We start from the raw sequence: 103,268 nt of genomic DNA, 5'->3' as shown, positions 1-103,268 counted from the left end.
ACATTGATAATATAATAAAAGAATATGCTTATTTATAGATACATTTTTGCCGGTTGAATGGCACATTTTAATTCATAATTTATTGACGATACATATACCTAATGCAATCAATACAAATGTTATTTAAAAATTGTACCTACTCACTAACTACTTTTGTACCATGCAGAAAGTATAATATCTATTATTTTATCAAAATTAAATATTTTATTCAATAAGTAACTACCTACCTGGAATTTATTAAATAAACATCTTACACAAATGCCCACCAACAATATAAACTACCACAGAGTTATATTTTGAAAACTGCAAGATTTTAAAGCGTTAATTTTTATTCTTTGTTGATATGTATTTAATTTTGAACTCCTGTCCTAATTGATTAGGTAGGTAGCTAGACCCAAAGCTAACGGCAGGCAATGTAACCCATCGGCCTTTAATTACTGTATGCAAACAATATAAAACTTTAAGCAATTTAAAACTTTTTTTTCTCTATTGTGTATTCTTATGATCAAGATCCCAGTGCCAACAGACGTTAGGCTTAATTTACACTGAAAGGGAATGGAAGCGGATTTCTAAAATATTACATAGCATATTGACTTCTATCTCCACACTATAAAGCATCAATTTCTACTGAGAAAGAAAATTCCCGCGAAGTCGCGGGAATTCCCGCGCATTCCGGCGAATTTTACATTTGGGCGAGAAATTTGTGTTTGACGTGGTGGAGATAAAAGCCAATATGCTTTATAGTATTTTAGAAATTCGCTTCCATTCTCTTCCAGTGTAAATTGAGCCTTACTTATTTTCCAAGACACAAAATGTGTGGGATAGAGTAATGTTAAAGCGGAAAAACATTTACGTGTCGGATTGCACCAAAAGATATCGATTTCATACATTTAGTTTAATTAGAGACACATTATAGTTGCGTGGCGTGTCGTGACACCTTGTGTTTCTATCTGTAACCAAACTAAATATACCTAAGTATGAAACCGGCGCGTCACGCCACACCACGACAGGTATCCATTGTTTGTGAGCTTTTAACGTACGCTTGTGCCGAGGGCTAATTTAAAAGTACCATCTGCTAACGGTACCTAAGCAAAAACATTACTCCCATAACTTAAAGATTTTTATTTATGTACTTAATACTTATATTTCCTGAGTAGGTATCATAAATTAAAAATTACGACTCCCACTAAAAGTAAGATTAAATATGTTATTTTGGCGAGTTTTAAGGCGTTTGGTGACAGTAAAAGTGAGTAATGTTTTTACGTAGGCATCTTTAGCAGCTGATACGGCTGCCTATAAATTAACCGTCGTCGGCACGGCAGTAGGTACACAATAACACTAGGTGTATCTATCCCACACATTCTGTTTCTCAGAAAGTAATTAAGAGATCTGGCAACCCTAGGATCTTCCTTTAATCGGCTGAAACAGATAGCATCAACATATAAGTACCTACTTAATTTAAGCATCATTATTTAAATAGTAACAATTTATATACTTACGAAAGCTATAGCATTTGCCAATGATTAACTTCAATCTAATCTTAAAATATATTTACATTGCATCCTTGTTTCTACCAAATAGGTCTCTATGATTAATCTATCCAAAAATTTAAACTTATGGCTCCAGGACACATTGGCATCAAGCGTTTGGCAAGTGCCGGCCAACAAGTAGGTAAATGATATTTGCGAATTGCGCCAGATCCCTTGACAAACCACAAAACTAAGCCAAATGGCCCTGTAGGTAGGTACATGTTCGCCGAGTGTGTTATGAGCCAATATGTACTAGACCTTTACAAATAAAATTATAAAGAAGGCACTAAAAATACACCTGTTGTAAATTTTAACTTTAATTCTTCATAGATATAAGAAAAGATCAAGGTAATCATAGTAAAAGCAAACATGAAACAGCGTTAGGAGTTTATTGTAACTTAGATTAAATAAGCAGGTAATTGATTCGCCTACCGTAAAATTATATCGATTTTAATTTCGCTTAAATTTAATATTCCTAGGACTACCTATTTTAAATTTAGGGTAACTGGTTAAGAGTGCTCTGTTTGGTAGCACGTGTTCATACTGTACATGCTGTTTCAATCACGATTTACGGGCGGGGCATATTCAGGAACGAGATGCGGGATGTATTAACAACGCAAATTAACTTTTGGTATTACATTACTTGCAAAACTAATAATTTACTAAACTTGGGTACCTAAGCACCAAAAATGTATTTTATAGTATTATAGTTTCATTTATTTATTAGGCTCAAAGCCAATTTTAAGCAGACCAATCGATAAGATCCCTACTTTTCATCTCACTCGCTTGGAAAGGCTTCCTTTGTCGTTCAAAATCTGCGTGGAAAAGTTCACTTTGCCTCCTAGGCTGGAAAAAAATTTCGAAATTCAAATGTGACAAACTGTACTCCTACGATCTCTCATTCCTCATACAGAGCCAGTCTCTCTCACACAGGTGCACTTGTTTATTGAGTTCAGGTTTCGGTACACAATTTTATCCTATAGTTTGGCAAGTGCCGGCCAAACTTTTATCACTAAATTATTGGCAACCCGACCAGCGGAGTTAATAGCAATTGAACGCCAAGTGTTCCTATGTACGTTTGACGAGAATGTTGGACCAATCTGTACCTCATTCTTTAGAACTACTTACTCAATCCTTAGAAAGTTGTAGGTATAGTTCGCGACAGATCGACCTGGCAATCAGGGAATGAGGTGGCGGGGCGCCCCGCACACCCGCGCTATTCCGCACCGGGCTAGTGCGGAAGCTGTGCGGGTGTGGGGGGCGTCCCCGCCACGATTGCCATGCCAGCCTGTCACGAACTATAAATCATAGTGATTCTATCGAGAATGGTTATGAAAAAAGTAGGTAAAAAGGATAAACCTAACATAAAAATATGCTTTGCCAAGCGGACAGCAGTAGTTATTTATTAATGATTAACATTTACTGTGTCTATGAGCATTTTTTTATGGTTAGGAAAAATATGAAAGCAGCGACTAGCAGAGTAGTGAGTTTGCATATTTCGAAAACGTTGTTAGCATTCTCATCGCAACACTATGACGTCAGAATAAAAAGGACTTAAACACCCTAAAATTAGTAGTACTAAATAAACGACTTTAAACCGATCCAGTTTAGGTCTATTTTACTTTGACTTTATAGGGTTTCAATGTTCGAATTCTATCAACGTCGTTGTCGAGATGTGCCAACTCGTACTAAGCACACTGAAAAAGAAATTGATAAGAATATAAAACGAAGTGTCCACTAGCTATAAAATTTACAGAGCCTCATCTCTGGCAAATTAATTGCAATATTTATGTAATACCTGCAGGTAGTAAATTTCTGTAAGTTCTAGTAAGTTAAGCCTATGCCTACTAAATTTAGTAGAAGTTGATGTGCTGAAAACTTGAAGACATTGACTTGGTGCGGGTGTTTGCACAGTACGAACTTGCTAGAGCAGACTTCTGCAAGTTTCACAGCTAGTCGACACCTCGCATACAAGCGGATCGAGCGCGAGTTCTAACCAAGGGAATTAATTGGTCTGGCAAACATGAGAACGCTACTATAACATACTTATCTACAGAGCTTTAAACAACAATCTAGACTAGACAACTAGATCCTATAATATGAACGTAGAAAGGATGTTATTTTAAAAGTAAGTTATATTAAATTATTCTTAAGACAGATTACCTACATTAGGTAATAAATGTTTGCAAATACTCTTTTTCTGGTTTTAAAGTGCCATTTCTTACTCGCTCCTCTAAACACAGGTATTAGATTGATTATATTCAATTTTAATAAATAGTTGTTTGTCTAGATCTAAAACTTAAGCCATATAAGATTTATCTCTCCATCATCTAAGCCCGACAGAAAATATAGTAGGAATTATACCTACTTATTAATTTTAAAAATGATGACCCTTAAAACATCTCTATTTTAAATTTAAATTAAATCAAATTAAGAAAATTTAGAGCTAACCTCATTTATAAATCAACGTTACACTTTTGAAACTAAAAACGTTAAGCATCTCGTTCTTAAGTGTGTCTCGCGTGTTAATGAAGATCGAAATAGCGAAACACTTACGCACGACCACGTGCTACCGAAAGGAGCACTCTTAACACATAACGATGCAATATACCTAGTAAATAAACATTTGGATTGTAATTAAAGTTAAATATTGTACCTATTGCTAGTATATTAGGGTAGGTAGGTGGGGTTGCCAGTCGGGATGCCTCGGCTCGCGGTGGTGGTGATGGTGGTGGTGCCTGCGCTTTTCCTTCGTGTGGGCCGCGGGGTAGACGTCGGCCACCACCAACTCGGAGCCGTCTTTAGGAGCTTCCCGCCCGTGTCGTCTCTGCCCGTGGCCGGAGCCCGCCGCCTCGTGCAGATTTTCCCACGCTTGCCGGTAGTATCTATTAAGCCCGCTGGGGGACTCGGACGACGAGGAGTCGAGTGAGGCGATGGTGATATCGGGGGTGAGGAAGCGCCTGTGATCTCTCTTTTCGTTTTCATCTTTCTTGTGTTTCCTGCTGATATAAATAATTCAGGTCATACGCGTGAAAAATAAACTTTCTTTAAGAAAAATATAAATCCATATAGAAATTTATGTTTGTCTGTCCGTTCGTTTATACTTATTCTTACATTTATACTTATTGAAGGCTTGTTAAGTTTTAGGTATATATCTACTCGTATATGTGTTCGTTTATCCGTTACCTACCTATTCATTCGCGCATCGTTTGTCCGATTGAGTTGAAATTTGGTACAATTATTGTTGACACTCGCGTGAAGGTTTCTGGCATAATAGGTAGACTAGGTACCTACCATCAAAGTGCAAGTTGCCTGGAAAAACATACCGGGCATCAACTAGTCATATAATATTTAAATATCAAAGTTTGTGTGTTCGTTCGTTCGTTGCCTGTGCATTTGCGTATCGTTCATCCGATTGATTGGAAACTTTGTTTAGTTGTTATAGGCTCTTTACTTTATTACAATAGGAGGTGCGAGTCCATATAATATCACTACTGAGCATACTAAAATATATTATTTATTTTTTTAGCTTTCTTGTAGACGTACCTATACCTACTCGTAATTTTGATAATCTCTTGGTACGATGAATATTGTATACTTGCAAGTTAAAGGTGCAAAATGAATAATTTTATTATAATAATTGTCGTTGCAAAGTAAAAAATGGTATAGGGATATTACAAATTTTCATTTAATATGCTTTAATCTAGGAAAATAAATGTAATCTTTTTAAATTTTGTGCTTTATATAATAGGTATTATTAATTGTGACTGTCGTGGTATTATATCAAGCAATAGGAAATAGCGCAGTGATTCACTCAATGTGTATCTAAAAAAAAAGGTAACAGACATTATTCAAAGCGTGCGTGGTGCTTGTTGTAAATAAAATTAATTTATATGATTCCTCGTTTCAAACCATTTTTCTATAATTTTTCCGTGGCTTTTATGATTTTGCTTTACGGTTTTTGTGCATCGTGCTTTGTGCTATGCGGAACGACACGGTGGCTGCTTCCCTAATTATTAGCAAGAAATGTTTATTATATATATTTTAGCTAACACAGGCAAAGCAAAAAATCTAGGTATCACGCACCAATATCGGTATATTAGATGCCTATAATTTTATATTAGGTAGGTAGATAAGTGATAACATATGCCAAATTATGTAAGTAATTTACGTTATTACTTCGGTGGCAGAACCGTCTCTATGAACTAGGTATCTACCAAAAATAATTACATATATATAATACTAATTATATACAAAACTGTATATTACTACACTACCTACTCTCTTCCAACAATAATGTAGATACCTAACACGAAAATAACTATTCTGTTTTATCGTAGGTCTATCCTATAGTGGAAGGTGCCTTAAAAGGATTAAAACCAAGAAAAATATTTGCCTAATAAGAGTTTTATTAAAAACGTTGGTTTAATAGACCCTTTCAAATATTCCTCAATTTTTTTCTACCTACTACTGATTCTACCCACCTACCGATCATGTAAAACGATCGATTATTTATCGAATACATAGATAATATATGAATGAAATGAAAAATACATACTTATATACTTATGTGCAATGTGAACGCAAACGAAGCCGAGAACAGGCAGGTTCTAAAATTATTACCTATGTCTCTGTAAAAACCCGGCTGATAACGAGTCGGACTCACCAACCAAGAGTTCCAAATGTAAAAAAATCATATAAACAGTTATTTGGTTAAATTAATCAACAGTTTTAAAACAAATCCCTTTACATGCAACAGCAAAATTAAATTTATTTGTAAAGTATTATTACTTATTACTATCTACTTTTGCTCAGGTAACGTCTGCGGTAGAAATAGAAAATTGTGGGTTCATCCAATATTGGAATTACGGAATCATCGCGGAGAATTTCACCACTTATTTTTGGAACTTCTAGAAGTGATGAAGAAAGTTCTTTTATATATAAAATGTCATATCTTCGTTTGATTTGATTGAAACGTAAAAATGCGTGTGGAGAGCGTAACTGTGCAAGACAGTCGACCGCTTGAGATGTAGTGATTCGTAAAAACTGAATTAGAAATAAAAATTCAAAAATGTCCTTATGAACGACATCTAGCGATCGCGTAAGGCACTACTAGGTCAAAAATCTTATACGCAACTGCACTGACAGACACCGCACTCAGCGCCGACTAGCGTCAAAAAGCATTCAGTGTCATCTGTCGGAGAATAGTTTAATTAGCTCTTAACCTAACATAAAATCAATAGTTATTATTCTAAAAACATCCATAAAGATAACTAACTTATACAAACTAGCGACATCTGACGGTCAATAGTTTTTTATTCTGGAAACACCTATAAAAATAACTACATTAATCTTCTTTCGGACGGTCAGCGTACATATTCTTGCGTGTGCGATTCTCATGTAACGATCTCATTAGGATACCTGTGATTGTAGCGCGTTACCTACGCCCGCTCCCGGCTGAGCTATTTAATTACTTATTTATTTTCCACAATAAGACGCAAACCTAATTGTAAATTATTGTTGTTTCTCTAAATATAAGTATCAAACCGTCTCCGCTTTTAATTCAACCTACCTGCCGCAACCAAACGCGACAGAGAAGTCAATATATGCCTGGCAACTGCTTGACCAAACGATGAAATTTCATGGTGCTGTTGACCGCCTGGAGTCTGTTTAAGCAGTTCCACGTACGTATGTATGCAAATACAAGACTGTAGTACACTATGCAGTCGTAGCTTGAAGCAGTCAATCCTGAATACTTCAAGCCGCCCGTGTAAATGACAACCATCAAACTCATTTGATATTGGTTCGTTCTACATTGCTGCATCGTTGAGAAATATTAAAATATTTTTTGAAGAAAAATAATGGATTAAAAATAAGTGACTAAGTATCATTCAGTGATGAGCACTGAGTTGGCGAATCATCCCGCAAAATCACTGATTTAGGTCGTGCGTAGTTCGTCAGTCAGTTATGGTAATATTTTATTTTATGTTTGATGAAAGATGTGCAAGTTTAGAATCAGCCACCATGTCAGCCGCGTGCGGTACCTTAAAATATAAACGCACTGGTTATAAAGGGTTGGAGAAATGTCCTGCGCGATGCGTGTGACGATGCGCGCGGACGAACTCGCGCCTTCCGACCTGCTGGTCGGGAAACGGCAACGCCAGCAGCGTGTACCAACGCGACGGGAGCTCGCGAACCGGCGCCTTTGCTCTCTTGCGGTCGCCGCTGAGTGTAGGCATTCTTCATTATAGCACTATCATCTCGTCCGACAGGACTTTTGTACAGAGTTTAAATAGGAATCTTTAGCGTGTAGAAAATAGCTAAATTCAAGACGTTTATCAGGAAAATAAACCGGATCTGAGTACAGTCACAAATTATATTAAGATATACAAATTTTGCATGTTGGTAACGATGAAATAGGTAAACGTTTTGTATGTTATTTTTATGTTACTACAAAATTATATATGTACCTAAAATTATTACAATAATAGTAAATACATAATTATATCACAAGCACTCAGATAATCCTGAGCTTGTAGAGAGTACAATAATTCAGCATTTATATTTTAAGGTACTTTCATACCTTGGGCTGACTGATAACATCGCACGTTGATAGAACAAAGATTAGGTACTTAGGTAATATATCTATGTAGCATCTGTGAACTTTCAGCTTTTTCACATGACAATATCATATTACTTCGAAGTAATTAAGTATTGTTTCTATGCATTGCGATATGTTTGCCTGGTTTAATATTTAGCATGACATGTAGGAAGAACTCTAGACTAGGTTACTAAAGGTACTCTATTGAAACTCACCTTCTGACTATGTAGATGATGGTGGTAATTATTGGAATCAGAACAACAATAGCCGCCACGGCCGTAATGGCGACTACAGCAGCGATGTTGTGCCGTAACCCACTCGTCTCCCGTCGTTCACCATCGACTGGCGGTACATTTTTGCGGGGCGTCTGCTTTGCACTGATATTATTACCAATGTCTAAGATCTGGAAAAAAAATTCTATGTAAATACAATATAAAGAACCTTATTAACTTTGCCGCAGTCGGTTAAAAAATTGCATCCTTCTCAAAAATGGCTTTTGAGTACATAATACTATGTACGAGGCATAACATTAAGCTGGAGACTGACTTGTAACACCATGTATCGAGCTTTTGTAACTCAAACCAAAGACTGACTTGTAACGTTAGTTTGTAATGTACCATTTGCGCCGAGCGCCGCGTGCTCCACTACACTGTCGGTTTTTTCGTGAATTCCCTTTGAGTGTTACATTACAAGTCAGTGCAAGTCGCGTCATCGCGAGAGACGCAAGCTGTAAAAATGGAGCACACTTGAGCCAAGAGCTCGAATGGTAACACTACAAACACACGTTCGAAATCAGTCACGTCAGTCCGTACCTATTGTAACAAGATCGCCTCGAATGGTACATTACAAATAAACGGTACAAGTCAATTTCCAGCTTAATATAAAGAATATTATGGTAAATCTCAAGTGTATTTTAAATCCAGCTATTTGAGCTGTATTTTGATGTTGGGTACCGAGCTATTTACGAGTAGATTAGTAAAAATTTCAATTTACACTAAAACCGCGTACCTATAGTTTTTAAATAACCGCTACTATTTGTTTGTATAGTAAGTAGTTATATTTTTATGCGACTAACCTGGTTTTCTCTCGAATGACTCGCCACAATGATATGCGGAACATGACTAGTGGGTGAGCCTTGAGAATCTGACACTGTGATTTTTCTCGTATGCGGTATTTCAGAGCTCTTATTAGTGGGGCGCTCCGTTGTTGTGATTCTTGGTCGGGGTTTTCGAGTCGAAGGTAGGTCTGGAGCTTCGGAAGAGACGGTAGATGAGATTGGCCTCTGTGTTCTTGGCTTGGTGGGAAGGACAAAACGCGGAGTTGTAGGAGCGTGTGATGTTAAAACAGGATTGGTTGACGGACGTTTTGTAGTGCTTGTAGTAGTGGTCGTCGTTGTTGTGGTTGTTTTCGATCTGCGCTCCTCAGCTGGTGAAACAAAAGCAAAATCAGTGGCCTATTTCACAGTTTGTTCATGAATTATTATTATTAGATAGGATAAGAATGAGGACTCACGGTCGCAATGTGGCACGGCTTTGTCCCACAAGCCAGAATCGAGGCATTTGATCTTGCGTGCGCCGCGCAATTGAAAGCCTTTAGAGCAAGTGTACTCCGCTATTGCACCGAACACCGATGCGTTATTTGAGACTGTCACGCGTCCGTTCGGGATAATCGGCGGCTGCTCGCATTGTACGACTGTAGGCAACGATAGGCTTTTATATTTATTCAAAGCTAGAAGGAAGCGAAAGACGTAAATAGGTGTCAAAAAGAAGCGATAACTAGAAAAGAGCTGATAACTTTCAAAAGGCTGAACCGATTTTCTTGGATTATAGCTAAGAACACTTTCGGTCAAGCCGCCTTTCAAACAAAACAAACTAAATTAAAATCGGTTTATTAGTTTAGGAGCTACGATGCCACAGACAGATACACAGATACACGATACACAGATACACACGTCAAACTTGTAACATCCCTCTTTTTGGGTCGGGGGTTAAAAAATAGGATACCTATTTTTACACTAGCCTATCAAAATAGGCATTTACAACCATATAATTTTTGTAAGACAAGACATTCTTAATTACAAAAAAACGGCAATCTACGCGAGGCAAACACGAAATCAATCATAGGCCCATGACTTCTGCATTCGCACTAAAGAAGTTCATAAAAGTCGTTTATAGGAATTAGCTCAATCTTGTCAGCCAAGTTTAAATAGATATATTATTAAATTTTAAAAAATTAAAAAAAATGTAGTGAATTTAATGGTAGTCGAATAAATGGCAATTTTATTTTATTTATAATAGACAATTTTAAATAATTTTAACTCGCTTCAGTTTAGTCGTAGTTCCAGAACTACGACTAGTTATTATTATTGCTTAAAGACACGTGGCATAATATTGTAAACGCTTTTATTTTTTCATCAAAAGTTTTTATTTTCAATTTAAAAGCAGCCGCAGAGTTTCTTGCTGGTTCTTCTCGGCAGGAACTGGGTATTTTGAAATAGTGGTAGATTTACTTGCAACGGTCTCCAAAAATCCACATATAAACACTAGATGACAATACTCGAACTCTTGTAAAGAATTCTCTAGCCACGGTGCGACGCTCAGGTCAGGCTCAAGAAATCAGATATCAAATATCAAAAACTAGTGAGTACTGTGAAGACCATGCCAGATCCGAGATGTTAAAAGATCGGCGAGGCCTCGTCGTATTTCTCAATGGCTTCGTCCCAAATAGTATGCATGGGATCCCCTATAGGCCGATTTTTCTACAAGCTGCACTAACGGTCTTAGATCGTTTCCTTCTAGGTATGCTAGGAGCTTGCTGTTGAGTAATTTCCATACTTTTATCGTATACTATAGTTATTATTCTGTGCTTTTATGAAAATTATCCGAACAGGGTCTGAAATTGGCCGGATCAGCACAACTGCCCTTTTTTCAGGCATAATAATAAAAGTTTTAGGAAAAATTTTAGGTAACTGGCTGCATGACAGCGACATTCCACGACTTAGGAACTTAAGCAGTTTCTAGAGATAGGCGGAAGAAGACAACTCAGGATGCAATCCCGCAGGATTACTCTATTGTCGGTATAATTACCATCACAGCGCGGTGGCGGACCGTTCCACCGCTCGTCAATATCGCACACCAGGCGCGATCGACCCACCATCTCGTAGCCGGGCTCGCATTCATATTGTACATGCGACAGGTACGACACTGACACGTTCATCAGCTTGTAACTGCCGTGCTCTATCTCCGCGGGGCGTCCGCATTCTATTCCTGTATACACAAACGCACATTTGTAAAATTCCCAAGCAAGGCAAAGTTCTCTTTGTTACAAATTGAACACACTGCCGCGCCAATTGCTTACTTACTTGTATCAAAGTCGTACTCACCCATTTGTTTTTTTAGAAGTTTTATTAGAAGGTTAAGAGGGCTCTCTCCGTCACTCGTTTCATACAATCGTAGTTCTAATTTCATTTGAATATTAAGCAACCAAAGTCCATGTTTTGCAGACATATTCTAGAAACTAATATCTATGTCTGTGGTTTTCCAGATTTCTGTTAAAATATTCGGTTTCAAAGTTACGCGGTCTTAAAATTTTCATACAAATCTTTGAGCCCCTGTAATTTTAAAACTACATATTTTTGGAAAAATCTAAAACACCACAGACACAGATATTAGTTTCTAAAATATGTCTGCAAAATTTCATGGACTTTGGTTGCTTAATATTCTAATGAAATTGGAACTACGATTGTATGAAGCGAGTGACGGAGAGAACCCTGTTAAGAAAGAAGAAGTAGAATTTAAGGTACACATATAACCCGAGATGCCACCCGCGATTTTGTCCATTATGGATATGCACCTAACATAATCATACTAATAAAAAAGCCCTTTATTTTCTGAACTTGAAAAAAAATAGTTTTACAAAGTATTGGTATAAAACTGTAAGTAGATATCCAGATATTACTCAACTGACCAGTACTTTATTTAACAACAGACGTAACAAAATTCTTTCTCTTTAAATAAGTAGGTACCCATCTACATTATTCCATAATAACTCTATTTCGAAAACTCTTACTTGATTTTTTAAAATATTTTAACATAAATGTATACTTATGTGGTTGTTGTAAAGTTCTCATAACCAGCGATGCAACTGTTACAAATTGAACACACTGGCGTGCAAATTGCTTACTTGTATCAAAGTTGTATTCACTTACTCATTTGTTTTTCTTTATCTTTTGTTAGAAGGTTAGGAAGAAGTAGAATTTAAGGTACAAATATAGCCCGTGATCGTATTCCCGACCTTGAACATGTGGATGTGGACGGACGGACGGACGGACGGATGGACGGACAGACGGAGGGACAGACGGACGGACGGACAGATAGACAGACAACAAAGTGATCCTATAAGGGTTCCATTTTTCCTTTTGAGGTACGGGATCGTAAAAAGAGCGTTTGTGCATTTGCCTGCACTACCATTATTTGGAACGCGGTAATTCTTGTCACTCTCTGACGCATATGCTTGTGTTTATTATTTGTATTATGTTTCCACTGCTAAGGTTAGGAAGAAGTAGAATTTAAGGTACAAATATAGCCCGTGATCGTATTCCCGACCTTGAACATGTGGATGTGGACGGACGGACGGACGGACGGATGGACGGACAGACGGAGGGACAGACGGACGGACGGACAGATAGACAGACAACAAAGTGATCCTATAAGGGTTCCATTTTTCCTTTTGAGGTACGGGGCCGTAAAAAGAGCGTTTGTGCATTTGCCTGCACTACCATTATTTGGAACGCGGTAATTCTTGTCACTCTCTGACGCATATGCTTGTGTTTATTATTTGTATTATGTTTCCACTGCGTAGAAGAAAAGAAATATCAATATTTTTGAAATATAGATTATGCTTACGTTTACAAAGAGGCGGGTATTCATCGTAGAATCCCGTATCCAAGCATGTCCTTACAGTGGGTCCGACCAGCAGGTGCCCTTCATCACAAGAGTACTCCACAGTCGCCCCCACTGGGAAGTGTTCCGTAGACATAGTCGAGTTAGGTGGTTGTTCTGGCCTACCACATGCTTTAGGTTCTGGAATAGATGTCAAACATTTTATCAACCCGTAACAAGACTTTCTAATACCTACCGTACAAATTCATAGCTATTGGACAGCATTAACATTTAAAATACCGAGTAACTTGATATTCATTCGCAATGTAAATAGTTGTAAGTAATTTCTTTCTTGAGTGAGTTATAAATATACAAAGTGCCAAGCTCAATCGCATTGCCTCAAATATTTCGCTTTGCAAAATTAATGCAAAATGAACTTACGGTGTTGACAAATATAGTTCAATCTGGAGTCGCAGTTGACGTCGGCCCAGAGCCACTCTTTGCTGCCGTCGAACATTGCGCAGTTTTCGCGCCATACAAGGTTCTTCCAGAACGTCAGCTTGATGAGTGTGCCACTGTTGACCCACCTCCAGTCTTTTGGGTCTTCTCGGTCACGGACGGCCCCAATCCAGTATCGACTGCTACTATCGCTCCTACCAATCACATAGCATTACGTCAATTATCAGCTCTTAAAACCTACATACACTATGACAATACTCAAATTCTATTTTGAATTTAACAAGTATTATAATGATCCAAGATCCCACAAAGTTTTTCAGAAAATAAGTAAGTCTGGCGGTCCTGGGATCTTGCTCTATAAATATTGTACCAAGTTATATACTCTTACTTACTCCCGAGGTCAATAAGTAAATAGAGTCCATGACTCAATCCCGAGTTTTGACCTCGGGAGTATTGACCTCAATACCTCTAAGTTTTTGGAGTAATGTGTGTTTTAAGCAATTAAAATATATCACTAAATTGGGCTGAGATTATACCTAATTACTTTCGCAACAAGAAGGTAAGTAGTACCAATTTAATTTTGAAAGCGCATAAGAGTTTGTGCTGATACTGAGATTGAACACATACTGCGTAGGTATGTGTTGTTAGAATTCAATGAAGGTGGTCGGTTCTTGGAATGTTTTCGAATAATGTCTAAACAACACAGCCAGCAAATTTTTTTTTTTTTACATTCGCAAAAGCAATTTTTTTTTCTTTTTAAAAAGTATATTGTCATGCTATTCATGACTAATATTCCCCTTTCCCCTTTAATTAAGTTTAAGCTTGTTCTAGGAGTAGGTGCGACAATAGTGCAACGGGTGCGGTTTGAATCGCCAACCTTTCGGTATTCAGTCCGTTCTTCAATCGTTCTTCAAGCTATTGAGGCTCTTTAAACCTTTCTTAGGAATCGTATAAATATTATTATACATATGCAATTAGATGTACAAACGTTTATTGGAAATTAGATGATGCCCGCAGCTTCGGCCGCGTGGATTGGTTAGATCCCCCGCAGCATCAGGATTGAGGAGTTGGAATCCAAATTTTTTATGGAACAATGTCGCAAAGTTTCTCTATCGATTAAAAATAAATTACGCAAATCGGTTCAGAAATCTCGGAGATGTCAGCGCACAGGTAGAAAAACACAACTCCTCCATTTTTAAAATCGGTTATAAAGTAGCATATGTTACTCCTTGGTTAATCTTATACTTGTCTGTGAAAGTCCCGTCAAAATAGGTCAGCCATTCCAAAGATTAGCCCGTTCAAACAGACAGACACTTCAATTTTATTTACAGAGTATAGATAATATAATGTATTAAATTCTCATCATCATCACAGCTGGGCATAGGTCTCTTGTAGGGACTAGCACCGCCTCCAGCGGCTCGTTTGATATCGTCTGTCCACCTAGTGGAGGGTCGTTCAAGCTGCGCTTAGTGGTGCAAGGTCGCCGTTCTTGGGACCACAACGTCTATCAATTTTACGTATTACGTGCCCTGCCCACTGCCACTTTTCTCTTCCCAACCCGTTGAGCTGTGTCGGTTAGTACCTAGGTTCTCTAACAAAATAATAACTAAACAGTAAAGTAGTACTACAGTAGAAGTCCTCATTTCAGATTTGATAACGTAGAGAAACTCCAATCCTATAGTTCCTCAGTCAGTCCCTCCATCGCCCATCCAACTCTGAGCTCACCTATATTCTCATCGTTCATATGTGTGTATATTATTCTATCTTTCTACTCTTAAGTATTGTCACCCTGTTTTCTATACATTTCAGCCAATAATATGAATGATCCCGTTACCGCACTGCGTCCAATCACTATAACGGACTAAAACGTAACATTCAAGTAGAAGATGGGACCAGAAATTGACTCAATCACCGCGCTCTGCTTCGCATAGCGGATCTGTAATGGATCGTTCAACTAATACCTCGTTACGCTGATTTTTCCTTTCTAACTGTATCGCAATAGAAATGATATCATATTATATTGTCAAAAGAAAATAAGTAAACAGTTATACCTACCTGCGCACAACAGAAGTACATATGTAGTACCTACTTATTAATGGATCTACCTACCTACATAATACATATCGTTGCTGGCCATCCTAATCATCCTAACATTTAAGACAACCTTCTTAAACTATCCGTAGAAGATCAGTCATTAAAAACTATCCATACATACCTACTATATAAAATAGGTTTTATCTCGTACGTAAGGATTAAGTCATGCTTAGGCCCCTAGGCTTGATACAAAGTTTGGGTTGAGGAACCTCTCTTTAGCCATTTTCAGTTTAACTAAAGAACTTATATCTATTATTTATTTTGTGTCTGTTGTAAAACAAACATCATGACTTTTTGTCGCGGTTTCCTGGGATATTGAGAATGAAAAGTAAGTAAAAGTAATAAAAACAAAATGTCAAAATGAACGAGCGCAGTTGTTTCTCCAGCTCCCTAGGAGACGCCGAGTCCATAGACAGTTGCCTACATGGTCTGTATGAACATTCCGAGGTTGAGTAGGCTACGTAATATTTTTAAATTTATTGCAAAGTAAAAAATTACAACTGACTAGACTGTGTTTAAATACAAATATGTATTTGAGAAATAATATTAGATAGATACGATTCATTGCGACACGATCCCTCTCTGTTGTTTTCGCGTTTGAACGACGCGACATGCGCAGGAGATCGCGTTGACAGCTCTACAATGCAGGCAGAGGCCAATCGTCAAATAACTTTTATCTGAGGAATAGATTTACCGTTTTGACAGATTTCCTATACAAAAACTGTCAAAACCTCTTTATTCCTCAGATAAAAGTTATTGACGGTTAAAATTCATTATGAACTTTAGCTGAGCTTAACGAATCCTTAACGAATATCTTGGTTTAAAAATAATTAACCATGTTATTAATAGCTAATATTCCCCTTTCTTCTCCAACTAAGCGTAAAGCTAGTGCTAGGAGTGGGTACGACAATAGTTCAACGGTTGGGGTTTGAAACGCCAACCTTTAGGATTTGTGGCAGCTCTTGGAACTGTTGAGCTATTGGGGCTTCATCGAGGTAGAGGCACTTAACCCTGTACACGCCAATGACTGTAGGATACTGTTTTTACACCTATTGATTGTCACAAAAACAATCTTACTTTACCTACTTTTCGTCATGCCATCAATCATCATCACCACACCATTACGCAAAGCCTGTGTCAACGTTCGCAGCACAGATTTATCATCAAATTCGCATCAGCAAGCTAGACATTTCTCAATCTGCTGGATAATATAGTAAATATTAAAAATTAATTGGCACATTTAATCCTAAATTAGAATTTTAACAAAACAATTGTCCCGGGAAGCGGTACAAAATGCCTTCATACTTAGATGTATTATGGGCGGATGTGGACTAGGGATGTGGACTCTATGCAGATCTCCAGAGTACATATACTCATTTGTTTCTGCAAAATAATCTACCGCTTTGTTTCCTAAATAAAAAGTTTATTTATCTATATTTACCTATTAGTTTTATCTTCCCTTGAGATGACGGAAATGATAGATGGGTAATGAGGGAAGATACCTACTTAACGTGCTTTAACCCCTAATATTATTTAGCAATTTTATGACAAAAAAAAACCCCGGCCAAGTGCGAGTCAGACTCGCGCACTGAGGGTTCCGTACTCGGGTATTTTTCCAACATTTTGTACGATAAATCAAAAACTATTATATATAAAAATAAATAAAAATCTGTTTTAGAATGTACAGGTAAAGCCCTTTCATATGATCCCCACTTGGTATAGTTATCTTACTTTGAAAATTGAAACACGTTTTAATTTTTTTTAATGATGTAACCACAAATTCGCGGTTTTCAGATTTATTCCTGTACTTGTGCTATAAGACCTACCCCTACCTGCCAAATTTCATGATTCTAGGTCAACGGAAAGTACCCTATAGGTTTGACAGACACGACGGACGGACAGACAGACAGACAACGAAGTGATCCTATAAGGGTTCCGATTTTCCTTTTGAGGTACGGAACCCTAAAAAAAATTACTCACTTGATTACCTACCTATTTTAATAATTATGACTTGTTTATTATAAATCTGTGACATTGTAAATATACCATTATTTAGTTTTCATATAATTTTTTTGTTTTCTATGACTTCGTACTAATATCGTAATCTTCGATAATTTTAACAATCGCTTACAACTTTTGCATGGAATTACCCTAATTGTTTCATTCCGATTGATTCTCATAATTGCTATAATAAGAATATATATATAGATATACATACATATATGTACATTGTACCTACTTACAAATATAAATTAATATATACAATATAAAGTAATATATACAAATGTATAGGTATACAAAATAAAATAACATTAGTAACCTGATACGTAGTTAAATCTACAGTCAAGGTGTGGTCAAGGTGTGCCCATTAGATTGATAATAACTAGGTTCAGGTAAATGGTGAAAAATGCGCATAGCGGTAATAATAATTGCATTTTTTACTCACCTATGACGTCTCCAAAGCTCCCAGCTTATGAAACCTTGTAGGGCTGGATTACTTTCGACTACCAACGAGCCTCCTCTTGACTGGCAAACTGCGAGAGCTTCTTGAAAGCTGGCTGGTTGCCGATCATAGAAAATGTAACATTTGCCATTGTAAGTCGCAGTGCTGCCGGGTGGTTGATCCCGAAATTGGGGGCATCTTTCTATTGGCAACGCCTGATCCGTGTACACGAACGCTTCACAGATGGACAGCTGACTTGGGATTGCGGCTTCCAAATGAACACTGACAAAAGCGCCCGGCATTGGGGGGTTGCAGGGTAGAAATAGCGGCTGTCCCTGTTCCAGGAAACCGATAAACCTGTTGCAGATTGGGTTTGTTCCAAGATCGGGTCTATTATTGCCAACTCGCACTTCTATCGTTGCTGGAGTGTTCATTCCTAACGAAATAAAAATAAAATATTAAATTTTCGTTTTTTAGGTCCTCTTACTTGTAATGATGAGTAATGAGAGATAAATGAGTTCTCACGCGCCATTTAAACTTTATGTGTCAAATATCATGTCAAGAGAACGATAAAATGGCGCGGGAGAAGTCATTTTGTAGGGACTATATTTTACTTATTGGCAATCCAAAGGGTTAATGCTGTCCAGGATCTTGGGTATAATGCCTTACTGCGCTGGTCTCTTTGAGGATTTAATTTATTATAGTTTTAATATGATATTTCTTATGTTTTAATCTAGATTTAAGTTTATTTCAGAGAATTGTTAATTTATTATTATAATATCTATTTGATTCAATAAATTTTATTGTTTTACTTAATTTATCACACAAAATGTACTTAACAATTCAATTATTACCATACACTTATCATTATTACAGAACTTTGTCAATGTTTTTACGAGTTACCTGGTTACCTACACTCAGACTAATGAATCACATTCAAAGTCCGCATTAAAATATGAAAACTTTACGGCGTTTTTGTTACGTCCTGCCTTAAGTATATTTTCTCTGACGCCATTACAACTTTCACTGGAAGGTATTTTACCTAATCGTTAGTAGTTACTGAGGCTTGACCGCAAATGTATCATAATTTTATACAATTATATAAATAGTAAGGATTAGAAATATGAATGTACCTATTCGTGGAAAGCTGTGAAGCCTCACCGCATTTCCATTTGATGACAGTTGGTGACTTAGGTATAAACGACGCGCATTGCGGGCCTCTAGGTATATAACATACAGCGCAAAGTTGTAAGTATAGTTAGTAAAATCACATCTATCAAGATTGTAAACTTAAAACTTGTTGTCAAAACATTGCAAAAATATCGTAGTATATAAGGTAAATGTACCCATTTCTGCGGTATTTTCACCAAAACTTGAAAGTACCTACATAGAAAGCATTTGTTGTACTTTTCTGAAGGTTTGGCTTTTTTTATCAGACGCTTTATTGTTTTAACTCTGTAAGTATTAGATCTGGATTTGTATTCAAAATGAAATGAAATACTAAAGTTGGATCTCATTCCGATGTAACAATCCTTACGTGTGACTAGCTGATCCACGCGGATGAAGTCGTGGGTGTCTGCTAGTACAGAATAACATAATTCATTAAACTTTGCAAGGCGTCAATAAGAATAAGGTTTGACATGCAAAATGTACGACGCGTGGAGAGTTCAATTAGCAAGATAACGCCTACGGAGTGAATTCGAGCACCATTGCACATTTAGGTCGAGAAAGACAGACTGACAGACTGATCTTGGTAGACACGCAGTGAACACGGTACTTAGGATATAATATTATGCTTATAAACCGTTGTAATGACAAACTTAACCCACGCTTGACCTATTGTAGCTAAGATTTTCGGCGTCGTCGTCTTATACGACAGACGTCCACGGCTGGACACTATACTTGTGTACTAGAGATTCAAACCTCAGTTATTCATAAAAGGATAGTAACACAAGAGTCAACACATACAATTGGAGTAAAGTTGAGACGAGCGAAAAACAGGTATTGATTGAAAAATGTTGCGCCTCGAATCCACTCCACTCTGCCTATGTGCGTTGCACTTTAGCCTAACCATGCTTCGCATGAAAATCGATTATAGTAAAAACACTAGCTGTGCCCGCGACTTCGTTCGCGTGGAATAGTGACTTTTCGCGCTTTATATAGCCACGGACGCTCAGGCGCGAGGCGTGTAGTACGTACTCTGTACGTCAAAAATGTTCGCCATGATTCTTTAAATTGACATTTATGTCAATTTTTTATTTATGAACCGATTGACATGAAATAAACACTAAATGTTAAGTGAAGCTTACTACAATATATTAGTGAAAACCGTATCTAAATCGAATAAGCCGTTTCTGATATTAGCGTGCACAAACACACAGACAGACAAAAAAAAAATTAATTACAATTTCGGGTTCGGCATCGATATAATAACAACCCCTGCTACTTTTTTTAATATATTTCCATTGTACAGACACCACTTTCTACAATTTTATTATATGTATATATATATATATAAGATGCTCTTCCCTTTACAAGACATCTATACGACTATTCATAGGTATATCTCTACCATTGGAGTCTTAATAAATCTCTAAGTACACCTTGACAGTTGTAAATGTCGAGAGGTTGTAAATAAAAAAGAGTAGGTATGTACAACAAATACAGGTGGAACAGCTTGAACTTGGACAGCAGGTTTTTTATAGCTTTCAAAACAACTCACCACAACAAGGCTTCCCGAAGTCGAGTCTGACAAGTTGTACCATGTAGGGTTCCAGAAGGTTGACGTACCACCATGGGGCTCTTTCTATTTTAGAGAGGGTGCAGGTTTCCGCGCTGAAGGCGGACGACGTGCTGCCATCCAGGGCCTTTTGAGGTACAGCGCCCTCATCTGTAGAGATTTGCATAGGCGCTTTTCCGGCAGCGACGTTGATAACTGGAAAAGAAATTTTCGGTAAAATTTTGCTCTTACCTATTATTTAACAATTCAGAGAGAGATTATGTATAAGACCCGTACGTATGAGTGATAAAACGCAGGTAAAGGAAAATTAAGTATCACAGTTAAGTAGGCTTTACAAGTTAAAGAGTTATAGTCGACCAACTTATAAAATATAGGTACTTATATAAACATATGCAAATGGGGTCGTATAAATTTCATTGAAAATTACTTAGATAAAGTTGTTACTTGGGTAAAACAGTTAGTACTCAGATAAAGCTTGATGGGTAAAGTGAAATAAATCCGTGTAGATTGTCACATGGTGTCGTTTACGCTCTAGATGGTTCTCGCTTAGCGCGCGACAAGTGGCTTAGCAAGACGTCGCACGCTTCTCACTTGTCTCGACACCTGTAGTTGACCAGGTCAAGCTCAGTGCCATGACACTGATCGATCCGTTAATCGAATATGTTAGCCGCTATCGCATTTGTATCGATTAAATATATCTTTGTAGATATATTTAATCGATTACGGAATGCCGGAGGGAATGCCTTTCAATACTAGAAAGCTACTTTATCCAGAAGTCTAGTCAGAACTATTTTTAACCGGCTTCAAAAAATGAGGTTATGTATTAGATCCGTATCTATGTATGTATGTAAGGCAGATAATCCCGTTATTTCAAAGATCATGAACGTATTCTATTAATAGATTTAAGGCTTCTTTGTGCGGTCTTAACAAAATAATTGTGAGTGCCTAAATATGCAAATTTAATATGATATAGTTTAACCTGAGCAAATCCGGGCAGATGATCACCTTGTTCGCCTATTCATTTTAAACTTGCAAATTAAATGGTATTGACGTTAAGAATGTCAGACACACTAGATTCCTTTTACGTCAAACGTGAAAGTGTGTATGTCTGTCTGTCTGCTAACTTTTCACGGCCCAACTGTTTAAACACTCTTACCGGATACAATACAGCTTGGATCCCGGGGACGGATATAGGCTACATTTTATCCTGAAAATCAAGAACTCCCACTGGATTTTTAAAACCTCATCAACTAGCAGGTATCTACTATAATAAAAGTAAGAACTAGTATCTATATATAGAAAGATAGGTCCCAAAACGAACCTTTTTTTTTAAATTCAGATACAAGTTAGCCCTTGACTACAATCTTACCTGGTGGTAAGTGATGATGCAGACTAAGATGGAAGCGGGCTAGCCTGAAAGGGTATGGTAGTTTTCATTAAACCCATACTCTTTGGTTTCTACACGGCACCGCACACAAGAACTCCCACTAATAAGACCTAACCTAACTACTCCGCCAAGGAGGCCGTATTCTGATTGAAAACCGATTCTGTATTTAATAAACTTTATTAAGAAAAATAAGTAATCTAAGTTAAGAAACTTTCTCTCGATGCAGATGTAAATAAGCCTATCGTAACGTAAGATATAAGAATGGAAGTCTCATCGACTCGAGTTGGCAAACCAGTTTTATTTATATGGGTCAATAAGTCGGACATTGGCCGCCAATCGCCAGTTCGCGGGCAGCGACTTGCGAGCCGAGTCTATGGTTGTCAACATTTTTCCAGCTGATAACTTAGTATTTTTCATAGTAAACAAAAAAAATAAACAAGACTAAGATTTTTTAGAATAAAAAATGGGCCAAGTGCGAGTCAGACTCGCGCACCGAGGATTCCGTACTCGGGTCATTTTTCCGACATTTTGCACCATAAATCAAAAACTATTGTGCATAAAAAGAAATAATAATCTGTTTTAGAATATACAGGTAAAGCCCTTTCATATGATACCCCACTTGGTATAGTTGTCTTGCTTTAAAAATTGAAACACATTTTTATTTATTTTCCTTTGACGGAACCACAAGTTCACGGTTTTCAGATTAATTCCTTTACTTGTGCTATAAGATTAGATTTACCTACCTGCCAATTTCATGATTCTAGGTCAACGGGTAGTACCCTATAGGTTTTTTTGACAGACACGACCGACGGATGGACGGACGGACGGACAGACAGACAGACAAACAGACAACAAAGTGATCCTAAAAGGGTTCCGTTTTTCCTTTTGAGGTACGGAACCCTAAAAAGGACAAAAGATGTTTGTTTTCTCATTTTACTTTTGCTCTACAGCACTGCTTTACAATTTACATGAAGTTATTTTCTAGTAAATTGAACTTCTCACCTACCTTCTATTGTCCCAATCATCACGTAAACACTTGGGGTTTTATTAAATTAAATTTTTGGGTTTTGCATAATCAATTTATATAATCAAAGTAGTAACTATTTCAGACATTTTCAACGTATATACAAGAAAATAATTTTTTAATTTGATCACTTTCTGTAGGGCTTTGGTTTTCAAAAGTGGCATTTACTTGTTTCTTTGAAGCCAGATTTGTTAAAAAAGATCCGTCATAATTTTCCTCATCATAAGTTCCGAATAAAGACATCCTTTATTTTACATAATGTGGGATTTGTCTGTTCAAAAATGGTCGATCTTATCAATCGGGTCGATTTTTGCGTACCTACTGCCTATACATTTCTTCAACAGTATATAGTAGTACGCTTAAATATAGTAAATAAAAATCATCGATGTATAAATATATGTATAAACATCGATGATTAAAATACGTAGGTATATAGTAAGGTTGGTAACCCTAGTCGAGCCGTTCGAGCACGGAACTCCTCACTAATATCATGTAGCTGTACACCTGTTCTCAGCACAAACACTTGTTTTAATCGCAATAATGGTTTATCGATTTAGATCTTTTTTCTCCTCCTTCTTCACATACCTCTTTATTACTGAAGGTCAGCAGTCAGTTTTCTAAACTTCTTGTTCATGGCAAGGCTAGTCTAACGACTGTTTTTATTCCAGTCTACTGCATTATTTCGAAACCATGACTTCTTATTTCTTCCCACTTAACTTTTTTTTGTACAGTTTGGGAGCGATGAATGAGGTGAAATTATAAATCATAAATAAATTTTATTATGATAAAAGATAAAATAAGTATGTCGTAAAAAATAATTACTGTCAATATACACTAGCCATGTTAATGATTTTCCAAGTTTTCTGAGTTAATAGTTTTTCAATAAAAATTATAAGAATATTGAATATCTTTTAACTTTTTTCCTTTTTCTAAATCCCTTAGACCTTTCTCTATCTGAAAGTTTAAGCTTCGTGCCACTGACCGATGAAGATGCTAAAAAAGTATAGCTGATTTTTCTGTTAGGGGACTGGTTTGAATTCCAGCTCTTTCTTTTTATTTCATTGCCAGAAAAGTCGACTAGACTTAAGGGCGCTAAGAATATATTTAAATAGTTTTGTTAATATTTATGTTGATAAAAAAAATCAGAGAATTGCAACAGCCTAAATCCTAAGCCTAAGTCGCGGGAGTTGTCCGTACTCCAAACTTCTAAAATTCCACGAATCACTACCGATCCCGCTATGCTAGTGATAATGGTGAAAAGCTTTATTTTGATTGCTCTTGCTGAGTTGTTACGACAAGTACCATAATCCATCGCGCTCGCTGCGCGTATCCGTACGAAGACGTCGCGTCGCTTCTGCTGACCCACTTTTACTTTCTTTGCCGAGAAATCACTTCACATGAGCCGTGAATGATGTCGAAAAAGCGGAAGATTCATTGTAGATCACTCCCACGGCTCTCTCCGCTCGGAAAGTTGCGTGCAGTCAAACGCACTTGATGATTAATGTATTGATTAAAATGACAATAATAATAAACGTAAAGCCTGACCAGAAAAATAAAATACCTCGACATATTGCACAAAACCGTGGAACTAATTTATACAAGACCAAATACTTAGTGATCATAGACCATATTATAGTTACTAGTGGCACCTCCAGAGCAATTTTTTTTATATTTCTGGTCGGGCTATAATTTAAACTATGTGAACTAAAAGCTATAAGTATAGGTTCAATGGCTACTACTAAATCTACTTTATCATATAAATGACCTGACCCTGTAAGAATTTTGTAAGAATTTTGTATAAGTAGGGCGAGATGCTTAATAAAATCTCTAGATGAGAATCACTTACCACAAAATGGAACGCCGTCAGGACTCCAGCGACCGGCATCACAAATTCTTCTGGAAGGGCCAAGAAGTTCGAAGCCTTGCTCGCACGAGTAAGATGCTATAGTGCCTTCTTGGAGTTCATCGTCGGAGAAAGTAACGCGCGAATGCGCAGGCGACCCCGGATATCTGCACGATGCTCCAACTAAGGCCGGGATAACTGCAAATAAAAAACTTTATTTGAAAATTTCAATCAATATAAATTTAAGCATAGATACATATCTATGAAACTAAGCTTTAAAAGTATAGTTTTGAGTATATTTTACTAGACCTAGCGAAACACCCATACCAAGGAATATACTACTCTTTTAACGAGAGGCTCACATTGTTGAAACAACCCCTTTCATGCGTAACTTTGGAAAAAGTCGGGGTCGTAAAGTTTTCTTCTGTGGTTTTCTTTCAACTCTGCTTGGGGTACAAATCATGCACAAATCACTCTGGTCGAGGCAGATCGAGATTTATTTTTAAACTAGGTAACTATGTTTTAACAAGGTTTCCTACATCCATGGCCAAAAGCAGAGTGAACTACAAAAATCATCTAAAGTCAATTCAGTGTCAAGTAGTGTAGGTATGCGTATGCAAATACGCATATTAAACTGAGAAATTAAATTAAATTATCCGTAATGATTTGAAAAGTAAATAAGTCGCAATAATTATGGCGTGTAGCGGAATAAGGTTGATGAGTTACGACTACAAAGCCATACAATTAAGCGACTCGCGGGGCCTCGTGTTAGCTCTACGCTTAATAACGCTCATGATCTTAGTAGCGCTGCTGACCTTGCACCTTCGATCAGTGAAAGTGTTTCGGTGGGAATATTCGGTGACCGGGGGTTTGTTAGTGGCCTATTGTATCGCAGTAGCGGGGCTGGCGTTATGTGCTGGAATACAAAACTGTGGTGGTACAGCCTTACAGGTACGGCTTAGGTACCTACTTAATTTTACTAGGTTATCCCCCTTTTTTACACAGGAAATGCCTAACGCATACCCTTCCGTCAGGGGAAACGGAAAGTTGGGGCTTGCACCCACTAAAACTTGTGTAGGTAGTATTCACCGCACAAAAAATCTTAGGGCGGATACTCAAAAACGTGAGCTCATCTATCCTCCAGACGGGGTGGATAGTCAGAATTCGTAAATTATTTTTCTTTCGATTTTCTTCCCATTTTCTTCCCCGACTGAAAATTATTTAATTACCTGGGTTTTCAAAAACAACAACCAAATGGGACAATCAGAAGTGATTTACGACTATCGCCCCCCCCACCCGTATAGGGGGGTAGATCAACTCACGTTTCCGATAATTCCAAAAAATCTGCGCGTCCGCGCAATCCGATTATGTTTTCATGTCAAGCACAATCAGAGTTTTAAATTGGTAAACAAAACCACGCCTCGGCGCCACTCCGCACCATCTGCGCTATTGCGGGCCTTACGCCTAAGAAGCGCCTAAGTCCATTTCATTCTGAAAGAACAGGGTAGTCAAGCAGGCGTTGCCCTGCTGTTTCGCAATTCAGTAACGTTTTTCCAAGTGTTGCAGCTGTGGTGGTTTCGCTATAGGTTGACATGACGACGGATATTGCTTTCAGGTCTACCTATGTGCCACCGGTGGGACGATGCTAGCGGTCAATGCTGCAGCTATCTGGAGGAGGTGGCAGAAAGCCGGGGAGCTCACTCGCATTGTAGCCGATCTTTTGGCAGCACTCGGCGTGATGCTCAAGCGCCAGCTCACTGCTAAGGTTTTCTTGAGCGTCGTAGCATCTGTGGTACTTCTACTAGATCTATTTCTTACGGCGATTCTTAAATTTATCACAACGCATAGGTAACTGAGCTGGTTTACTCTTCTGTCTAAAATTAAATAAATGTAGAATTTATAAACTCCTGAATTTTAAACTTAAAAAACTTTTGTAGGATCACTTCGTTGTCCGTCTATCCGTGAGTCTGTCTGTCAAGAGTCAAGACCTTTCCCTCAGGTACGCGTGGAAGTATCAAGTTGAAATTAATATCAAATATTGATCCCTTGGAGCTGTCAAAAAATCAAGCTTCTAAGTCAACGCAATCGAAAAGTACTCATAGCCATTTAATGCCGCTTTATCATTTTGCATAAAGAGTGCTTCTATGAAAGGTAGGTAAGGAAAAAATCGTTAGTTTATATCACACCCTTAAAAAAATTTTGTGACATTGTGCCGAGCACAATTTCCAAAGAATTTCCCCCATATCCAAAATAGCTTAGTTTATAAGTAAACTTAATAAATATAATCACCACTAAAGTGGTCTCTCCTCCTACTACACAACCAATATTAAAAGACCTTATATTTATATATTTTATGATTACGTGATATGGGAAATCACAATAAAATTAAAATCTACGTAGGTACATCATACCTTTATTCTCCTCGTCTTACCATATTCTACTGTACCTACAGGGTACACACTATATTACGTTACCGCACATAATCACGTCCAGTCGGCAAGAAATAAATCTTTGTAGCAGCAACTGCTGATATAAACTGCTGATAATATTTTTTGACCCGACTTTTATAAATTACCAATAGTTAGGAGTTGCGACTCTCTTATTTCGGCTTTGGGTGCATTCTACTGTGTTACGGTTTTTAGGGTTCCGTAACCGAAGGATACCAATGGGCCATATTACTAAGCCTCCGCTGTCCGTTCGCCCGTGTGTCTGTCAGCGGGCTGTACCTCGTGAACCGTAATAGGTAGAGTTGAAATTTTCACAGAATCTATTGCTGCTATAACAACAAATATGTAATAAAAATTTCAAAACGGCTGCCATGAAAATTTAAAGAAAAAAATTATGTGTTATTTCTTGTACGATGATACGAAACCCTACATGTGTGAGCCCGACTCACACTTGACCGTTTTTTTATTTGCAATGCGGCCATGTTGAAATTCGCTATCACAGTATTTTATTATTTGTTGTTACAGAAATTGACACACCTACTTATTTGTAAAAAGAAACTGTAAAAACAATATGTTAATTTTTTCGATAAACCTGTCACGTTAGATACATAGCACCCACGTATATCGCAGTGCGAACAAAACGGTGAGTGATACGGAATCGACACATAAATAGCATCATAATAACTGCACTTAGTCGCAGCCGTTCATTTCGAAGCAAACAGACGACGCGCGACGATTACTTAGACCAAGAAAGCGTGGTGAGTTGTGACCCGGCATCGGCGCGGCCCTCGTTTCTCGGGAACAAACAACACAAGCAAGCTTAATTTTACTGTCGCTAAATTGAATTTTCCACCATTTTCAACCCAAACACCACTGTTTAAGAACCAATGCATGTATTAGACGTAACACTTGATCGCAAACGTAATTGATAATTTATTCTTTTTTCATAAAAAGATAGATAAGTATGCTGAAATCATAGATTTAAAATCGTCCTAATAAATGGTTGTGGTGTATTTGTGTAACAAAAAACATAATTAAAGTACACAGTTAGACCTCAGGTAGGCGTGTAGAGACAAAGTTGTTTATAACATACTTTGCTACCATTAGTATTATACTTAGAGATCGTAGCTTGAAACAATTTAGAAAAATCGCATTGCTTCGCTTTACGCCATTTGAGTCGAGCCTAAGTTTCCTAAGAAGAAAAATTAAATTAAATAAATAACTGAGTGTACTTTACTGATGTTGTTTCGTGGCTTCGATTCTAACTATAGGCTCAACGATACAAAATGATCATTGATTAAATAAATAATAAGAATACTAGGATTAGGTATTAGGTAGGACGCGTATACATACTCCAAGAACCTATACTGCGAATTACCTGTTTCGGTAATGTTGAACAGTTGTGTTTAGCAGAGGTTAACGCTCGGTAGATGCCTAGTAGGCATGTGTAAACAATAAGTTGACTTCCTCTTCGATGTTTAACTAAGAGGAACACATTGCCAGCCAGCGTTTGATCTTTGTCGCTTATCACAAAATGTATGATGACATCAAGTTGAGCTAGCTTACTTTTGAATTTTACAGCAGGGACTTTCCTGTAGTGGTTCCTGTCTTTTATCTATTTATCTAATTAATATCTACCTACCTGCCAGATTTCATTATTCTAGGTCACCGGGAAGTACCCTATAGATTTCTTGACAGACACAACAGCCAGACGAATATACAGACAGACGGACAGACAACAAAGTGATCCTATAAAGGTTCCTTTTTTTTTTGAGGTACGGAACCCTAAAAATTAAAAATATGTAGGTAAGTAGTTGCCATGACGGGCGAACCATTGTAACGTCGCTAAAGTTTGGTCTTCAAACACGTTTTATTTACATATCTGCCTTACGGCGCAAACATGTTTGTCTCGGTTTATAACACATTGACCTGCATATTATGTCAAGTTAAGAGGGGCGTTCATGTAAGCGACAAATCGTTGGTGGGTAGAACCCAAAATAATGCTGTTTCCACAAATGAAGGAAATAACGTTATCTGTAGTGTACCACCGTCTCCCTCTAGAGTCTAGCCGCACCCCACCCCAACAGAGGCTGGTTGAATGAATTTAGCTTGAGTTAGAAGATTTTTTAGGCAAAAACGGCAAAATGAAAATTCAAATCGACTTTTGGAATTACGCCCATTTTTCCCAAAAGAAAAGATTTTTTTACACGAACTAAACACATTTGAAACTACTATGAAGTAAAGTGTGATATGACATTGTTAATTTCACACGAATTTGCCTTATTTGCCCTAAAATAGAGATTTTTCAAGATTTATCATAACTTTCTTAATAATGTAGTTTTACTAAATTTACTATTTTAGGGCATAGAAAGTGGAAAGACAAATCGATATCTGGTTTAGTTTCAGATCTATTAATACAAGTAATAGAACAATAGACGTATAATACGTTTGTATGGCGAGGCACGTAAAAAGGGTCACCGTAACTTTCTGATTTTGTTTTTTTAATGGTGTCTCTTTTGACATCCACATTAGGCTCGTGCCAAAAAGAGACAGCATTACAAAATTTAATTAAATAAATAAATAACTGAATTACTGTTTAACTGTCCTTTTGCAAATGGGCCTAAAAATCTGTAACTAGTAGTTACTAACTACTTACCTACAATAGCCGTAGTTACTGCTATACAGTTCACCTAAATCTACAGGTACATATATATATGTAGGTATTATTAAACTATTATATTTTCTTTACAAAACGTAATAAATATTGATTATTAAATTAAAAAAGAAACCTGTCTGCGCAAAAACCTACAATACTTAATTAAACTTAAGTCCTAAAGAATATCTCACCTGGGTACATTATGTACATACACCTGGATACACCCTAAAAATACCACTACACTCTTTAAGATACAAATTCGGGTAAAAAGCATGGTAAATAAAAATAAAAATAACCTTCAATGAAATGAAGCGATCTTATTGCATGAATGGCATCTACTCGCAGTAAAGTTCGCAGATAGGTACCTACCTAAGTTTACACGTTTTTGCGTCATCGAGAAAGCGCTTTCTCAGAACGATTCGTCGTTCGCGGCAGTTGCGTCAATTTTGCACTCTCCGTACACTGTCAGGTGTTTTGGCTCCAAGTTTAGTCAAATTGTGATTCATGGCACCATAAACTCTTGTCCCGGTTGTTTTGTTTGATGAACTGATGTCTAATCAGTACCCTCAGTACTCATATTATAATGCGAGTGTGTTTGTTTGTCCTTCAATCAAACCGCTACGGGGCAACAATAGTTCAACGCGTATCGTCGGAACTTGTTATTTGACTAAATGCGCGGGAGCGTTGAAATGATAAGTCTATATGCATTCGTAAAACTCGTAAAATATTAGGAAAATTAAAGAGTTTTTTTCAGGAATATATAAAGCTGATATTTGTTATAGCAATTAGCTGAAAATCTCATTTTCCAGAAAAAGTGGCTCACGACCTTATGGAGCCGATTAAAACCTAAGTCAACATTAACGAAGTTGCGGGCTTTATCACACTAATATTATAAAGGTGAAAGTTTGTGTGTGTGTGTGTGTGTGTGTGTGTGTGTGTGTGTGTGTGTGTGTGTGTGTGTGTGTATGTTTGTTACTCCTTCACGCAAAAACTACTGGACGGATTTGGCTGAAATTTGGAATGAAGATAGATAATATCCAGGATTAGCACATAGGCTACTTTTTATCCCGGAAAATCAAAGAGTTCCCACGGGATTTCAAAAAACTTAAATCCACGCAGGCGAAGCCGCGGGCATCGGCTAGTACTAAATAATAATTCCGGTATTAGAGGCTACTCTTATGTTCAATGGCACTATAAAATTATTGTAAAATATGAGCAAATTCCACGGTGTTGACTAGCGGGCTCGACCACATTCTTGTACCGTTACATCGTTCAATACGCAGTTAGTTTACGCTTAATCAGGTCGCGGGCCAACCCACCGGGTAATGTAAATTGTGGCACGCGACAGATCCGCTAATGGACGCGCGAGAAAATGTTTCTGCAATCTCTGTCTTCCATAGGTAGGTACCTAGATATGTAGTATTTATTATTAACCCCCGACCCAAAAAGAGGGGTGTTATAAGTTTGACGTGTGTATCTGTGTGTCTGTGTATCTGTGTATCTGTGTATCTGTGTGTCTGTGTATCTGTGTATCTGTGTATCTGTGTGTCTGTGTATCTGTGTATCTGTGTATCTGTGTATCTGTCTGTGGCATCGTAGCGCCTAAACGAATGAACCGATTTTAATTTACTTTTTTTTGTTTGAAAGGTGGCTTGATCGAGAGTGTTCTTAGCTATAATCCAAAAAAATTGGTTCAGCCGTTTAAAAATTATCAGCTATTTTCTAGTTTTCTTGTAGAAAAGAAGGTTAGATAACCCTTAGGTTCATAATATTCAAGTGTCAATTGACAAATGTCAAGCTGTCAAGGTGGACGTTGCCTAGATATACATAATTATTTATTTGAAAATGATTTGTCGGGGGTGTTGAAATTTTTTAATTTACACTTGTTGTATTTGGTTCTTCTAAGATTATATTATTACACATATATTATATATATACACTTCCGGTAACTTGTGCATTTATAACAACATGCTTCGATAAGCACTGAATCGTAATCATATTATTATTTGAGAGAGATGGAGATTAATTTTGTACTAGAATAAATGTTTAATTTAGAACAAGTGTAAATTAATTTATAGCACCCCCGACAATTGAAGGTTACAGTAACTAGAAAAGAGCTGATAACTTTCAAACTGATTTTCTTGGATTATAGCTAAGAACACTCTCGATCAAGCTACCTTTCAAACAAAAAAAAAACTAAATTAAAATCGGTTTCTTACTTTAGGAGCTACGATACTACAGACAGATACACAGATACACACGTCAAACTTATAACACCCCTCTTTTTGGGTCGGGGGTTAATAAGCTAGAACTTATCAATGGATTGGTTTTTCTTAAGCATATTTCTGACAGACAAAGATATGCCTATAAACTTGTAACTCCAAGGTAAAGTATTATGTACCTACAGTACGCGACAGGTGGAGATGGCAATCGGGGTATGAGGCGGGGGGACGCCCCGCATACCCGCACGTCACCCGCGCTATCCCGCACCGGGTCATCGGGTTAGCGCGTGGGCTCCGCGGGTGTGCGGGGCGTGCTCACCCCGATTGCCATGTCGACCTGTCACGTACTATATATCCGATTTTCTTTTTTTCTTTATTAGTTAGCCAGACATTCCTATCCCTAGTATCCACACGCACGCGTGCGCGTTGATGTCTTTAATAGGATACATATTATACACCTTACGTCTTATTGTTTATCTTTCGTTACTTGCCTAGATGCATTCGCGCACTGTTCATCCGACTGAATTGAAACCTTATACAGTTGATAGGTCCCTAGTTGCGTGAAGATTTCCGGCACATTACTATTAACGTACAATTATACTACAACGCATGCCAGGCATTGGTTACTTAGGTAAAATTCATTTTCAACAAGAGTTTTAAAAAAGTGTTAAAAATAAAAGTAACTAAAACTTTTTATACATTATTTACTAATATTATAGTATTTAATTATTATTTAATATTGACTGATTGAACTGACATTATTAAATATTTAAAATTGTATAAAAACTCCCAGAAATGATTGGCAAAGAGAAAATATAAAATCACTGAGGGAGAAATTTAGTTTAAATTATAAACACTAGTGATAAAACACCTACTTATCTTTTAAATATCTGTGGTATGGTATGTATATTTTAGATCCTATATAAGACTAGGTATGTTCTATAGTCCAGTCATTTGTTGCTCAAAAAGGGGCTTACCAGGAAAATTTTCTTCTTTCCAAAACTACCAAATGACTGGACTACTATTTTTATTAGGTAAAGCAGCTGTAATGATGAGAAAGATGCTGATTACTCTAGATTCGGATTAAATCATTTTTTCTTTCATTGATTCATTTTTTCTTTTGGTAATCGGTACGGTAGTCCGTTCTTAAACTGTTTTATCTACGGTTACGAACTTAAGTTCCTACAAAGTACCTATCAAAACATTCTACCAAAGAACAATGAAAAAAAAAACATCAATGGCCTAAATACTTGAAGTCTGAAGCAACTTCCCTTAGAAAACAGTGAACGGGCGTAAAATGGCCTTTACGAAACATATTATGCTAGAAGATCGTTTCATAAAGATAACCAATAATTTATTTATTAGCTACTGACCGTTGATACCTTTAGCGCATTCAAACCAAGGTTTGCTACTCGTAGTCTTCATCATAATTCATTATCATCATCTGAACCCATCGCCGGCCCGCACGGGACTCCTCTCAGAATAGTTTAAGACATAGTCCGCCACGCTAGCCTAGTGCTGAATTGGCTGACTTCACACCTTAAGAACATTATGGAGAACTCTCAGGCATACAGGTTTCCACACGATGTTTTCCTTCAGCGTTAAGTAGGGTCTCTCCGTCACTCGTTCCATACAAACGTAGTTCGTCTCTCATTGGAATACTAACCAATCATATTCAATGAAATTTTGTAGAAACGTTCCAGGAACTAATATCTATGCCTGTGGTTTTCCAGAATCCAATTAAAATATTCGGTTTCAAAGTTACGCGGTCTTAAAAATTCACATACAAATCTTGAGCCCCTGTAATTTTAAAATTAAATATTTTTAGAAAAATCTAAAACACCACAGACACAGATATTAGTTTCTAGAATATGTCTGCAAAATTTCATGAACTTTGGTTGCTTAATATTGAAATGAAATTGGGACTACGATTGTATGGAGTAACCGGAATCGAACCCGTAACCTTCCCAATAGGAGGAAGACACTAACCACTAGGTTATCGCTGCTCCACAAGTAGTCTTAATATTGTAGTTCAAAACATTTATGATGTAATTTGAATTATTGGTTGAATTAATGGGTGTTATGTAATAAGGCGGCCTAAAATGTGATACCTAGCTATGTATTTTTAACCGACTTTCAAAAAAGGAGGAGGTTCTCAATTCGTCGAAATCTTTTTTTTTTATGTGTGTTCCCTGATTACTCAAAGACCCCTGGACCGATTTTGAAATTTTTTTGTTTGAAAGGGTATAATGTGCAGGTGGTCCCATATAAATTTGGTGAAGATCTGATGAATATCTTCGGAGATGGAGAACAGAACTCCTCAATGGATAAGAGTAAATTGCTCGCGATCAGTGTAATAGCTTAGTAAACAGTAGGTTTTTGACTAGTTATGTATATTGTATAGCATATTTTATTAGAGTAGGGCCACTAAAAATTGTGAAACAATTTTTTTTTAGGATAATATAAAAGAATAAGTACAAATTGTACGCACAACAGACGGAAACGTTTAAGTGCGGAAACCAGCCCAGAGAGAAGAAGTACAAATTGTGCGAGTCCTTAAAAAGTAATCTTTGTCACTCTCTAAATCCATGCACGTACATCTCGTCGACCTCCACTAAACTCACAAGATGTAGCGCATGAAAAAAGAGGTACAATGACACGCAAAATAATTTCCTTGGCGGTGTTTTGACCCCTACTTTTGTGTTGGAATTCAACCTCTTAACGTAACTTTCACTTTATCTAATTTTTCTCGACTGCACTGAAAGGAGGAATGGTTTTTGGGTTAATGTATGTATGCATGGGAGTGATACTGGGTGAGTGACGTCATACGAACTAGCCACCAAAAACAATTATTGTATCTATGGTGCAGCCTGTAGCTTAAACGGTTTGATAGCTGTATTAATAAATGGAGGGTCAATACTTAGTTTAGTTGTAAAGTAAATTTTGTAAAAAAAAGTAGGAGTTCGTTGCAAAAGTTTTTTTTAAATAATAAAGAGTTTTCTCTTACAGATTTTCGACAAAATTTACGGTTTAGGGATAGATTATAAAAGAAAAATGTTTCAAATAACAAATCTATCACTAACCCATTATTCTAAATGCAAAAGTAGGTAGGTACGTGTTTGTTTCTTGATTTACCCTCTAATCACGGATCGACATGATTATTTGCATAGATATAGTTAAATGCCTGGAGAACGACATTAGGCTACTTTTTAGAGTTCCGTACCTCAAAAGGAAAAATGAAATCCTTATAGGATCACTTTGTTGTCTGTCTGTCTGTCTGTCTGTCTATCTGTCCGTCCGTCTGTCCGTCCGTCGTGTCAGTCAAGAACTGCCTCGCACTTGGCCGGTTTTTTTTTCTGCAAAATCAAAGAGTTCCCGTAGTATTTATAAAACCTACTAGCTGACGCCCGCGACTTCGTCCGCATGGATTTAGGTTCTTCAAAATCCCGTGGGAACTCTTTGGCTTTCCGGGATAAAAAGTAGCCTATGTGCTAATCCAGGATATTATCTATCTCCATTCCGAATTTCAGCCAAATGCTTCCTGTGGTTTTTGCGTGAAGGAGTAACAAACATACACACACACACACACACACACACACATACAAACTTTCGCCTTTATAATATTAGTGTGAAATCCACGAGAACGAAAGCGCAGCGCAGGCATCATCTGTCAGTAAATAAATAGATTAGATGCTCCCAAGTAGATAGTAAGAGCATTTAACACTTAACCCTGACCAGCGATCCGCTAACTCAGTGTCTAACACTGAATGATAGCCACCGAGGTTAGTTGGTTTTACATTGCTGCTTCATTGCTTTTGCACTGGGTGACATATGGCTTTAAAATATAACTTTTTTTTTAGTTTAATCCCGTGGGAACTCTTTGATTTTCCGGGGTATAAAGTAGCCTATCTGCTAATCCAGGATATTATCTATCTCCATTCTAAATTTCAGCCAAATCCGTCCAGTAGTTTTTACGTGAAGGAGTAACAAACACACACACACACACACACATACAAACTTTCGCCTTTATAATATTAGTGTGACAAGCTTATAAAATTTTCACGTACGACGTTGCAGACACACAAATATGAATTGCGACTTTGTTTTAATACTATTTTAGATATATACATATATATTATATATACATAGGTTAGTATATATGTATATAATAATCTACATGCAAATTCCAAGATTCTAGACCCAGCGGTTTGAGCTTCACGCTAAGTCAATCAGCCATTTTCTCCTTTGCAACTAACTTTACATTTTTATTCAGAGAGTAAAATTGATGACAGTCTTTCTATAGTTTCTATAAGCTGTTGTACGCTTGTCACCCCCTAATACCATACTTTCCACAAAGTCGCACTTTCCCCTGGCACGCGAGTATTATGATTAGAAAAGCGCCGGAGTTATGGCGTTAAAAAATGGTTGCATAAAAATAAAATTTTTAAATTACTTATACCGAATAAAATCTCAAATTGAAATTTTAAGTATCTACCACAGTCCACAACGCTACGATCGCAACTGCGCAATATTTATACGTAACCCTAAAAATCGAAAAGTGCATTTTAGAAGACTAAATCGATAAATTCTGTGCCAAATATTTCCTCTATCACTAAGCAGTTGATTTATTTTTTAATCTTTTGCTCCAAAAATCAAAATCCATACTACTTTTATGAATGGAAAAGCGCTGTCTGTCTGTGTCTGCTTCACAGCCCATCCGTTTAGCCGATTTTCATAAAAGATATACCTAGCTTGATTCGATTTATTGAGCCTAGCAAACTTGGTTCATGATTTTGATCTCAATCGATAGGTAGGTACTTTAACTGGTCAAAACTTTTGAAAAAAAGTGGCCTTAATGTCACATTTTGTGTTTGTTTCGGATTATATTTTAAAACGTCATCAGAAGTCGGAAGTAGGGGAATTGAGGACTTCCGATAAACATCTGTTGTACAGGTAAGCAAATAGACAGATGCCTATCTACCTGCCATAGAAGGAACCTTATGTTTATTCTAAGTTATTTCTGTGGTTAAGTTGTATTTGTGTAGATTGTCCGGAGAATACCGAAACAAAGCTGCCGGTGTGAAATCACCACATTCCCTTTTTTAACAAATCTAAAATCAGGGTTCTGGATTCACTATTGTTTTTGTTCACGTTTGATTATAGTAAGCACATATTATTCTAAAAGTTACAAAACATCATGCTCGCTTCGCTCGTTATGTTCTTAATCTGGATGCTAATTTACTATATTCAGTAGGTAAGCTGATGTAAATGAAAAAAGGATTAATTTAGAAAACTCGTAAGATCTCTCTCGCGTTGCTCGCAATAAAATTTATGTCTGGTTGCTGATTTTCTTTTTACTTTCATTGTGAATAAGCATCTTTTTATAAAATCTAAAAAAAACCGGCCAAGTGCGAATCAGATTCGCGCACCGAGGGTCCCGTACTCGGATATTTTTTCCGAAATTTTGAACGATAAATCAAAAACTATTATGCATAAAAATAAATAAAAACCTGTTTTAACCTAAACTAATGAACCGATTTTAATTCAGTTTTTTTTTTTGTTTGAAAGGTGGCTTGATCGAGAGTGTTCTTAGCTATAATCCAAGAAAATCGGTTCAGCCGTTTGAAAGTTATCAGCTCTTATCTAGTTACTGTAACCTTCGCTTGTCGGGGGTATAGTAAATTTTTAAATTTACCCTTGTTTTTATATCCTAAACAGTTTTCAAAACACCCCAATCTCCAGAATTGGATCCCATGAGACTGGCACTATGGTCTCGCGAGATCTCGGTTAGGTATATCGCAAGATTGCATTCTCTTAAAGTACCCACATACTATTATAATATGCACTCCATTATAATACATGAACGGAATTTAAATTTTCCGTCAGTCTAAAATATTTGGCTTCAGTAAATATTAAAACTGCTGTATCCATATCCATAATAGAAGCTATCGAAAACGGTACAGTAACAAAGAGAAAACACCGTTTCACATTTTATATATAGGTAGTTATGTCCGTAGATCCTACCCTACATTTTGGTTAGGATGTCGTTAAAATCAATAAGAATTATCTAGAATTACATAAAGACAGGAAATAGGACTGAGTAGATTGAAATAAATCCAAAAAGAGAAAAATAAGTAGGTACCTACTAAAAGAAAAGTTTTTGAGTGGAAACGTTGGAAGAAATAAGTGATTCGATAGAAGATAAGAAAGTAGTCTTCCAACCACGCAGGGGATTTTTTCTTATATACCTACTAAAGAGTTCTCAAAAGCCTTAATAATAAGACTGGCCCTATGCTCTTGCGCCATCTTGGTTTGGTCTAAAATCTCCCGAGATTGCATTCCCTTAACCTACCCGCATATTATGCACGCCATTATAATAAATGAACGGAATTTCTATTTTCCATCGGTCTACGATATAGGTACTTGACTAGAGTATTTAGAACTGTTGTATCCATCGCCAGATTTGAAGCTAGAAAAAACGGTAGCAAAGGTACCCAGTTTCACATTTGAATATAATAATTAGTTAAGTAGGTAAAACCTTCCTACGTTACATTTCGGTTAGGATGCCGTTAAAATCAATATGGCTTATCTAGAATTACATACAAAACAGTAAGTAAATACGACTGAGTAGGTTAAAATTAATCCAAAAAGAGAAAAAGAAATAGTACTTAAAAAAAGTTCTAGTGTGAAAACGAGAGAAATAAATGATTCGACAGAAGATCGATCAGAAAGTAGTCTTCCAACCACGCGGTGCATTTTTTTCTTATATTCTATATAGTGTTAAAAATAAGACAAACCTTGTAGTAGAATAGCGACAGCAAATAGGTTGAAGAGATCCATCATAAATTCACAAGAAAATTCGTTAGCAACACTCACGACGGTTTTTCGTAACGGTGAACGATCATGGCGCGTTCAAAACTCACGGCGGTGTGAGAGGTACTGAGCGGTGACGGTGAGCCGTGTGCGTGCGAAAGCAACAGGTGCGCTGCGCCGGCGCATCGCAGCAGGTCAGCAGGTATAGCGCGCCAAAGACAGATCGTGCTACTCCTTACTCCTACCACTAATCATGCACTGAGGCTGTTCTGCAGCTCAATTCTGTATTACCTGCATCAATCACCTCATCATGTTATCATTATTATAATCGCAATCGTTGCGATTGTTAGAATTTATGGCATTCTTGTTGCAACAATGCATTGTAGCCAATAGTGAGCGAGCGTCGACCAATCACAGCTGATTGCCGTCACACTGTAGCGTCATTTTACCGTAATCGAGCCATTCGACACTGAAAGTCGAGCTTTCGCGTGCCGAATAAACTCGACGGTGATTCTCAGATTTGGCGCAAATCGCATTTCAGGTCAAATAAAAAAATAATGAATGAAGTTACAGATGAGAATTGCATTACAAAAGAACTCTTGTATGTTCAGCTACGGGTGCCCCAAAATTCAAAATTGTAACTACAAAGGTTACTTCAGAAATAATATTTTTGATATTAAAAACTCACCTCCTTCTGCGGGTAAAACAGGAGTCTCAGGAAAAATCGCTATGATTTTCAAAGAAGACGGTTTTAAACGAGCTCGAGTTTTTCACATATTATTATATACATCCTGAGAAGCAATTAAAATGCATTTTTACACGTACGAATCATTTAATTACGTCATAAAAAAATAACAAATGTTTGGCACAGAAAAAAAGTCATTACCTGCAACTGAGATGGCACCTCCAAAATATCCTTCTAGTATACATATTGCCTTCCGTTCTCCTCTGCCCCGTACTAAGCCATAATCAGTCTATCTAGGCATGTTGCGGAAAGTGGCCGTGCACTTATAGAAAAAAAAATATTTACGCTTTTGGTGCCAAAACTGGTGTTTGGCACGACTTTTCACTCTTTACCTTCAACATCATTTTAGGACAAATAATTAGTTTTTCTTAATAATTTTATTTTCTTTCATGTACTAATAACAACATAAGTATGTAGTTTGATGTTCATATATATTGCATTTTAAAATACGACGTTAGAAAATTAAAACTGCCAAAACCTCCCTACCGTTACTATCATTACCGTAATTTACCTTCCGTTTTAAAATTGAAGGTAATGATGTTGAATTGAAGGAGGTGATGTTTTTTTCAGGAAATATTGTTATACCAAAATTGTGTAATTTTCTTCATATCCTTTGACATTAAATCACGTGACAAAATATTAATCTTCAGTAATTCTTTAATTAATCAGTTGAATTAGTAGCCCATATTGTTCCAAGCAATTTAGAAGTAACTATTCAAAATTATTGCACCTCGTGGTATTTCAATATTAAAAATAACCATCATATATCGATTTTAGAAACTACCATAGTGAAAAGAAATAGTCAAAAACGCGCGAAAAAAATTAGCGCAGGCTAAAAACACAAAAAACGAAGAACTAAAGAAAGATCCAGAAAAATATGCGAAACGTAAAGAAGAATGATGGAGTCCTTTCATTCTTCATTGGATATTAGGGCTGCAGCAGTTATTTTCTATGTCTCCCTATCTTTGGTTGCTGCTTTGACATGGTTCCACGAGAATTCCACTCTTTTAAGGTCTGCTTCAATGGGCCTCCTCTAGATCAACCAACTCCTAGGAGTTGGTTGGTCGACCAGGTCTTATTTGACCGCCAGGCTGTCAAGCAGACAGGTTTCAATAAACGCCGCTTGAGCAGCGTTTTCTTCCTCTCTTCGCAAAATATGCCCAGCCAATCGCAATCGCATTCAAAGCTATTTTTTTGAGTTGCTGGCATTTGTACCACAAGTCCTCATTTCTGATCGTGTTAGGCCAGAAAATGCGGGGAATAACACTGAAACACTTATTGTGGAAAACCTGAATTCTGTGGATTAGCGATATAGTTATTTCCACGTTTCACACCTGTATAAGAAGACTGAATTTACAAACGATTCAAACAGAGAGAGCTTTAGCTTTTATAATCCAGTTATCGACATCAGCCTCGGCACTGCCGCTAGGAGAAATGATGCTACTGAGGTTACAGAACTCCTCCACTCGGTTAATTGGTTTGTATTCTAAATAAAACGGTTCTGAAGCAATAGAACTTATCCTCATCTTCGCTGTTTTCTTTGTGGTAATCGGCAGACTAGAAATTAATTCTAGTATCGACTATTCTCACTAATTTGTGAGAATAGTCGATACTAGAATTAATTTCTTAAACTGGACCCTTTCAAGTAAAGGTTTTTATATAAACCTGTGAGGATGTTACTGCTATTGTCACAATTAAAATATCATAAGCCTACGTTGTCGTATTAGTTTACAAATTGCGGAAAAACCAAATTAAATTTGAATTTCGCGGGCAGACCCGTCTCATGCCCCTTAATGTATTCAAGTCGATCTGATATGAGAACCAGGTCATCCACATAGTCAAGGTCTTCAAGTTGCCTACTGCTCCATGATATCCCTCTCGGACTATTGGTGACACGACGCATAACTTCGTCGATAAGCAAGATAAATAACAGTGGTGAGGAAGACATCCTTGCTTAACTCTACGGATTATTTTTGACTCCAAGACAACAAAGAGTACAGCGAAAAAAGTTACTTGAAAATTAAAAAAAACATATAGAAAAAATAAAAAGAAGTAAGCCGATTGAGAAATACTGTTTAAGATAACAAGGGATTTAGAAGAAAATCATCCACAGGAAAAAGAATGTGCTCCTTGTGAACTTACTACTCCTATAGTAATAAAAGATATTATGTATTCGTCAAAACCTCAACAATTGACGTCAAGGGCTAGGCTTTGTATAATATAAATTGTCGATGGTGTATGTCAATAATTATATTAGGCTTTTGTTTCGATGGTTTGACGTGTCTTCGAATAAAATGGAGTATCGAAATGACCATGGTTATTTACTTCTTGTATATTTCAGTGGCGACGAGGATGGGATTATATAAAGAACCCTTTTGTGCAAATGAGTTCAACATCCTGCAAACGACGAATAAGTACCACTTGTTGCACACGGTCAAAGACTTTCTCATAATCAATGAAGGAAATTCATACATCAGTTTGCATGTCTCTATATTTTTGGACTAGTACGTTTATAGCAAAAATGCTTCTCATGTTCCAACACCAAATCTAAATCCAAACTGACTCTCATTGAAGTAGTTGTCACATTTATTTCTAATCCCTTAAGAGCTGATAAGTAGAAACATCTTTGGAACATGACTCATGAGGCTGATAGTGCGGTATTCATTGCATTTCTTAACATTCCCAAGATGTTGCAATGATTCCTTGATATGTGTCTGCGAACATATTGTTTTGTATATATAGTTTTACAAATTCTTTTTGACTTCAGTATCCAAAATTAGTTTAACTTTATCATCAACTAAACTGTTTATATACGACACTCTTCGCAGGTCTGCCATTTCTATGTAAATTAAAATAATCATGTTTTCGCTCATACTGTTCTATCACTAAACATTTGTTTTCGTGATAATATGCTCTCGCAGCACGATTATTTTATACATTTCAAGTAAAATTTATAGGTGATGATATGTCTGGAATAATATTTTTGTTAAAGTTTGCAATATTTCCGTTATTAATTCTGTTTACTTGATTAATGAGATGAAGAAATACGTTCTTTTTTGAAAATGAAATATTGCTTCATTACCATCGCGTAAACATCAACGCCTTCTCTACCAAAATCATTACCAGCACACTAGAACTCATTACCTTCAGTAACTGAAAACTTCAAATGCATATATCTCTGAAATTCATGGGTGCAATTTGATATAACTCGGTCATTCTTTTTGATTTCACCTATATTTTAGTTTAGTTTAGCAATTTTCACAATTTAAAAAATTCTCTTATTTTCTCCGATTTGCGCCAAATCAGAGAAGTACCCTCGAGTAGTGCCTAATACAGATAGGGTTCCTACTACATATAGATATTATAATATTGGTTTTTTTTTTAATCCCGTGGGAACTCTTTCCTTTTTCGGGTCAAAAAGTATCCGGGATGCATGCTATCTGTGTATCAAACAGATGATAGGTACTCGTGACATTTTCGGTGTGGATCTAAGTTTTTTTTTTATTCCATGGGAACTCTTTGATTTTTCGGAACTTAAATTGGCTCAGTCCTTCTCCAAGATGCAAGCTATCTCTGTAAATTTCACAGTTAAAAAGATTACAGACAGACAGATAGACAGACACACTATCGCATTTATTATTATTATAATATATTCTGTGGCATGGATTATATTCTGTGCTCCAGGGTACGGTGCAGGTACTAGGTTCGTGTTTTGATTGTGAATGCAGGTCTCCGTGCTTGTTTATTGGGTTAGTAGATACCTACTTACCTACTGTTAGTAGCAGTAGGTATATCTGCATATTAATGTAGTTCTATAAAATCGTTTTTCAATATTTGTACCTAAACGTGACACCTATGTTACTTTATTAGGTTCTATAGGTACTTATGGTTGAAGTACCTATCAGAAAAAAACTCATAGATACTTACACCGTATGCCTAACAATATGATACCTACGAGTACCACCAGTTGAAATTGCAGTCACGGGCCAACTTGTATCTGAATTTAAAAAATCTAAGTAATCTTTACTTGTGTGTTTAATATGATGCTCGCTACCTACTTTGTGAATTCAGATTTTACTCAATCCTCTGGGATTATTTTTTTGAGAATAAACCCTAGTCTTCTTCAAGATCTAGGTATATGGGTAGTAGAACTAGTAGAATAGTAATCTGCGAAGCTCAAACGTCAAAATCGGTTAAGTAGGTACCTAGCTTGTTAAAAAATAACAGACACTTTCGTATTTGTAATAAAATATGGATATTTAATGTAATATGTATTACTGATAAGTATGTAAATATTGGGTTAAGTGATGCACCTAGCAAAGGGTAATCTGTAGGGTCAAGACGAAGTCATGGGTTTTCTTGTTTAACCATCTAATTAACAAGTGTAAATTAAAAATTGATAACACCCCCGACAAGTGAAGGTTACAGTAACTAGAAAAGAGCTGATAACTTTCAAACGACTGAACCGATTTTTATTTGATTGATTTGAATTATAGCTAAGAACACTCTCGATCAAGCCACCTTTCAAACAAAAAAAACTAAATTAAAATCGGTTCATTAGTTTAGGAGCTACGATGCCACAGACAGATACACAGATACACAGATACACCGATACACAGATACACACGTCAAACTTATAACACCCCTCTTTTTGGGTCGGGGGTTAAAAAATCATGATAAGTCATAGGCTATTTGACACTTACATAATATAATATCGTTGGCCTCATGGAACTAGGAATCAGCTTAGTTGGCCTACTGACCCATTACCGTTTACACACAACCTAACGTTTTATGTTGATCCAAAAAAAGTAGTAGTAGTATTAAGTTGAAAACGCGTTGATGTCTTTTGTTGCGCATAATAGGATTTTAGAAAAAATGGATTTTTCTGAGATAAACCCAAAGTTTGTAAACTTCTGCTATAAAAAGCCTAGATGATCTTTCTTCGATCTTCGATGTTGACATTTCCGACGGTGACGGGTCATTATAATAGGTATAACCGAAGCGAAAATTGTACGTCTATGGGTATAACACATTCATATCTAGATTTTGACTATGGAATAGGTGGGCTCCCCGTGCAAAGCCAGGCCGGATCAACTAGTAAATTAATAATATAGTAGAATAGAATATGAGCTTATACTAGTGCTTTTGAATCGTCAGAATAATTTAGCACTGGTTCGGAATGCAATTCCTATCTGAAAAGAACCCGTAAGAAACTTGGCGATTGCTCTTTTCAAATGTTTAATTCGTACAATAATATTCAGCCATGTTGTGCAATCAATTGCAGCCCCGCATTGCTACTTTTTTGCCGATTTTGATGAATGAAGTGTCAATCGATTCGTCGTAAAGGTCCGGGTGATATAGGCATTTTATACGAAAAAAATTGACCTAACGGATGTTACATGAAAAAAAGTGGGGGTCTCCAAATTTTTTTTTACTTTTGTATCGTGGGGTGTCAAATGAAACAGGAGAAAATTCTAAGTTTATAAGTATAAATTTTACAACATTAAAATATACCAAGCGACAGAAAAACAATTTTACTATAAAATTTCAGCGTTTATTAAGACGATTGCAGTCGGGTTTTAGTTTTCAACTTTATCTTGTATCATTTGCATAATCTTAGATTGTACAAGTGTAAATTAAAAATTTATAACACCCCCGACAAGTGAAGGTTACAGTAACTAGAAAAAAAGCTGATAACTTTCAAACGGCTGAACCGATTTTCTTAGATGATAGCTAAGAACACTCTCGATCAAATCACCTTTCAAACAAAAAAAAAACTAAATTAAAATCGGTTCATTCGTTTAGGCGCTACGATGCCACAGACAGATACACAGATACACGCGTCAAACTTATGTATAATACCCTCTTTTTGGGTCGGGGGTTAAAAATATAGTATTACTAACGTATATCGTATAATAGTAGGTACATCACCTACCTACCTACTAAAAATTCCATCGTGTTCGCTTTATCGTACGTGAAGTGGATGATAGGTTGTCAAGCATTAGTTTCCATAATGGTCCCATAAAAGGAGCGTCACGAGTAATCTCTTAAGGTGCGACCCAATTTTATTGAGCCTTATGTCGTGAACTCTATTGTTGAAGTATACCCGCCATAATCGTCTGCGTCATGTGAAATGGTAGTCACCTATAGGCGACTGTCACGACGACTTTCGGCGGATCGGAATGCGGGAACCACTTTCCATTATCCTTTCCTAGATGTCTTTGCTAAGTAAGATAGCCGTTAGCGTTTTAATGTAGATACTAGCTGACGCCCGCGACTTAGTCACCGTTTTTCAAAATCCTGTGGGAACTCTTTGATTTTCTGGGATAAAAAGTAGCTTATGTGCTAATCCAGGATATTATCTATCTCCATTCCGAATTTCAGCCAAATCCGTACTGTGGTTTTTGCGTGAAGAAGTAACAAACATACACACACACATATTAACATACACACAGACTTTGTTGGCCTTTATAATATTAGTGTGAATTGATGTGATAGGTACCTACCTACATAAAACGTTAAAGTTATCCTACGAATATTGTTTCACTTGTAATGTTTCTTAACTTTTAGTACAAGGGTATCGTAGGTAACTAAGCGACAGGTCTAGATGGCAATTGGGGTACGAGTCGAGGAGACGCTCCTGTGCTACTCGGACCGGGTTAGCAAGGATGTGCGGGGACTGGAATCCTGATTGCCATTTCGACTTGTCGCGTACTATGCCTATTGCCTACCTACCATAGGTGCATAACTACTTATACTTAGATACTAAAATTGTAAATGAAAGATTTCTGTACATACCTATTTAGACAAGTGTAAATTAAAAATTTATAACACCCCTGACAAGTGAAGGTTACAGTGACTAGAAAAGAGCTGATAACTTTCAAACGGCTGAGCCGATTTTCTTGAATTATAGCTAAGAACACTCTCGATCAAGCCACCTTTGAAACAAAAAAAACTAAATTAAAATCGGTTCATTAGTTTAGGAGCTACTATGCCACAGACAGATACACAGATACACACGTCAAACTTATAACACCCCTCTTTTTGGGTCGGGGGTTAAAAATTATAATCTAAAGAATCGTACTTATCGATGCAGAGACCAAAACAGAATTTTTGAAATTTTAATCTGTCTGTCTGTGCACACTCCATGCTGAAACTGAACTAATTGAAAGCAACGCAACTTGGCATACTACTTACTTATAGCTTATACGTCTCATACTCCAGGAGACACTGCCTTGAGGCCCGTACCCCAGATTGACCTTCGGCCAAAAGGTCCACAACTGCTACAAGTCCCAATAAGTACCTACTTGTCTATGTAGTTTCTACTCAATCGGATGAACGATGCGTGAACGCATAGTAACGTTTGGAGTCTATACGTCTTTACTATAGAGTATAGACAGACAGTTGCGGCACGTGAATGGCCTGTATCAGCAAATAAATAAATTGAATTGAATTGAACGTTATTGGATTCGTTGAACGTTAAAATTTATTCTATTCTTTGCGAAATGCATCTTATTTTAAAATCAATTTTCCCATTTGATAATTTTTAGGGTTCTACGGAAACGGAAACCTTATGGAATCACTTCGTTGTCTGCCTGTCTGTCTGTCAGTCTATACATCTGCCTGTCTGATGGTCTGTCAAGAAAACCTAGAGTTCCCATTGACCTAGAATCATGAAAAGCAGGTAGGTAGGTCTTATAGCGCAAGTTAAGGCGAAAATCCGAACACCGTGAATTTGTGGTTACATGATACTTACATCATTAAAAAAAACCGGCCAAGTGCGAGTCAGACTCGCGCACTGAGGGTTCCGTACTCGGGTATTTTTCCAACATTTTGCACGATGAATTAAAAAACAATTAAAATACATGACATAAAAATAAATAAAAATCTGTTTTAGAATGTAGGTACAGGTAAAGCTTTTTCATATGATACCCTACTTGGTATAGTTATCTTACTTTGAAAATTGAAACACGTTTTATTTTATTTTTTTAAATGATGTAACCACTAATTCTCGGTTTTTAGATTTATTCCTGTACTTGTGCTATAAGACCTACCTACCTGCCAAATTTCATGATTCCAGGTCAACGGGAAGTACCCTATAGGTTTCTTGACAGACACGACGGACAGACGCACAGGCAGACAGACAGACAGACAACGAAGTGATCCTATGAGGGTTCCGGTTTTCCTTTTGAGGTAGCCCTAAATATTAAAATGTGTTCATGAACAAATAATTATTAGTCCCTATTTTCAATTTTCGAAATAAGATAACTATACTAACCTACTAAGTGGGGTATCACGTGCAAGGGCTTTACCTTCCTGTACATTCTAAAACAGATTTTCATTTATTTTTATACATACTTAATAGTTTTTGATTTACCTATCTTGATAAACCGACCAAGTGCGAGTCAGACTCTCTCACCGAAGGTTCCGTACTCGAGTGTTTTTTCCGACATTTTGCATAATTTGTAAGTATTTTTGTAAATTTTTATTATTTCACTAGCTGACGCCCGCGACTTCGTCCGCGTGGATTTAGGTTTTTCGAAATCCCGTGGGAACTCTTTGGTTTTCCGGGATAAAAAATAGCCTATGTGCTAATCCAGGATCTATCTCCATTCTGAATTTCAGCCAAATCCTTCCTGTGGTTTTTGCGTGAAGGAGTAACATACATACACACACACACACACACACACACACACACACACACACACACACACACACACACACACACACACACACAAACTTTCGCCTTTATAATATTAGTGTGAAGTGTGATAACTTATCTCAGGAACTACCTACCTATAAAGCCTACAAGCACCTGACGAAAGTTATAGGTATTGTAAGATCAGATAAGTTGTTGTAAAACTTGGTAGTTTTGCAATAAAACAAGAGTTAAAAAGTTAAATTAAGTATATTCAATAGATTAATTATGCTGATGCCTGGAAAAGTGCTCATGTTGTACCTCTTCCGAAAAAGGCTAATGCTGAGTATTTTTCCGATTTCCGTCCCATTTCCATCTTACCGTTTCTTTCCAAAGTCCTTGAAAAGTTAATTCACTATCAACTTAACCTTTTCCTGAATAGTCACTGCCTATTTAACCCTTTCCAATCTGGTTTCCGTTCTGGACATAGTACGGCTACTGCTCTGATTAAAGTTACTGATGACATTCGCTGGGGCATGGATAATCAACAACTCACAGTATTGACTTTGCTCGATTTCAGTAATGCTTTTAACACTGTGGACCATGATATACTTGTGAGTATGTTGCGTTCTCTTAACTTATCTCCATCAGCAACTGACTGGATGCATAGTTACCTAAGCGGTCGCCAGCAGCGTATTCGTGTCGAGGAAACTCATTCGTCTTGGTGCGATATCACTGCTGGTGTGCCTCAGGGTGGCGTGTTGTCACCATTACTCTTTTCTATTTTCATTAATTCTTTAACTCAAAAACTATCTTCTCTCTACCACATGTATGCAGATGACGTCCAAATTTACACCCAGGCAACTCTTGTGGACCTTCCGGCAGCCGTTACTCAAATAAATAATGATCTTGAGCTAATTCTGGAGTGGAGTCGATTTTATGGCCTCAATGTTAATCCGATCAAATCTCAGGCTATAATTATTGGCAGTCGGAACCTTATCTCAAAAATTGATTGGTTTACGCTTCCTCCCATTGAGTACAATGGTATTGTCATCCCATATTGTGATTCCGTTAAAAATCTGGGGATACATATGGATTGCAATTTAGGTTGGACGAATCACTTAAAACAGATTAGCAGGAAGACTTTTGCATCTCTGAGCTCTTTGCGTCGTCTACAATCATTTCTTCCAATTCCTACTAAAATTATGTTAGCACAGACTTTACTTCTTCCTATCCTTGATTATGCCGACGCAAGTTATATTAACTTAACAGAAGATCAGTTAAACAAGCTTGAGAGACTTCAAAACACTAGTATTCGGTTCATATTTGGGTTGCGCAAATATGACCATGTGTCTCATTTTCGGTCTCGTCTCAAGTGGTTACCCATCCGACTTCGCCGGAACTTACATATCCTTTCTATTCTGTACTGTGTATTGTTTCACCCTTCTTCTCCTCCTTACTTGAAGGAGAAATTTGAATTTGCAGCGCGTCCGGGACAAGTTCTCCGCACCTCTAGGAAGCTTATTTTAAGGACGCCTTCACATTCTTCTTCCTTTTTCAATAAATCCTTCACAGTTCAATCTATTAAATTGTGGAATGCCTTGCCTCTCGTAATCAGGGAGGCTAAGTCCATCAATATCTTTAAGAGGCTGGTGAAAGATCACTATTTGTCACTATCACTTTAGCATTATCGGATTTATTGGAACATATTTTACTAGTCTTAATAATAGTATGAGGATTTATTATTTATCTATATATCATATTTATTTATTATTATTTTTTTAGTCTATATTATGTATTTTATTATTTAGTACATTATTTAAATTTTAACATGTTTCTATGTATTTATTTATTTATTTATATATTTATTTATTCTAATATTATATATAAATGTAAATGTATACTTACACCACCTACCTCTAATATCTATAGCTATATCCTTTGGACCATTTTGGTTGCCTGGAAGAGATCGCTAGGTAGCGATAAGGCCGCCAAATTGTACCTATATTTTTTTGAGCTTTGTATGTGTTTTTCTGTACTAATTTTGTGGTGTACAATAAAAGTATATTCATTCATTCATTCATTCATTCATTAATTAGTAGGGCACATTATGAATCACTTCTATAATACAGATTGATGGTTATATGGTTTGTTTACCTAATTATTATATTTTCATTCTGTAATGATAATTTAAGTAAAATATACATATACCAAATACCGAACGTGTTTCATTAGTATCTTTTCCCATAGGTACCTACATAAATAATAAATTATACTGTAAGTATTTTATGTTATTAGCTAAGTGGTGAAGACCTAGTTGTTAAGACGCAGCTCGGCCTCTTATTAGGAGGTCCAGGGCTCCATTCCAGGCATGCCCTTTAACTTTTCAGAGTTTGGTGCGTTTTTAACCAATAAAATTATAAATCATTATTGCTTAAGTGAAGGAAAACATTGTGAGAAAACCTGAATGCTTCCTTGAATGAGGTCTCCAAAATGTTCTCAAAGATGTGTGAAGTCTATTTGCTCTTGGCTATTACATAATAATTATTTTATTATGTTATTTTAGAGTTGTCATGTGCTGTTTGTCACATCACTAGATAAATAGCAGGTTTTACTATGTTGTTCAAGTGTTCCCAGGTATTGTTGTATGTCACATTTCTTCTTTGGGGTGTGTACTCAATTATGCTCTGCACACACAAGATTAATGTTTAACCAGGTAGGTTAACATTTTGACAATGAAATGTGCCCAGTTTATTCGTTTCTGGAGCGATACTACGGACAAATTTAACAATGTAACGTCAAAAGAAAGCCTAATTATCAAATATAATCCATTGTAGTCCTAAAAAAGGCTAAGTTTATATGGCAATTTGGGGGTTAGATATTTAGCCAAAATATCGCATAATAACTTCGTGAATCACTTCACAAACATTGCTGAGAATAGTCTTATTGCTGTTTATGACATTTTTCGATACAATTATTTAAGAAATCGCTAAAAACAAAATTTTTACTATTTTATAACCTTAAAATTTTGACAGTGACAGATGACAGCAACATGACATTTATTCACAGAGTACTTATCTTTTTTTTTTTACTGGCTTTATGGTTCTGGACTCTACCTTTTTGAGCATGAGAACTTACTATCTCAGACAAACTTTAGACAAAGACCTATATATGTCATATTAGACCTAAACCAAAGGAAATAATATACTTCCTACTGTATTAATTAAAGCAGTATCCTCAGGCTCAAAAAATTAAGACCCAGAGCCGGAAAGCCAGTTGAAAAAAGAATCATAAGTACTCTGTGAATAAATGTCATATTGCTGTCATCAGTCATCACAGACTAGTATAATAGGTCACAGACCTTTTTGACAATGAGAATTGAGAACTTACCTACTATCTCAGACAAACTTTAGACAAAGACCTATAAGTAGGTATATTAGACCTAGACCAAAAGAAATAATAGGTACTTGCAACTGTATTTTCGCAATTATAATGTAATCCCTGGACCCTAAGATTCGAAGAATAAAGTAAAAAGTTTGGATTTATAAGATACCAATAAGATACTATCGATTCATGAATTATTAACATATTTTTAAACTTTCTTTAAACATCAATTAAGTGCGTTGTGCTTTTGAATTTTATACTTAATTTATAAATATTATAAACGAAAATGACCAGTGTATCCTTATCTGAAGACTGCGCGAAACAGTGGGAAATTATGTTGTTATTATTGTCGTCTGAGGAAAGGAAAATCGATCGGTCGACTGAAGATGAAGTCGACACGATGAATTATTTCTACAAGAATAAAGGAGTCCGGTGCGTACAGAATAGCTGATGTTATTAACTCTTCTATGTACCTACCTACACATCTGAGTCCTCCTTGGTCTCAATACATTACCATAAGCTGAATAAAAATGGTTTAGTTAATGCCCTATAAAAACCCAAGTCCTGAACTGATTTCAAAAACTTTTTGTCTTTAAGTACCTATTCATTTGTAAAACACCTGATTTAATGAAACCTTTTGGAGTGAAAGTAATAAAACCATACACAGTTATTATTTTTATACAATTAATTGATTGAAAACTTTAAAAACCAAAGATAAATATCGATACATAAGACACTATGGTCAAACAATATCCAACCTTTTGACTAGTACCTATGAACTATGTCAAGCATGAAATATATCTCTTACTAGCTGTACCTGGCATGCAATGCAATGCCGTAAACAAACATTTTTTTATTCATATATATATAGTTTTTTTGATGCAGGAACCATCTCGGGCGCCCTCAGAACACCCTACCAAAGTTTCATAACAATCTGATCAGCGGTTTAGCCGCCTATAGAACACAAACATACAAACTTTGTTTTTCATATATAAGATTACACTATTGAATCAATTACAAGAATCTTTTTGCAGGACAATAAGAAATACTGGTAGTAGTTAGTGTGTATCCTATGCAACAGAAATGCCAGAAAGATGAGCTTGCCCTCTTAAATGTGGTAATTTTGAGTCAGTACAATGATGGCTATGGCTCATCTCCCGATATATATCTCATCATAAGTTTAGGTATTTACTTAAATTTGTTTTATTTCTAGAAAAATCTTTCTTCATTGGCTGCAACAAATGCAAAAAACATATTGTAGAAAAACCAACGAATTAGATACTGCTTTGAAATGTGATGAAATAAGTTTACTTTGGAGGCAAAAAGGCAATGACAAGTTTCGAACCAACTTGGTAGAAGAAAGTTATAAATGCTATACAAACAGTGTAAAGTATGCGAAACACAACAGCCTTATGTATTCCCTTGCTTTAGCAAATAGATCTGCTGCATTGCTTCGAATGAAGAGGTTTCAGGTAAAATTATGATATAATACGCTCCTACACTAATAATATTATAAAGAGGTAAAGTTTGAATGTAAGAGGTAATCTCCGAAACAACTCATCAGATAAAAAAAATTCAGCTACATTATCCCTGACTGATATATTATGCTATAAATCATACTGTCTATCTCATGTTTTGTATGTGTATATAATTGTGAATGATTATTAATGAATCTATTAATTTTAAAACATAAAGCTTCATAGTAAATTCGTTTTTTCGTGCTCATAAGCACTTGATGGCTTGATTAGTACTGCTACCTGACAGGCTACTTTCTGTGCCTATTAAGCAATTTAAAACAAAAAGATCCTTGAAAAATATCAGGATGATCCTAAAAGAGACAAATAGAATACTAATGGCACAGTAATGTTCCGATACAAGTTAGTCCTTGACTGCAATCTCAGCTGTTGGTAAGTGATGATACAGTGTAAAATGGAAGAAGTATGGCAGTTTCATGAAACCCATACCTCTGTTTTTACGCGGCACCATACCGGAATGCCAAATTGCTTGGTACAGCATTTATAAATAACCAAACAGCCCCAGCCGGGATTCGAACCCAAGATTTCCCACTTATATGTGTAGTAGTATATAGTATAGTACCTAGTTAATGAAAATATTCGTCGTTATATTTTCCAGGAGTGTTTGTCTGACGTAGCATTGGCTATTGAGCATGGTTACCCACTGGAGCAACAACATAAATTGCATCTACGCCGTGCTGATTGCCACATCGAATTACAGCAACGAACTGAAGCCCGCGCGTCACTTGACGCTGCCATTCAACATGCTAATTCTCTTAAACTTTCAGCCACAAACGCTTGTAAGTTCTGAAATTAAAATTACATAGGTTATTAAGTTATTGTTTTTTTAATAGTAGATGATGCTCGTTACTTTGTCTATGGGTATAGGTTTTAAAAAATCCTGTCAAGACTCTTTGCTTTTACCGGGACGAAAAGCAGTGCGTGTGCGTGTGCGTGTGCGTGTGCGTGTGCGTTTTTGTTACTCCTTCACGCAAAAATCCCTGGATTAGCACATAGGCTACTTTTTATTACTTTTTATGTGTGTGTGTGTGTGTGTGTGTGTGTGTGTGTGTGTGTGTGTGTGTGTGTGTGTGTGTGTGTGTGTGTGTGTGCGTGCGTGCGTGCGTGCGTGCGTGCGTGCGTGCGTGCGTGCGTGCGTGCGTGCGTGCGTGCGTGTGCGTGTGCGTGTGCGTGTGCGTTTTTGTTACTCCTTCACGCAAAAATCCCTGGATTAGCACATAGGCTAATTTTTATGCCGGAAAATCAAAGGGCATCAGCTAGTAGATAATACTCCTTTCATCTGTGTAGGTAATTTCTGTTTTTTTTAAAACCTGTGGGAAACCTGTTCCTGTGGGAACATATTGATTTTCCAGTATAAAACGCGTAACATAAAAAGCAATATGTTGCAGCATAAGTAAAGAAAAAATCCACTTGTGATTACTATCTTACTTTGCAGTTAGCAATTTGAGCAAGAAAATAATTAACTTCCTAATACAATCTTCTCTGCATGAATCCGACTCAATATATCCCCATTTAGATATAGTGATAGCTCAGTAAGTTTTGATTTAGTTATTTTTGTGAACACTTTTATTACTATTTTATACTATTTCATTGTATATGTGTAACTGTGTGTGTGTGCAAAACCGCGAGTTTGCACTAACAAACATTAAACATGTGATTTGATAGTTCACGGCGGTGGACGTATGTGGCGTATCTCATAACTTGTTTTATTTTACTGAATTTCCGCTCGCACTGCACAAAATCGGGTAAATCCTTTCACAGATTTCAAGATGTAATTGAAATATCAAACAAGTTCCTCATAAACAAATTATACAACAAACACACTTCAATACATCAACAGAAAACAGAATTTAACATCATCATCTTCATCTTCAATTGATAGAAGTTTGCTACTGGACATAGGTCACTTGTAGAAGTTTAACATATTTTTAACCCCTATGAAGTGTCTATCAGTGTATCTGTCTGTGGCATCGTAGCTCCTAAACTAATGAACCGATTCTAATTCGGTTTTTTTGTTTGAAAGGTCGCTCGATCGAGAGTGTTCTTAGCTATAATCCAAGAAAATCGGTTCAACCGTTTGAAAGTTATCAGCTCTTTTCTTTTTTTTTTTTTTTTTTTTTTGATATTTCTAGGCTATCTGCAATCAGTCATTTGCCGACTATAATCAGATTATATGAGTGCGTTGCGGGTTTGGAGAAGGTCACTCCATCAAGAGACTCTTCTCATAGGGCTATCCCTGGCTTTATTGTCCACAAGACAGTTCTTCTATTGTGGCTCGTTTTAGCCTATTTACTTAGAATAGCAGCATGGAACATAAACGGCCTTTTAGGCCACAAACTAGAATTATCAACAATGATAAACATAAATAAAGTTGACATTATGCTCATAAGTGAGTCACACCTAACAGAATCAACAGCCTTTTCGCTTCAAGAATTTTGTGTGTACACAACTAATCACCCCGATGGTACAAGTCACGGAGGCACTGCAATACTCGTAAGAAAGAACATCAAGCACAATCTTGCACCATCATTCCGCACAGAATATATACAAGCAACAACAATATGTATACATGACAAAATTGGTATATTTAATGTGACTGCTGTATACTGCCCTCCAAAGCATAAGATAGATGAAGCTACCTTTACCAATTTTATCAAATCTCTGGGCCCAAGATTCCTAGCAGGTGGAGATTGGAACGCAAAAAATGAATGCTGGGGTTCTAGGCTTACTTTAACCAGGGGCAGGGAACTAAAAAATGCGATGGACAAGAACAATACTAAAGCGCTCAGTACAGGACAACCAACATACTTTCCTGCAGATCCGAACAGAAGGCCAGATCTTCTAGATTTCTTCCTTTACAAAGGTTTCACAGAGCACTACCTGAAGATAGAAAGTTGTTTCGATACGTCAGATGACCACTCGCCTATTATCGCTACTATCAGCACTACTATAATTGAGAAAAGCCCTAAACAACATCTATACAATAAAAGAACTGACTGGTATGCATTTAGCGAGTTTATTACTGAACACATTAACCTCAACGTATCTCTTAAGACAGAGGAAGAAATCGAAATAGCGACGGTCAATTTCACAAACTTGGTTCAAAAAGCTTGTTGGTTGAGTACACCTCAAGAATCAGCCAAGCCAATTGCGTTCCAAAATGTACCTCTTTTGACTAAAGAAAAAGTGTTGGAGAAAAGACGCCTAAGAAGAATATGGCAAACACAAAGAAGAGCAAAAGACAAATCGCAACTTAATAAAGCCATTCATGACCTAAAAGCATATCTGAGAGAAGTAGAAGATGAAACCCTTCAAAACAGATTAGAAAATATGTCTCCAACAGGCAATAAAGAACATTCCTTATGGAAGGCTATTAAGTCGACTACTGGCCCGCTGATTCAGTCACATCCGTTGAAACTAGATGATAACACATGGGCAAAAACTGACTCTCATAAGGCAGAAGTGTATGCACAATTTCTCAATACAATTTTTACCCCGAACACAAGGGATGAAACCTACAATAATGAAAAAGAAATTGACGATTACCTGAACAGCGATCTCCAACTTAGTCTTCCTATCAAGTGCTTTACCCCAGCAGAAGTCTCGCGAGCAATAAAACGCCTTGATAACAAAAAAGCACCAGGATTTGACCTTATAACTGGAGAAGTTCTTAAGCAACTCCCAAAGAAAGCTATCGTATTTCTCACAACACTTTTCAACTGTATACTCAGGACATCATATTTTCCACAAGTATGGAAAGTTTCCCATATAATTATGATACCAAAACCTGGGAAAGACCCCCTTATTGTCTCATCATATAGACCCATCAGCCTACTACCTGTCATATCAAAACTCTTCGAAAAACTTCTTCTAAGTCGTTTAAAAGCTATTATCACGAAAGAAACTCTTATACCAGATCACCAGTTTGGCTTTCGACAAGGTCACTCAACCATAGAACAAATCCATAGAGTAGTTAACAAAATAAGGCAATCCCTAGAAAGAAAAGAATATTGCTCAGCCGCATTTTTGGATGTTCAGCAGGCCTTTGACAGGGTTTGGCACAAAGGCCTTTTGTACAAAATAAAGATTAACTTTCCTCATAATATTTATACTCTGCTGAAGTCGTATTTACAAGACAGGATATTCCAAGTCGTAGTAGGAGAGCATTGTTCCCAGTTCTACGATATCAAAGCTGGTGTTCCACAGGGATCAGTGCTAGGGCCGACCCTTTATACCTTATACACAGCCGACTTACCCGAGACACCAAGTATCCTCACCGCAACGTTTGCTGACGACACAGCGGCACTGAGTACTCACTCAAATCCAACGGTAGCATCCCAGCGACTACAGGGCCACTTGGATAATATTGATAAATGGATGCGAAAGTGGAGAATCAAGGCTAGTGCATCCAAATCAACCCACGTAACCTTTACACTTAGGCCCGGCGATTGCCCAGAGGTGAAACTTGGCAACGAAACTCTGCCACATGGTAATGTAGCCAAATATCTTGGTATGCATCTTGATAGAAGACAAACATGGCAAACACATATAAAAAAAAAGAGAGAAGAGCTGCGTGTACGCACGAGATCGCTAATGTGGTTACTTGGCAGACACTCCCGACTATCACTTAATAACAAAGTACTCATATACAAGAGCTTTTTAAAACCCGTATGGACATATGGCTTGGAGTTGTGGGGCACAGCCAGCAATTCTAACATAGAAATACTACAGCGCTATCAAAACTCAGTCTTTCGCACAATACTGAATGCTCCATGGTTTACTAAAACAAGTGAAACACATGAGTATCTTGCAATGCCCACAATCAAAGAAGAAATTAATAATAATGCTAAAAAACACAAAGCCAAGCTAGAAGTCCATGCGAATAGTCTGGCAGTGTCACTTACCACATGCAGCAGAGTAAATAGGCTAAAACGAGCCAGCTCTTTTCTAGTTACTGTAACCTTCACTTGTCGGGGGTGTTATAAATTTTTAATTTATACTTGTCGAGTAAATCTTTCGTCAGTGCAAACTCACGGTAATCGTGTTGCAGCGTTACTTTAAAACTAAAACTTTAACAATGATGAAAATTATTTTCAGTGGAATTTGAACGACACATAAAAATACTGGAAAAAAAGCTGGAATTGGTTAAAGAGGAAGGATGCGTAAACGAGTCAGTGGTTCTTCCTGACTGGTACCTCGGCCCGAATCCCAGCTTCAATGCTGCTTCCAATGCTATAGAACTAAGGTCATTACTAATCCAAATTAAGCATCAGGCGCGTTACGTCAAAACTACACATTTTTACAGAAATCTGGAAAACCAGACGGATATTTTTTCTAGAACTTGTCTACGATATTTCATTGAGTTTAATTTCTCTTAAGTCACTCTCTTTGAATTGTAAATCAGAAGATTTTGAGATGTTATCAAGCATAATTAGATAAACCATAACAAAAACACTTGTTTGTTTTAAGCATCATCATCATTAAACCCTTGCCGATTTACTGAGCTCGGATCTCTTCTCAGAATGAAGAATTTGGCCATAGTCCACTACGCTAGCAAAGTGAGGATTCGCATTCCTTTGAGAACATTATGGAGAACTCCGGCACGCAGGTTTCCTTCACCGTTAGAAAAAGTGATATTTATAACTCTGAAAAGTAAGAGATGCATGCTGGAGATCGAACTCTTGCCCTTTCGAATAGGAGGCTATCGTCTATAACTCTATACCATTAGACTACCACTGATTTTTTAATAACCCTCATTATTTCATCAGTTTGATAAGCTGAGTGAAAGTGACAATCCATTTTGGACTTGCCTTTACACAAGTTTAAAAAACCTATTATAACTATGCTCCTGAGTAAAGCATATTATACAATCGATGATTATGTAAATGATAAAAGAGCGTGGATTTGACCTGCAATTCGCTCCAGAAATGCGCGGGACTTTAATTACTTTTATACATGGCATAATATTGTATATCAAATCTTTGAAAAGAGCAACCGCTGAGTTTCTTGCTGGTTTTTCTCGGTAGGAAAGGCATTCCGAACCAGGGGTAGATGCTTTTGACGATTCAAAAGTACTTATAAAAGTCTAATTGAATAAAAATATTTTGAATTTGAATGTGACAGACGCAACGACGCAGTAGGCAGACACGTGGTGGTGAGAGCGAGCACGCGACGCGGCGACGTGCTGTTCTCGGAGGAGCCGTACGCGTGGGTCGCGCTGCCCACCGACTCGGCGGCGGTGTGCGAGATGTGCTGCGCGGGCGACGTCAACCCCGTGCCGTGAGTACCAACATCGCGCTTACCACTATTATAATTTTTAGGGTCCCGTACCTCAAAAGGGAAAATGGAACCCTTATAGGATCACTTTGTTGTCTGTCTGTCTGTCCGTCCGTCCGTCCATCCGTCCATCGTGTCTGTCAACAAAACTTATAGGGTACTTCCTGCTGATCTAGAATCATGAAATTTAGTAGGTAGGTGGGTCGGGTCTTATAGGTCAAATAAAGGAATAAATCCGAAAATAGAGATGATGATGAAATGTGCGGTTTGTGGAAGCATATGAATGGGAATGTTATCCTGGAACAAGAGGCGGCTAATGGCTTCACGGTGGTACGTGTTTATTTATTAATAACAGATAAGACATACAGTAAATACATGCAGCATATAATATGCCTGGGTCATATAATTACATCAGGGATTATATTATTATTATGGGACCACCCTTTTTTTGTCATAATCTATCATCGTCGTTCGCAGCTTAACAAAGTACTCTGGTGTTCGCAGCTGCAGCGTATGTTCGCGCAGCGCGTACTGCGGGGAGCGCTGCCGCGCGCTCGCTGCGCTCTCCTTCCACCGTTGGGAGTGCGCGGCGGCACAATTCTCCCTCTTCCCCACCATAGGCATCGCACATTTAGCTCTAAGGTTAGTTTTTAGGGTTCTGTACCTCAAAAGAATAAACTGATCCCTTAGAGGATCACTTTGTCGTCTATCTGTCCGTCCGTCTGTCGTATTTGTCAAGAAAACCTATAGGGTACTTCCCGTTGACCTAGAATCATGAAATTTGGCAGATAGGTAGGTCTTATAGCAAAAATAAAGGAAAAATCAGTTTTTACTTTCAGTTTTTTTTAAATACTTTCTATTTTGCAGGGTATTACTAATAAGCGCACAGAACGGATTCCCCGCGCCGCCGCGTCGTCTCCCCGAGGCTACAACGGCAGCCGAACTCTTCAGAAGTTACTCACAAGTTGACAACACACAGATATACAAACAAGATACACCTCCTTTCTACAGGATGTTCAATCTGGTTACCAACTTCGATAAAATGAATAATACAGACTATGTGCAGTATGCTCTGGTAAGCGGCTGATTTTTATTCATAATTATTCCGTCAGTTATAGAACTGACTATTAATAAAACATTTGGCGGAATGTGTAAATAGTTATTTAAGAGGGGTCTCTCTGTCACTCGCTCCATGCAAACGTATTTCCAATTTCATTTGAATATTAAGCAACCAAAGTCCATGAAATTTTGCAGAGACATTCTAGAAACTAATATCTATGTCTGTGGTTTTCCAGATTTCTGTTAAAATATTCGGTTTCAAAGTTACGCGGTCTTAAAAATTAACATACAAATCTTTGAGCCCCTGTAATTTTAAAACTACATATTTTTAGAAAAATCTAATACACCACAGGCACAGATATTAGTTTCTAGAATATGTTTGCAAAAGGAGATCATTATTTTTGGGCCTTTTCTGAAAGTGCCGGCCAACGAAAAAAAATGGTACGGATCGTTAGAACTAGCCATTTGGAGTAATAGTTAATATGGCAGAAAAGTTGTAGGATTGCTCTGAACCAAGTTATACAAGGTCGAAGATTCGTCATTTTCATACATTTTATTGATTTCTAAAAGTGCTGGGAAACATAAAATAATGTTAGATATTGCTAGAACTAATGATTTGAAGCAATTGTCATTATGACCCAAAGGCTGTGGGGCCATTATATGTCGTGTTATACAAGTTATACAAAAAATTAATATACTTTGTATAATTAATTGTAACCGATTTTATGATTTTGTTACTGTTCTGATTGTTTTATACGAATTTGAATACACGTACAATTATTTTGACTCCCACGAAGAGCTGGATCAGCTGCAATGTGGACAAAATTCGTTTATCCAGATAGGATTGTATGCGGCCTTGGTGATCTCATCCAGCCATCTCCCAAACTTCTGCCACTGGGATATCTCCGGCGAGCTCTGTGATGAATGCACCATTTGGTTATAAGTACTGTTCACCATAGTAACTACGGGCTTGCTTCAGTCGATAGCTGCCCAAAGCAACCTGCGTCGATTCTTCTGTGAATCTAGGAAAGTCATTGAACGGAGGATGTCGGCTTCCATAGCCTGGAAATGAGCTCTTCTTCTATTATAATTATTGTGTGTGATAACAAGTTCTGCTTAACTGTTTTGCGCATTGACCAGTTCATGAATTTTGTCAAGGAAATCACGTCTGTAGTACACGTTATTGTCTATCAGAACATGATAGCTGTTTAGCGATGTTACCGCGATCCTGAAATAATCGATCACGTTACTTAATGCCCAGTCACTCTGATCAATCCTGAGCAAACGAAAATCTCTTTTAAAGCAATTGTTCATCACTTCCACCATCCAGTGGCAAATGGTAACAAGCTTAGATTTATTGGTTTGGTCAGTAATTAACTGGGTTTCATTTAAATGTTTTGTTTCTAGCATTTGTGTCACATAACCGCATGCCTCAAGAAAGAAAGGCTATCTATATAGGGCATGTACAGACAGATACAGGCATGTACATATATCTTCAGAAAAGCACTAATTACTTTTTTCAGTGAAAATCATACCCTAACCACAAGTTCTGAAACCACTAAAAGCCTTTATATTTGTTGCGATGGAACAATAATGTACACGCTGCAGCAACTTACAATGCCTAGATTTTAAATGATACCTTAAATGATATAGAAGATTTTTACTGGATTTTTATCTTAGTCCATGGTTTTAGAGATACCATAAACAATCTTGAGGTAATCTTTCTTTCTTGAGGTGTGCGGTTATGTGGCACAAATGCTAGTAACAAAACATCAGTAAAAACCCAGCTAACTACTGACGAAGCCAATAAATCTAGACTTTTTACTATTTGCTGCTGGATAATGTAAATGGTTATCGACCGCTTTGGAAGAGATTTTTGTTTACTCAGGGTTATTCAGGATTTGTAACCGGACATTAAGTAACATGATCGATTATTTCAGGATTTTGTCAGCATTGCTGAACGGCTATCATGTTCTGATAGACATGCATGCACGTGATTTTCTTGACGTAATCCATGAACGGCCAGTGAGAAAAACAGTTCAGCAGAACTTGTTATCACAAACAATATGTAATTATAATAGAAAGAGGGCTCATTTCCAGGCTATGGAAGCCAACATCCTCCGTTCAATGACTTTCCTAGATTCACAGAAGAATTGACGCAGGTTGCTTTGGGCAGCTATCGACTGAAGCAAGCCCGTAGTTACTATGGTGAACAGTACGTATAACCAAATGGTGTATTCATCACAGACCTCGCCGGAGATATTCCAATTCGCAGTGGCAGAAGTTTGGGAGATGGCTGGATGAGATCACCAAAGCCGCATACAATCCAGGTATGTATAACGAATTATGTCCACATTGCAGCTGATCCAGCACTTCGTGGGAGTCAAAATGATTGTACGTGTATTCAAATTCGTATAAAACAATCAGAACAGTAACAAAATCATAAAATCGGTTGCCATTAATTATACAAAGTATATTAATTTTTTGTATAACTTGTATAACACGACATATAATGGCCCCACAGCCTTCGGGACATAACGACAATTGCTTCAAATCATTAGTTCTAGCAATATCTAACATTATTTTATGTTTCCCAGCACTTTTAGAAATCAATAAAATGTATGAAAATGACGAATCTTCGACCTTGTATAACTTGGTTCAGAGTAATCCTACAACTTTTCTGCCATATTAACTATTACTCCAAATGGCTAGTTCTAACGATCCGTACCATTTTTTTTCGTTGGCCGGCACTTTCAGAAAAGGCCCAAAAATGTATGGAGCTAGAATGATCTCCTTTCATGGACTTTGGTTGCTTAATATTCAAATGACATTGGAACTACGATTGTACGGAGTAAGTGACGGCGAGAGACCTGTTAACAGACCAGATTAAAAAAAATATGAAGAAGTTGCTATCAAATGATGAGTTTAGTATTACCTCTGTGTGCAGACGGCGACAATGCTGACTCTATATTTAGAGAACTATACGTCGTTCTTCGAGTTTTTGCCGAGCAAGTTGCCGTGCAAGCTCGCGGACGTGGAGATGAAGCTGTTCGCCGCGGCGGTCGTGCTGCGCAGTCTGGGGCAGCTGGTGTGCAACGGACACGCGACGCTCAGCCTGTCCACTGTGGAGGACGACGGGAACGGTGAGGCCCTAAATCTCCACCGATACAAGTCCCAACAGATGACGTAAAATCCGATCAGTCCAGTCCAGACCAGTATATCTCCGATTAATATCAAGCTAATACAAAACTGCAAGTTGCCCACGCACCGCACCGCGGTTCGTGAGCTTATCCGGAGGCGAGGCGATCACGCTACGATTCCGATTAGTGTGCGTTGCAGTAAGGAGTTTCATATAAAGAATACTGGAAGGTTCGAGTTGACACGGTGACGATCCCTTTCCGAGTTAATATGTGTGCTACGACCTTAAGGATGAAATGCAGCAGCCGGCTGATCTATTTTTGTACCATGCACGGTCATACGTTTTGCGCGCACTATGAGAAGACCATTCCGAAATAGTGCAAGTAAGCTTTTTTAACTAATTGAATGCAGGTCGCACAGTGAGTGAAAGGGAAGTCCGTCGCGCGACTGCCATATACCCCTCCGCTGCGATGATGAACCATTCCTGCGACCCCAACATCATTAACACGTGAGTACCGCAACGCATCTATCCTGAAAACCTCTGAATAATAACTATAATACGTCCAAATTAACGATGGCAAACGGAGCAAACGATTGTAAGTACGAAAATATTAAAATCACTTTCCGTGGAAGATAGCCTGTGAAATCACTGTGAAGAAAAAAGATAATTTCACCAAATGGAAATGATTTCAAGGTAGCAATAATGGGCATCTCTGATTCGTAGGTTCTATAACAGCCGGCTGATAATCCGTTGTTCGCGCGAGTTGGCGGCAGGCTCCGAGGTGTTCAACTGCTACGGGCCGCACCGCGCGCGCGAGCCGACCGCGCAGCGCCGCTCGCAACTACGCGCGCAGTACATGTTCGCGTGCGATTGCACTGCGTGCAGCGACAGCGACAGGAAGGACTTTGTGGTAGACCTTCCACACTTTGTACGCGTTTTCGCACGAGTTTGATTCGTATGAACACGTACAAACAATTCCAAGCTTCCGAGTAGGTACTTACTACGGAAGGGCGCGCGAGAAGCTATTGCGGAAAATGAGTTGGCGAGGGTTTTTGATATGTCATGTAGTTAGTGAGAAACATAGGTTTTAATATTCTTTAGTACTTGGTTACTATAAAACACCTCGATAAAGATGTCGGCTCCGAAACAATTGAGTGGGTTTGCAGACTGCAGTAATATTTTTATCGCCCAAGGGTAGTAAATCAGTTTAATAGCGATAAAGTAAGACTCACTTTAAAATACAATTTACAATAATTACATTTTGAACCTACATTACATGATTTGGTTTTGACATTACCTACATGCTGTTCATGATTCTAGGACTAGGTCAATGGGAATACCTTTATAGGTTTTTTAACAGACACGACAGACAGATAAAGTGATCCTATAAGGGTCTCTTTTTTGCCTTTTGAGATACGGAACCCTAAAAGTGGAGTTTCTTGTGCAGTTGCTGTTCAGCGCTTACGCGTGTCAATCGTGCAAGGGGCCCGTGTCGTGGCAGGGGCGCCGGCCCCGCTGCCAGCAGTGTAGCGCGGACTTCCACCCGGAGCGTGCGCTCGTCCAGATCGACCGCGCCGAGGAGCTGGCCATGCAAGGTACAGTACCAGTCGGACGAGGGGCCCGGGGCCCTAAAGTAGCCATATTTTTTTATGATCTCACGTCACCATCACTCTAGTTCATTCTGTTACTATAACAGTTAGTGATATTTATGTTTTATCTAGCTTGGAAGAAAAATTTGAAAAAGCACACACAAGCTAAACGTAGCCTACACTGGCAGGCGTCGATATTTGGCTATAAAACGGCGAACTTAGGCAGAGGGGTAGAGTTTTAAAATTTATTAATATATAATAAAAAGATATTTAAAACTCTACCCCTCTGCCTAAGTTTTAGAGTTTTAAATATAGTTATAATAGTTAAATAAATATTTAACTATTATAACTATATTTAAAACTCTACCCCTCTTCAGCTTTTCATAGCCCACCTGTTTAACCGATTTTGATGAAATTTGGCACAATATTAGCTGTGATTCCGAGCAAGGAGTTACAAATAGGCTACTTTAGGACTACTACTACTTTACTTAGGGATTTAAAAGAGACCTAAATCTACGAAACGTAGCTACGGGCATCATCTACTTAGTACAGAGAACCTGGAACCACTAATAGATTAATACCGGAAAAGCAAAGAGTTCCCATGGGATTTTTAAAAACCTAAATCCACACGGGTGAAGTCGCGGATGTGATCGAGTGATAGTATAATACAAGTATACACTTCGCTGACTATATAGTATTTATTACTACTGCAGCAGAGCAAATGCCGAGTCTTGAAGAGCGGTGCGAGAAAATGCACGCATCGTATCGGCTGAAGCAGCAAGTGTGGCATCGACACAACTCTTCTCTGCGCGTGGCGGCCGACAAGCTAGCGCGCCTCTACGCGGACCTAGGTCAGTCTGTGTTTGCTTTTATGTATGAACTAGCTGACCAGTCCCGGCTTCGCTAGAATGGGATTTCTGACAATCGGTGAAGGGGTGGAATTTCCGAAAATCCTGAAAATTGAAACATACTCCTTCATTTGTAATTGAAAGCCCAAATATTAATTTTTAGGTAAATAACTTGAAAAATGACAGACTTTCAAACAAACTTTCATTCCTTATTCTACTTCGATTGTTACTGCTGTTAGAATTTATTGTATGATATAAAAAATATTATGAAATTTGAAAAACTGCTCTCGGAGAATCCGTACTTCTTGCGACGTTAATTCTTTATTGTTATCTTGAAAAGTAAACCTAACACAAATAAATAAATCAGTTTTCCCTTCCACCTACAATATCTACCTCACCTTCAAGTCAAGAGTGAAGTCATATAATATTGGCCTGCTTCATCATTAATTTGGTTGTTGCATTCAACAGGGGAATTTAGCAAAAGTATGGAGCTGATTAAACAGAACATCCAGAGCTTAGAATACCAGTTTGGATCCTTCAGTGTAGAGGTAAATGCATCCTAGCTATATTAAGCTTATCTACCGCTAACTTTTGGAGTTGTTTTTTTTAACTTTAAAATGTGAGGAAACCTGCATGTCTTAGAGTTCCCCATAATGTTCTCCAAAGTGGGCGAAGTGCGAATACGCACTTGGCCAGCGTGGTGGACTGTGGGCAAACTGTGTGCGTGTTCAGTAGTCAGCGGGTGAGGGATTGATAGTGATGAACGTAATACCAAAAGTTGATTTGCGTTGTTATAACATCGTCCATCTCACTATTGAGTATTTCTCGCCCATAAATATCTACTATTGGACGATGTCGAGGTTACACCCAGTTAGTTTGGCCCTAACCATCACAACTAATGCGGCTTTCAATATTTTGCAGGTGGCACACGAGCTTAGAAAACTGTCCGACGTCATGTTAGAAAGAATACTCAACGCGCCACAGCATTTGGAACACAGGTATGCAATTTTATTTTTACTCCTTCTGCATTAGACATTTAGTTATTCATTAGTTGAAATAACTTTAGATTGCAAACGTACGTTTAGTAGATTTTTCTCAAAATCACTTTTCCCAAACAATTGTTCAACCCTTTTTCGGTGAATATCATCGTGCCTCTCACCTTTCTCATACAATATTACGTGAAATAGCAAAGAGATTGCCCGCGTGCGCCGGAAACTTTGGTCGAGCGTATCAAGTGCCCTTAAAGGTTTAGCCAGAACCGATTATAACTTTATTTTCTTTCACAGGGAATGGTGCTTAGAAGCCCATAAGATAATAAAGAAAGCTGTCCAGCTGATGGAGTTGAATTATGGGTCGTGGGAGCCGTTGGTGGCGCGCCTAAAGGAACAGGAGGCGTACGTAGCCTCGCTGCTGGCCGAAAGCCGCACACCAGACGCTGCGGACTGCATCCACCACAATCTGCATTACAACCTCAAGATATAATGCCACAAGCACAAGCTTCGCAAACTTGAACTGCTTAGCCACGAGACACGTTAGAGAAAAAAGAAAAATCGTTCGACACAATCTGATTTTTTTTCTATTTTAGGCCACCGTATCACAGTGGTAAAAAATCCTATTTTATGATTCTTTTATGATTTGACTATGTACCTGTCTGTATGTGTCTGTCTTTTTTATATGTCAAAAAATGTTGCGTAACCAAAAGTATGCTATAAATATATGAACATGATCGGCGTACGAAACGATTTTACTCGCGACAGTTTTAACGATTAAGAATTAACTTATGAAACAACGAATTATTTAAGAAAGCATTTTATTAAAATTAACTGTAAATGTGTACCATACACAGTTGTGCAAACATATTGCACAAGGCATTTATGTATTAGATTAAAGACGCAAAAAAATAAATGTATGGCCTTTACAATTTATAAAATGAGGAGTTCAGGATAGAAACCCAAAAGGGTAGCCTACCTTTACGTAACTTGATTATATTATACCGTGTGATTATTCATGGATAATTCACTTTCATTATCATCAATTATGGGAAATTGAAAACGTAATTTAAATTTAAAATAAAATAAAATAAAAATATTTTATTTCAGACAGTAATTATAAGACCATTATAATTCTATACAAATTAAATTACGTAAATAAAAATTAATATTAAAATGTAATAATTAAATAAAGATAATATTATAAGAATTAAAATAATAATTGCAAAAAAAATGTATATAATTATACCAAAAACAGATGTCAATTTTTTTTGTTATATTATTATTATAACATTTTAAAGTTTGTAATATTAACTTCGGATTGCTTAAGTATGCAATATGGGATCAAGCTATTGATACAACTTATTAATTTTATTTTTAATGTAAAGTAAGACCCTTACTAATAAAAATGCACACACTACCCCATAGCTGCAACGCCTAATCTACACATTTCTAGAGTGCTTTCTGCTAACAATTTTCCCTGATATTGCTTGACTCTATACCGCTAATACAGGTTATATTTTAATTATTTTCAATATTTTTATTTAAGTTGGTGTATTATTTGCCATATTTGTATATATAATATTATAATTATACTTCAAATTATGATAATTTTAATTGTAATTTAAACAACACATATAAAGCTTTGCTAATGACTAGCAAAGCTAATTATTTTCTGTTGTTTCCGGGATAGTATAGCCATATAAGCAGGTGCCAATTACCCTTAAGGGGCATGAGACCGGCCTGCCCGCGAAATTCAAATTTAATTTGGTTTTTCGCAATTTGTAAACTAATACGACAACGTAGGCTTATGGTTATTTTATTTGCGACAATGGCAATATCATCCTCACAGGTTTAAAAATCTTTACTTGAAAAGGTCCAGTTTAAGAAATTAATTAAAGTATCGACTAATTTGTGAGAATAGTCGATACTTTAATTTATTTCTTAAACTGGACCTTTTGGTCCAGGCTCATGACCCTTAAGAGGCCAAAAGATCTTCTTGTACATAGTTTTAGGAGTAGGTAAGGTGTTGCAGCTGGGATATCGTAGTAGTAGAGCTAAGCGGGTAATCTCTAAACCCAGTGATAGTGATTATATTAATGTAGGTTTCGAATCTTAATTGAGAAATGGAGTTAAATTCATTTTTATTAACATATGTTTTTTCGGAAAATATATTCGATGCCGTTAGAAGTACCTTATTACTTTGATTGCGTTGTCAATAATTGATTTATTTGATTGGAATCATAGTGATTATATTAATGTAGGAAAGAATCCTATGATTATATTTATATTATATTATATCATTCATTTTCATTATTCACATTCATATATCATTCATCATCATTTTATATTATATCACTATGATTATGTTAATGTAGGTTACGAATCTTAATTGAGAAATGGAGTTAAAATCATTTTTTAACCCCCGACCCAAAAAGAGGGGCGTTATAAGTTTGACGTGTGTATCTGTTTCTGTGTATCTGTCTGTGGCATCATAGCTCCTAAACTAATGAACCGATTTTAATTTAGTTTTTTTTTGTTTGAAAGGTAGCTTGATCGAGAGTGTTCTTAGCTATAATCCAAAAAATCGGTTCAGCCGTTGGAAAGTTATCAGCTCTTTTCTAGTTACTGTAACCTTCACTTGTCGGGGGTGTTATAAATTTTTAATTTACACTTGTATTAACATAATTTATTTAGGAAAGTACATTCGGTGCTGTTAGAAATATGTACCTTATTACTTTGATTGCGTTGTAGTTAGATTTGACGATAACTATGGTGCTGGCTGCAGTGCCGTTACAGGAACGACAGTGGCAAAGCTAAGGTTCGTCGCGCGTCGCTGGAATAAATCGTGATCAAATTCATGAGTAATCCATAAAATTGAAGAACAAAATCTAAGCACCCTGACTTTAAACAGTAGGTATTGTCTATCCTACCTATGGTGTTATAGTAAAGCGCGAGGCCAGAAGCTCGCGAAGGTCTCGAACCTCGAAGCCAGCGAGCTTCGTAGCAAAACGGTGTAGGTGAAGCTGAATGAAGGGGCGATGGAGCGAGTCTTCTGGCGTAACCTATTTTAGAAAATGTGACACCTCTGGGTCCCCTGCTAATGACACTAGCGGTTAATTACCTATGTTATTTTACTGACAGCGGCTTAGCGCGTTTACAGTACCTATACTAGAAGTGTATATAGGATGCCGTTCACGGCCACGCATCCCAAAGTGATAGAGTACCGCTAACGGTATCGCATACTCTTTTTAACTGATCACAAGGCATTGTTATAGTATTTAAGTCACTATTATCATATTAATGGCATATTTTAATTCACTATTTTTATGTTTTAAACTTATTTTAAATAAAACGTTTAAACCAAAAGTTTATTTTTATTTTTCAAGCGTGATCTTCCTTCGGCGTATAAAATTAGTTCATCTTTTTCACTAACTTCAAAGTTACACCTACAAAAAACGTGTGTGCATTTCTCACGCGGTAGAAGAGCAACCTTCAGAAAACTAAACCTCTGACTAAGGTCATAGTGTGCATCAGGATGGCGGGTGTATGTCACTCATGATTTGTACGTGAGAGCCATGTATGTGGTTCTAAAATTTAAAGAACTTTAAAACCAATAATAAAGTAATACTATTTTAAAACCAATTTTTATAATAATAAAAAGCATGCGAGCTGCCAGCCTGATATCAGGATTGCGGCTGTAAAGCCGTTTCACACGCGCGCGCGTACACGTGATACTTGCTTGTGACGCGCGTGAATCCGTAGACATAAAATGCACCTACGCTATCGTCTGTACTACTCCAACTGTCTCTTGTCTGTTCTACCCGCTACTAGTGTTTTTGTAAAGCCTGAAGGTAGTCTTCATTCCAAAACACTACACACATAAGACTGCGTATATAACTACTTTTAACTGATATCTGATATACCTAATTATTTTAGTCAAATGAAAACTACTTTTGACCAACGTCGTTCGTTTTTAGTTTTTTGCAGTTAAACGTAGTTATCTGTAACAGCTGCAGTAACTACAATAATCCTCCAACCTATCATTTTATTGATCGGATGTTATTGGCCAAAAATAAAAACAACTTTTAACTGTTTATCTTTTAATCATCAAGCTTAAAGGTTCTTCCAGTGGCAAAATAATTACAAAATCCAACAATGTCTGAAGTAACAAAATGTTCAAGAAATTCAAATCATAAAACGAATGAACACTTGACATTGCTTCTGATATAACTTAAATGATATTTCATAAACAAAAGTAATTAATAATAATTAGTCTAGTCTACTGAGGTACTATTACTTCCTAATTATAACTACGTTTAAATTATTACTCGCATCTAAATAGTTGTAGATTTTTAGGTTTTTTGTTTCGTAGTCTCAGATGTCTGAGTTCGTTACCACAGAGATAATACAGTCTACACAGATAATAAATGCTGCCGCGCTTGTGTTTAACCCAATAGACATAGTGCCCGGTAAACTGAAAGAAAGAAAATAAAGAAAGAAATCTGTACATATCAAAAATACTGGTGATATAATTGTACATTAATGCGTATTACTTCATACATAACAATGGTGGAAATATTATAAGGGTGTTCGGAACAGTGTGTGTTAATTGAATATTATATCGTCAGGTAGCAGCGTAATATCATTATTAAGAAGACCATAATAGACCCTCGGATGGAGTAAAGCGCAGAATCTGCTTGCTGAACCGGTGATAGTCTTGACATAGTATCATAACACAGACTGCCCTACATGAAATAAATCCATTTTATAATCACTAGTTTTATTAAGTAGCTTTAATTATGTATAATTAGGAATATGTATCTCATCGAATCACAAATCGACTAAACATTTTGGTATATCTGTTATTTTATTTATCAATATCTTTATACAAAAAAAAAAAAACATTGCATATTTTTTCTCATTTCATTACTTGTAGAGTATCTATAGTATATTACTCTTAAGTAATAAGTTAATAGCTATAATGGTATCGAATAACAATTTTCGAATCTTATAACCCTATTATCATTTATTAAATGGCCCACTAGCAAATTTATGTATAATAAATAATTTAAATACAGTTTGATCATAACTGAAAATTTTAATTTCAACACTGAAACTTCTCCATTCTCTATAATGGCCAGTATTGAATTATTGCTATAGTTTCATTCTTTAGAAGTTATGAACGAAAACTTTGTTTGACTGAAATTTTTACTGGGTACAATCAGTTAAGGCAAGATAACACCTGCATGTTGGGACATATTAAGTATCCTTTTCTTACAACAGAATATGAAGAATGCTGTATAAATATAATGCTAACAAAATTACATTTTTTGGTTTAGAATATGAAGAATGATGTACATGTAAATATAATGCTATCAAAAACAAAATTTTATTTTTTGGTTTAGAATATGGAGAATTATGTGTAAATATAATAGCAATAAAAAAAATTACATTTTTTGGTTCTTATATCTTAAACTAATGAGCCAAATACTGACTATAATTCTATATTTCTATTTAACTCTATCACACAGTTTAACTACTGTACAAAAACTTATTTACAGGTAAATTATGTACTTATAACTATAAAAAAATGAAAAATGTTCAAATAAATTTAAATCCAAGTAATTCGTCTAAAAAAAATGTATAATTAAAGTAATTAATTCTGCCTTCCGGCCAGACAGTTACAATTTCTTCTAAATTACATTATTTCAAATAATAATAATTCTGTATAATAATGTAGTAATAACTACAAACAACAAAATTTCTTTCAAAAAGAATGTAGGTACTTGTTTTGATACAAACTACTGACTAAACTAAACGCAGTACAATTTTATCATTGTAAGATATACCATCTTCTTCCTCTTCTGGTTCTTCGTCCTCCTGCAAAAATGTGAAAGCTTAGTCTAGCTGTTCCAGATAACATTTATTTTTATTTTTATTCAGAAACAAGTCAGTCCTTGACTGCAATCTCACCTGGTGGTAAGTGATGATGCAGTCTAAGATGGAAGGGGGCTAACTTGGAAGGGGTATGCTTTCTACACAGTATCGTGCCACTACGGAACACTTAAATCGCTTGGCGGCACGGCTTTGCCGGTAGGGTGGAAACTAGTCACGGCCGTGGCCTCCCACCAGACCAGACCAGACCAGAAATTTAGAAATTATCCAAATCTTTTTGACCGGTACTTCAGCTTCCAACTCCTAAATCGTAATGCTGGATGTAGTAGTATAAACAGAAAGATTTGTTTGTTTGTAATCGAGAAACTCTGAAACTACTGAACCGATTCTTTTATATTAATTCTTTCATCATTATAAAGCTACTTTATCTGGAACTAACATAGACTATAAGTATGTATTATGAATATAGTGATATAACAACTTTCACTAGAGCCAAGCCGAGCGGATCAGTTAGTCTTAGTTTACCTTAAAGGTTTTAATATTGATTAACATGTTTCAAACAAGACACCTTCCATACTCACATCAAATCCGAAGCAAGTGTCCACATCTGATTCAAGCTTGATTGTTCTATCCAAGCCTTTTTGTTCAATTTGCTCATAAATTATTTCTTTCTTGTCTATTTCTTCTTCATCCTCGTTTTCTGTAATAACATAATATCTATATATATGAAAAGAAAAGACAACTGACTGAGATCATCAAGGCACAGCTCAAACTACTGAACAGATTAGGCTGAAATTCGGTATGCAGATATGTCGTAAGCATCCGCTAAGGATTTTTAAAAATATAACCCTAAGGAAATTAAATAGGGGATTGAAATTTGTGTAGTTCACGCAGACGAAGTCGCGGGCATTAGCTAGCACATAGATACATAGTGAGGTGGTCATTGTGAAAAGTAATTTAGACAAGAATTTACATAATTTTTTACATAGAACTTGGACGAAATTTTGTAAAGCATGTATAAAAATTCAAATTGCAAAAAAATCAAACAATTTTATAAATTTTAATTTTTGTATATATTTTTTTTTTTTTTTTTTTGGGTTTTTACCCTAATAAAGAAACTTATTATTATTATTATTATAAACATGGTTCAGAAATAAAGTAGGTGACTGAGTTTTACTTTTATTCTGGCTTTTAATTACAGATGGTTTCCTACAAATAAGTAACAGTGTGGGAATGGGTATAATCTTTTATAACAAAATTCTTCAATCAACTTTGGACTTGCCTTTACACAAGTTCAAGAAAATGTATTAAAACTATGCACCTGAGAAAAGCATATTATACAATCGAAGATTATGTAAATGATAAAAGAGCATGATTTGACCTGCAGCTCGCTCCAGCATACTATTGTATATCAAATCTTTGAAAAGAGCAACCGCCGAGTTTCTTGCTGGTTCTTCTCGGTAGGAAAGGCATTCCGAAAGGACGCAAGCTACTACGGTACCAAATTTCATACAAATCGGTTAAGTGGATGGGTCTTTTGGAATCCCGCGGGAACTCTTTTATTTTCCGGGATAAATCCTATGTCCGTCCCCGGGATATAAGCTAACCATGTACCAAATTTCGTCAGAATCGGTTAAACTGTTGGGCTGTGAAAAGGTAGCAAACAGACAGAGAGATAGATAGATAGATAGACAGACAGACACACTTTCGCATTTATAATATTAGTATGGATTTGAATTTAAAGTACCTTCTTCTTCATCTTCTTCTTCGTAGTCGGGCGCCGAGACGAGCTGCGTGTCGCCGTCCTCCGCCTGGATCACCTCGAGCACGACGTACTGCTGGCCGTCGTCGTCGGCCACTGTCAATAGCTCACCGCGCTCCAGCTGGTTGTCGCCGAGGTCCAACTTCATATTCTCCTCTGACTCATTGTCGGAATCGTCCGTCTACAACAAGCATTTTCTTAAGTAACACGCGTATTCACAAACGTTACTATGAGGTCTCATAGTGCGCTCGAACGCACAGGGTACAGAAAACCTATTCATAAACAACACTTGCGGATCGGCCGACACTATGCGTCCGTCAAAACGAGCGCACAGGAAAAGTAGCTCACTAGCTATTTTAACCTACGCATAGCAAACGTCAAACCGTAGTCAAACCAAAGTCAAACTAATAACAGGTACCCAACATAGGTTACGTTTGATTGTTTTTGCCTTTTTTAAGGGGTAAGTACTTATTTACCCCATTTTCGGTCAAGATATACTGTAAGGACATGCTAGGAATTTAATTTGTAATGTAAAGACAACGACAAAACTAGATTTTTAATACAACTAAAAGAAAGAGGATATAAAACCTTATCAACTACAAATTAAAAAATTGTCTTGAGTAATGTCAATTGATAATTTTTTTGACGTTTGTATCTGACCTGTCAGTCGACTCGAATGAAGTTGCGACTTGGATGAAGGATTGCGACACAACGGTAACCAATCATAGCGCTCCATTTAATGATATGCGTCCACATAGCAAAGAGTCCTTTAAGTATTGTTTATGAAAATAAATAAATAAATAAATGAAATAAATGGCTTGGCACAACGAACGCATAGCAAAACATCGTACTTAGCATAGCATTGCTGCTTCACTCAAGCAAGTAACGTTTGTGAATATGGGTGTAAGTCTTCTGAAGTGGCAATGGGCAGGGAACATAGTTCAAAAAACTAATAGGCGTTAGGGTCGCAAGGTGCTAGAACGACGACCTCGACTGGAAAGTGCTCTTCTCAGACTTGGGCACGTTTGGAACCCTCGTAGCTTTAGTTTTAAGTTACGTAATTAATTATCACCACTACATCGTAATTTAACAATTTCGACCATCAAAAGGAGGACAATTGTACCTATTTTGAATAAATGATTTGACTTTTAGTTTGAGTGCATTGGGAGACCAATTAGGTATGTAGGTGTACAAACGACATCAAATGACTAGTAGGCTGCCATTGGATTCAGGTGGCGCCTCTATATTTTATGTGCAGTCTAAAGTTTAACATGTACTTAAGTACCTTTTATAATCAAAGGACCAATTGCAGTTAGATATATAGATAGATAGAATAAATCGAAAACATGATTTAGTGGTGAAATAACAATATTGCTGTAGGAATATGTACCTTAACATTAGCATCCACAAACTTAATTTTCTTTTGCCGCCCCAACCTGAGGGCCAGTGCTCTCTCTTGGTGGCCCGAGTCAGGATCGTGTATGGCCAGATGTCTAATTAGATTCCCCTTGTGAGCGAATGTTCGCTTACATTCGTGACAAGTGTGAGTTTTTTCCTTAGGCGGCTTTGGTTCGTAGTTGGGATTGTGATACAAATTTTGATGACGCCGCAACAGTTGCTTCTGTCTACAAAATGAATACTGAATGAATACAACTATTTCAACGAATCATAAGCTAAGAAATCTCCTTATATCTACACATCAGAGTAAAAATATTACATCAAGTGGCTAGCAAAGAATATTGGCAATTAGCAATATTAACACATTGATCGATAGTTATCGAACACTAGACCAATGTGTACTGGGGCTATTAAAGATAGTTAAATTAATTATAATGTCACATGCATTATGCAATTATAATGCATCTGAACGATCAAAGGGGAAAAACTTGAGCCATGTAACATCTTAGCGAGAAATATATTTTGAATCTATATGTATATTTGGGGCATCGATTCTGTTTTTCTCTAAACTTAGAGTATCTGTTTTTTCTCTTTATTAGTGCTAAAAAAGGACGGAACATGAACAGACACTAACTTTTAGTGCGCAATTTGAACAATAGGCTCGCAACTTGCACCTAGAGTCACAAGGTTTAACAGGTCTAAACTAGATTAGATTTGTCTGTCCTTTGATTATTACATTAGTAAGTAATTGGTGGCAATACCACAATAATACAAAGATGCTCTACAAATTTATTTGCACTCAGAATCAGTACCGTTTAAGTAGATTTATTATTTATTGTAGAAATACATCAATAACTTAGCTAAGTATTTTCACTAAGACCCTTTGTTAGTTCAGACGCATTATAATAATATTACCAGTACGCACACGCACAACAGACGGAAACGTTTAAGTGCCGAAACTAGGCCTGAAGGAAGAAAGAAGAATATTGCCAGCCCAGAAAACACAACAGTTACCTGAAGGATTGGTCGCACTGGTCACATACGAAGGGTTTTTCATCTGTGTGCTTCAGCATATGTGTCTTGAGATGACGCAGCGTGGTCGATGCATACGGACACAGCTCACACTTGAAACACTTCTCACCTTCATGAGTCTGTATGGAAAATATAATATTTTCTCAGTCTAAATGGTAAAATTGTATGGTATATGGGATATTAAAGTTTTTTTTTTTGACTACAGCCTTCAGAATCGAAACAATATCTGTTCAGATTGTTCGATTCTGAATTTGACAAAATTCTGAGTTTGACAAAACTTTCAGAAATCACAATGTACATGTAATTGTATGTAATAATAATGTATGTAAAAATATCAAAGGTTGGCTTTGTTTTATACAAATGTCTGTATAAAATTTAAATTTGAACGTTGTTATGTTTATTCATTATTTAAATAGAATATTTTGTTCTTTGATGAATACCATCACATTATATTCACTACTTGCAATGACTTTAGAGTTATCAACTAATCTTCTATCTTATCTAAATTGAGTGACTAGGATATTAAAGTGGCAGGGTTCTGCAAGGTAGACAACAGTTAAGAGAGGATTTAGGGAAAATCGTAATAGTTCGGGAAATAAGAAAATTTAAGAAAAGTTTCACTTCAAATATTTTATCCCCAAGGCAGTCGTAGATACTCACCTTATTGTGTACTTTGCAAGAATATCGATCTGGGAATGATTTTCCACACCGTTTGCATTTGAGCGGTTTATCCGAAGTGTGCAGTTTTTGCACATGGATACGCAGATCCGTTTTGCGGCCGCATTTTGTCGGACACAATTCACAGGGGAACACTGGCTTCTCAGATACTAGAACAAAAGAAAAAGAAAGTTCTGACATGACAGATATCTTAATAAATAAATCCTTTTGCACATCAGGATTGTGTTTCTTTCACTCGTTTTATTAGGAGGCCGTACCTCAAAAGGAACCCTTATAAGATGTTGTTTGTCCTTATAAGATTTGTTGTCTGTCTGTCGTGTCTGTCAAGTACTTCCCGTTACTATAGGGTACTTCCCGTTGACCTAAAATCATGAAATTTGTCAGGTAGGTAAGTCTTATAGCACAAGGGGAAAATTCAAAAACTGTGAAGTTATGCTTTAAAAAAAAATTAAAAATTGTTATTTTTTGTACGATGGAATCTTTCGTGTGTGAGCCCGACTCGCACTTAACCGGTTTCATTTTAATTCCCATGTAAGCTTAGCTAGCTGTATGAGTTTTCTTTTCAGTAAAATTAACTGGTACATGAGCATTGTCTTCTTCAGCTATAGTCCCCCAATGTTAATGCAGTGCAGAAAACAATGTTATAATTGTCAGTAATATAGTCAGGGCTCTGCCTGAAAATCAGCACTGCAGTAGTCAAATACTGCAGCATCTTGCAGGGCAGAGCCCTTTTAGCTCACAGACACAACAATAGTTTAATAGTATTTTCTAGTTTTAAGTTCAATTAATATTTAAGTTTAATTGTATTTTTATTTTTATTCCTGTTTTTTTTTTGTGATTCTGTAATTGAGCTCAATAAACTTTTTTTTATTTATTAATTTTTCGTTAGTTCTTGGCTTCCTTTTTTGAGAGGCTTTCCCTAACCTTTGTTAGGGCTAGAAATTACAATAACAACACAAGATAGTAGTGTTAGTAAGGAAGTAAGGAAGTGTTCGTAATATATATAATAAATAATGGGCGATTAGTATGCTTATTGACATAAAGGAACAAAAACTAAAAATATCAAGCACCCAGTACCAAAACAATAAACATGGATGATAAAAATAAATTATAATTTAATATCATAAAAATTAATATAATTATACAGGCATCTTAGAACCAAAGGATTAGGAAAAGAGAGGAGATAAGTAAAGTAAATTGGGCGACGGATATTACAAGGTAGTATTTTGTATCTCTCGTCCAGAACACACACTCACATTATCAGGCCTGGATACCTGATGCATGGCAAATCACACTCGTTTTATCGAAAACCGAATCGACTGAAGTTGCAACCATCAGCTAAGGAGACAAAAAAAAAAGAAGATTCCAACGAATTGAGAACCTCCTCCTTTCTTGAAGTCGGTTAATAAAGAAGAAAGTACCATTGTGTATGAGTTTGTGAGCCTTGAGGGAGTTAGATTGTGTGAAGCACATTTTGCAGTGGTCACACTTGTAGGGTTTCTCGCCAGTGTGTGTCCGCATGTGACGCTTCAGCTTGAATGTGTCTTGCGATGCATACGTGCAGTGCGGGCACTGAAAAAAATATAAAATAAGTTTTTTCAAAGAATATTAACAGCTATGTTAAACATGGCTAATATTTTCCTTTACTCTCCTAATAATGGCCTGAGAGCCGGATTAAAAGTCCTGTGGATCAGGTACATGGTCAGTTTTCTCGTGTGCGAGTAGAATTATTACCATAGACCCGACCCATCCAAAACATGGAGAGTCTCTTCTCTTCTTCCAGCCCTTATCCCAAGCTAGGTCGGGTAGGCACAACATGTCTTCCTCTTCAACTCTCTTCTGTCATCCATCAACTTATCATCTACCCCTTTTATACGCATATCCTCTTTCACGCAATCCACCCACCTTTTCTTTGGTTGTCCTCTTTTCTTTTCTCCATCCACATGCATATTTAACATTCTTCTAGTGATATGACTCTCTTCCCTCCGCATTACATGCCAGCCTATTCTCATTTTTTCTACCACTAGTGCTACTTTTAAAAGTAGTGGAGAGTGAGGGTAAGTATACGTAATAGTAGTAAACTCTCCGTTAGATTCTGAATCCACGATATGTCAGATATTGGGCTATGGGTGACGTGAATCAAAGAAAAATAGTTGTTTCATAGCCTAGCTATCATCAAATATATGTAACATTTGACGTCTGCGAGTCACGTCAAAGTCTCCATGTGTTTGTACAAGTTCCCTAACTGCCATGGACTGTGGTCGTACCGTAAACGTGCCCTATGGCTCACTTCCCTATTAGCTCACCTCGATGGACAGGGTGTAGTATGGATATGGTGTACATACCTGGTAGGGGCGCTCGCCAGTGTGGCAGCGCTTGTGCCGCCGCAGCTTGGACAGCTCGACGGACGCGTAGTCGCACTCGGTGCATTTGTGCGGCTTCTCGTGCGTGTGCCGGTACCGCACATGGCGCACCAGTTCACCTGCGAATCATCAAACACTTCACATTATTTATATTTACTAGATGATGAGACTGCAACTTCATCCATTCTTTAGGTTTCTTAAAATCCAGTGGGAACTCTTTGCTTTCCCGGGATAAAATGCCTATGTCGAACTACGGGACACAAACTACCTATGTACCGTGGACACTCTTTGATTTTCCAGAATAAAAAGTAGCCTATGTCAGTCCCCAGGATGTAAGCTAACTCTGTACCAAATTTCATCAAAATTGGTGTAACTGTTGGGCTGTGAAAAGGTAGCAGACAGACAGACAGACACACTTTCGCATTAGTATGGAAGTATGGATTTATTAGGGTTCCGTGCCTGAAAGGTACCAGCAGGGTCCTATTACTAAGCTTCCGCAGTCTATCTGCCAGCGGGCTATATCTCATGAACCATAATAGGTAGAGAATTACACTTTACACCCAGTGTGTATATCTACTACCACTACAGCAACAAATAATGAAAATTTCAAAATTGCCACCATGTCAATTTCTTGTATGACACGAAACCCTTTATGTGCTAGTCCGACTCGCACTTGATCAGGTTTTCTATGATCGTAAGTAGGTATACAGTGTGTTTATTTAATTAAATGGGACAATATGGGAAAATCCAAAACCATAGGAGATACAGAGAAACTGTCTTAGGAACCTTTGTATTTTTTGAAAACAAATTTGCTAGTCAATTTTTTGGTCAAGCGTTGAGTTCTCCATAAAAACAAATTAAGTTGACAATTTTTTTTTGAATGCAGATTAACTCAGTTTCATGTAAGAATCATTTCATTATATTGAAAGAAAAAAATCAGGACAGCAGAAGTTAGTTGAATTTAGGTAGTCTTGAATGTTAAAGTAACCATTGGGTTCACAATGCACACAATATTATCCATATTTATGTGCCAACTGCCTTGTCAAAAGTACAGTTTTACCTTAGATTATGGACTAAATATCTACTAAGCTTTTTTTCATAATTACTGTCTATCTTTGCTGTACCTATTCTACTCCCTTTACAACCTCTCGCACTGCCAACGGTCACTGGTAGAGATCTCTTATAGAGATAAGTGCTTCCCTGTCCACTTTTTCTTTATTTTTATTTTTATTGTTACATAACTTTCTGGTACAAATAAAAATAAATAAATACTATTGGTCTGTTGATATGACAAATGACACATAAAGCAAATATGGCGAGTGCTTTCTCTAAATTTATGCACTGTACAAAGCTTTAACTTTTTGTCAATACCCTTACCGGATGTAGTGAAAGGGCTGTTGCAGTATTTGCACACATGTGGTTTAATACCGTTGTGCATGTTCACATGGTTTTGCAATGACGCCGTGGTCTTAAAGCCGCGTTCACAAACGTTGCACTTGTGCGGCCGCTCTTCCGAATGGGTCTTCATATGGCGTAGCAGAAGGTATCTGTACATAAGTTCTTAATTTAGTGCAAAAATTTATAACACCCCCGACAAGTGAAGGTTACAGTAACTAGAAAAGAGCTGATAACTTTCAAACAGCTGAACCGATTTTCTTGGATTATAGCTAAGAACACTCGATCAAGCCACCTTTCAAACAAAAAAAAAACTAAATTAAAATCGGTTCATTAGTTTAGGAGCTACAATGCCACAGACAGATACACAGATATACACGTCAAACTTAAAACACCCCTCTTTTTGGGTCGGGAGTTAAAAATTTTAATAGACTAATCTCGCTGGTCGGCAAAAAATTTTGCATGAGTTGGTAAAATAAACAAAAACATGTAGAACATAGCTTCAATGCTTACCGCCTGTGACTTGAATATGGGCAGAAATTACATGTGAAAATCGGCCGATGATGCTTATTCCTTCTCGTTCCAAAAGTTTTTTTGGGCTGCAAGCAAATATAACATATGGTTTTTAATGTAACATATAAAGTAGTAAATGTAAGGTGGACAAGGAAATCTGAGGATCGGGTGAAATAGTGCTCTTTGGGAAAGGCACAATGTATGTCTGCAGGCTTATATGATAAAAATCCCATCAATGCCAGCCTCTTTCTGGATATTCTGTCTAGTTGAGGGAACACCATCATACTACACACCTTTAGAGTTTCCTCAACTTCATCTGCAAATTCTATTATAGGCTTTTTCTCTTCTTCTTCATCTTCTTCTTCGTCAAACTTGTACACATCATTGTTTTTTTCTTCATCCTAGAAAAAAGACATAAATTAAACGTGACATCAGCTGAATAACAAAGCAACATGTACTGATAACTGGTAGATACATAGAAAAAAAAAAACCAGCCAAGGCCCAAGCAGCTGTGCCATTTTTTTTTAAATAAAGAATATTAGTCATTTTAATCATAACTATCATTCCCCTTTCTCCTCCAACTAAGCGTTAAGCTTGTGCTAGGAGTGGGTACGATAAAAGTGCAACGGGTGGGGTTTGAACCACCGACCTTTCGGATTTCAGTCCTCTCAGTTGAGCTATTGAGGCTTTACACATGCTTATTTAGGTCACAGAAATTAATATGTGCATCTTTCAACTTAGCCGATTCAGTGGATATGAACCAAATTGGCTGCGAGTTGTGACAGATGGACAGACACACACGTGATCTTATAAGAATTCTTTTTTCGTTCAGTTATACTGAACCCTGAACAGATAGATAGTAATGATTTTTTTTTAAATTACCTGATCTACTTTAATATCAATATTCATTATTGGCTTTGTATCCTCTTGCATAACCAATACATAGCTCAATTCGCCATTTTCTTCTGAGGGCACTAATGTCACCGTATGATAGGCTTCTCCATCTACCAACATCTGAGCTTCTTGTGGTATCTACAAAATATTATTAAGTACATCTATAATTACTTTGTTTTAATAGAGCCTGGGCTAAACATGTGAGAGAAAAATTACAGTCTCAAATCTAACGCAATTGAGAAAAGTTGCAGTCACAAATCAAAAGCTAGCAGTAATTTTTACGACAAAGTTCTAACAAGTTGTTTTCTATATTTGCCTATGAACTAAGTAGTCGCTTTTAATTATGTGGATACAGTTGTATCTCTTCTCACCACCTATGCTCTGGCAAAGTCATGGTGAGTCAGCTGGTAGTATAATAAAACATATATTGATAACACTTTGTCTTACAAATTACATATATCAAATTTAACATCAAAAATAAGAAAATTAATATATATTTTCAAAAATCTTAGGTCATCAGTAAGTAGAGATACTATCTTTATGGTATATTATGCAATTTGCCAATCATTACTCAAGTATTGCATATCGGTCTGGGAAGGGAGTATTAAAACTGCGATGTTACAGCTAGAAAGAGCACAGAGATCGATTTTGAAAGTAATGAATAAAAAACCTTTCAGATTTCCAACAACAGAACAAAAAGAAAGATGAAAGACATAAAACTGCACTTGCTGAGACAATACCACATAGTTAGCTCTAGACTATACAATAAAATAAATAAAGCTATTAAGATTTATCCACTAAATAGAAACGAATGTAAAAAACAGGTTAAAGAATGGCTACTTAAACAAACGTATGTTGACACTGAAAAAATGCTGGTAGTTCTAACTTAACATAATAAAATATCAATTTCAAACGTATTACATCAGACACACACCTCACGCACACACATACACGCTCACACACTACACGCACGCCTTGTATTGAATACAAAAAATAAAATAAAAAAATGAAATATAAAAAGTGGATCAATAATTCGTGCTAGTTTTGTTAGGTTTACTAAATTATTTTAAATTATTTTTAGTTATACGTGTCTAACTAAAACTGTGTAATTAATAATTAGAAATTTGTAAAAAAAACTAGTCGTAAGCTGCTTTTAATAAAAACATTATTTATTTATTATATAATTATACATAACATACTAAAATACAAAATATTATACCTCTGGACTATCGTCTGCTTCTGCTTCAGTAGGTAGAGAGACCAGATTTTGGTTATCTCCAGATGGCTGGTAATAGTACCGACCTTCCTCATCCACAAAGTAAGTAACTCCTGTATCTGCTTCATCGCCACTTCCGTTAACTTGAAAATTAATAAAAGTAAATCTAGCCATAAGAAGAACTCAGGGGACACGAGAAAAAAAGCTTTGCATACATGTGTAAATTGAAAATTTATAACACCCCCAACAAGTGAAGGTAACTAGGAAAGAGCTGATAATTTTCAAATTGCTGAACTGATTTTCTTGGATTATAGCTAAGAACACTCTCGATCAAGCTACCTTTCAAACAAAAAAAGCTAAATTTAAATCGGTTCATTCGTTTAGGAGCTACGACGCCACAGACAGATACATCCGTCAAACTTATAACACCCCTCTTTTTGGATCGGGGGTTAATAAAATGCATTTGCATAATCTCTTACTTTTACAACACAATAAAGCCGAGATGCCGTTTCTTATAGACATGCTGGCTAGCAAACAATTAATGACGTGTTTCTGGACTGGTTTGAATTGGTTATTTTCATGAATCAACCGCCATGGTTCTGGTAATGCTAAGTATAAACTGAACATACATAAAATGGATAAGATACCTCGCCAGATAACCTGAAGGTGGCGGGAAGTGGATGGATGAGGAAAAAGGAGGGCCACATTTGGTGGTGTGCTCATGGGAAGGTTTACACCCGCCAGTAGACACATACAGGCTAATAGATTGGCTTGGATCAGCTTAACATTAGGATTTTTTTTGAAAAAGGTCACACCTGGATCACACTACATTAGTAAAAAAATTTGTATCAAATCACCATGGAACTAACCTCAAACACAAGGGCGTTTGAGGTTAAACAAAAAGCGTAGTTTTAACTAATGGCCGAGGACTTAGTGCTTAAGCATTTGAGCTCATTTGGCAACTGTATGCAATTTTTGAGTGGTAGGTGAGACAATGGAAGTGTACTAATGTATTCTAAAGTTGCATCTGACACCAGGGCACTCCCCATAATTCCTTGTGCACATATAAAACATAGTTATTAACATAACCATAACTCATCAAGATTATTGTCAGTCAAAACACCAGCACTTACCAGCAATAACAGTAGCTGTTGTTTCATTTTCCTGATCAAATGAGTTTAAATAAGTTTGCAGTATGGTTTTGCCTTTATTCACACTTTTCTTATCAGGTGGCGGCATGTTGCTAAAACAATGATTGATTAATTAGTCACCTATGCCAAACAATAGCTCATACATTACTAGTTTATATGGGACTGTGATTATGTTGTGACCATGCGCATATGAAAAAGGGGCTTAGGGTTGTAGTTGTTGTAGTAGTGAACGCAATCACCGCATACGCAATACGCATCATGTACTTGTCCTATGTATCAACTATCATGTCATAGGTACAAGTACTTTTGATATGACAGTTGACACAGAGCAAATATGTTGAGGGTGTTTTAAAAATTTATGCATTTATCTGTATTTTAGAGACTAATGATTACTTTTTAGGGGTCCATACACCAAAAGGAAAAACGGAACTTTTATAGGATCACTTTGCTGTCTGTCTTTCTGTCTATCCATCCATTGTGTCTGTCAAGAAAACCTATAGGGTACTTCTCGTTGACCTAGAATCATGATATTTGGCAAGTAGGTAGGTCTCATAGCACAAGTAAAGGTAAAATAATCCGAAAACCCCTGAATTTGTGGTTACATCACAAAAAAAAAATTAAAATGTTTTAAGGAACAAATAATTGGTATTTTCAATTTTCAAAGTAAGATTCAAAAGTAATTGTAAAAGTTTAATTGAATAAAAAATATTTATGTACCAAGTGGAGCATCATTCATATTTCATATTACCTACTTATACCTTTTTCTTTTTCTTTATTAATTATGACTAATTAGTATTTTTATTTTAATTTAAGACATTTTTGTTCATTGTAAACTTTTTATTGTTTAATAATAATTATTATTTCTAATTTATTTTGGCACAAGTTGTGACACCTAATTAATAAGTTATGTATCTAATAACGTGTGTGTGTGTATTTATAGATTTAAGTATGTATTGATATTATAATTTTCTGGTGTCCTAATAAATAAATAAATAAATCATATGTAAGGCCTTTACCTGAACATTTTAAAACAGTTTTTTACTTATTTTTATTCATAAGGTTTTCTTTTTTGAGGTATAAAACTCTAAAAATGACACAACCCAGCTCTAATGAATTAATTTGTATAATTGCTTTTTTGGATTTCTAATGCTTTAAACTAAAAAGTTTACTTATTAAAAATTAGAGTGAAAATACTTAAATCAAAAACACAAAATCTTTAGAAATAATGTTTGTTATAGTTTTTGATGATTTAGGTTTAGTAAAAACAAAAACTACGTCTTAGTTTATATTGCAATCATCATCATACAATAAGGTTATTAAAATTTTGCCAAACAATTCATGAAACTGTTGTTAATACACAATTGAGGCTAGTTCTGTTGTTGTATGGTTGATATGTTCACAAGTAAATTGAGGGGTCTAAAATCTAGTCCTACCCGTTTGCACAGTCAGTTTTATGATAAGGAATAGCCATACATTTAGACCTAACATTTTAGCTTGCTCAAATACTGAAATTGTGTACAACAATTATTAGCCACACTGGCTCCAATTTTTGTTGTCAACGTATAACATATTTTACACGTTGCGTCCGCCATTTTATTCATTTATATTGCTGATTATGAACAATTTGTTCATTAAATACCTGAATCCTGTAGGGCTCACAAGTTTTTCCTAACAATAATTTATAACACTTCAATAGTTTAATGAATTAGCGCCACTCGAGAAGTTAAAGATAAAGACTGATGAAAAGAATCATAGACGGCGCTGTCTAATATGAAAAATATTTCTTGATTTCGCTATTGAACTTATAAAGGGCAACGTTAGAACATGGCACACAAAGAAATTCTTATTGCTGTGATCATCAAATTGAAATTTATTAATTAGTTTACGAATACAATGTACCTGAAATTAATAAGATGCAGAGCAGCTTCTAATTTTTCTCAACGAGGGCGTTTCGATCAATTCCTTCCATATTCCTTCTTTTTTTAGCGATGGTGACGCCGATCACCGACCAGAGACAAAAGAAGACCTACTAGCGCCGATACCCGAAATGGCGGACGCAAGAACTATCCATCACAGACTAATTATAATAGGTATCTATATATCTTTATCTTTATTTATTAGTAGGTACTTATTAAGTGTAAGGTACAACTCTATGCTCGGACTTCGTCTGTGGTGGCGTTTGCTGGCGCGCGTGTTGTGACTTTTTGGAGTGTTTTTTTTGTTAAAACTGACTGAAAAGCGCTCTAAGGAGGTGCCGTGCGTATGTCGGCGAGCGCCGGCACAGACGGGGTCCATACTTGTATAGATTAGCTAACTTGTTACAAATAACAACAAACTTGACATTGGCTAATCATTGTAAAAGCCAGACGAGAGAGAAAAAAAAAAAAAAGAAAACTCTATGCTCTATGCATATGCTTTTTTTCAACTGGCTTTTCGGCTCTGGGTTCTAGTTTTTTGAATATTAAGGCCAAATCAGAGGGAGAGTTTCCCAAAACCACACGCTTGTGATAAACAAACACGACGATAAAGATGGCGATGGGTAACTTTAGAATCGTGTCAATTGTGAGTTTAAAATTTAAGCGTTAAGAAATTTCTTCCTTGTGCTATTATTTTATCGTTTTTTTAGCTAATTTTCAACTTATTTTTAAATTTTGTACATCATTAGATAGCTGAGAATGTGTAGAAGCTTTGCAAATAATTTGCAGGCCAAAAATTTCTGTAACTTTAAAAAAAATAGCATTTTTGGCAAAGTAACCCAATAGAAATTATCAAACTGGTACAGTCTTGGATCCGGATCCCTAACCGGGGAACCTACAAAGATTATTTTAATTTTAGAATTCACAATTAATTATTAATTGAGATGTTTAGTACTTAGAAATTAAATAAAAATTCGGCAATATGCCTTACTTTTTTTTAAATGAATTTTAAAAGAAACAAATAGGTATTTTTCTGAAAACGATCAATAACTCAAAAACGGGCGGTTTTTGCCCATAAGTGTTTAGAGGTCATTTGTAGCATTTGACCTCCTCTACAAGTTCTCAAAGAGAAGGTACCGTATTTCTGGACTTCGTGTATAAATATCGCACATATGGATAAAAAAATACTAAAAATAATTTCCCCGCTTCAAAACGTTTCAGATTTTAAATAATGTATAAAAAAGAATTTTAAAAAAAATCATCAAAATCGGAACTGTTTCTGAGGACTTCCTAAGATTGGCTATTTTACGGCTTTATTTACTCCACTAATAGGTGAGCTCACCATAATAATTTTTAGACCCTAACACTAAGCACCAAGTAAAATATGTTAACTCCAAATAAAATAAATCCACTCTATACCGAGTTCAAACCATGGACGTATTTATAATTCTATCTATTATATCGATAGTTCAAACAGACACGACACTTCAATTTTATTTCTTAGTATAGAAGATTAGATATAGATATAGATACGCGAGATTGGCGAAGTAAATTGTGCCGTTGTGGCACTGCCGAAAGCGACTAAAGCAAAAAACAACAACAACTGACGAAAGTGCATTGATGCAGCTTTTCCATTTGTAATGACTAATGAACCTTTTAACACGCTATTTGTGCAACAGCAGATGTTTTTGAAATTGAAAGGTCAAACAACAATAAAAACAAAAGATTTTTTTCAAACAAAATAATTTAACTTTAATAACGTAATCAAAAAGAGGTACAAACAAGATATTTGGCGCTAAAAACTTACTGAAATCTTCATATAATATACAGGGTGTACTTAAAACGCTAGCGAAAACTTAGCGCTATTATTATACTACCTAAACACAATCCAAATAACCATTTAACTATACATATTATTGTAGTTTTAGTATTTTGAAACCCGCAATGTATAACGCGCAAAACTCGGGGGCAATACCTCGCCTGCGACGCGGAATTGTTCCCACGGCACCTATCTACGCAACGTTCGTTGACCTCTAGCTTCTTCGTTTTTGCTAACGTTTTTATTACATCCTGTATATTTCTAGTTAATTTTATCAAAAATATAGCCATCAGCCCGGCTAACATAGACAGTTGATAAAAATTATATCCCCGATTATATCCACTGATTTCTATGACATCAGTGGATATAATCGGGGGATATAATTTTTATCTACTGGCCATGCTAGCTGGGCAGTACCTAATTTTGCCCAGTCCTCTCCAAGTATCACAGCCATTTTGATAATACTGTTAGAACTGTTAAGGAAGGCGTCCACTAGGAATGGACGCGCCTCTAGTCGATGCAGTTTCATATAAAATGTATAGGAGGCGGATTTTGCATTGCAATGCGGCCCGATCCGGCTTGCCTGTTGGACGCTATCCCATAAGTTGAAATGAAAGGCACAGTAGAAATATTCCACTTATCGGCATGCATTCATAACATAATACATACATGCATGCCGATAAGTTTTATACAGGTGTGACCAGAACGTCAATCGATGTCGGAGTCAATGCCGCGTCGCAGGTAGGGCATTGACTTTAATTTCGCACGCTACACATTGCGTAATTGCAATTTTACTGGCATTGGAATGTTTAGGTAGCATAATAATAAAGTTTTTGCTAGCGTCTGGTTACACCCTGTATATGTAGATGCTTAAATTAAAATTTAAAAAAATCTCCGGATTCCAAAACATGAAAACTGAAACCAAAAAACTAAATTAGCAGTTTGTAGTGACTGCCAACAAAAGCGAAAACTTAAAACCTACGTAAACCATACTTAAACTATGAAATGAGCAAGTGTTTTTTTTTTTTTGATTTACAAATTAATAATTGCAGTATCAAAAATTAAAGCTAAATTAAAGCTATACGGTCTATATTATATTATTGATCGCGTATATCATACGCGGAACATATTATACTTATAGCTATAGTATAGATATATGTACTTTTGACATTAGCATGTCGGTGATGGCACTTTCACTTTCAAAAAGAATAAAGTTTAATTTTTATTGGCAAATTATCGAACCATGGAATTGTTTTACAATCTCTAACAATTGCATGTTGTAATTAGTTAAAAAAGCATCGTTAAAATCACGAAAATATTGATGAAAAATTCCAACGCAGTCAGATTAAGGTTGAAATCTACAGAGCGCACTTTGACTTTGCTTAGACTTAAGTTTCAGTTAAAACGAGACATACTTATGCCAGCGGTATAACGCTGTCTCGTTTTAACAGTGTCTTAAGTCTGAGCAAAGTCAAAGTGCGCTCTATAGATCTCAGCCTTAGAATCACGTACAGAATCCCTATTTTCAGTTTTCTTTTGCATGTCCGTTACACTCAAGGATTGTATTTACTCTAGAGAGATTACACCCTTTATGAAAATCTAAAAACATATAAAAAATCTAGGATTTAAACAAAATTATCAAATAATTTTATGTATGTATATGACAATTTTATATCCTATAGTTGACCAAGATAACAACAATAAAGTATGTAAAGTAAGATAAAATTCACAGCAAAAAAAACTACTTAAGTATTTTTCTCTTTGGTTTAGGGTTCTTATAAGAATGACTAGGGAACTCTAGTTTATATTATGTTTTGAGTGGGCATGTGCTTTAACAATTTAAAAATATTTACAAATATGTTTAGACATTTGTAGACATGATATTTGTAAAAACATGATTTTTGAAATATCTTTAGATATTTGTTGACAAAGATATTTGGCGCTAAAAACTAAACTACCTACTGAAATATTCATATATACAGAGTGTACTTAAAATGCTAGCGAAAACTTAGCGCTATTATTATACTACCTAAACACAATCCAAATAACCATTTACCTATACATATTATTGTAGTTTTAGTATTTTCAAACCCGCAATGTATAACGTGCAAAACTCGGGGGCAATACTTCGCCTGCGACGCGGAATTCTTCCCGCGGCACCTATCTACGCAACGTTCGTTGACCTCTAGCTTCTTCGTTTTAGCTAGCGTTCTTAATACATCCTGTATATTTCTGGTTAATTTTATCAAAAATATAGCCATCAGCCCGGCTAGCATAGGCAGTTGATAAAAATTATATCCCCGATTATATCCACTGATTTCTATGACATCAGTGGATATAATCGGGGAATATAACTTTTATCTACTGGCCGTGCTAGCCGGGCAGTACCTAATTTTGCCCAGTCCTCTCCAAGTATCACAGCCATTTTGATAATACTGTTAGAACTGTTAAGAAAGGCATCCACTAGGAATGGACGCGCCTCTAGTCGATGCAGTTTCATTTAAAATGTATAGCAGGCGGATTTTGCATTGCAATGCGGCCCGATCCCGCTTGCCTGTTGGACGCTATCCCATAAGTTGAAATGAAAGGCACAGTAGAAATATGCCACTTATCGGCATGCATTCATAACATAATACATACATGCATGCCGATAAGTTTTATACAGGTGTGACCAGAACGTCAATCGATGTCGGAGTCAATGCCGCGTCGCAGGTAGGGCATTGACTCGAATTTTGCACGCTACACATTGCGTAATTGCAATTTTACTGGCATTGGAATGTTTAGGTAGCATAATAATAAAGTTTTTGCTAGCGATATGGTTACACCCTGTATATGTAGATGCTTAAATTAAAATTTAAAAAAATCTCCGGATTCCAAAACATGAAAACTGAAACCAAAAAACTAAATTAGCAGTTTGTAGTGACTGACAACAAAAGCGAAAACTTAAAACCTACGTAAACCATACTTAAACTATGAAATGAGCAAGTGTTTTTTTTTTTTTTGATTTACAAATTAATAATTGTAGTATCAAAAATTAAAGCTAAATTAAAGCTATACGGTCTATATTATATTATTGATCGCGTATATCATACGCGGAACATATTATACTTATAGCTATAGTATAGATATATGTACTTTTGACATTAGCATGTCGGTGATGGCACTTTCACTTTCAAAAAGAATAAAGTTTAATTTTTATTGGCAAATTATCGAACCATGGAATTGTTTTACAATCTCTAACAATTGCATGTTGTAATTAATTAAAAAAGCATCGTTAAAATCACGAAAATATTGATGAAAAATTCCAACGCAGTCAGATTAAGGTTGAAATCTACAGAGCGCACTTTGACTTTGCTTAGACTTAAGTTTCAGTTAAAACGAGACATACTTATGCCAGCGGTATAACGCTGTCTCGTTTTAACAGTGTCTTAAGTCTGAGCAAAGTCAAAGTGCGCTCTATAGATCTCAGCCTTAGAATCACGTACAGAATCCCTATTTTCAGTTTTCTTTTGCATGTCCGTTACACTCAAGGATTGTATTTACTCTAGAGAGATTACACCCTTTATGAAAATCTAAAAACATATAAAAAATCTAGGATTTAAACAAAATTATCAAATAATTTTATGTATGTATATAACAATTTTATATCCTATAGTTGACCAAGATAACAACAATAAAGTATGTAAAGTAAGATAAAATTCACAGCAAAAAAAACTACTTAAGTATTTTTCTCTTTGGTTTAGGGTTCTTATAAGAATTACTAGGGAACTCTAGTTTATATTACGTTTTGAGTGGACATGTGCTTTAACAGTTTACTGTTGTATAACATAACAATGTTCACACAAAAATACAATGTTATTTTATAGGTACCCACATTTACTCGGGAGTATTTCTGTCATTCTACTTCTAAAAAGTGGATAATTACAAGTAGTAGTTTTTAGTTAGGTATATGTATCACTAAAGCATATGAGAATTTTTCAAGCCATGTGAGACTTTTCAAAAACTGATGTCACAATTCACGACAGATAAGGAACTTCTAACAAAACGTCTATACTTCGACGTCATTGGCAGGCGTCAAACGCTGACGCAAATCATTTGACGCCTGGTAAGTAGTCTGAGAGTTCCGTACCTCAAAAGGAAAAACGAAACCCTTGTACGAACCTATAGGGTACTTCCCATTGACCTAGAATCATGAAATTTGGTAGGCAGGTAGGTCTTATAGCACAAGTAAAGGAATAAATCTGAAAATCATGAATTTTTAGTTACATCATTAAAAAAAATTAAAACGTGTTTAAATTTTCAAAGTAAGATAACCATATTAAGTAGGGTATCATATAAAAGGGCTTTACCTGTACATTCTAAAACAGATTTTTATTTATTTTTATGCATAATAGTTTTTGATTTATCGTGCAAAATGCCAAAAAAAATACCCGAGTATGAAACCCTCGGTGCGCGAGTCTGACTCGCACTTGACCGGTTTTTTTTCTTTAATTTCACGACGCCCATAGCCGAATATATTTATATACCAGGAAACAAACACTGCTGACGTTTCTAAAAAAATTTGCTAGAATCAAACTTATAAATGTAAATGTTAACAGTGTTTAAAAATTCCCATTTAGATTTAAAAATTCTCACGTTCTTTGGTGATAACTGAGTTAATACTTTTCACGGTTCACCACTATTTAGAAACAGGATGGCAGATTTTTAAAAACTTTCCATCCAAAAAGTTTACTTAAAATAATAATGAGGCTAATTCTGTTGTACACTTTCTAAGGGTCTCTCAGACAAGAAATCCAGGTGGACTTGCCAGATGCTTATACCCGAAAGGAACAAAATAAATCAGACCTACAAATGATAGGTTATGTTTCACTGTTACAGCCGATCACATAGCAATGCACCACCACATCACCATTGTTATCTGCTTCATCATCACATCGCTACATCGCTAGAAGAATCTATATTTGAAGTGTCCGAGCTTGAGACATTACTTATACGAAATCTCTTAGCTGAAAGAAAAAGCACAGTAAAAAAATGGTCAAATATTGGAAAAAGCATAAAGTAAGGTTCCATAGACATGCTAATAGCTAAATACTTTGGTGATCATTATTTTTGAAATGGTTGTTTTTTAAAAAACTGTCTACGAAACTGGTGAAAAATGATTTTAAAATATGTACCTATTTAAACTCCAAGAGTTCCCATGGATCCCTTGCATCCCAGACATGAATATAGTCTACTTTTATCCCAAAATATCAAAGAGTTGCCAAGGAATTATAAAAACCTGAATCTGCCCGGACAAAGTCACAGGTATCATTCATACTAATATTATAAAGAGGTTTGTAAGTTTGTTTGTAGGAAGTAACCTCTTGAACTACTGAACCGATTTTGAAAATTCTTTCACCAGTAGAAAGCTACATTATTCCAGAGTAACATAGGCTGCAATATTTTGATTTTCAAAAAAATTAGAGATCCGTACGAAAATTTTATGAAGCTACCTGTGAGATGCTGGGGCGGGTTGCTAGCGTAGTAATAAATAAGTAACTAATAAATAATAAAATGAAAACATGCAGTTGATATTGCAACTTACAAGTCTTGAATGTATCAATATTTTCTTCTTGATGTCTATTGCTGCTATTATTGTTTTCCTTAGATCTTGTTTTTTCTTTACAATAACTATCAGTTTTATTGGTTCTTTTATTAACTAGATAATTTTTAACACTCTTTGGTTTTGTCTTAAAATAGTCATCTGGAAATGCTTTTTCAATATTTTTGTCATCTTTGGGTTTATTTTTTAGTATCTGTATGATTTTATGTAGTTTCTGTATGATCTCATTATTATGTATATTTAAATTAGACACTGTTAGAGACTCTTTCAAAAGATTTTCACATCTATCCTTCCATATGCAATATTTTTCCAATTCTTTGACTACTGCACGAGTTTGTAATGTACTCAGTTTAGTGTTAAGTTTGTCACAATTTAGCTTCTCATGGAATTCAAAAACATTGAATTCAGCATAGCCCAATTTAATCAGCTGCTTTGAAAACTCTATTATTTCGCCAGTCTGTGTTTTAATTATTATTTCACCATATTTATGTATGTCGTTCTTAAATATGCTAAATCTGTGAAAATAATGATGAAAATTTTTGAAGCATGATTGTTATAGGTGTCAAAAAGTGCATAATATGATCTTTGCTTATCTGGACTTTTATGATATGAGCGATGAGTATAAAAATATAATAAAGAAACACTGATAATTTTAGAGGTTTCTAATGTGATGTTATAAATAAACACATTTTTTGCGCTTACATTGCAAACTCTGGCTGATCCTTATGATATAGATCAAAATAATGTACCACAGTATTGTACACCTTCAAAAGGTCTACAAAACAGTTTGCGATGGTATATGTCTATCTCTTAGGGATAACCATTTTTCATCCTTTACTTTTTACGAGAAATAATGGTTTATTTGTGAAGTAATTTTATACAATACAGCATTAATCCTTATCCGATTTAGTATCTTAAATACATTATGCATGTAATATATGGCCCGTTACAGCATGTAATTTAAATAATTTTTTTTTGAAGATCTTACAGATTTAAAATAACCTTTAAAGAAAACAGGTTTGTATTGTCTGTCACAAAACCTATGAACATTGTATATAAAGACATTCTGTACTAGGTAGTATATTTAGTATCAACATTGCAGCCATGCGAAGCCTGGGCGAGTTGTAAGCTTCCATCCTCCTCCACCAGGCGCAATACTAAAGCTTATGATGGAAGCGACAGGCCTGCCTGCAAAATTCAAATTTAATATGGTTTTTCGTAATTTGTAAACTAACACGACAACGTAGGCTTACGGTATTTTAATTGCGACAATGGCAGTATCATTCTCACAGGTTTATATAAAAATCTTTACTTGAAAGCGTCCAGTATAAGAAAATTCTAGTATCGACAATACTAAAATACCATAAGCCTACGTTGTCGTATTAGTTTACAAATTGCGAAAACCCAAATTAAATTTGATTTTCGCAGACAGGCCTGTCTCATGCCCCTTAAACCTACTTTTTATCAAAGAGAAAGCCTAAATCGTCGCGGACAAAGCAGCGGCAGTTAACTAGTCACTTGTATTAATTACCTTCTATCTATGAATGTTCGCGAAAACCATACTTCTGCAGCCGTGTCTAACAATTCTTTCACGTCGAGTGAAGCGGCAAGCTGCCATTCGTCGCATTTCTGGCTTTTCAAATTCAGAAGTGGATATTCAGTCAAACTGAACTCCATAGTCTTTTTCATAGGCAGTATGCCGTAAATGCCGATTTGTTCAAATAAAAATCCTTCTTTAAGAACTGATGGGTCACAGACTTCAACCCATATTAGATGAGGGTTTAAATAGTGCATTATTTCTATTTTGTAGCGATCATGTGGCATCTTGAATAACTAGTAGGTAACTGCGAAATAGTGTTTAGATTGGTACTTGCTGCGAAACCTGTCGTACGAAACTGAAACCTTCGAGTTTGCTATGGTTGCAAGATGTATTTCTTCTTTCAATAGAGATTCACCGTTCTTTCTGCTGTTGCATGCGCTCTTTGACGTTACACTTAGCGCCTTTGTTGGCGTCAAAGTATTTTTCACTATATTTAAAAGTTTTTACTAGTTTTTACAGCAGTGTTCACAAGAAAAAAATCTTTTGATCGTTGTTTAAATTGTAAACGGAAATTAAAAAACCCCTGTCAAAAAACCAACGTGGTGATCCTTGGATGGGACTTCGTCTGTGTTGGCATTTGATGGCGCGCGTGCGGTGCCTTTTTGGAGTGTTTTTTTTTTGTTAGAAGTGGCCGGTTTTTGTGTTCTGCTAGTGTTTATTGTTGGTGGAACTGACTGGGAAGCGCTCTAAAGGAGCGCCGCGCGTATGTCGGCGGGCGCCGGCACAGACAAAGTCCATACTTATATATATGTATAGTTTCCCTAACTTGTAAATAACTACAAACTTGACATTGGTTAATCAGTGTAAAGCCAGACGAGAGAGAGAAAAAAAAAGAAATCCTTGGACACAATGACCTTCTAAAACAAGGACATCGCACTGGCGCGCATAACAAGGGACCAAGTAAGTGTGCTTATACTCGGTGTAACTCCCTTTCTTCATTAGTCGCATGTTCACTGCAAAGCTGTCAAGATTGCTCGGATCATTTTATAGAGTCTGATGCATACTGCACAGCTAAAGGATTTAAGTAATGTGTCAGAATTAGTCGATACTACAGTTAATTTCTTAACCTGGATCCTTTCAAGTGAAGATTTTTATATAAACCAGTGAGGATGATACTGCCATTGTCGCAATTGAAAATGCCATAAGCCAACGTTGTCGTATTAGTTTAAAAAATGCGAAAAACCAAATTAAATTTGAATTTCGCGGGCAGGCCCATCTCATGCCCCTTAAGACCTAATTTCACCATACTCCGTTTGTCAATTTAACATCCTGTGAAATGGTTTAACAGACTGTTACTGGAAATGAATGTCCCACCGAGGCATTACATTTAATGACAGCTATGGAGGTCTGTTAACTTTGTAACAGACCGTTAGGTTCATAATATTAAGTCAATTGACAAAAGTCAAGCTGTCAATAGTTATAATATGTAACTTATAATTACAATCAATAGTTCAGGAAAAATAAAACCAACGCTTTGAGGGTGAGATGTATAGAGCGCACTTTGACTTAGCTTTTCAAAACGAGATAGGTGTATGTATGTATCTCGTATAAACTCAATCTTCAGTCTAAGCAAAGTCAAAGTGCGCTCTATAAATCCGACCTTTGCTGACATAGTTTTTTTTTTGGATGATATAACAATAAACCTTTACAAAAAAAGTTCGTTTCGCGATTTATTAACCAAAGTGATTCTTACCGTTCTTCTCCTGTGGTACGGAACCCTAGGTGTGCAAGTCAGACTCGCAAATCGCTGATTTTTTTGTCACTATATTAATATGTCAATTAGTAAAAAAAAAAAAAGTTTTTCTATCATTTAATATTTTATTATTAAATTTTCCCTCGCCGATAGAAACATGTGCAAGGAAGGTTGTGATTTCATATTATGTCTTAATATAATAATTTCAGATCAGAATTTTATCCTCTTTTGTTTGATATCCAACTCAATACAATACCAAAAAATATTTTGCTGTTGTATTTTTTCAAAGCAATTTTTTTCCACTAAATTTTTTCCGCATAAAATGCAGCCTATGTTATCCGGATCATAATAACGAATTGATTGACACCTCATTTATCAAAATCGGCATAGTAATTTAGGCGCTGCGGTGAAACACACAGAATCTGATACATACATACATACATTGTTAAAATCATAACCCTTCCTTTTGGCCTTCCTGTAGTCGGATAAAAAAACGGCAGTCATCTCGGATTTAAAAATGGATATCGTTGTCGTTTTCGGGACCCCAAAAAACTACGGAAATGACACCCATATTATTTTTCAAAACAACTTACAGACGGCCATCTTGGATTTCAAAATGGACATTATTTTATAATATTGTGTTTTGGTGAATGCCCTAGGTACTACGCTGTGCTTTTACTTATACTTGTAAATATATTCTCGCACGTATATTTTTAAAATATAAAAATACTCATGCTCAAAACTTTGCAGTCGTTGTATAAATCAGTGTTTTCATGACTCTCGTGCGTGCATCTGATGGTGGCAAAAACTGACATAGGTCCTACCTCGGCGGGCGCTATCGCCGTACCATACTAAATAAACGAAGGTCGAAGGCACTTCGTGGCTATTTATTTTAATTCAGAGTGATGTTTATAATTTTTAACCCCCGACCCAAAAAGAGGGGTGTTATAAGTTTGACGTGTGTATCTGTCTGTGGCATCGTAGCGCCTAAACGAATGAACCGATTTTAATTTAGTTTTTTTTGTTTGAAAGGTGGCTTGATCGAGAGTGTTCTTAGCTATCACCCAAGAAAATCGGTTCAGCCGTTTGAATGTTATCAGCTTTTTTCTAGTTACTGTAACCTTCACTTGTCGGGGGTGTTATAAATTTTTAATTTACACTTGTTTTATGTTTGATTAGATGAATGGATTGTTACCAATACTATATAGTTTGTTTATACTTACATCAATTTTTGATTGAAATTATACTTTATTCAATAATAAAAAAAATTCAAAAGAAAAATAAAACCGACTTCAAAAACCAAAAACACTAAAAAGTAGAAAATAATTTTTGTTTAGCTACACATGTAATGTACCTAGGTATGAAGTCGAGCGAGCATATTAAAACAAAATTAGAAATCCAAGAGTGAAGCTCGGCCGACTTCATACCTAGGTACATTACATGTGTAGCTAAACAAAAATTATTTTCTACTTTTTAGTGTTTTTGGTTTTTGAAGTCGGTTTTATTTTTCTTTTGAAAATTTTTTATTTCACAATTTTTAGTGGCCCCACTGTACTATAATATGCTATGCCCAGTTAAAACCCTACTGTTTACTAAGCTATTACACTGATCGCGAGCAATTTGCTCTTATTCATTGAGGAGTTCTGTTCTCCATCTCCGAAGATATTCATCAGATCTTCACCAAATTTATATGGGACCACCTGCACAGTATACCCTTTCAAACAAAAAAAAAAATTTCCAAATCGGTCCAGGGGTCTTTGAGTAATCGGGGAACATACATAAAAAAAAAAAAAAAAGATCCCGACGAATTGAGAACCTCCTCCTTTTTTGGAAGTCGGTTAAAAAACTCGTGTTTAACTAGCCATATAATTCGTGAAAATTGGCAACAGTTCTTTTTTCACCCATTATGCGATTGAAAATCCATATTCTAGTACATTACGTGTCAATTGGACTATATTTCTGATATTTATGTATTTTTCCAGTAAGTCAGATGATTTTTAAGGTCAGATTTAGGGCTTCAAAGTTGAGTCTTTTATGTTTTTTCATTAAAACTAGGTGCGGGAAATTGATCACTACAAAATAAATAAAATAGTTTTTGTAAATATGTTGCATTAATTGTCAATACGAAAGATTGGTTTATTTTAAACATGTATTGAACTATATGAAAGTCTTTTCTATGATGATAGATGAAGGAGCTTGAAATTGGGAAAAAGTGTAAGCTCCCCCTTATAAAAAATAGGTAGGTACTTACACACTTTATCCTTGCAAAACTTTCCGGAGCTTTGACAGTGCTATGACGTTATATACGGGGTCTTAGTTCGGGACGAACCACTCGTTAGGGGTTATATCATATATTTTCTGTTTAGAGTACCGTACTCGAAGGGCCAACGGGACCCTGTTACTATAAACCTCCGCCGTCCTTCCATCAGCGGCTGTCTGTCAGCTGCTGATGGAAGGACGTCTATCATTGTCACGTCTATCAGCGGGCTGCATCAATCTCCCGGGTGCCACCTATACTATAGTGTTATATCTTGTATGATGGCATAGAACCTTTCATGTTCGAGTCCGACTCGTACTTGACCGGTAGGTTCTTAGCTATTTTTATTATTATTGAAAAATACCGCTAATATACCGCTGACCCTTATATTTTTTTGTCAAGCATAACTGTATAAATTGACCAGTTGAATAATACACAGTTACTCGTAGTTCGGGCGGAGGGAGTCGAGCCCCGTCGCGCAGGTGTGAATCGTGAGAACTGAGAAATCTTTCCATTCATTATCCAGATTTACTCGTAGCTGGCGGAGGGCGATTCGCAAACATATAGGGGTAACATTCCCACGGCATTGTACTTCGAGCTAAGTTATGCAATGCGAAAATAACCATCGTATCCTATGAGTAAATCCTAATATGAAAATTGCCTTCTATTAGGTAAACTTTATTTTTCAAATTTCTTAACTCACAATTATAAGTTGGTTGGTAATTTTTTTATAGAAACAAGAAAGACAACAGTTAAAAAATAAGAGTTTCAGTTTAATTTATCAATCTAATCAAAAATAGTTTTCAAAGTTTTGTGCTATATACCTAAAGATAAGGGTTTTCCACATACTGACGATTCCGTCCAGGGAAGCACAAGCCTGAAAGGATTTCAGCAATCCATTCTACCAGTCTATTGTGAATAGAGCTGAACATAATCTGCATCCGTACGTAGTCGAAATTCCTCGAACACGTACGAAACGATTTGCTTCCTCTTTCCTAATTCGAACTGCTAGGATATGGAACGCCCTTCCGGCGTCAGTTTTCCCTTCCACCTATAATATGGGTACCTTCAAGTCAAGAGTGAATAGGCATTTTCTAGGCAAGCGCGCTCCATCATAGGCTGCATCATCACTTGCTAGCAGGTCTGATTGCAGCCAAGCGCTAGTCTATATAATTAAAAAAAAAAAAACATAAGTCTTTTCTGACCTATGTCCAGCTGTAGGAATCTACGTTAAGGAGGTACAAAAACATACAGCCTTGGGCAGTACCAAAATTAAAATCATTCATTTAAAGTTGTTACTATTGTAGGTACGCCTTTTGACAGTCAGAATTGTTAGATTTGTAAGATGATAATAGTGGTGATAATTAATTACATAAACTTAAAACTAAAGCTACCTGACCATCACTTATAATGATGTATATTATGACTATGTTTATGACTATGATTATTTTTTATTTTATTATATTTATTTATTTATTAAGAAACACTAACAATATACATATTTTATATTATACTATATAGGTACCTACTTACTTATATATATTACATACACGATATGCATATCGATGACAAGTGTCCACAACATTTGTAGTGCGCCAAGTGTAAATCAAAAAATAACAGCCCCGACAAGTGAAGGTTACAGTAATAACTACAAAAGAGCTGATAACGATTCATTAGTTTAGGAGCTACGATGCCACAGACAGATACACAGATACACACGTCAAATTTATAACACCCCTCTTTTTGGGTCGGGGGTTAATAAAATAGACAAAAAGCAATAAACATAATTAGATACAAGTAGTTGCTTAAGTAATAGGTTTTAAAATATAAATTACATTATTACAGATAAATCATTATGATCTATGTCAACAAGAATTTGAAATCTTGAAATGAAAGAATCTGCTCATACGTACAGTAGGTACACCTAAAAGCTCAATCGCCAAAGCGCGTTGCTCGCCCCCCGCACTTTACACCCTTACCAGTCACAAGGCCAGGTGCCACTCGTGAGAACGGCATATTCAAGATAATTCACTAAGGTGAGGGGACTGTTATTACAACTTTTACAATTATTACTGTTGGTCTGTTTTCATTTACATCTCACTCTCTCTTTCGCTACGTCTATTTCTCATTGAGGGTTGACCCTTTACCACCATTTACCTAATTATAGAGATTTTTTAAAAATTTGGAGCGCTTATTTGGTACTAGCAGATTCTAGCCTCGCCAGATTTGAGAGTAGACAAATTCGGGATTAGACGGATTTGCTCTAGGTACGGCAGAAATAGTGCAGTCGTACCTATGTTAAAGCATTCTACTCACGACACTGCGGCAGGGCCGATTTAGGGTAAAAAAGTGGGAGCCTCCTAAACATGTCGTGTGTCACCTAGGGTAATTTTTATAAGCCATACTAATATTATAAATGCAAAAGTATGTCTGTCTGTCTGTTTGCTACCTTTTCACGGCCCATCATTAACCGATTCTGACGAAATTCGGTACAGGGTTAGCTTATATTCCGGGGACGGAAATACGCTACTTTTTATCCCGGAAAATCAGAGTTCCTACGGGATTCCTAAAAACCCATCCGTTTGACCGATTTGTATGAAATTTGGTACCGAGGTAGCTTGTGTCCCTGCAATTGACATAGGCATTTATCCCGGAAAATCAAACAGCTCCCACGGGATCTTTAAAAACCTAAATCCACGCGGACGAATTTGCGGGCATGCTCTAGTAAAGAATTTTGGCCA

At 36.4% G+C, this 103,268-nt stretch overlaps 5 protein-coding genes across 7 annotated transcripts; 2 read left to right on the top strand and 3 right to left on the bottom strand.

Annotated features, from left to right (window-relative positions):
• Positions 1-572: 572 nt before the first annotated feature.
• LOC123880164 lies at positions 573-39,274 on the bottom strand. Of its 3 annotated transcripts, none has more exons than XM_045928128.1 (11): positions 39,123-39,274; positions 25,004-25,198; positions 20,729-20,941; positions 18,010-18,442; positions 13,452-13,663; positions 13,035-13,211; positions 11,217-11,396; positions 9,643-9,822; positions 9,206-9,555; positions 8,346-8,533; positions 573-4,531 (listed from the first exon to the last, which is right to left on the bottom strand). In XM_045928128.1, the coding sequence occupies exons 1-11, from the start codon at positions 39,166-39,168 to the stop codon at positions 4,192-4,194; spliced, it is 2,514 nt and encodes an 837-aa protein (XP_045784084.1). In that variant the 5' UTR covers positions 39,169-39,274; the 3' UTR covers positions 573-4,191. The 3 variants fall into 3 exon arrangements, with proteins under 3 accessions (XP_045784084.1, XP_045784085.1, XP_045784086.1); XM_045928129.1 differs by having other exon boundaries at positions 573-4,528; XM_045928130.1 differs by lacking the exon at positions 11,217-11,396.
• Positions 25,608-26,866, top strand: LOC123880201. Its single transcript, XM_045928191.1, has 2 exons — positions 25,608-25,951; positions 26,616-26,866. Exons 1-2 carry the CDS (start codon positions 25,694-25,696, stop codon positions 26,850-26,852), a joined length of 495 nt encoding a protein of 164 aa, XP_045784147.1. The 5' UTR covers positions 25,608-25,693; the 3' UTR covers positions 26,853-26,866.
• A 12,657-nt stretch (positions 39,275-51,931) lies between the features above and the next one.
• LOC123880165 (SET and MYND domain-containing protein 4-like) lies at positions 51,932-68,468 on the top strand. The gene is made up of 15 exons (XM_045928131.1): positions 51,932-52,337; positions 53,119-53,377; positions 54,039-54,219; positions 58,538-58,685; positions 59,564-59,719; positions 60,221-60,358; positions 60,584-60,791; positions 63,723-63,918; positions 64,325-64,421; positions 64,638-64,824; positions 65,362-65,509; positions 66,217-66,354; positions 66,820-66,899; positions 67,273-67,349; positions 67,638-68,468. The coding sequence occupies exons 1-15, from the start codon at positions 52,192-52,194 to the stop codon at positions 67,831-67,833; spliced, it is 2,355 nt and encodes a 784-aa protein (XP_045784087.1). The 5' UTR covers positions 51,932-52,191; the 3' UTR covers positions 67,834-68,468.
• A 2,952-nt stretch (positions 68,469-71,420) lies between these two features.
• Positions 71,421-87,690, bottom strand: LOC123880169 (transcriptional repressor CTCF-like). The gene is made up of 15 exons (XM_045928138.1): positions 87,540-87,690; positions 85,623-85,732; positions 84,493-84,632; positions 83,262-83,411; positions 82,673-82,780; positions 82,380-82,465; positions 81,849-82,018; positions 80,454-80,590; positions 79,530-79,680; positions 78,091-78,257; positions 77,413-77,549; positions 76,391-76,625; positions 74,986-75,181; positions 73,820-73,938; positions 71,421-73,223 (listed from the first exon to the last, which is right to left on the bottom strand). The coding sequence occupies exons 2-15, from the start codon at positions 85,726-85,728 to the stop codon at positions 73,152-73,154; spliced, it is 1,974 nt and encodes a 657-aa protein (XP_045784094.1). The 5' UTR covers positions 85,729-85,732; positions 87,540-87,690; the 3' UTR covers positions 71,421-73,151.
• Positions 87,691-93,799: 6,109 nt separating this feature from the next.
• On the bottom strand, positions 93,800-97,079 carry LOC123880191 (putative ATP-dependent RNA helicase TDRD12). The gene is made up of 3 exons (XM_045928178.1): positions 96,509-97,079; positions 94,960-95,492; positions 93,800-94,381 (listed from the first exon to the last, which is right to left on the bottom strand). The coding sequence occupies exons 1-3, from the start codon at positions 96,799-96,801 to the stop codon at positions 94,305-94,307; spliced, it is 903 nt and encodes a 300-aa protein (XP_045784134.1). The 5' UTR covers positions 96,802-97,079; the 3' UTR covers positions 93,800-94,304.
• Positions 97,080-103,268: the final 6,189 nt, after the last annotated feature.

This window comes from Maniola jurtina, chromosome Z, assembly GCF_905333055.1.
Source record: "Maniola jurtina chromosome Z, ilManJurt1.1, whole genome shotgun sequence".
NCBI lineage: Eukaryota > Metazoa > Arthropoda > Insecta > Lepidoptera > Nymphalidae > Maniola > Maniola jurtina.
This window is presented reverse-complemented; position numbering and strand designations above follow the sequence as displayed.

What these genes read in the sequence shown, in the direction of transcription:
- LOC123880201 (XM_045928191.1), top strand. Translation starts at nt 25,694, where the DNA reads ATGGCGTGTAGCGGAATAAGGTTGATGAGTTACGACTACAAAGCCATA. An exon ending in GTGGTGGTACAGCCTTACAG is followed by an intron (nt 25,952 to 26,615) that starts GTACGGCTTAGG and finishes TATTGCTTTCAG; the next exon opens with GTCTACCTATGTGCCACCGG.
- LOC123880164 (XM_045928128.1), bottom strand. Translation starts at nt 39,168, where the DNA reads ATGATGGATCTCTTCAACCTATTTGCTGTCGCTATTCTACTACAAG. An exon ending in ATACCCGCCTCTTTGTAAAC is followed by an intron (nt 11,397 to 13,034) that starts GTAAGCATAATC and finishes TTGTGTATACAG; the next exon opens with GAATAGAATGCGGACGCCCC. An exon ending in AGCCGTGCCACATTGCGACC is followed by an intron (nt 9,556 to 9,642) that starts GTGAGTCCTCAT and finishes TTGTTTCACCAG; the next exon opens with CTGAGGAGCGCAGATCGAAA.
- LOC123880165 (XM_045928131.1), top strand. Translation starts at nt 52,192, where the DNA reads ATGACCAGTGTATCCTTATCTGAAGACTGCGCGAAACAGTGGGAAATT. An exon ending in GACCCCAACATCATTAACAC is followed by an intron (nt 64,422 to 64,637) that starts GTGAGTACCGCA and finishes TCTGATTCGTAG; the next exon opens with GTTCTATAACAGCCGGCTGA. An exon ending in GCGACAGGAAGGACTTTGTG is followed by an intron (nt 64,825 to 65,361) that starts GTAGACCTTCCA and finishes TTTCTTGTGCAG; the next exon opens with TTGCTGTTCAGCGCTTACGC.
- LOC123880169 (XM_045928138.1), bottom strand. Translation starts at nt 85,728, where the DNA reads ATGCCGCCACCTGATAAGAAAAGTGTGAATAAAGGCAAAACCATACTG. An exon ending in AAGTTGAGGAAACTCTAAAG is followed by an intron (nt 82,466 to 82,672) that starts GTGTGTAGTATG and finishes ATTTGCTTGCAG; the next exon opens with CCCAAAAAAACTTTTGGAAC. An exon ending in CCATATTCAAGTCACAGGCG is followed by an intron (nt 82,019 to 82,379) that starts GTAAGCATTGAA and finishes ACTTATGTACAG; the next exon opens with ATACCTTCTGCTACGCCATA.
- LOC123880191 (XM_045928178.1), bottom strand. Translation starts at nt 96,801, where the DNA reads ATGCCACATGATCGCTACAAAATAGAAATAATGCACTATTTAAACCCT. An exon ending in CGAACATTCATAGATAGAAG is followed by an intron (nt 95,493 to 96,508) that starts GTAATTAATACA and finishes TTATTTTCACAG; the next exon opens with ATTTAGCATATTTAAGAACG. An exon ending in TATTGATACATTCAAGACTT is followed by an intron (nt 94,382 to 94,959) that starts GTAAGTTGCAAT and finishes TTTTTCTTTCAG; the next exon opens with CTAAGAGATTTCGTATAAGT.